At 40.3% G+C, this 144,179-nt stretch overlaps 4 protein-coding genes and 1 long non-coding RNA gene across 5 annotated transcripts; 3 read left to right on the plus strand and 2 right to left on the minus strand.

Moving 5' to 3' along the window:
* The first annotated feature begins 45,463 nt into the window (after positions 1-45,463).
* Positions 45,464-45,793, plus strand: LOC102804559 (uncharacterized). The gene has a single exon (XM_006819906.2). It carries the CDS (start codon positions 45,464-45,466, stop codon positions 45,791-45,793), a length of 330 nt encoding a protein of 109 aa, XP_006819969.2.
* A 16,745-nt stretch (positions 45,794-62,538) lies between these two features.
* Positions 62,539-74,088, plus strand: LOC100378657 (alpha-adducin-like). Its single transcript, XM_006813832.3, has 8 exons — positions 62,539-62,594; positions 64,406-64,465; positions 65,563-65,712; positions 66,173-66,403; positions 69,278-69,421; positions 70,677-70,775; positions 70,990-71,163; positions 73,493-74,088. The coding sequence occupies exons 2-8, from the start codon at positions 64,415-64,417 to the stop codon at positions 73,541-73,543; spliced, it is 900 nt and encodes a 299-aa protein (XP_006813895.1). The 5' UTR covers positions 62,539-62,594; positions 64,406-64,414; the 3' UTR covers positions 73,544-74,088.
* A 2,379-nt stretch (positions 74,089-76,467) lies between these two features.
* On the minus strand, positions 76,468-97,080 carry LOC102808128 (uncharacterized). The gene is made up of 14 exons (XM_078007470.2): positions 95,588-97,080; positions 93,953-94,042; positions 93,759-93,815; positions 92,448-92,513; positions 90,619-90,705; positions 87,266-87,325; positions 86,768-86,932; positions 83,125-83,205; positions 82,124-82,222; positions 80,732-80,863; positions 80,281-80,355; positions 78,790-78,909; positions 78,024-78,101; positions 76,468-77,104 (listed from the first exon to the last, which is right to left on the minus strand). The coding sequence occupies exons 1-14, from the start codon at positions 97,061-97,063 to the stop codon at positions 77,000-77,002; spliced, it is 2,691 nt and encodes an 896-aa protein (XP_077863596.2). The 5' UTR covers positions 97,064-97,080; the 3' UTR covers positions 76,468-76,999.
* A 23-nt stretch (positions 97,081-97,103) lies between these two features.
* LOC146737837 (uncharacterized) lies at positions 97,104-105,005 on the minus strand. The gene is made up of 3 exons (XM_085504831.1): positions 104,918-105,005; positions 97,163-97,854; positions 97,104-97,112 (listed from the first exon to the last, which is right to left on the minus strand). The coding sequence occupies exons 1-3, from the start codon at positions 104,991-104,993 to the stop codon at positions 97,104-97,106; spliced, it is 777 nt and encodes a 258-aa protein (XP_085360957.1). The 5' UTR covers positions 104,994-105,005.
* Positions 105,006-113,955: 8,950 nt separating this feature from the next.
* LOC146737838 (uncharacterized) lies at positions 113,956-116,787 on the plus strand. The gene is made up of 2 exons (XR_014930756.1): positions 113,956-114,034; positions 116,656-116,787. It is a non-coding gene; the product is annotated as an uncharacterized LOC146737838 (long non-coding RNA).
* Positions 116,788-144,179: the final 27,392 nt, after the last annotated feature.

Here is a 144,179-nt window from a genome sequence, read left to right on the forward strand (position 1 = left end):
GAAATGAGTGGGCGGGGTGTGTGCGAGGAAATAAGTGGGCAGAACGGGGTGTGTGCGAGGAAATGAGTGGGCGGTGTGTGTGATAGGAAATGAGTGCGGGGTGTGGGCGGGGTGTGTGCGAGGAAATGAGTGGACGGGGTGTGTGCGAGGAAATAAATGAATGGGGGGTGTGCGAGAAAATGAATGAGCGGTGTGTGTGCGGGGAAATGAATGAGCGGTGTGTGTGATAGGAAATGAATGGGCGGCGTGTGTGATAGGAAATGAATGGGTGGTGTGTGTGCGAGGAAATGAATGGGTGGTGTGTGTGATAGGAAATGAATGGGCGGCGTGTGTGATAGGAAATGAGTGGGCGGGGTGAGGTGTGTGCGAGGAAATGAATGGGCGGGGTGTGTTGTGAGGAAATGAGTGGGCGGGGTGTGATAGGAAATGAGTGGACGGAGTGTGTGCGAGGAAATGAGTGGACGGTGTGTGCGACGAAATGAGTGGACGGTGTGTGTGCGACGAAATGAGTGGGCAGTGTGTGTGTGAGGAAATGAATGGACGGTGTGTGTGATAGTATATGAATGGGCAGGGTGTGTGATAGGAAATGAGTGGGCGGGTTGTGTGCGAGGAAATGAATGGGCGGTGTGTGTAATAGGAAGTGTATGGGCGGTGTGTGTGATAGGAAATGAATGGGCGGTGTGTGTGCGAGGAAATGAATGGGCGGTGTGTGTGATAAGAAATGAGTGGGCGGTGTGTGATAGGAAGTGAATGAGCGGTGTGTGTGCGAGGAAATGAATGGGCGGTGTGTGTGATAGGAAATGAGTGGGTGGTGTGTGTGCGAGGAAATGAGTGGACGGTGTGTGTGATAGGAAATAAATGAGTGGGGGGTGTGCAAGAAAATGAATGGGCGGTGTGTATGCGAGGAAATGAATGGGCGGTGTATGTGCGAGGAAGTGAGTGGGCGGGGTGTGTGCAAGGAAATGAGTGGGCTGGGTGTGTGCGAGGAAATAAGTGGGCGGGATGGGGTGTGTGCGAGGAAATGAATGGGCGGGGTGTGTGCGAGGAAATGAGTGGACGGTGTGTGTGCAAGAAAATGAGTGGGCGGTGTGTGTGTGAGGAAATGAGTAGGCGGGGTGTGTGAGGAAATGAATGAGCGGTGTGTGTGCGAGGAAATGAATGAACGGTGTGTGTGCGAGGAAATGAATGAGCGGTGTGTGTGCAAGGAAATGAATGCGCGGTGTGTGTGCAAGGAAATGAATGGGCGGTGTGTGTGATAGGAAATGAGTGGGCGGGGTGTGCGAGGAAATGAGTGGGCGGGGTGTGTGCGAGAAAATCAGTGGACGGTGTGTGTGCGAGGAAATAAATGGGCGGTGTGTGTGATAGTGTATGAATGGGCAGGGTGTGTGATAGGAAATGAGTGGGCGGGGTGTGTGCGAGGAAATGAATGGGCAATGTGTGTGATAGGAAATGAATGGGCAGGATGTGTGCGAGGAAATAAGTGGGCGGGATGGGGTGTGTGCGAGGAAATGAATGGGCGGGGTGTGTGCGAGGAAATGAGTGGGCGGTGTGTGTGATAGGAAGTGAGTGCGGGGTGTGTGCGAGGAAATGAGTGGGCTGTGTGTGTGATAGGAAATAAATGAATGGGGGGTGTGTGAGAAAATGAATGGGCGTTGTGTGTGCGAGGAAATGAATGGGCGGGGTGTGTGCAGGAAATGAGTTGGTGGGGTGTGTGCGAGGAAATGAGTGGGTGGTGAGTGTGCGAGGAAATGAATGGGCGGTGTCTGTGATAGGAAATGAATGGGCGTTGTGTGTGTGAGGAAATAAATGGGCGTTGTGTGTGTGAGGAAATGAATGGGCATTGTGTGTGCAAGGAAATGAATGTGCGGTGTGTGTGCGACGAAATTAGTGGGCGGGGTGTGTGCAAGGAAATGAGTGGGCGGGGTGTGTGCGAGGAAATGAATGGGCGGTGTGTGTAATAGGAAGTGTATGGGCGGTGTGTGTGATAGGAAACGAATGGGCGGTGTGTGTGATAGGAAACGAATGGGCGGTGTGTGTGCGAGGAAATGAATGGGCGGTGTGTGTGATAAGAAATGAGTGGGCGGTGTGTGTGATAGGAAGTGAATGAGCGGTGTGTGTGCGAGGAAATGATTGGGCGGTGTGTGTGATAGGAAATGAGTGGGTGGTGTGTGTGCGAGGAAATGAGTGGACGGTGTGTGTGATAGGAAATAAATGAGTGGGGGGTGTGCAAGAAAATGAATGGGCGGTGTGTATGCGAGGAAATGAATGGGCAGTGTGTGTGCGAGGAAGTGAGTGGGCGGGGTGTGTGCAAGGAAATGAGTGGGCTGGGTGTGTGCGAGGAAATAAGTGGGCGGGATGGGGTGTGTGCGAGGAAATGAATGGGCGGGGTGTGTGCGAGGAAATGAGTGGGTGGGGTGTGTGCGAGGAATTGAAAGGGCAGGGTGTGTGCAAAGAAATGAGTGGGCGGTGTGTGTGATAGGAAATAAATGTATGGGGGTGTGCGAGAAAATGAATGAACGGTGTGTGTGCGAGGAAATGAATGAGCGGTGTGTGTGCAAGGAAATGAATGCGCGGTGTGTGTGCAAGGAAATGAATGGGCGGTGTGTGTGATAGGAAATGAGTGGGCGGGGTGTGTGCGAGAAAATCAGTGGACGGTGTGTGTGCGAGGAAATGAATGGGCGGTGTGTGTGATAGTGTATGAATGGGCAGGGTGTGTGATAGGAAATGAGTGGGCGGGGTGTGTGCGAGGAAATGAATGGGCAGTGTGTGTGATAGGAAATGAATGGGCAGGATGTGTGCGAGGAAATAAGTGGGCGGGATGGGGTGTGTGCGAGGAAATGAATGGGCGGGGTGTGTGCGAGGAAATGAGTGGGCGGTGTGTGTGATAGGAAGTGAGTGCGGGGTGTGTGCGAGGAAATGAGTGGGCTGTGTGTGTGATAGGAAATAAATGAATGGGGGGTGTGTGAGAAAATGAATGGGCGTTGTGTGTGCGAGGAAATGAATGGGCGGGGTGTGTGCAGGAAATGAGTTGGTGGGGTGTGTGTGAGGAAATGAGTGGGTGGTGAGTGTGCGAGGAAATGAATGGGCGGTGTCTGTGATAGGAAATGAATGGGCGTTGTGTGTGTGAGGAAATAAATGGGCGTTGTGTGTGTGAGGAAATGAATGGGCATTGTGTGTGCAAGGAAATGAATGTGCGGTGTGTGTGCGACGAAATTAGTGGGCGGGGTGTGTGCAAGGAAATGAGTGGGCGGTGTGTGTGCGAGGAAATGAATGGGCGGTGTGTGTAATAGGAAGTGTATGGGCGGTGTGTGTGATAGGAAACGAATGGGCGGTGTGTGTGCGAGGAAATGAATGGGCGGTGTGTGTGATAAGAAATGAGTGGGCGGTGTGTGTGATAGGAAGTGAATGAGCGGTGTGTGTGCGAGGAAATGAATGGGCGGTGTGTGTGATAGGAAATGAGTGGGTGGTGTGTGTGCGAGGAAATGAGTGGACGGTGTGTGTGATAGGAAATAAATGAGTGGGGGTGTGCAAGAAAATGAATGGGCGGTGTGTATGCGAGGAAATGAATGGGCGGTGTGTGTGCGAGGAAGTGAGTGGGCGGGGTGTGTGCAAGGAAATGAGTTGGCTGGGTGTGTGCGAGGAAATAAGTGGGCGGGATGGGGTGTGTGCGAGGAAATGAATGGGCGGGGTGTGTGCGAGGAAATGAGTGGGTGGGGTGTGTGCGAGGAATTGAAAGGGCAGGGTGTGTGCAAGGAAATGAGTGGGCGGTGTGTGTGATAGGAAATAAATGTATGGGGGTGTGCGAGAAAATGAATGAACGGTGTGTGTGCGAGGAAATGAATGAGCGGTGTGTGTGCAAGGAAATGAATGGGCGGTGTGTGTGATAGGAAATGAGTGGGCGGGGTGTGCGAGGAAATGAGTGGGCGGGGTGTGTGCGAGAAAATCAGTGGACGGTGTGTGTGCGAGGAAATGAATGCGCGGTGTGTGTGCAAGGAAATGAATGGGCGGTGTGTGTGATAGGAAATGAGTGGGCGGGGTGTGCGAGGAAATGAGTGGGCGGGGTGTGTGCGAGAAAATCAGTGGACGGTGTGTGTGCGAGGAAATGAATGGGCGGTGTGTGTGATAGTGTATGAATGGGCAGGGTGTGTGATAGGAAATGAGTGGGCGGGGTGTGTGCGAGGAAATGAATGGGCAGTGTGTGTGATAGGAAATGAATGGGCAGGATGTGTGCGAGGAAATAAGTGGGTGGGATGGGGTGTGTGCGAGGAAATGAATGGGCGGGGTGTGTGCGAGGAAATGAGTGGGCGGTGTGTGTGATAGGAAGTGAGTGCGGGGTGTGTGCGAGGAAATGAGTGGGCTGTGTGTGTGATAGGAAATAAATGAATGGGGGTGTGTGAGAAAATGAATGGGCGTTGTGTGTGCGAGGAAATGAGTTGGTGGGGTGTGTGCGAGGAAATGAGTGGGTGGTGAGTGTGCGAGGAAATGAATGGGCGGTGTCTGTGATAGGAAATGAATGGGCGTTGTGTGTGTGAGGAAATAAATGGGCGTTGTGTGTGTGAGGAAATGAATGGGCATTGTGTGTGCAAGGAAATGAATGTGCGGTGTGTGTGCGACGAAATTAGTGGGCGGGGTGTGTGCAAGGAAATGAGTGGGCGGAGTGTGTGCGAGGAAATAAGTGGGCAGAACGGGGTGTGTGCGAGGAAATGAGTGGGCGGTGTGTGTGATAGGAAATGAGTGCGGGGTGTGGGCGGGGTGTGTGCGAGGAAATGAGTGGACGGGGTGTGTGCGAGGAAATAAATGAATGGGGGGTGTGCGAGAAAATGAATGAGCGGTGTGTGTGCGGGGAAATGAATGAGCGGTGTGTGTGCAAGGAAATGAATGGGCGGTGTGTGTGATAGGAAATGAGTTGGTGGGGTGTGTGCGAGGAAATGAGTGGGCGGTGTGTGCGAGGAAATGAGTGGGCGGGGTGTGTGCGAGGAAATGAATGGGCGGGCGGGCGGGGGGGGGTGAGGAAATTAGTGGGCGGGGTATGATAGGAAATGAGTGGCCGGGGTGTGTGCGAGGAAATGAATGGGCGGGGTGTGTGCGAGGAAATGAGTGGGCGGGGTGTGTGCGAGGAAATGAGTGGGTGGTGTGTGTGCGAGGAAATGAGTGGGCGGGGTGTGTGCGAGGAAATGAGTGGGCGAGGTGTGTGCGAGGAAATGAGTGGGCGGGGTGTGTGCGAGGAAATGAGTGGGCGGTGTGTGTGATAGGAAGTGAATGGGTGGTGTGTGTGCGAGGAAATGAATGGGCGGTGTCTGTGATAGGAAATGAATGGGCGTTGTGTGTGTGAGGAAATAAATGGGCGTTGTGTGTGTGAGGAAATGAATGGGCATTGTGTGTGCAAGGAAATGAATGTGCGGTGTGTGTGCGACGAAATTAGTGGGCGGGGTGTGTGCAAGGAAATGAGTGGGCGGAGTGTGTGCGAGGAAATAAGTGGGCAGAACGGGGTGTGTGCGAGGAAATGAGTGGGCGGTGTGTGTGATAGGAAATGAGTGCGGGGTGTGGGCGGGGTGTGTGCGAGGAAATGAGTGGACGGGGTGTGTGCGAGGAAATAAATGAATGGGGGTGTGTGCGAGAAAATGAATGAGCGGTGTGTGTGCGGGGAAATGAATGAGCGGTGTGTGTGCGAGGAAATGAATGGGCGGTGTGTGTAATAGGAAGTGTATGGGCGGTGTGTGTGATAGGAAATGAATGGGCGGTGTGTGTGCGAGGAAATGAATGGGCGGTGTGTGTGATAAGAAATGAGTGGGCGGTGTGTGTGATAGGAAGTGAATGAGCGGTGTGTATGCGAGGAAATGAATGGGCGGTGTGTGCGAGGAAATGAGTGGGTGGGGTGTGTGCGAGAAAATCAGTGGACGGTGTGTGTGCGAGGAAATGAATGGGCGGTGTGTGTGATAGTGTATGAATGGGCAGGGTGTGTGATAGGAAATGAGTGGGCGGGGTGTGTGCGAGGAAATGAATGGGCAGTGTGTGTGATAGGAAATGAATGGGCAGGATGTGTGCGAGGAAATAAGTGGGCGGGATGGGGTGTGTGCGAGGAAATGAATGGGCGGGGTGTGTGCGAGGAAATGAGTGGGCGGTGTGTGTGATAGGAAGTGAGTGCGGGGTGTGTGCGAGGAAATGAGTGGGCTGTGTGTGTGATAGGAAATAAATGAATGGGGGGTGTGTGAGAAAATGAATGGGCGTTGTGTGTGCGAGGAAATGAATGGGCGGGGTGTGTGCAGGAAATGAGTTGGTGGGGTGTGTGCGAGGAAATGAGTGGGTGGTGAGTGTGCGAGGAAATGAATGGGCGGTGTCTGTGATAGGAAATGAATGGGCGTTGTGTGTGTGAGGAAATAAATGGGCGTTGTGTGTGTGAGGAAATGAATGGGCATTGTGTGTGCAAGGAAATGAATGTGCGGTGTGTGTGCGACGAAATTAGTGGGCGGGGTGTGTGCAAGGAAATGAGTGGGCGGGGTGTGTGCGAGGAAATAAGTGGGCAGAACGGGGTGTGTGCGAGGAAATGAGTGGGCGGTGTGTGTGATAGGAAATGAGTGCGGGGTGTGGGCGGGGTGTGTGCGAGGAAATGAGTGGACGGGGTGTGTGCGAGGAAATAAATGAATGGGGGGTGTGCGAGAAAATGAATGAGCGGTGTGTGTGCGGGGAAATGAATGAGCGGTGTGTGTGATAGGAAATGAATGGGCGGCGTGTGTGATAGGAAATGAATGGGTGGTGTGTGTGCGAGGAAATGAATGGGTGGTGTGTGTGATAGGAAATGAATGGGCGGCGTGTGTGATAGGAAATGAGTGGGCGGGGTGAGGTGTGTGCGAGGAAATGAATGGGCGGGGTGTGTTGTGAGGAAATGAGTGGGCGGGGTGTGATAGGAAATGAGTGGACGGAGTGTGTGCGAGGAAATGAGTGGACGGTGTGTGCGACGAAATGAGTGGACGGTGTGTGTGCGACGAAATGAGTGGGCAGTGTGTGTGTGAGGAAATGAATGGACGGTGTGTGTGATAGTATATGAATGGGCAGGGTGTGTGATAGGAAATGAGTGGGCGGGTTGTGTGCGAGGAAATGAATGGGCGGTGTGTGTAATAGGAAGTGTATGGGCGGTGTGTGTGATAGGAAATGAATGGGCGGTGTGTGTGCGAGGAAATGAATGGGCGGTGTGTGTGATAAGAAATGAGTGGGCGGTGTGTGTGATAGGAAGTGAATGAGCGGTGTGTGTGCGAGGAAATGAATGGGCGGTGTGTGTGATAGGAAATGAGTGGGTGGTGTGTGTGCGAGGAAATGAGTGGACGGTGTGTGTGATAGGAAATAAATGAGTGGGGGGTGTGCAAGAAAATGAATGGGCGGTGTGTATGCGAGGAAATGAATGGGCGGTGTATGTGCGAGGAAGTGAGTGGGCGGGGTGTGTGCAAGGAAATGAGTGGGCTGGGTGTGTGCGAGGAAATAAGTGGGCGGGATGGGGTGTGTGCGAGGAAATGAATGGGCGGGGTGTGTGCGAGGAAATGAGTGGACGGTGTGTGTGCAAGAAAATGAGTGGGCGGTGTGTGTGTGAGGAAATGAGTAGGCGGGGTGTGTGAGGAAATGAATGAGCGGTGTGTGTGCGAGGAAATGAATGAACGGTGTGTGTGCGAGGAAATGAATGAGCGGTGTGTGTGCAAGGAAATGAATGCGCGGTGTGTGTGCAAGGAAATGAATGGGCGGTGTGTGTGATAGGAAATGAGTGGGCGGGGTGTGCGAGGAAATGAGTGGGCGGGGTGTGTGCGAGAAAATCAGTGGACGGTGTGTGTGCGAGGAAATAAATGGGCGGTGTGTGTGATAGTGTATGAATGGGCAGGGTGTGTGATAGGAAATGAGTGGGCGGGGTGTGTGCGAGGAAATGAATGGGCAATGTGTGTGATAGGAAATGAATGGGCAGGATGTGTGCGAGGAAATAAGTGGGCGGGATGGGGTGTGTGCGAGGAAATGAATGGGCGGGGTGTGTGCGAGGAAATGAGTGGGCGGTGTGTGTGATAGGAAGTGAGTGCGGGGTGTGTGCGAGGAAATGAGTGGGCTGTGTGTGTGATAGGAAATAAATGAATGGGGGGTGTGTGAGAAAATGAATGGGCGTTGTGTGTGCGAGGAAATGAATGGGCGGGGTGTGTGCAGGAAATGAGTTGGTGGGGTGTGTGCGAGGAAATGAGTGGGTGGTGAGTGTGCGAGGAAATGAATGGGCGGTGTCTGTGATAGGAAATGAATGGGCGTTGTGTGTGTGAGGAAATAAATGGGCGTTGTGTGTGTGAGGAAATGAATGGGCATTGTGTGTGCAAGGAAATGAATGTGCGGTGTGTGTGCGACGAAATTAGTGGGCGGGGTGTGTGCAAGGAAATGAGTGGGCGGGGTGTGTGCGAGGAAATGAATGGGCGGTGTGTGTAATAGGAAGTGTATGGGCGGTGTGTGTGATAGGAAACGAATGGGCGGTGTGTGTGATAGGAAACGAATGGGCGGTGTGTGTGCGAGGAAATGAATGGGCGGTGTGTGTGATAAGAAATGAGTGGGCGGTGTGTGTGATAGGAAGTGAATGAGCGGTGTGTGTGCGAGGAAATGATTGGGCGGTGTGTGTGATAGGAAATGAGTGGGTGGTGTGTGTGCGAGGAAATGAGTGGACGGTGTGTGTGATAGGAAATAAATGAGTGGGGGGTGTGCAAGAAAATGAATGGGCGGTGTGTATGCGAGGAAATGAATGGGCAGTGTGTGTGCGAGGAAGTGAGTGGGCGGGGTGTGTGCAAGGAAATGAGTGGGCTGGGTGTGTGCGAGGAAATAAGTGGGCGGGATGGGGTGTGTGCGAGGAAATGAATGGGCGGGGTGTGTGCGAGGAAATGAGTGGGTGGGGTGTGTGCGAGGAATTGAAAGGGCAGGGTGTGTGCAAAGAAATGAGTGGGCGGTGTGTGTGATAGGAAATAAATGTATGGGGGTGTGCGAGAAAATGAATGAACGGTGTGTGTGCGAGGAAATGAATGAGCGGTGTGTGTGCAAGGAAATGAATGCGCGGTGTGTGTGCAAGGAAATGAATGGGCGGTGTGTGTGATAGGAAATGAGTGGGCGGGGTGTGTGCGAGAAAATCAGTGGACGGTGTGTGTGCGAGGAAATGAATGGGCGGTGTGTGTGATAGTGTATGAATGGGCAGGGTGTGTGATAGGAAATGAGTGGGCGGGGTGTGTGCGAGGAAATGAATGGGCAGTGTGTGTGATAGGAAATGAATGGGCAGGATGTGTGCGAGGAAATAAGTGGGTGGGATGGGGTGTGTGCGAGGAAATGAATGGGCGGGGTGTGTGCGAGGAAATGAGTGGGCGGTGTGTGTGATAGGAAGTGAGTGCGGGGTGTGTGCGAGGAAATGAGTGGGCTGTGTGTGTGATAGGAAATAAATGAATGGGGGGTGTGTGAGAAAATGAATGGGCATTGTGTGTGCGAGGAAATGAATGGGCGGGGTGTGTGCAGGAAATGAGTTGGTGGGGTGTGTGCGAGGAAATGAGTGGGTGGTGAGTGTGCGAGGAAATGAATGGGCGGTGTCTGTGATAGGTAATGAATGGGCGTTGTGTGTGTGAGGAAATAAATGGGCGTTGTGTGTGTGAGGAAATGAATGGGCATTGTGTGTGCAAGGAAATGAATGTGCGGTGTGTGTGCGACGAAATTAGTGGGCGGGGTGTGTGCAAGGAAATGAGTGGGCGGAGTGTGTGCGAGGAAATAAGTGGGCAGAACGGGGTGTGTGCGAGGAAATGAGTGGGCGGTGTGTGTGATAGGAAATGAGTGCGGGGTGTGGGCGGGGTGTGTGCGAGGAAATGAGTGGACGGGGTGTGTGCGAGGAAATAAATGAATGGGGGGTGTGCGAGAAAATGAATGAGCGGTGTGTGTGCGGGGAAATGAATGAGCGGTGTGTGTGCAAGGAAATGAATGGGCGGTGTGTGTGATAGGAAATGAGTGGGTGGGGTGTGTGCGAGGAAATGAGTGGGCGGTGTGTGCGAGGAAATGAGTGGGCGGGGTGTGTGATAGTAAATGAGTGGGCGGGGTGTGTGCGAGGAAATGAATGGGCGGGCGGGGGGGGGGGGGGTGTGAGGAAATTAGTGGGCGGGGTGTGATAGGAAATGAGTGGCCGGGGTGTGTGCGAGGAAATGAATGGGCGGGGTGTGTGCGAGGAAATGAGTGGGCGGGGTGTGTGCGAGGAAATGAGTGGGTGGTGTGTGTGCGAGGAAATGAGTGGGCGGGGTGTGTGCGAGGAAATGAGTGGGCGGGGTGTGTGCGAGGAAATGAGTGGGCGGTGTGTGTAATAGGAAGTGTATGGGCGGTGTGTGTGATAGGAAACGAATGGGCGGTGTGTGTGATAGGAAACAAATGGGCGGTGTGTGTGCGAGGAAATGAATGGGCGGTGTGTGTGATAAGAAATGAGTGGGCGGTGTGTGTGATAGGAAGTGAATGAGCGGTGTGTGTGCGAGGAAATGAATGGGCGGTGTGTGTGATAGGAAATGAGTGGGTGGTGTGTGTGCGAGGAAATGAGTGGACGGTGTGTGTGATAGGAAATAAATGAGTGGGGGGTGTGCAAGAAAATGAATGGGCGGTGTGTATGCGAGGAAATGAATGGGCAGTGTGTGTGCGAGGAAGTGAGTGGGCGGGGTGTGTGCAAGGAAATGAGTGGGCTGGGTGTGTGCGAGGAAATAAGTGGGCGGGATGGGTGTGTGCGAGGAAATGAATGGGCGGGGTGTGTGCGAGGAAATGAGTGGGTGGGGTGTGTGCGAGGAATTGAAAGGGCAGGGTGTGTGCAAAGAAATGAGTGGGCGGTGTGTGTGATAGGAAATAAATGTATGGGGGTGTGCGAGAAAATGAATGAACGGTGTGTGTGCGAGGAAATGAATGAGCGGTGTGTGTGCAAGGAAATGAATGCGCGGTGTGTGTGCAAGGAAATGAATGGGCGGTGTGTGTGATAGGAAATGAGTGGGCGGGGTGTGTGCGAGAAAATCAGTGGACGGTGTGTGTGCGAGGAAATGAATGGGCGGTGTGTGTGATAGTGTATGAATGGGCAGGGTGTGTGATAGGAAATGAGTGGGCGGGGTGTGTGCGAGGAAATGAATGGGCAGTGTGTGTGATAGGAAATGAATGGGCAGGATGTGTGCGAGGAAATAAGTGGGCGGGATGGGGTGTGTGCGAGGAAATGAGTGGGCGGGGTGTGTGCGAGGAAATGAGTGGGTGGTGTGTGTGCGAGGAAATGAGTGGGCGGGGTGTGTGCGAGGAAATGAGTGGGCGGGGTGTGTGCGAGGAAATGAGTGGGCGGTGTGTGTGATAGGAAGTGAATGGGTGGTGTGTGTGCGAGGAAATGAATGGGCGGTGTCTGTGATAGGAAATGAATGGGCGTTGTGTGTGTGAGGAAATAAATGGGCGTTGTGTGTGTGAGGAAATGAATGGGCATTGTGTGTGCAAGGAAATGAATGTGCGGTGTGTGTGCGACGAAATTAGTGGGCGGGGTGTGTGCAAGGAAATGAGTGGGCGGAGTGTGTGCGAGGAAATAAGTGGGCTAAACGGGGTGTGTGCGAGGAAATGAGTGGGCGGTGTGTGTGATAGGAAATGAGTGCGGGGTGTGGGCTGGGTGTGTGCGAGGAAATGAGTGGACGGGGTGTGTGCGAGTAAATAAATGAATGGGGGGTGTGCGAGAAAATGAATGAGTGGTGTGTGTGCGGGGAAATGAATGAGCGGTGTGTGTGCAAGGAAATGAATGGGCGGTGTGTGTGATAGGAAATGAGTGGGTGGGGTGTGTGCGAGGAAATGAGTGGGCGGTGTGTGCGAGGAAATGAGTGGGCGGGGTGTGTGCGAGGAAATGAGTGGGCGGGGTGTGTGCGAGGAAATGAGTGGGCGGTGTGTGTGATAGGAAGTGAATGGGCGATGTGTGTGCGAGGAAATGAATGGGCGTTGTGTGTGTGTGAGGAAATGAATGGACGTTGTGTGTGTGAGGAAATGAATGGGCGGTGTGTGTGTGAGGAAATGAATGGGCATTGTGTGTGTGTGAGGAAATGAATGGGCGTTGTGTGTGCGAGGAAATGAATGGGCGGTGTGTGTGCGAGGAAATGAGTGGGCGTGGTGTGTGCAAGGAAATGAGTGGGCGGGGTGTGTGCGAGGAAATAAGTGGGCGGGACGGGGTGTGTGCGAGGAAATGAGTGGGCGGGGTGTGCGCGAGGAAATGAATGGGCCGGGTGTGTGCGAGGAAATGAATGGGCGGTGTGTGTGACAGGAAATGAGTGCGGGGTGTGTGCGAGGAAATGAGTGGGCGGTGTGTGATAGGAAATGAGTGAGCGGTGTGTGTGCGACGAAATGAGTGGGCGGTGTTTGTGCGAGGAAATGAATGGATGGTGTGTGTGATAGTATATGAATGGGCAGGGTGTGTGATAGGAAATGAGTGGGCGGGGTGTGTGCGAGGAAATGAATGGGTGGTGTGTGTGATAGGAAATGAATGGGTGGTGTGTGTGATAGGAAATGAATGGGTGGTGTGTGTGCGAGGAAATGAATGGGTGGTGTGTGTGATAGGAAATGAATGGGCGGCGTGTGTGATAGGAAATGAGTGGGCGGGGTGAGGTGTGTGCGAGGAAATGAATGGGCGGGGTGTGTTGTGAGGAAATGAGTGGGCGGGGTGTGATAGGAAATGAGTGGACGGAGTGTGTGCGAGGAAATGAGTGGACGGTGTGTGCGACGAAATGAGTGGACGGTGTGTGTGCGACGAAATGAGTGGGCAGTGTGTGTGTGAGGAAATGAATGGACGGTGTGTGTGATAGTATATGAATGGGCAGGGTGTGTGATAGGAAATGAGTGGGCGGGTTGTGTGCGAGGAAATGAATGGGCGGTGTGTGTAATAGGAAGTGTATGGGTGGTGTGTGTGATAGGAAATGAATGGGCGGTGTGTGTGCGAGGAAATGAATGGGCGGTGTGTGTGATAAGAAATGAGTGGGCGGTGTGTGTGATAGGAAGTGAATGAGCGGTGTGTGTGCGAGGAAATGAATGGGCGGTGTGTGTGATAGGAAATGAGTGGGTGGTGTGTGTGCGAGGAAATGAGTGGACGGTGTGTGTGATAGGAAATAAATGAGTGGGGGGTGTGCAAGAAAATGAATGGGCGGTGTGTATGCGAGGAAATGAATGGGCGGTGTGTGTGCGAGGAAGTGAGTGGGCGGGGTGTGTGCAAGGAAATGAGTGGGCTGGGTGTGTGCGAGGAAATAAGTGGGCGGGATGGGGTGTGTGCGAGGAAATGAATGGGCGGGGTGTGTGCGAGGAAATGAATGAGCGGTGTGTGTGCAAGGAAATGAATGCGCGGTGTGTGTGCAAGGAAATGAATGGGCGGTGTGTGTGATAGGAAATGAGTGGGCGGGGTGTGTGCGAGAAAATCAGTGGACGGTGTGTGTGCGAGGAAATGAATGGGCGGTGTGTGTGATAGTGTATGAATGGGCAGGGTGTGTGATAGGAAATGAGTGGGCGGGGTGTGTGCGAGGAAATGAATGGGCAGTGTGTGTGATAGGAAATGAATGGGCAGGATGTGTGCGAGGAAATAAGTGGGCGGGATGGGGTGTGTGCGAGGAAATGAATGGGCGGGGTGTGCGAGGAAATGAGTGGGCTGTGTGTGTGATAGGAAGTGAGTGCGGGGTGTGTGCGAGGAAATGAGTGGGCTGTGTGTGTGATAGGAAATAAATGAATGGGGGTGTGTGAGAAAATGAATGGGCGTTGTGTGTGCGAGGAAATGAATGGGCGGGGTGTGTGCAGGAAATGAGTTGGTGGGGTGTGTGCGAGGAAATGAGTGGGTGGTGAGTGTGCGAGGAAATGAATGGGCGGTGTCTGTGATAGGAAATGAATGGGCGTTGTGTGTGTGAGGAAATAAATGGGCGTTGTGTGTGTGAGGAAATGAATGGGCATTGTGTGTGCAAGGAAATGAATGTGCGGTGTGTGTGCGACGAAATTAGTGGGCGGGGTGTGTGCAAGGAAATGAGTGGGCGGGGTGTGTGCGAGGAAATGAATGGGCGGTGTGTGTAATAGGAAGTGTATGGGCGGTGTGTGTGATAGGAAACGAATGGGCGGTGTGTGTGCGAGGAAATGAATGGGCGGTGTGTGTGATAAGAAATGAGTGGGCGGTGTGTGTGATAGGAAGTGAATGAGCGGTGTGTGTGCGAGGAAATGAATGGGCGGTGTGTGTGATAGGAAATGAGTGGGTGGTGTGTGTGCGAGGAAATGAGTGGACGGTGTGTGTGATAGGAAATAAATGAGTGGGGGGTGTGCAAGAAAATGAATGGGCGGTGTGTATGCGAGGAAATGAATGGGCGGTGTGTGTGCGAGGAAGTGAGTGGGCGGGGTGTGTGCAAGGAAATGAGTGGGCTGGGTGTGTGATAGGAAATAAATGTATGGGGGTGTGCGAGAAAATGAATGAACGGTGTGTGTGCGAGGAAATGAATGAGCGGTGTGTGTGCAAGGAAATGAATGCGCGGTGTGTGTGCAAGGAAATGAATGGGCGGTGTGTGTGATAGGAAATGAGTGGGCGGGGTGTGCGAGGAAATGAGTGGGCGGGGTGTGTGCGAGAAAATCAGTGGACGGTGTGTGCGAGGAAATGAATGGGCGGTGTGTGTGATAGTGTATGAATGGGCAGGGTGTGTGATAGGAAATGAGTGGGCAGGGTGTGTGCGAGGAAATGAATGGGCAGTGTGTGTGATAGGAAATGAATGGGCAGGATGTGTGCGAGGAAATAAGTGGGCGGGATGGGGTGTGTGCGAGGAAATGAATGGGCGGGGTGTGTGCGAGGAAATGAGTGGGCGGTGTGTGTGATAGGAAGTGAGTGGGGGGTGTGTGCGAGGAAATGAGTGGGCTGTGTGTGTGATAGGAAATAAATGAATGGGGGGTGTGTGAGAAAATGAATGGGCGTTGTGTGTGCGAGGAAATGAATGGGCGGGGTGTGTGCAGGAAATGAGTTGGTGGGGTGTGTGCGAGGAAATGAGTGGGTGGTGAGTGTGCGAGGAAATGAATGGGCGGTGTCTGTGATAGGAAATGAATGGGCGTTGTGTGTGTGAGGAAATAAATGGGCGTTGTGTGTGTGAGGAAATGAATGGGCATTGTGTGTGCAAGGAAATGAATGTGCGGTGTGTGTGCGACGAAATTAGTGGGCGGGGTGTGTGCAAGGAAATGAGTGGGCGGAGTGTGTGCGAGGAAATAAGTGGGCAGAACGGGGTGTGTGCGAGGAAATGAGTGGGCGGTGTGTGTGATAGGAAATGAGTGCGGGGTGTGGGCGGGGTGTGTGCGAGGAAATGAGTGGACGGGGTGTGTGCGAGGAAATAAATGAATGGGGGGGTGTGCGAGAAAATGAATGAGCGGTGTGTGTGCGGGGAAATGAATGAGCGGTGTGTGTGCAAGGTAATGAATGGGCGGTGTGTGTGATAGGAAATGAGTGGGTGGGGTGTGTGCGAGGAAATGAGTGGGCGGTGTGTGCGAGGAAATGAGTGGGTGGGGTGTGTGATAGTAAATGAGTGGGCGGGGTGTGTGCGAGGAAATGAATGGGCGGGGGGGGGGTGAGGAAATTAGTGGGCGGGGTGTGATAGGAAATGAGTGGCCGGGGTGTGTGCGAGGAAATGAATGGGCGGGGTGTGTGCGAGGAAATGAGTGGGCGGGGTGTGTGCGAGGAAATGAGTGGGTGGTGTGTGTGCGAGGAAATGAGTGGGCGGGGTGTGTGCGAGGAAATGAGTGGGCGAGGTGTGTGCGAGGAAATGAGTGGGCGGGGTGTGTGCGAGGAAATGAGTGGGCGGTGTGTGTGATAGGAAGTGAATGGGTGGTGTGTGTGCGAGGAAATGAATGGGCGGTGTCTGTGATAGGAAATGAATGGGCGTTGTGTGTGTGAGGAAATAAATGGGCGTTGTGTGTGTGAGGAAATGAATGGGCATTGTGTGTGCAAGGAAATGAATGTGTGTGTGCGACGAAATTAGTGGGCGGGGTGTGTGCAAGGAAATGAGTGGGCGGAGTGTGTGCGAGGAAATAAGTGGGCAGAACGGGGTGTGTGCGAGGAAATGAGTGGGCGGTGTGTGTGATAGGAAATGAGTGCGGGGTGTGGGCGGGGTGTGTGCGAGGAAATGAGTGGACGGGGTGTGTGCGAGGAAATAAATGAATGGGGGGTGTGCGAGAAAATGAATGAGCGGTGTGTGTGCCGGGAAATGAATGAGCGGTGTGTGTGCAAGGAAATGAATGGGCGGTGTGTGTGATAGGAAATGAGTGGGTGGGGTGTGTGCGAGGAAATGAGTGGGCGGTGTGTGCGAGGAAATGAGTGGGCGGGGTGTGTGCGAGGAAATGAGTGGGCGGTGTGTGTGCGAGGAAATGAGTGGGCGGGGTGTGTGATAGGAAGTGAATGGGCGATGTGTGTGCGAGGAAATGAATGGGCGTTGTGTGTGCGAGGAAATGAATGGGCGTGTGTGTGTGAGGAAATGAATGGGCATTGTGTGTGTGAGGAAATGAATGGGCGTTGTGTGTGCGAGGAAATGAATGGGCGGTGTGTGTGCGAGGAAATGAGTGGGCGTGGTGTGTGCAAGGAAATGAGTGGGCGGGGTGTGTGCGAGGAAATAAGTGGGCGGGACGGGGTGTGTGCGAGGAAATGAGTGGGCGGGGTGTGCGCGAGGAAATGAATGGGCGGGGTGTGTGCAAGAAAATGAATGGGCGATGTGTGTGCGAGGAAATGAGTGGGCGGGTGTGGGCGAGGAAATGAGTGGACGGTGTGTGTGTGAGGAAATGAGTGGGCGGTGTGTGCGAGGAAATGAGTGTGCAGGGGCGTGTGCAAGGAAATGAAGGGTGGGGTGTGTGCGGGGTAATGAGTGGGCAGGGTGTGTGCGAGGAAATGATGGGGTGGTGTGTGTGATAGGAAATGAGTGGGTGGTGTGTGCGAGGAAATGAGTGAGCGGGGTATGTGCGAGGATATGAATGGGCGGTGTGTGTGCGAGGATATGAATGGGCGGGATGTGTGCGAGGAAATGAGTCGGCGGGGTGTGTGCGAGGAAATGAATGAGCGGTGTGTGTGCAAGGAAATGAATGGGCGGTGTGTGTGCAAGGAAATGAATGGGCGGTGTGTGTGATAGGAAATGAATTAGCAGGATGTGTGCGAGGAAATAAGTGGGCGGGATGGGGTGTGTGCGAGGAAATGAATGGGCGGGGTGTGTGCGAGGAAATGAGTGGGTGGGGTGTGTGCGAGGATATGAAGGGGCGGGATGTGTGCGAGGAAATGAGTGGGCGGGTGTGTGCGAGGAAATGAATGGGCGGTGTGTGTGCAAGGAAATGAATGGGCGGTGTGTGTGATAGGAAATGAGTGGGCGGGGTGTGCGAGGAAATGAGTGGGCGGTGTGTGCGAGGAAATGAGTGGACAGGGTGTGTGCGAGAAAATCAGTGGACGGTGTGTGTGCGACGAAATGAGTGGGCGGTGTGTGTGCGAGGAAATGAATGGGCGGTGTGTGTGCGAGGAAATAAATGGGCGGTGTGTGTGATAGGAAATGAATGGGCAGGATGTGTGCGAGGAAATAAGTGGGCGGGATGGGGTGTGTGCGAGGAAATGAATGGGCGGGGTGTGTGCGAGGAAATGAGTGGGCGGGGTGTGTGCGAGGAAATGAATGGGCGGGGTGTGTGCGAGGAAATGAGTGGGCGGTGTGTGTGATAGGAAGTGAGTGCGGGGTGTGTGCGAGGAAATGAGTGGGCGGGGTGTGTGCGAGGAAATGAGTGGGCTGTGTGTGTGATAGGAAATAAATGAATGGGGGTGTGTGAGAAAATGAATGGGTGGTTGTGTGTGCGAGGAAATGAATGGGCGGGGTGTGTGCGAGGAAATGAGTGGGAGGTGTGTGTGCGAGGAAATGAGTGGGTGGTGTGTGTGCAAGAAAATGAGTGGGCGGTGTGTGTGTGAGGAAATGAGTGGGCGGGGTGTGTGTGAGGAAATAAATGAGCGGTGTGTGTGCAAGGAAATGAATGGGCGGTGTGTGTGATAGGAAATGAGTGTGCGGGGTGTGTGCGAGGAAATGAGTGGGCGGTGTGTGCGAGGAAGTGAGTGGGCGGGGTGTGTGCGAGGAAATGAATGGGCGGTGTGTGTGATAGGAAATTAATGGGCGGTGTGTGTGTGAGGAAATGAGTGGGCGGTGTGTGTGATAGTAAATAAATGAGTGGGGGTGTGCGAGAAAATGAATGGACGGTGTGTGTGCGAGGAAATGAATGGGTGGTGTGTGTGATAGGAAATGAATGGGCGGGGTGTGTGATAGGAAATGAGTGGACGAGGTGGGGTGTGTGCGAGGAAATGAATGGGTGGTGTGTGTGATAGGAAATGAATGGGTGGGGTGTGTGATAGGAAATGTGGGCGGGGTGGGGTGTGTGCGAGGAAATGAATGGGCGGGGTGTGTTGCGAGTAAATGAGTGGGCGGGGTGTGATAGGAAATGAGTGGACGGAGTGTGTGCGAGGAAATGAATGGACGATGTGTGTGCGAGGAAATGAGTGGGCGGGGTGTGTGCAAGGAAATGAGTGCGCGGGGTGTGTGCAAAGATATGAATGGGTGGTGTGTGTGCGAGGAAGTGAATGGGCAGTGTGTGTGATAGGCAATGAATGGGCGGTGTGTGTGATAGGAAATAAATGGGCGGTGTGTGTGATAGGAAATGAATGTGAGGTGTGTGTGCGAGGAAATGAGTGGGCGATGTTTGTGATTGGAAATGAATGGGCGGGGTGTGTGATAGGTAATGAGTGGGCGGGGTGTGTGCGAGGAAATGAGTGGGCGGGGTGTGTGTGAGGAAATGAGTGGGCGGTGTGTGTAATAGGAAGTGAATGGGCGGTGTGTGTGATAGGAAATTAATGGGCGGTGTGTGTGATAGGAAATGAATGAGTGGTGTGTGTGATAGGAAATGAGTGGGCGGTGTGTGTGACAGGAAATGAGTGGGCGGTGTGTGTGATAGGAAATGAGTGGGCGGTGTGTGTGCGAGGAAATGAGTGGGCGGGATTTGTGCGAGGAAATGAGTGGGCGGGGTGTGTGCAAGGATATGAGTGGGCAGTGTGTGTGCGAGGAAATGAGTGGACGGTGTGTGTGCGAGGATATGAATGGGCGGTGTGTGTTCTAGGATATGAATGGGCGGGATGTGTGCGAGGATATGAATGGGCGGGGTGTGTGCAAAAAAATGAATGGACGGTGTGAGTGATAGGAAATGAGTGGGCGGGGTGTGTGCGAGGAAATGAGTGGGCGGGGTGTGTGCGAGGAAATGAGTGTGCAGGGGCGTGTGCAAGGAAATGAAGGGTGGGGTGTGTGCGGGGTAATGAGTGGGCAGGGTGTGTGCGAGGAAATTAATGGACGGTGTGAGTGATAGAAAATGAATGGGCGGGGTGTGTGCGAGGAAATGAGTGGGCGGTGTGTGTGCGAGGAAATGAATGGGCAGTGTGTGTACGAGGAAATGAGTGGGCGGGATGTGTGATAGGAAATGAATGGGTGGTGTGTGTGATAGGAAATGAGTGGGCGGTGTGTGTGATAGGAAATGAGTGCGCAGGGTGTGTGCGAGGAAATGAGTGGGCGGTGGGTGTGTACGAGGAAGTGAGTGGGTGGTGGGTGTGTGTGAGGAAATGAGTGGGCGGGGTGTGTGCAAGGAAATGAGTGGGCGGGGTGTGTGCAAGGAAATGAGTGGGCGGGGTGTGTGCGAGGAAATGAATGGGCGGTGTGTGTGTGAGGAAATGGGTGGGCTGTGTGTGTGATAGAAATGAATGGGCGGTGTGCGTGTGCGAGGAAGTGAGTGGGCGGTGGGTGTGTGCGTGGAAATGAGTGGGCGGGGTGTGTGCAAGGAAATTAGTGGGCGGGGTGTGTGCGAGGAAATGAGTGGGCGGGGTGTGTGCGAGGAAATGAATGGGCGGTGTGTGTGTGAGGAAATGAGTGGGCTGTGTGTGTGATAGGAAATGAATGGGCGGGGTGTGTGAGGAAATGAGTGGGCTGGGTGTGTGCAAGGAAATGAGTGGGCTGGGTGTGTGCAAGGAAATGAGTGGGCGGTGTGTGTGCGAGGAAATGAATGGGCTAGATGTGTGCGAGGAAATGAGTGGGCGGGATGTGTGCGAGGAAATGAGTGGGCGGGGTGTGTGCGAAGAAATGAATGGGGTGTGTTTGATAGAAAATGATTGGGCGGTGTGTGTGTGATAAGAAATGAGTGGGCGGGGTGTGTGCGAGGGGGTGTGTGAGAGGAAATGAGTGGGTGGGGTGTGTGCGAGGAAATGAGTGGGCGGTGTGTGTGCAAGGAAATGAGTGAGCGGTGTGTGTGCGAGGAAATGAGTGGGCAGTGTGTGTGTGAGGAAATGAGTGGGCGGGGTTTGTGCAAGGAAATGAGTGGACGGGGTGTGTGCAAGGATATGAATGGGTGGTGTTTGTTCGAGGAATTGAGTGGACGGGGTGTGTGCGAGGATATGAATGGGCAGTGTGTGTGCGAGGAAATGAATGGGTGGTGTGTGTGCGAGGAAATGAATGGGCGGTGTGTGTGCGAGGAAATGAGTGGGCGGGATGTGTGATAGGAAATGAATAAGCGGTGTGTGTGATAGGAAATGAGTGGGCGGTGTGTGTGATAGGAAATGAGTGGGCAGGGTGTGTGCGAGGAAATGAGTGGGCGGTGTGTGCGAGGAAATAAGTGGGCGGGTTGTGTGCGAGGAAATGAGTGGGCGGGGTGTGTGATGGGAAATTAATGGACGGTGTGAGTGATAGGAAATGAATGGGCGGGGTGTGTGATAGGAAATGAATGGGCGGGGTGTGTACGACGAAATGTGTGGGTGGGGTGTGTGCGAGGAAATGAATGGGCGGTGTGTGTGCGAGGAAATGAGTGGGCGGTGTGTGGGCGAGGAAATGAGTGGACGGTGTGTGTGTGAGGAAATGAGTGGGCGGTGTGTGCGAGGAAATGAGTGTGCAGGGGCGTGTGCAAGGAAATGAAGGGTGGGGTGTGTGCGGGGTAATGAGTGGGCAGGGTGTGTGCGAGGAAATGATGGGGTGGTGTGTGTGCGAGGAAATGAGTGAGCGGGGTATGTGCGAGGATATGAATGGGCGGTGTGTGTGCGAGGATATGAATGGGCGGGATGTGTGCGAGGAAATGAGTCGGCGGGGTGTGTGCGAGGAAATGAATGAGCGGTGTGTGTGCAAGGAAATGAATGGGCGGTGTGTGTGCAAGGAAATGAATGGGCGGTGTGTGTGATAGGAAATGAATTAGCAGGATGTGTGCGAGGAAATAAGTGGGCGGGATGGGGTGTGTGCGAGGAAATGAATGGGCGGGGTGTGTGCGAGGAAATGAGTGGGTGGGGTGTGTGCGAGGATATGAAGGGGCGGGATGTGTGCGAGGAAATGAGTGGGCGGGTGTGTGCGAGGAAATGAATGGGCGGTGTGTGTGCAAGGAAATGAATGGGCGGTGTGTGTGATAGGAAATGAGTGGGCGGGGTGTGCGAGGAAATGAGTGGGCGGTGTGTGCGAGGAAATGAGTGGACAGGGTGTGTGCGAGAAAATCAGTGGACGGTGTGTGTGCGACGAAATGAGTGGGCGGTGTGTGTGCGAGGAAATGAATGGGCGGTGTGTGTGCGAGGAAATAAATGGGCGGTGTGTGTGATAGGAAATGAATGGGCAGGATGTGTGCGAGGAAATAAGTGGGCGGGATGGGGTGTGTGCGAGGAAATGAATGGGCGGGGTGTGTGCGAGGAAATGAGTGGACGGGGTGTGTGCGAGGAAATGAATGGGCGGGGTGTGTGCGAGGAAATGAGTGGGCGGTGTGTGTGATAGGAAGTGAGTGCGGGGTGTGTGCGAGGAAATGAGTGGGCGGGGTGTGTGCGAGGAAATGAGTGGGCTGTGTGTGTGATAGGAAATAAATGAATGGGGGTGTGTGAGAAAATGAATGGGTGGTTGTGTGTGCGAGGAAATGAATGGGCGGGGTGTGTGCGAGGAAATGAGTGGGAGGTGTGTGTGCGAGGAAATGAGTGGGTGGTGTGTGTGCAAGAAAATGAGTGGGCGGTGTGTGTGTGAGGAAATGAGTGGGCGGGGTGTGTGTGAGGAAATAAATGAGCGGTGTGTGTGCAAGGAAATGAATGGGCGGTGTGTGTGATAGGAAATGAGTGTGCGGGGTGTGTGCGAGGAAATGAGTGGGCGGTGTGTGCGAGGAAGTGAGTGGGCGGGGTGTGTGCGAGGAAATGAATGGGCGGTGTGTGTGATAGGAAATTAATGGGCGGTGTGTGTGTGAGGAAATGAGTGGGCGGTGTGTGTGATAGTAAATAAATGAGTGGGGGTGTGCGAGAAAATGAATGGACGGTGTGTGTGCGAGGAAATGAATGGGTGGTGTGTGTGATAGGAAATGAATGGGCAATTACATTAACGTTGACAATTACATTAACCAGGCAAAGCGCTGTCGTGAGAAGTCCGATTCAGGCCGTCGCTGTAATTCCTTCTATGGTAGCTTCGCAACTTGATGCTCGTTATGCACACCCTCCTTTCTATGCTCTCTACGATGCCAACTCCTCATGGAGCTATTATTTAGTGATCTATATTTTATACCAAGAAGTATTTGCTGTACAACGTATTGATGTTCATGTTGAGTACAAATAAACCAATTTGAATTATATCTCACGTCTGTTCAACTCAAGAAAACACAACGCAATCGATGTCCGTTTCAATAACAATTCCGCATGATTAGTCAGTTCGTTTTATGTGACGAAAAGAACACCCCAACGCCTAGTTTTGCGATATAAACTTATCCACCACATAAATTATCACACACACCACTCATTCATTTCCTATCACACACACCGCCCATTAATTAAATTTATGTGGTGGATAAGTTTATATCGCAAAACTAGGCGTTGGGGTGTTCTTTTCGTCACATAAAACGAACTGACTAATCATGCGGAATTGTTATTGAAACGGACATCGATTGCGTTGTGTTTTCTTGAGTTGAACAGACGTGAGATATAATTCAAATTGGTTTATTTGTGTGGACGAGGTGGGGTGTGTGCGAGGAAATGAATGGGTGGTGTGTGTGATAGGAAATGAATGGGTGGGGTGTGTGATAGGAAATGTGGGCGGGGTGGGGTGTGTGCGAGGAAATGAATGGGCGGGGTGTGATAGGAAATGAGTGGACGGAGTGTGTGCGAGGAAATGAATGGACGATGTGTGTGCGATAGGGTGGGGTGTGTGATAGGAAATGTGGGCGGGGTGGGGTGTGTGCGAGGAAATGAGTGGGCGGGGTGTGTGCAAGGAAATGAGTGCGCGGGGTGTGTGCAAAGATATGAATGGGTGGTGTGTGTGCGAGGAAGTGAATGGGCAGTGTGTGTGATAGGCAATGAATGGGCGGTGTGTGTGATAGGAAATAAATGGGCGGTGTGTGTGATAGGAAATTTATGTGTGTGATAGGAAATGTGTGTGATAGGAAATGAATGTGAGGTGTGTGTGCGAGGAAATGAGTGGGCGATGTTTGTGATTGGAAATGAATGGGCGGGGTGTGTGATAGGTAATGAGTGGGCGGGGTGTGTGCGAGGAAATGAGTGGGCGGGGTGTGTGTGAGGAAATGAGTGGGCGGTGTGTGTAATAGGAAGTGAATGGGCGGTGTGTGTGATAGGAAATTAATGGGCGGTGTGTGTGATAGGAAATGAATGAGTGGTGTGTGTGATAGGAAATGAGTGGGCGGTGTGTGTGACAGGAAATGAGTGGGCGGTGTGTGTGATAGGAAATGAGTGGGCGGTGTGTGTGCGAGGAAATGAGTGGGCGGGATTTGTGCGAGGAAATGAGTGGGCGGGGTGTGTGCAAGGATATGAGTGGGCAGTGTGTGTGCGAGGAAATGAGTGGACGGTGTGTGTGCGAGGATATGAATGGGCGGTGTGTGTTCTAGGATATGAATGGGCGGGATGTGTGCGAGGATATGAATGGGCGGGGTGTGTGATAGGAAATGAGTGTGCGGGGTGTGTGCGAGGAAATGAGTGGGCGGTGTGTGCGAGGAAGTGAGTGGGCGGGGTGTGTGCGAGGAAATGAATGGGCGGTGTGTGTGATAGGAAATTAATGGGCGGTGTGTGTGTGAGGAAATGAGTGGGCGGTGTGTGTGATAGTAAATAAATGAGTGGGGGTGTGCGAGAAAATGAATGGACGGTGTGTGTGCGAGGAAATGAATGGGTGGTGTGTGTGATAGGAAATGAATGGGCAATTACATTAACGTTGACAATTACATTAACCAGGCAAAGCGCTGTCGTGAGAAGTCCGATTCAGGCCGTCGCTGTAATTCCTTCTATGGTAGCTTCGCAACTTGATGCTCGTTATGCACACCCTCCTTTCTATGCTCTCTACGATGCCAACTCCTCATGGAGCTATTATTTAGTGATCTATATTTTATACCAAGAAGTATTTGCTGTACAACGTATTGATGTTCATGTTGAGTACAAATAAACCAATTTGAATTATATCTCACGTCTGTTCAACTCAAGAAAACACAACGCAATCGATGTCCGTTTCAATAACAATTCCGCATGATTAGTCAGTTCGTTTTATGTGACGAAAAGAACACCCCAACGCCTAGTTTTGCGATATAAACTTATCCACCACATAAATTATCACACACACCACTCATTCATTTCCTATCACACACACCGCCCATTAATTAAATTTATGTGGTGGATAAGTTTATATCGCAAAACTAGGCGTTGGGGTGTTCTTTTCGTCACATAAAACGAACTGACTAATCATGCGGAATTGTTATTGAAACGGACATCGATTGCGTTGTGTTTTCTTGAGTTGAACAGACGTGAGATATAATTCAAATTGGTTTATTTGTGTGGACGAGGTGGGGTGTGTGCGAGGAAATGAATGGGTGGTGTGTGTGATAGGAAATGAATGGGTGGGGTGTGTGATAGGAAATGTGGGCGGGGTGGGGTGTGTGCGAGGAAATGAATGGGCGGGGTGTGTTGCGAGTAAATGAGTGGGCGGGGTGTGATAGGAAATGAGTGGACGGAGTGTGTGCGAGGAAATGAATGGACGATGTGTGTGCGATAGGGTGGGGTGTGTGATAGGAAATGTGGGCGGGGTGGGGTGTGTGCGAGGAAATGAGTGGGCGGGGTGTGTGCAAGGAAATGAGTGCGCGGGGTGTGTGCAAAGATATGAATGGGTGGTGTGTGTGCGAGGAAGTGAATGGGCAGTGTGTGTGATAGGCAATGAATGGGCGGTGTGTGTGATAGGAAATAAATGGGCGGTGTGTGTGATAGGAAATTTATGTGTGTGATAGGAAATGTGTGTGATAGGAAATGTGTGTGATAGGAAATGAATGTGAGGTGTGTGTGCGAGGAAATGAGTGGGCGATGTTTGTGATTGGAAATGAATGGGCGGGGTGTGTGATAGGTAATGAGTGGGCGGGGTGTGTGCGAGGAAATGAGTGGGCGGGGTGTGTGTGAGGAAATGAGTGGGCGGTGTGTGTAATAGGAAGTGAATGGGCGGTGTGTGTGATAGGAAATTAATGGGCGGTGTGTGTGATAGGAAATGAATGAGTGGTGTGTGTGATAGGAAATGAGTGGGCGGTGTGTGTGACAGGAAATGAGTGGGCGGTGTGTGTGATAGGAAATGAGTGGGCGGTGTGTGTGCGAGGAAATGAGTGGGCGGGATTTGTGCGAGGAAATGAGTGGGCGGGGTGTGTGCAAGGATATGAGTGGGCAGTGTGTGTGCGAGGAAATGAGTGGACGGTGTGTGTGCGAGGATATGAATGGGCGGTGTGTGTTCTAGGATATGAATGGGCGGGATGTGTGCGAGGATATGAATGGGCGGGGTGTGTGCAAAAAAATGAATGGACGGTGTGAGTGATAGGAAATGAGTGGGCGGGGTGTGTGCGAGGAAATGAGTGGGCGGGGTGTGTGCGAGGAAATGAGTGTGCAGGGGCGTGTGCAAGGAAATGAAGGGTGGGGTGTGTGCGGGGTAATGAGTGGGCAGGGTGTGTGCGAGGAAATTAATGGACGGTGTGAGTGATAGAAAATGAATGGGCGGGGTGTGTGCGAGGAAATGAGTGGGCGGTGTGTGTGCGAGGAAATGAATGGGCAGTGTGTGTACGAGGAAATGAGTGGGCGGGATGTGTGATAGGAAATGAATGGGTGGTGTGTGTGATAGGAAATGAGTGGGCGGTGTGTGTGATAGGAAATGAGTGCGCAGGGTGTGTGCGAGGAAATGAGTGGGCGGTGGGTGTGTACGAGGAAGTGAGTGGGTGGTGGGTGTGTGTGAGGAAATGAGTGGGCGGGGTGTGTGCAAGGAAATGAGTGGGCGGGGTGTGTGCAAGGAAATGAGTGGGCGGGGTGTGTGCGAGGAAATGAATGGGCGGTGTGTGTGTGAGGAAATGGGTGGGCTGTGTGTGTGATAGAAATGAATGGGCGGTGTGCGTGTGCGAGGAAGTGAGTGGGCGGTGGGTGTGTGCGTGGAAATGAGTGGGCGGGGTGTGTGCAAGGAAATTAGTGGGCGGGGTGTGTGCGAGGAAATGAGTGGGCGGGGTGTGTGCGAGGAAATGAATGGGCGGTGTGTGTGTGAGGAAATGAGTGGGCTGTGTGTGTGATAGGAAATGAATGGGCGGGGTGTGTGAGGAAATGAGTGGGCTGGGTGTGTGCAAGGAAATGAGTGGGCTGGGTGTGTGCAAGGAAATGAGTGGGCGGTGTGTGTGCGAGGAAATGAATGGGCTAGATGTGTGCGAGGAAATGAGTGGGCGGGATGTGTGCGAGGAAATGAGTGGGCGGGGTGTGTGCGAAGAAATGAATGGGGTGTGTTTGATAGAAAATGATTGGGCGGTGTGTGTGTGATAAGAAATGAGTGGGCGGGGTGTGTGCGAGGGGGTGTGTGAGAGGAAATGAGTGGGTGGGGTGTGTGCGAGGAAATGAGTGGGCGGTGTGTGTGCAAGGAAATGAGTGAGCGGTGTGTGTGCGAGGAAATGAGTGGGCAGTGTGTGTGTGAGGAAATGAGTGGGTGGGGTTTGTGCAAGGAAATGAGTGGACGGGGTGTGTGCAAGGATATGAATGGGTGGTGTTTGTTCGAGGAATTGAGTGGACGGGGTGTGTGCGAGGATATGAATGGGCAGTGTGTGTGCGAGGATATGAATGGGCGGGATGTGTGCGAGGATATGAATGGGCGGGGTGTGTGCGAGAAAATGAATGGACGGTGTGTGTGTGATAGGAAATCAATGGGCGGTGTGTGTGCGAGGAAATGTGTGGGTGGGGTGTGTGCGAGGAAATGAGTGGGTGGGGTGTGTGTGAGGAAATGAAAGGGTGATGTGTGATAGGAAATGAAAGGGCGGTGGGTGTGTGCGAGGAAATGAGTGGGCGGTGGGAGTGTGCGAGGAAATGTGTGGGCGGGGTGTGTGCGAGGAAATGAATGGGTGGGGTGTGTGCGAGGAAATGAGTGGGCAGGGTGTGTGCGAGGAAATTAATGTACGGTGTGAGTTATAGGAAATGAATGGGCGGGGTGTGTGATAGGAAATGAATGGGCGGGGTGTGTGCGAGGAAATGAGTGGGCAGGGTGTGTGCGAGGAAATGAATGGGTGGTGTGTGTGCGAGGAAATGAATGGGCGGTGTGTGTGCGAGGAAATGAGTGGGCGGGATGTGTGATAGGAAATGAATAAGCGGTGTGTGTGATAGGAAATGAGTGGGCGGTGTGTGTGATAGGAAATGAGTGGGCAGGGTGTGTGCGAGGAAATGAGTGGGCGGTGTGTGCGAGGAAATAAGTGGGCGGGTTGTGTGCGAGGAAATGAGTGGGCGGGGTGTGTGATGGGAAATTAATGGACGGTGTGAGTGATAGGAAATGAATGGGCGGGGTGTGTGATAGGAAATGAATGGGCGGGGTGTGTACGACGAAATGTGTGGGTGGGGTGTGTGCGAGGAAATGAATGGGCGGTGTGTGTGCGAGGAAATGAGTGGGCGGGATGTGTGTGAGGAAATGAGTGGGCGGTGTGTGTGATAGGAAATGAATGGGTGGTATGTGTGATAGGAAATGAATGGACGGTGTGTGTGATAGGAAATGAGTGGGCGGGCGGTCTGCTGGGAAATGAGTGGGCGGGGTGTGTGCGAGGAAATGAGCCGAATGTATGAGTGAAATTGAATGAGGGGAATGTAAGGTAATGAGTGGAATGAACGGGCATGAGTTTTTCAGTTTTAAAAATCCTTTGCTTTTCAGAATGTGATCCTGGCTGGCATTGTTCATGATTATATACTACCAAATCTGGAATTATACACTGCTGTGACAATATACCAAAAAGAGTGACAAGAAAACTCCTGATTTTCATCTTTTCTGGGAGACTTACTTGCCATTGGTGTAATCAAAGACCTTATTTTGTGGTTGTGACGTTTTGCAGAGATTTTCCATTCTCAAATATTGGTGCAACGTATTTCTTTGGTACCAGTGTTCAAACAAGATTCCTCACAACATCGATGGATGTTTTCTGGTGAAGTGTTATGTAAATCACATTCTAAGTCATTGTGCAAGCTCAGTAAGTCAGATAAAAAATTATGTGAATTGAAGCTATGAATGGGTTTGTATCAGTGATTTAGGTTATTTATCATCAGAAGGATCATTGTCATATTCTGATGAATCATTATTTGATGTATTAGAAAATAAGAATGCAAATTATTAAAAAAAAATATGATTTGATTTTAACATAAAAACTGTGAATGTTGCTAATCCTTCATTCTGGAAAATAATTTATATGTTCCATTTGATGATGGAATTACTATGATGATAAGTTTTTACCTCCCACTATTTCCAATTATGAACACAGTCTTCTAGAGCAATGTGAAACATCTGATCAATGCATCATAAAATGGTGCCTTTTAGTTTCTGTTCGGACGGTAGTCCTAAGCGGAAAGTAGTGTTTTTTGGTTCCATGTGCGTGCTTGCATGTGCGGTCATATTTCAGACATGCTTTGATGGATTCTTTTCAAATTTGGTACACATACATGTCATGAAGGTATATATATATGCACATTAAATTGTTTTGTGATTAGTAAGTACAGTGGAGTAATTTGTTTTTACCTCCACTGTTGACTTTTCAAGCTGAGCTTATCATATAAATAATAATAATAATAATAATAATACAGTTTTATTACACTGTAATGAAATTACAAATTCATTTTTGGCTGAAAGTAATAAAAGGTAGAGTAAAAAGGTAAGTAAAAAACAAAACGTTAAAATAACATAAGATTAGATTAGGTAGTAAAAAATTAATGTAGTTTTTTTTTTCAAAACACACTTTCAGATACCGTGTCACATGTCTAATTAGTTTAGGATTTTTAGTATTAATAATGATAAACTTGTTGATATTGTTTTCATACTGGAAAGTGGGGATTTCCTTGGTAAATTCAGTGTACATAATATCCCTTTCATCAGTGTAATAGCTACAGTCTGTAATAAAATGAACTTCGTCTCCAATACTGTCGCTCCTACACTTATCACAAATCCTGTTCTCTAATGGGATTTTATGTCTTTTATGTCTGCCTACTTCTATTTTGAGTTTGTGACAACTAAGTCTCAATTGAAACAGTAATTTTATATCTTGTCTATTATTTAACAGTTGTAGGTATTTAGCTGGACTAATATCACTTTTAACGTAGACTATAAGATCTGAGTTTGGCATCTGGTCTCTTGATATTATTATTCCACATGTTAGTATAATGGTTTTTAGTTTTCTGGTAGATTGCATTACGAGAAACAGTCAGAAGATCAATATTATACACAGGTCTTTAATTTTGTTAATGTCTTCCAACCATGATCCTTTATAGCAGTTGTTTTCAAGTTCTTTAACTGCATGGAAATTAAAATTAATTGGACCATTGTTTTTAATGTTTTGGTAGTATATACATGACAGCTTGAATTTGAATTTTTGAAATTAAAGGTAGCCAGTGTCAATCCTACAGCCTATTGTACTACTTTATTAATATTCAAAATGTGCCTGCAATATTTTAGGTGAAATTTTTGACTCCCATGTGCGAAGCACAAAATGGGAGTCTTTGCAGTTAGTGTGTCTGTATGTGTGTGTGTATGTGTGTATGTGTGTATGTGTGTATGTGTGTATGTGTGTGTGTGTGTATGTGTGTCCGACTGTTCCACTGCTATCTCAAGAACCATACATCGGTTTTTGATGAAACTTGGTGCATAGATGCTCTGGGCCAATGCGCAGATTTGATTAGGTTTTGGTAAAAATCCATGCTCGTTAATTACCTAATTTGCATGATAATTAGCTAATTTTTAGCTGTTCTATGACTGTTCCACTGATATCTAAAGAACCACTCATTGGATTTTGATGAAACTTGGTACATAGATGCTCTGAACATATGCGAAGATTTGATTAATTTTTGGTAAAAATCTGTGCATATTAATTACCTAATTTGCATGATAATTATCTATTTTTTAGTGGTTCCATGACTGTTCCACTGATATCTAAACAACCACTCATTGGATTTTGATGAAACTTGGTACATAGATGCTCTGAACTAATGCTAGGTTTTGATTAGTTTTTGGTAATAATCCGTGGATACTAATTACCTAATTTGCATAATGATTAGTCAATTTTCGGTTTTTCCACTGATATCTCAAGTACTAATCATCACATTTCAATGAAACTTGGTACATAGATGTCATACGACACTGCACAGACCTGATAGTTTTTATGGTAATATCATTACATATTAATTACCTAATTTGCATAATTAATTAATTTTCAGCATTTGATATAAGTAGTTAGCATTACATTTCAATGAAACTTGGTACTTACATATTCAAGGACTATGCAGAGATTGATTGTTTTCGATAAATATTTGTGCATATTAATCACCTAATTTGCATAATTAGTTAATTTTCAGCTTTTCCACGGGTATCTCAAGTACTAATCATCGCATTTCAATGAAACTTGGTACATAGATCCTTTAGGACTATGCAGAGTCCTGATTAGTTTTAGGGTAAATAATTGTGCATATTAATTACCTAATTTGCATAATTAATTTTCAGCTTTTCTACTGATATCTAAAGTACTAATCATCACATTTCAATGAATCTAGAATTATGCAGACCCAATTAGTTTCCGGTAAATATCTGTGCATATTAATCACCTAATTTGCATAATTAACCAACTTTCACACTGATATCTCAGGTACTATACATCACATATCAATGAATGTACATGGATGCTGTAGGACAATAGACAGACCTGAATAATTGTGGGTTAAAATCTGTACATATTAATTACCTAATTTGCATAATTAACCAATTTTAAGCTTTCACACTGATATCTAAAGTACCGTAAAAACTCCAAAATTTCGACCGGTTTTAAATAATTGGTGTTAGAAATGTGACGTGTTTTTAGAGTCAAAATGAAGGTGCATTTTCGGACGGTCGAATTTTTCAGAATAGAAATCAGCAAAAAAAAATGGGGATGATAGACAGTGTGCTTCATTAGTTTTTAAAAAATGCAATGTCCGTCAATTGACGTAAACTTCCTCATGTTTCACGGTAAAAGCAAAGGTCGTGGCCGAGTTGTAACTCAAAATCTAAACAAAGTCATCAATCAGTGAGTATTATGACAAGCAAAACAAAACATCAAGACGCGGAGAAGAGGTCAGCACAAAACTAATAGGTCAAAAGACAAAGCTGTCTCGCACTACCTAGGAAAACTTGCGAATGTTCGAAGTACAGGTACCCATTGGACAAAAGATACATGGAAGTTTAGCAAACGATCTCCCCGACCCAGTGCAATGTATCCGGTTAGAATCAAAGCTCACGTGTCCCTTATTTGAGGGACCAAATTCTGCCGTAAATTCGCCCTTGGATTAAAAAATAAAATGGGATTTAAGAAAATAAAATGGGACTTTTAAGGTGTATTTTGGCGTCATTTTTCGGACATTTCAATCAATCCTGCCGGCTAAAATAGAGTCTAAGTTTTACCGTAGTCATTGACGTCTGTCTATTCAAGAGTACACGTGTATGATTGTTATCGTGACTAGTGTGAGCGGGTAAGCTTCCTTTCGAGAATGAGCTGTTATCACTGTGAACAATGTTAAATTATTCTTCAGATGACCAGTTTATTTTTTTAAAAACAACTAATTTTTTTATTTAAAAAAAATCATGCCGTTTTCGCATCAAAATCCAAGCCAAAATATCGTACTACAACATCAATTTCTTCCGCATTGCGTTCAATAACATTAACATATTTAAATAAGCTATGGTAATTTGAACACGTTGGCATCATCCAGCTTTTTGATTGGTTAATTAGCTATTTGACCTATTTGACCTAAGAGAACATGGCGGATATCCTACAGCATCAAACGTTTATGCGAGACCGGAATCATTCGCTTACGATGAAACTAAGTTGACTTTTATTTGTATTTCATAACCATTCAACAAATTTATTTTGTGTACATTATTATAATCACTACTGAGTACAGTAATAATCAACAATTCAGAAACGCAGCATGCCGAGATTTTTGTGTTCGTTTTTATTTGAAACTTCGTTTATTTAGAATATATTTTCGTTACCAATAAAATAAAAATCTCTCAGTCAATCAGAAACCCGGATTCATGCCTTTGAGGAAGGTCCCGTTTGAACGCTCACATCGTTTTTTTTTTCGTTTGGGGGAAAACTAAAACTGGTCGCAATTTTCGAATAAGAATGAGTCGGCAATTTTTAGTGGAGTCGAAAATTTGGAGGTAAATAAAACACCGAAACCCGGCAAATAAATAGGCGATCGAATTTTTAGAGGGGTCGAAATTTTGGAGTTTTCACGGTACTAATTATTCCATTTCAATGAAACTTTGCTCTAGGACAATGTACAAACCTAATTAGTTTGGGGTAAAAATCTGTTCATATTAATTCCCTAATAAGCATAATAATTCATAATTTTTTGGTTCTAATCACATTTCAATTAAACTTGGAGACATAGATTTTCTGTTACATTGTGCAGACCTCATTAGTTTTACACTCAAATCTGGTCATATTAATTTTCTGATTTGCATAATTAGTTTTCAGCTAAGTAATTTCGAATTATATTTAATGTGTCTCCAATACTCTCAGCACATGGGAGTTCTTTCTAAGCTTTCTTTGATTCAGTAACAGTGGTGTCCCACTTTTCTCAGATGCATACATGTATAGTAAAATAGGTAGTTGTAACATTTCAAAAAGTTTGGTCTTAAGTTTAAAGTTGTTGAAATTGTTATCATAAATATTAGCCATCAGTCGTTCTGCTTTTCTAGCCTTATCTGAGAGTGATTAAGTGATCTCGCCTTATATAAGTGATTGTCCGTCGGCGTTCGTGTACATTTTTAACTCTTTCGACTTCTTCTTGATAACTACAAGCCTGAATGCTTTGATACTTGGCGTATATGTACCTTGGGTAGACCTCTCTCATATTTGTTCATTTCATTGTGATATCTTTAATTATCTAATTTTGATGAATATTTTTGGTGATATATTGAATTCTTGTTAAAAACAGCAAGTCTGCTTTGATACTATACATATTGTTTACTTTCTAATGATATCTTCAGTTCTTAATTGAAATGTGCATTGCTAACAGCGGAGCTATCTCAGCCGAGAGGCTGCTTGTTCATATACTGATTGCATGTTTTTATGTTATTTAATTAATGCATGCTGCAATAATATTATTATACTGAATTACATATTGTACACCAGAGATTTAATTATGTATTTACTTATTATCACAGTATAAACTGATAACTCACACTCAGATGTTGGATTAATAGCTCAAAGTTAGGTGCATTTAATACAACATGTACAAATGTCTAAAAGTAAGTCATGCTATGTGTCCCAGATGTCCCATTCTGGCTTTCCCGGTCATTGAATGTGCAAGTGTTGTAAATGAATTAACGATTGACACAATTGACTATGCGACTTCCTGGCTGGTACTTAAAGTTTGATTACATGTTTCCACAAGGTTCAAGATTTTGACTGACAAGGAGGTTACTTGCTTTGGGCGACTCTGAAATCCACATATTACCATAGCCGAGCCCATCATTTAATAACATCAATGTTCAACCATACAAGTGAAAGTGTTGTGAGGTGATTCTTGATGCCCCAACTTGTGAACTCCATTCTCTGGTTACATACCATTTACCATGCTTGTTAATTCTCAGAATGTATTATTTTCCTGGCCAGTTTATTTATGTGAATGTTTTCTTCTCTTTTCATTAGCGACTGTGGTGTGTAGCGCATGCTTTTGTCCCCTCATTCCATACTGTGTATCAAAAATGGTGCATGGTGAAGGCCAGTGAACTATTGCAGGGGTGAGTGATATTGCTGGAGATCTAGACCATACTAAGCATATAATTTGTGGCCTGCAACCCCGTATCGTGGAGAATAGAATAATGATGAAAACAACAACTGTCAACAGTATTAGGCAGACTAATCTTAATGTAGGTAGTTGGAACATTCACGGCCTTGGTGCTAAGTGTGTAGAATCTGATTTTACTTCTATTTTAAAGAAATTTGATATTTTGTGCTTACAAGAGACGTGGTTAGGTAGTCTAGGTAGTAATAGTAGTTCATTAGATGTATTAGATAGTTATAGTTATTTTAAAACAGACAGAAAATGCAAATCAGCTAGAAGTAGGAGGAACTCTGGGGGAGTGACAATTTTGTTTAAATCAGGGTTGAGGGGAGGGCTGAGGGAAATAAAGTCTGAAATTAACGACTTCCTTTGGTGTAAATTGGACAAGGAATTTTTCTCATTAGAAAATGATATTTATTTGGGTTGTATATACATTCCACCCGAAAATTCGGTTTATCACTTAGATGTTGACTACTTTGGCATTTTAGAAAAAGAAATAACAGTTTTCTCCAATCAGGGCCAGGTAATTATAACAGGTGATTTCAATAGTCGCACTGGAAATCTAATTGATTACATTGCTTTTGGAGAAAACATTCATGTACCCACTCCAAATAATTACACTTTATAAAATTTTGAAAAAAGGCACACCCAAGATAAAACTAACAATAAGTTTGGCAAACAATTAGTCGATCTTTGTACTATAAATAATCTTTTAATAGCCAATGGTAGGAAGATAGGTGATTTAAATGGAAACTTTACCTGTCATAATCCGGTCGGTTCAAGTACAGTTGATTACTGCATTAGCACAAAGGATTTACACAGACATATTGATTATCTTAAAATTCATGATATTAATTACTTGTCAGATCATTGTCCTATTGGTTTCTCACTAACTGTAAATTACAATCACACCAAGAACACAAAGCTTATGAATAAATTGAAACCGCACTGTAAAAAATTCATTTGGGACGTTGAGGCAAAGCAAAAGTACAAAATCATGTTACAAAATTCAAATTTTGAAACAATGTTCAAAAACTACCTTGCCAATGATTTCAAAGACAGTGATGTCAATGAACCAACAGATCAATTCAACAAAATATTAATTAATGCAGCAGATAATTGCCTTAAAAAAGTAACCAATAAAAGAACAATAAATAATAAAAACTATAAACATCCAAAACAACAACAATGGTTTGATAAGTCGTGTTCTACACTAAAAAGGGAATTAATTATTACCTCTAAGTTGCTAACAAAACAACCAACCAACCCGTATATCAAACACCAATATTATACTCTTAAAAAGCATTATACAAAACTTATAAAATATAAAAAAAGAGAATATAAAAACATGTTGGTGTCCAAACTTGAACATATGGACAGTGCCAACCAAAATGAGTACTGGTCTGTGCTGAAAAGCCTACGTAATCAAAAGACCAAAAATCAAGACACAACAATATCCGGAAAAAATTGGATTGATCATTTTTCAAAACTCTATAATAAAACAAACATTAAAAATCATGAGTTACAAAATAATCTTATAGAAAAAGAAATGCGACAAATTCCCAACCAATATCTAAACTCAAATATCACATACAAAGAAATTCTTAGCGCTGTTAGCAAACTAAAAAACAATAAATCAGCTGCTGATGACAGCATTGCCAATGAAATGTTGAAAACCAAAAATAAGTTAATGATAAGATGTTTACAGAAACTTTTCAACTGTATTCTAGATAGTGGAAAATTTCCTGCAACCTGGAAATCTACGATTCTTGTTCCACTACACAAATCAGGCGACAAATTAAATCTTGGTAATTATAGAGCTATTGCATTAACAAGTTGTCTCTCAAAACTATTTACTGGCATAATGAATCAAAGATTGACCACATACTTGGAAGAAAATAATTTATTTACCGACATGCAGTTTGGCTTTAGGAAAGACAGGAGAACGACAGACGCAATTTTCCTGTTAAAAACAGCAGTTGAAAAAACAATTTATAATAAAAATAAAAGCAGCAGTTCTGGAAGACGGTTATACACATGTTTTGTTGACTTTAGAAAGGCTTTCGACAGCATCTGGAGGGATGCACTCTTTCTGAAGTTACAAAACAGTGGTATCACGGGGAACTTTTATGAAATAATAAAATCTATGTATAAGGATATTAAATATAAAATTAAATTGTCAGAGGGTATAACTGATGGATTTCAGTCTACCTGTGGAGTTAAGCAAGGCTGCAATTTATCACCAACTTTATTTAACATTTTTCTGAACGATCTGCCAGAATTATTTGGGGATCAAATTGATAAACCAGTTCTAATGGGCGAGAAACCTATAAATTGCATCCAATATGCAGATGACCTTGCACTTATTTCAGAAACGGAAGACGGCCTACAAAGCTGTCTGAACAAATTAAATGACTATTGTATAAATTGGAATTTAGAAGTAAACATAAAGAAAACTAAAGTCATGGTATTTAATTGCAGCAACAGACTGATTAAAAACATGAATTTTAAAATCAACAACCAAGACATAACAGCTGTTAGCGAGTTTTGCTATTTAGGGGCAATATTTACTCCAAATGGGAAATTTAAAACAAACTTATCTATGTTAAAAAATAAATCAATGAAGGCTCTTTTCAGCATCAGACAAACAGTCTTAAACCACAAAATAATCTCACCAGCACTTAGTTTGAAAATTTTCGACCAATTAATTTCACCTATACTCATGTATGGTGCAGAAATCTGGGCCAATGAAATCACAACTGACAGTAACAGTTTAGAGCAAGTTTGCAGTCATTTTTACAGGTTTATCCTAGGAGTGAGTAAAATGACGCCAATTAGTGGTTTGAAAGCAGAACTTGGTAGGTTACCAGTAAAATTAAAAATTAATTTGGCTCAAATTAAATACTGCCATAGACTATATAGTCTGCCAGATAATCACATTTTAAAATTAGCCCTGGATGAAATGATAAAAATTAATTCAAACTGGGTAAGGACTATTAATGCTACACTGGGACATGATCTAATTAAAATAAAAAATGATCACAATATGGAAAATTGGAATCAAATACTAAAAAAAGTAAAACTCAGACTATCTGAGTTTTATATTCAAAGATGGAGAGAAAAACTAAATTTCAGTAAAACCAATGAAAATAGGGGAACAAAACTGAGAACATACAAACTATTCAAAGTAAGCTATAATATGGAAAATTATTTGCAAAACATTTCAAATTTCAGCCTCAGGAAAATGCTTTCAAAATTCCGTCTGAGTGACCACAACTTAGAAATAGAATTAGGTAGAAGAACAAAGCCCAAAATAGAATTAGAAAATAGACACTGTAATAAATGTAACACTAAAGCATTAGGAGATGAAAAACATTTCCTGCTATTTTGTACTGGCTATATAGAACAAAGGAAAAAACTGTTTGATGAGTGTTCAATAAATATTTACACAATGGATGTGAATTCCATATTTAAAAAGATTATGGAGAATAATATAGCTTTAGCAAAATACTTAAAGAGCACAATTTTTATAACCACAGAAAGTAATTAATTTATTTTTTTTTATTTTATTTTACTAACATTTTATTTTTATCTCTTATGTATTGTATGTATTTATGTTCCTTACCATACAAAAACCCTCTGAAGGTTTTTTAGTAGTGTAATAAAGTTATTATTTATAATTGTTGTACCCAATAAACGAGTGTTTCACATAAAACTCTATTATTAAACCTGTTTACATATAATGATTTAGAAACTTGTGCTATTTCTGTTCTTTAATGAAACATTTATATGTATATAATACTGTTTTTATAAAAGGAATAAACTTTTTGATATATCATAATTATAGCTCATTTATTTCACTGATATCTCAAGAACCGTATGTTGGTTTTTAATGAATTTTGGTGCCGCAAAGGAAAAACTTGATTTGGTGGAAATTGCAGGTTTGAATACTAAACGCTATCTTTGAGGATACAATCTTCACTTTGGTGGAATTACAGAGAGAAAAAAATGGAGAGGGTTGTGAGAAAATAATCAAAGAGCTAATCAAAGAAAAGTTTGAAATTTCTTATGTTATGATAGACAATGTTCATCGCACTCCTGTGCGTAGTAGAGAACCAAGTGATACTCTACGCCACATCATAGTCAAATTCCCTATTAGACTACAACGCAGACAGATCCTGGCTAAGCAACGCGTAGTGTTGAAGGGAACTGGTATATTCTAAGGGATTATAAACAAAACAAGGACTGCGTACAGTAATGAACAAAGCCTACAATGAAGAGAAACAGGTTAGATTCTTTAATGGCAGTTTGTTTAGAGTTGATAAATTGTATACAGAATAACAATTCATATTGTTAGCTGTAGTGGGTTTGTAGTCTTTTTTTTGATCAAACTATTTCTTATCCTCATTGTCATGAAAGACTACAAAATTAAATATTTGATCAATTAGTTAGTTACATATATATGCATCTCTCATACGCATTGCAATATCTTGCCATACCATTTTTCATAAGTTATTACTACATAAATGGCTGAAGTAAATCTTATTTCTTTAAATGTCAGACGCCTAGGAGACTTGAAGAAGAGAAAAAAAGTATTTCAATGGCTTAAAAATATTATTATGTTGCAGGAGTGTCATTCCGCCCCTGGCGTTGAAGCAAAGTGGGCCAGGCTTTTGCCTGGGCACTATATCTTTTCCCATGGTAGTGCAGCAAGCAGGGGGGGGGGGGGTGTCACAATTGCTAGAGATTTTGTGATTCACAAAGTTAAAACTGATACTGAGAGAAGGGTTATCATGTTGTCAGTAGATATTGGTAATAAACCATACCTATTAATAAATACATATGCATCTGAGGGGTCTCATTTTGTCCTCCAATGACTGATGGAGTTATGCAGGTTGTTGAATCGCAAAGAATGACCAATCAGATAGCTCCTCCTTATTGAAGAGAGGAACCAATCAGAATACTTATAGCGTCATCAAACAGTTTCTTGTGCAGTAGAACACAGTAAGCACCATATTCTCTATTGCCTGGTTCTTGTCTCAGTTGTCATGGAACACCAAGTCACATGATGTTGGTATAAGTATTTAATATTTCTTGCATTATGAATTGTTCATTAAGTTCTCATATTTCTATTTTCCATGGTAACCTAACATCAACGCTTATACTCATGGTCATTCTATGTATAGAGCAGGCTTTTTTCTTTAAAAGTAACAAAAATATAAAAATTCCAGCTATATTATCACCTTATTACCTACATGTTATCATTTTGTTTGTTACAGTTGTAATCACAGGGGTGCAGGTCTTACAGAACCAGTACATTATATCAATGAAGTGACTGGTACATCTGTAAAGGGCAAAGATCAAATTAGTATTTCTAAGAAAGTAGTTAAATTCAATAAAAACATCAGTAGACATGCTGTTATAGCTGCATTGTGCAAGTTCAACACATAAAATTGCTTTCTGATGCCATTTTGTAAAAATCATAAATTACGTTCACATACAGGCTTTCAAAAAGATATGGGTGTAATTTGTTTGCTTGAAAAATGACAATGTTTATTCCTGGAGGAGACTCTATTTCTCTCCAACAGTTGGATCAAAATACAGGAATAAATTTGCATCTTCAATAAGGGGAAAAAAGTTGTGCAATTGTAATTCAATGAAACTCACTTTGTGTTTATACTACAAATAGTGAAGAAATGCATGCACTGATCAAATGAAGATGTGCAAAGCACACAATGGGAGTCTTTGCACTTGGTTAAATGCATCTGTGAGCCTATTTTGAGCATATTCCTTTGTTTCTCAAGTACTGTACAACAAGTTTCAATCAAACTTGGTACATAGATTTTCTGGGATAATGTGCAGACCTGATTATTTTTGTATAGAAAAATCACTGTTCATATTAATTACCTGTAACCAATTTTAAGCTTTTTTTTTCCTAAGAATTTCAATGAAACATGATACATAGATGCTATGGAATACTTTAATTACTTATTAATAATTTTGCATCATTTTATCTTATCAGATTTTAATGAAATTTAGTACATGGTGCTCTGGGATAAGCCATATATACGTTTACATGTTTTGTGCTTGAATATTTACCTAATTTGTATAAAGTAACAAATTTATAGGTCTTCCAAATATAACCCTCACCAAATTTCAATAAAACTTGGTATGCGAGATATGACTAATGAATCAGATGACTAGCTGATCATTGCTTGCTGTTATATTTTTTAGGTCGTATTTGCTCTCACGTATAGGTTTGGTTTGTAATCTAGACATTTGCCATTTTTGAATAGTTTGAATAGTCAGAAGTCTATTGAGTGGTTTGTACCCCTTGGTAATCAGTATGTGGTTATTATGTTAAGATTTGAACAGTACTACATAGTTACAAAGGTACTAGGGGTCAAGGTGTCAAGCATACTTTGTAACAGAGGCCAGAACAGTTTACTGACACTAGATAGAATTAGATGTATTCATTGCTTTCATGGGCTACCTCCAGGACTGACTCACTGTATCAAAAGATGAGAAGAGACACTTATTTTTGGCAAATGACCTGGGACTTATTATGCTCAGCTGACCTGACCTGACCCTGACAAATAAATCTCTGTGCAAGGAAAGACATATTTTTGTGTCTGTAACAGCCGGAGATCTGTTACTACAAGGATACCACAACAGGCAAGCCAGAAATTCAAATAAAGGAGAAACAAGAAAAAACATTGAAAATTCTTATTCTCATTGGCGGGACTAATGCTACAGTAGGGGAAATCACAGAAGGTGTACTTTCCATCAGAGAATAGAGCAAAAATGTCGCGCATATTATTTTGAAGCCTCACTAGTATGGAATTAATGTTTACATGCTGAGGAAGCCAACAATATACATGTTCAACTAACTGGGACTGGGCCATGCATGGCTTGTTATTTCTTTGTTAAATGATCAAGTTAGTTTAATCTGAACTGAGATTCCTAACTGTTTCATTATTGTCAAATAACAAATACCAATTATTATTATACTGATTCTATTCCAAGAGCATGGAAACTGGAGTTCATGGTCACCCTGGGACGAGTGCGATCTCACATGTGGTGAAACAGCAGAGCAAGTCAGAAGTAGAACATGTGACAATCCATCTCCTGCCAATGGTGGCAGAGAGTGGGTTGGGCCTGAAATAGACAGAAAATAGCAGTGTCAGAATGTGCAGGTATTTCTTGATATATTCGTAAATTGAATTGCATAATTCAAATTATATTTAGTTTGAGGCAGTCAATTAGTCAAACAGGTGAGGAATAATCGTCATTGTATTTTTGTATTGTTATTCGGTAAATGGTGATGGCACAATATCATTGTTTGACTGGGGTGAGTGCTCAGCAACTTGCAATAAACAACAACAACAGATGAAGGCCCAAAAAAACAGAAAAGTGTAGAAAACTGTCCTGGCCTTGCTCAGAACTCTGGAAGATTTAACATTGAATCTTAAAGTTGTTATTTGTTATCAAATCAAATCAAATCCAATAATTATATCAACACTTATTGAAGGTTCATACAGACCAACAGCATAAACTATCATTGTTACCGGTACTTAGCCTTGAAGTCAGACAAACTAAATAGTGTCACCACGGTAACCTGGCGCTGGGCATCTATCCTTTGTATACACCAAATAATATTTGTTGTTTTTGAAAAAAATACCTTCTATACATTATTGTTTAATGATGATTAAATTTCATTGAATTTCAAGTCTGTCCATATTTGCCCATTTGTAAAAACACTACAAACAGGTAAAGTATTGCAATGAAATTTATTAAAATATGACTCAAGCAAATAACACATGTACTCAAAACGAGGCTGTCGGCACCTGGTACTCAGATACAACAGAGATGGTAACTTTTAATTATTTAGACTATTTTCGCTGAAATGAATCAGTGAAAATAAAAACCAATGAAAATTCCTGTTTTCCTATAGTTTATATTTAACCCATCAAAAATCAGTGAAAATAAAATTTAATGAAAATTCTTGTTTTCCTATATTTTATATTTAAAGCATCAAAAATCAGTGAACATAGAATCCAATGAAAATTCCTCGTTTTATATTTAATGTATCAAAAATCAGTGAAAAATAAAATCCAATGAAAATTCCTGTTTTCCTATATTTTATATTTAACGCATCAGTAAAAAAAAATTCAGAAAAAAAACAACCATTGAAAACAGTTTTTGAGAAATAATTAATTCCAGCAAAAATATTTTTTTACAGTACATGTTCCTACACTACTCACTCAGAATGAAAACTCAATTGAACATTGTAAGCTATGAAACATTAACTGAATACACATTTTGTTCTATTCACATAGGAATGTACTGTTGGAAAATAGTATACAAATTGTGAGGATGTAGTTTGTCCTGCTACTTGTGATGATGTATCCGAGAAGATGAATTGTGCAGACTGTGTTCCTGGTTGTCAGTGTACCAAAGGTACAGTTGAACAGGATGGAGAATGTGTGGATGTATCTGAATGCAGATGCCAGTTTGATATGTCAAGGCTTATAAAAGTACAAGGGCCACTCCTGGAGGACCAGGTGGGCCTGATATATTTGTTTACATTTTTATTATTAACCCCCCTCCCCAGACAAAGTCCAGGAGGGGGCTTGTAGTTTCGCCTTCGTCAGTCCATCAGTCTGCCAGTCCGTCCGGAGTGATTTCTCTGAGATGGCTGGACCAATTTTTTTGAAACTTGGAACAAAAACTTTGTGGTTAACCATACATGGGCACATCAATTTATTTTCTGATGCGATCAAATGTGGCCGATTAGCAGCCAATTTTAATGCCAAAATTCAGCCATTTTGATTGTTAATCATGGCTTTTGTCTGTCCATTGATATTTCTCAGAGATGCCTTCACTGATTTCAATGATACTAGGTACAAAGACACAGTGATGAGGTATACATATTCACATGAATTTATTTTCTGATTTGATCAAATATGGCTGCCTGGTGTCCATTTTGAATATCAAAATCCTGTAAAATACAGTTTTTTGGGTGTGTCCATCATCATTTCTCGGAGTGCCTGGGCCGATTTTGCTGAGACTTGATACAAAGACAGATGGTGATGGTGATGATGTACCACTGGTACAGATGCACATTGATTTACTTTTTCAAGGATTCAATTAATTTGCTCATTTGCATATTTAATTATTAATTTGAATTCTTGTTAATATCTTGAGAACTAATAGTCCAAATCAGACCAGACTTGGTAGAGACTTGATCTGTCAATATACGATATGTGCTATGCAATATTGAGTTTCAAGTAAATTAACAAGCTCATTTGCATATTTAATTAATTTTGAATTTTTCTTAATATCTTGTGAACTAATTGTCCGAATGAGACCAAACATATTATAGACTTACTCTATCTGTCAATATAAGATATGTGCTATGCAATATTGAGTTTCAACTTATTTGCATATTCAATTATTTTTTGTTAATATCTTGTGAATTATTAGTCCAAATAAGATTATACTTGGTATAGATATACTTGATATGTCAATATATCGTATGTGCCTTGTAATGTTGATTTTCAATCTTTCTACCCGATTTTATACATATACATGCAAACTTTATAATTCATAGCCAACTATAATCACATCTGACAAGTAGGGGCTGTGTCATCTTCAGATGACTTGTTTACAATAACAAAATTATTTATTTCACATGGTAATCATATTTATGGTTAAATCCATCTGATATGGTTATCAAGTAATAAGCAATTTTTTCAAAATAATTCCAGGATGTCCTGGTAGACCAGGCAGACCTTGTAGTCCTGGAGGAACAGATTGCCCAACTCTAAAATCTGAGACATTGCCACCCAATGTTGGTGAAGCTGGTGGCCCTGAGGGACCAGGTGGACATGGAGGACCATATGGACTAGGTAGCCCCGGAGGACCTACATTATCTGCTGAAAAGAAAGAAGATTTGAAAATACCTGAAATTGTTGGGACCTGTGGGCCCTGCTGGCCCTACACTTATTCCAGATATTGGGGAACCAGTTGCTCTTGGTGATCCTGGAGGTCCAGGTGGACAAGGGAGACCAGGAGGCCCTGGTGGCCCAGGAAGTCCTGATGACCAAGAAAGCACTAGTGGAACAGAAGGTTCTGGTGGACTAGTGCCATTGGTTTGTATCTCCTTGCACATTTTTTGTTTAATTTTGGAACTATATATCCTTTATACTGAAAATGTAAAAATATTATCTTTATAAAAATGTATATTCTCAGAAATGAGCAGGCTGGATTTCGGAAGGGAAGAGGCACAACAGAACAAATATTCATTTTACGTAATATTATTGAACAGGTCAAAGAATGGCAAGCAACACTATACGTTAATTTCATTGACTTTGAAAAAGCATTCGATTCTGTGCACCGAGACAGCCTTTGGAGAATAATGAGAATGTATGGAATACCAGAAAAGTTAACCAGTCTTGTGAAAGCTTTTTATGATGACTTCAAATGTGCAGTGATACATCAAGGGGAAACATCGGAATCATTTGACATCAAAACAGGAGTAAAACAAGGCTGCAATATGTCAGGTTTTTTGTTTCTCATAGTGGTTGATTGGACAATGAGAAGGACTGTACAAAATGGCGAAACAGGAATTAGCTGGAAGTTTACATCAAAGTTGGATGACTTGGATTTCGCAGATGATTTGGCGCTAATAGCATCCACAAAACAACATATCCAACAAAAAACTGACAGGATTTTTACAGAAGCTCAACGAGTTGGTCTAAAAGTGAATTCCCAGAAGACAAAATTAATGAGAATTAATGCAAGAAATGTTGACAGAATTTACATCAATGGCAAAGTTGTTGAAGATGTCAACGAATTTGTGTACCTGGGTGCAACCTTAACAAAATCAGGAGGAGGAATGGGAGACATGGAAAACAGAATTTCAAAGGGGAGAAATGCATTCAGTCAGGCAGCTTAATAAAATATGGAACAGTAACAAAATCAAGAGAGCAACAAAACTCAAGTTGTACAAATCATTGGTGTTGTCAGTGCTGTTATATGGATCTGAAACCTGGAAGATGACAAAAGCGCGACGAAAGAAAACTCAATACTTTTCAAACAAAGTGTTTAAGGAGGATAATGAAGATAAAATGGCAAGACCATGTTAGGAATGAAGAACTGCTAACCAGGACTGGGATGGAGAAATTGAGCACTACAGTAATGAAGAGGAGATGGAAATTTATTGGGCACACCTTAAGGGAGGAACCCACAAGCATCTGTAACACAGCATTGACATGGGCACCAGAAGGGAAAAGGAAATGGGGTAGACCCAAAACAACTTGGCGACGCACTGTAGAGAAGGAAAGAAACAAGGCTGGATGGAAGTCATGGGCGGAAGCCAGAGTTGCAGCAGCTGATAGGACAGAATGGAGACGTTCAGTGGAGGCCCTACAATGTATGTGCCACTAGGCATCTGGAGGATAGGTAACAGGTAACATATTCACCTTATGTATCACAGCTGTGCCTGTTTGATACCTGGATAGTAGTGACATTATTAAAGTTGACTGTAATAACTGGTAAGTCAGTGAATTATGTGTTGAATTTAACTTGTACACCACATCAAAATTTATAATTCTTAACGTTTAAAATTTTTAAAACAAAAATTATTATGCTTTTCTCATTAGCATGTGTATCTGGACAATTGGACTGCACTCAATATGATTGTAAAGGTGGGCACTAAAACACTAATCAGTTACTCAATGACAGACATCATAATAACAATTTTTATTTCAGTCAAACTCAATCAAATCTACAATTCACTGACATATTCACTATGTATCATTGTTATATATCTAAGAGGGAGAATGGTCTTCATTTACATCTTGGACACCATGTTCTAAAACATGTGGAGAAGAAAGATCTTCATTGAAATCACGTAGTAGAGAGTGTGACAACTTTCATCCAAGTGCATGGTGATGTGAAGGGAAACGGATCTGAGGAAAAGGACTGTGAAGTTCTCGCCTGCCCTATTAAATATATTGTTGAGCAGTTTTTGTTTGATTTATCAAGTATAGTTCTGCATAAGCAGAATCTGTCATTCAAGTCTGTCTATTGATTTTTGCTGACATGTGTGATTAGTATGAATGTTCAGCCTTACTTAGTATATATATACCGGTATAAGCCAAGTTTGAATGAAAGGTAAATGTGAACATTATAAATTTTAAATATTTCATTAAGCATTTATTGAATTATTGCTATAAATTGTTGCAGTGATTGGTTAATGGACTACGTGGTCACCATTGTCAGAATGCGAGAAAAAGGTCTTGTTGTCAGGACTAGGGAATGTGAAAATCCCGATCCAAATGCATCTTCATTGAACAGCACTTGTGTTTGCAAAGATACAGATCGCAAACTTTGGAAAGCTCTCCAAGATTGCCCAGGTATAGTTGTTGTATTTCAAGCTACGTATATTTTGGTCAATACCTCATAACTATGTTTAGTTTGAAGTGCTTTACTGAAGATGAGAAAAGGTTTCAAATACAAACGTGATAAATATAAAAACAAGCGTCTCATTTCATGATCGTAAAAATAAAGAAAACTTAATAGATGTGATTTCAAATTTCAATACTTTATAAGGAATACTTTATTTTTGCTTGGAATTAATTTTGGCTGAAAGAATGATGCAATGAAAATAAAATCCAGCTAAAATATATATTTTAAATTACAACTTGTCATAAATCAGTAAAAATTAATTCCATACCAAACACCAAAAAAATCTATTCAGTGAAAATTAATTCCAGCTAATATAAAGTGTTTTACAGTAATTCTCTCTATTATTTTTTTGCCATGTGCACATTTACAGAGCATGTATCTACACAACAAAATAAAACAAATATGACAGAATGGCATTATAATATTATTATCAATAAATATTGGCGATTCGCTATGATTGCCCATATAATCACTTTTGTGGCGCTTGTGTGTGTGTGTGTGTGTGATTTCCACGTATTAATATATCGCTCAAACTTGGCAGATAGGTCACACCTTCACCCTAGTTATGAGGAAAAATCCGAAAAAAAAAAATGATTTTTGGATAGTTTTGTGCCAAATGTATCTCTTCTTACAAATTTGGGATAAAACACCTTAGACATAGCTCATTCTACTCAGCTTGAGTGTAGGCACAATGTTACTATTTGAATTTTTGATATCTTTTTTCATTACCGAGAAATTTGACTCCAAATTTGGGGTAACTGTTCACCAGGAATGGCATTTTAACTCTTCTGTGATTTTTCTGGCTGGGCTGATTTGGTTCAAACTTGGCAGAAAAGTCACACTTTCACTCTAGTTAGGTTGAAAAATCTGTAAACAAATTTTGGCCCATCGTTCCCAAAATTCAAAAAAAAAAATTGTTTTTTTCTCAAATTTCTCAGCAATAGAGGAAAGCAGATATTCATTTCCTAAGAAACCAATAAACAAAGGAATATGCAATAACTGTGACACAAATTCAATTGAAGATGAAGAACATTTTCTATTGAATTGACCAAAATATAACACACAGGGAAAACTCCATCCACAAAAATTATGATACTACTTTCATCAAAAAATAAAAATATACAGTTCACATGTATACTCTTCTAGCATAATTAAAGAACTTGCCAGTTATATTTACACAACACAAGATTTATTTAACATTTAAATACTAGTTACGTAATTTTTTTATAATATTTTTACATACGAAAATATTATATATTGTTGTATATCGTATATTAATATCGTATATCTTGTTATTTTAAAAACTCTTTTTTGCTGTACTTATCCTATGTAAATCTTTTACACAGAGCATATAAAGTTATTATTATTATTATTATTATTATTATTAGCAAATGTCAATAACTTGTCTTGTTGTATTTGTTATAAGTTATATGTTTTTGCATCTTGATTAATTGCTCTATATTAACTACAAAAAATAACCACTCAGACGCAAACAATATGAAAATGAAAAGCAGGATTTAATAAATAAGCTAATTATGTGAAATGATTAGACAGATAAAATGATAAACTTAATTATAAACAAAAATAATAAGCTAATCAAAAAAATATGTAAATGTATTAATAACATCTTCAAACAAAGGAAATCATGCAGCTGCCTCTCTATTTTTAGGGAATAATTGTGTAATTATTTTTTCAACAACTGCTTGTCAGATTACATTGAAATTTGGCATGAATGTTCCCGACTAGGCTCTGACATACTAAATTCATAAGTGAATATTTTTGGGTTTTTTGTGCTAATTTTTTACTTCTTCTCCAAAACCGCCTGCATGATTGCTTTCTTTCCTTTTTATTTGGTAAAGATATCTCTATTTTTGTGAAGTTATGAATCTTTTTGGTATTTTTTCCACTTTCCCATTTGTTCAGTATTGGCTACAGTGTTCTCTCCGGACTGCATGTCAAGCATCACAACTAATTTGCATAATAATTAGTTTCCCAAACATAACTACAATGAAGAAGAGATATTTTTATATCTTATATATTTTATATCATTTTACATCATTGTTTTGTGTGTATCAAGTCAAATAAAGTTTGAAATAGAACAGCAAAAAAAAAAGGAAATACTTATAGCCAGTCTGTGAATATATTGTTATCCATGGAGGTCATTATTTTGTGTAAAACAAGTACCGGTACAGTCAGTTTTAGTGCCCATGTCACTGTCAGTTCATAGAAAACATTTTTGGTTGAAATTGTAAAGTTTGAGATTGTGAGTTATCAAAATATGATGAAATTAATAAATCAATAATGACAACATTTTTTTTTACAATGACATTTCAAAACTAAAGTCTGCGATTTTTTATTGACCTTATACCTCGTGCAAAAAGATACGATCACTCCTGCTATTGTGTGTATTGCTACCTGACTTGTTTTGTCGCATTGTTGTTGTTACATGCAATGGGCAAATTATTACTACCCAAGTATTTGTTTTTGAGTTTGCTGGCTTCCGCACCCTTGGTAACTTCTTGCAGACTACCGTTTTTGTAAGGCTACCAAAGGTGGGATTACCTTTCGTTCAATACATGTTATTGTTTTAAAGTTGTGCAAGATGAGACTGACACTTGTAAACAATACAATAATCATCGCAGACAGGATTCCAAGGATCGCGGGTGAAACAAATGCGATTCATTCTATTTTGAGTTTTAAAAATCTTGTACGACAGCCATATCATACTTCACGATCTCAATTTCTTCAAACTGGTAATAATACAATTGCCCAGTTTCTTTATGGTGCCAAACTTATCAAAAAGTTGGGAGTCACCAGCTTCATTTTCGAGAAAATGATGCATTTTAGTGGATAGTAACCATTTTGGTAGTACTACATTGCTTTCACCAAAGTTTCCTTGGCAGAGATATTATGCCATATATCAAATTGTAGGCTGGTGACATACATGTAAGCCGAAAAAAATAATATATTGTTAATGATGGGGCACTTTTTGTTTTCCTGGGTTTTAAAAAGTGTCAAAAATGCAAATTTTTTTTTAACACTATGTTATAGGACAAATCTCTTTTTTTTTTGCAGGAGATGAACAATACACAGATGATAAGTAGACGAAATTCCAGTGTGTCTAACTACACGTGATAATGTGTGCAGTCCTGGATCTTTTGTAGACCGTGAACCAGGTTGCCTATGTTCTTTGGGCACCGTAGAACAAGGTAGTGAATGTAATGTTCATTCAACATGAGTGCATTTGCCTCAAAATTTTTTCCAAGTTGTAGAGAAAAAAAAACTTGTATTGGGAGTATGTATCTTGAAACAAAAAGAATTTCGCATGGTTCTCAATTAAAGATGACACATTTTCTTATATTAAGAAAAGACAAGAATACGTGAATCTCAATTCAAGAATTTTATTTTCTTAATAAATTCTTCAGCAAGAAAAAAATCTTAGTCTTAAATTCTTACACGTATTCACGAAATTCTTCCTAATTTGAGAACTCCCTTTTCCCTGATACAAGAAAATTAACATGATGTGAATGTCTTATTTTGAAAATACAACTTTAAAGATAGGTATCCTTACACTAAATGTTAGGGAGTATAGACAATTTTCAGAGTGAAATAGAATCTTGAATGTTATATTAATTAGCTGTTTCCACCCAAAAGCACATTCCTTCACAGACAACTGTTGATGACTGTAAACCAAGCCACTGTTCTGAATGAGCAATTATGGTTTCTTTTCCCTACACTGTTTTCAATGTTTAGCCATGGCATTTTCAAAACTTTTAAATTTACATGGTTCTATGTTCAAAAACTAAAAGGGCCAATCCAAGCATTTGTAATTTCATGAAGAGATTGAATTATCAGTTAAACAGAATTAGCCATGTCAAATCTATTTCCATGGATACTTGTAGAATTGGAAATTAACATACAAACCCAATATTGGTACGAGTTCACTACTCAGACTAATATTGTGTTAAGTTACCAATTCTTTGTTTTGTTTGAGATATATAATAATAACTTTATTGCATCCCTTGAAGTACAAATTTTCTATTATGAAACTAGGAGGCAAAGAAAATGGCGATGCATGCTAGGATGTACAATGCTTCAAAGCAACCTCAAACTGTCTTTATGATATTATATTTCTTTTACAAATGGAAAATATTTGTCAGGAAGTAATACATTTTATTTTTAGTAATAGAACACTGAAAATGCCTCTGTACTTCCTCTATTAGAAGCGCATATAAACCAAAAATATCATTTATTTCTGTTGTATGAACAATGTTATCAAATCACTCAAACGCTCAAGCTTCTAATAGAGGAAATACAGTATGTATATTTCATCGAATGTAATCGCACAGACGACCTGTTTGCCAAAATACGTCCACTGTCTTTACCACTGAACAAGAATAAGATGTAATCAGTGGTCAAACAAGAGAGTGCAACCAAGTTATGTTTACAAGCATTAAGCAGATACTGTCCATTTATGGAATGTTTACTAAAAATATTGTGACAGAAAAATTAACAAATCTGACAGAGGACAGACAATTTCTGAACTGTTTTATGGCTTCTTTGTAATACTTTGTTTTGTCTTTAATACAGATTTTGTCATTCAGGAACTCTGTTTGGATGACAGACAAGGCTGTTTCAGTGATTACCAATAACTCTGTTTGGGTGAGAGACAAGGCTGTTTCAGTGATTACCTATAACTCTGTTTGGATGAGAGACAAGGCTGTTTCAGTGATTACCTATAACTCTGTTTGGATGAGAGACAAGGCTGTTTCAGTGATTACCAATAACTCTGTTTGGATGAGAGACAAGGCTGTTTCAGTGATTATATTGCCAGCAATAATTAATAAATAGAATTAAACAGATTACTTTCTTATCTACACTATATATATATATATATATATATATATATATATATATAGTGTAGATATGAAGGTTGATTATTCCAAAACGAAAGTGCTCAATACAAAGTATATGTAGAGCGGGTGAATACGGTGATAGAGGAATTAATACACAACTACATGAATATTGAAACTTGACAGCACTGTTTCGTAAGGTACAAGTACCTCACTCATCAGGAGCTTTATGTTTAATAATTCACTGCACCAAAGTACATACATTATAAGCTTCGAAAATTAACATATCAATCAAAATTAAATAGAAAGTTTAATTGTTATATATTAAAGCTTTTGATCTGTGTCGGCATGATGACACGAGTTCATTTCTTTTGTTTAGTGTGGAGTGGTGGGGGCTAAAAATTATGATAAATTTTTTCTTCAAACATAAAATGCATCGTTTGCTGGAGCTAATATACAGGCTACCGTGAGCAAGAATTTTCCATTGTATTTTATATTCAATATTTTTTTCTTCGAGTGACCAGACGTGTTTACTTAGTTCTGTCGCATTTCTGGAAAAAACCAAAACATGTTATATAATGCTTAAACAATTAGACGAGACAGGCAGACTTACTTGGGAAACCTGCATACAAAACCTCCTGTTCAAATATGGTTTCCGCATTCTCTGGTTTGAAAAACAAGTTGGGGATACTGCAAATTTCTTAGAGATATTTACTCAAAAATAAAATCATCCATGCTGTGTACGTACGAGAAAAATCAAAGTAGTATTAGAACCTGAGAGATACTTAAATTTATTGGCAAGTAATTATATACTAAAATATATACTGACGAGTTTTCGCTGTTTTGGCCACAAATTTAATGTTGAGTTGGCAGACACACAAAAATATCGTTAGATCAATAAATCTTTCTACCCTCATATGATCACATTTGAACACCCCTACCAAACATCCCAATTGAACAATGGGATCTCGTTCTGGGAGTTAGCTACCTTAAAAACAGAAAATTAGTCTTCTATTTGCAGAGAGATTGTACAATCTACTATTATCGGTAAAGTGTGAGACTGAAGTGAGAAACTGACACTGGGGACTGTTAATCTAATGCAACTAGCATCATTGGTGAGAATACAAATTCTCTCTGCCTCATTGGCCAGAAAACAATATTGTCAATAAAGCAGCAGTAATTTGAGAATTCTTCTTCAGTCTCAAATTGATTTAACAATAGTGGGCCTGCAAGACATCCCAGCATGTTGATGGCCGAATTGGGATAAAAAAATGTGAGATGTAGTTTATCGACATTAACCAAAAGGGCTGAACCACCCAGGTTAATACTGGATCTACATACATGTAAATAACACACTACCCTGACCTATCGACAGTTAGTTGCAGATAAGCTAGCCTACACTGAGGCAAACAGTTCTACTGCAGGGAGTTAGACAGCCTGGCTCCTGGCAAGAACAGAACCATTCACAATGTTGTTAACATACCATCTCTGGCAGATGAAAAACCTGACAAAATATGCTGTAAAATAGCTTCCAGGACATAAGCATTTGAAACACCAAATAAAGCCAAAAGTAATGATTCTAATTATAAATGGAATAAGTATTTTGTTTTGTCAACATGCAACAATGTATTATTTGTATAGTCTGTCACCCAAGTGAAGAGAAAAGGTACAGTTGTAATTGTGCCCTGTAAAGTGCATCCAGGAATATCATATGTAGCAGTCTGGCATGCAGAGGGACATTTAAATAATAACACATGCTTGTGAGGGTAATATCACGATTTGTTGCCTGCCCAAGGGATGGTGGTCATGACCATGATATTGATGATGCCAGAGCCGAAGGCATCATCAATATTATGGTCATGACCAACAGCCCGACGGCAGACAACAAATCGTGATATTGCCCGAATAACCATGTGTTATTTATTTTATCACATCGAACAGACATCCACCATGACAATCACATCTACCATACATCACTCACACCCGCTCTCCCACAAAATAACAACACTTATATTTGAAGTATGCAATATTATGACAGAACCCCACACCCTCCCCGTGGCTTTCGTTGCATATGGAAGTTATTTTCACGAGTGATGCGGTGTATCCTGCGGCTGTACTTTCACGAGCGAAGCGAGTGAAAGTACAGCAGAATACACCACATCTCGAGTGAAAATAACTTCCATACGCAACGAAAGCCACAGGGAGGGTGTGGGGTTCTGTTATTATTACATAAAATTATGTTCCATACTTGATTATTTCGTATTAAAGAAAGAACGTGCAAACCGGGATGGAATTTAGGTCGGGGAATCCCATTGCCCATTAATATGTTCCAATATAAGTGTTACGCCCTAGCAGCGCGTGTCAGTGTAGAACGCGCCCGGAGAATCTGAGTCACTGTCCGAATAAATAACTCGTTGATGTTTAGTTGGGACCACGGCAGAACCAGAAGTTGAACTGGACGACTATGATACACAGTTTATGTTGAAGTTAAAAGTTCCGCCACAGAATTGTGCATTGGCAAACATGCCGTGCAACTGCGGTACTCTACAGACGGGATGACTTTCGTCGACAGCGGTTGTCGCTTAGCTGCACCACAGTTGAAGGACTGTGGCTGCACGCTACACCTTCGTGTGTGATGTTGCTTGCTGGTCGTGGATTGACTGAGTCTTGATTACCAGTTAAAATGTTGCTCTTTTGGCGTTGGTAATTTTTATTTGGAACTGAGTAACGCCGCAACGTCCCCAGCAGAAACCTGGTATCTCGATGCTGATGGTTGCGGCTCCATAGTAATCGCTGATTTTACTGCTGGTGGATCTTCTGAGAGCCCTTCAAGGTTTATAAAACTCAGTTTCCAGGTGGTCAACACACATTAAGTTCTCCCAATCGTAGTATTCCATGTGATGTACACCTGACATGCCAAAAATGTTGTTGAACGATTTGAACTGGATAAAAATAGCAAACGAAAATGTGTTTACAAAATAAAAATTGTTCGGTAGCCAATGAAAATACCATGTTCATTTGCATATCGACCGTGAAAATACCGAAAACATTATTGCATGGGTGATATGCAAATTAGTTTGGGCCAAAATAAGTGACTGCCTAAAAGTACCATTACTGTTGTTCAAATTTCATGTCACTCGGGAGGTATGTACGGTACCCTCTAGAAGGCATTTGAGACCAGTTTTGAGACTCTCCCACAGAGGAAGATGCCATTTGAGACCGTGTTTGAGACCGATTTAGAGACTCTCTGATGCCACATAGACCGGGAATGAGACCGTGTCTGAGACCAGCTTTAGAGACTCGCGGATGCCCCGCAGACCGGAAATGAGACCGTGTCTGAGACCAGCTTTAGAGACCGTCAATTCGCGCAGTCTGATTGGACAACCATCTGACATCAGAAATTGTATTCTACTCTTTTCACCATGAATTTAGGAACGGAAAAATTGTTGATAGATTTGTTAGCGTACGAGAAAATTAAAACGCTAAAAAAAGAGAAAAGAAAACGTGACAACAACATGAATATCTCATCTGGAGAATAGTTTGACGACATACAAGACTTTATTATGATTTAGTGTATTCTGAAATATGAAGCTGGGAATATTTAGTAACTGTGTTAATTGTTTGTAGCAGTTGACGTATTCGTTAACAAACCCGACATCATCCAGAAAAACAGGCGCAAAATTCACCCAGTTAGCCAGTTAACGGGTAGTAACAATGGTCTGTGGCCATCGTTAACGATCGTATTTGAGTTGCAAGTGTTTCTTTATTTGTCAATGCTAGGTTGGGGCGAAAAAAAAGATTTTTAGCTCCATGGGTGAGTGGGAGTACGTCATAATTTAGAGAAAAGTTCCGCGATTTGCGTGAGTACTAAGTATCAACAAAGGTGCGTAAAACCGCAGCTACCATTGGCTGGCGGTGCCCAAAAAAGGCGGCGTCCTGGCAACCAGGGAGACGGCTGTTCATTTCCCTTTAGCTGCAGGCCTGCTTTAGCTGTATTAGTTCTTGGCGCCAATGAGCAACGAACGAGATTACGTTTGTTGAACGTTGGATCGCACGAGTTCCTGTTAAGCGAGTTAACGTGTTTTTACCGATGATAACTACACTTCTGTGATTATTTCAACGCTGATATGCCCATTCTCATTTTAACGAAACATATTTCTACTGGTTTATACTTCGTGTCCATCTCTAATTTTATTTATACAAGTTAAAATGGTTAGGTTGAAGTGCTCGGGCTCGTACTTCTATTTACCCCTAAACCTTAGACCCAATACACAGCCCCTCTATCCCGGTCAAGCAACGCCAACGCCAGACATTTTTTTTTTTTTTTTCAATCTGGGTTGCGGTTAAGCAAACCTCTTGTCCACGACAGGGATAGAGGAACTCGTCACAAAACATGTACTTTATTTCTCCACATATTCTATGAATTCGTGTTTATGGTTTATCTCGGAAATGTGTGCTAAATAACTCCGTTACCGAACTACATCAGTAACAACCATTGTACTAGTAGTTTTCGCGTCCATTGTGGCAAATTTAACACCTCTGTGAGGTGTGACTACTTTTGAAGCCTTCTATTGTTTTCACGTAATCGGCGGCCCGTGACACAGGAATCACCACATGGTTTCACCATGGAGGTAATAAGAATTCTTATTACCTCCATGGTTTCACTGACGTAAAATAAAATATTTCTATGGTAAAAAAATGGTGTGCGTTAGGAAGGCTTTTTTATTATTTATTTAAGTGGGTATATCAAACAGTTTTTTCTATAGTTTGCATAGAACCGTGATCACAGGAAGTGCTATTCGCACTTGGTACTCGCATATGGTACTTTTTCTGGTCATGCATTCAGTAGATGTATGTTTGGGTACTAAATTCAGTGCAAAATGCATGTACTGTCCAGTTATGGAGTACTATACTAAACTCTAGTATATTTTTATTCCTTCTTTTTTAGTGTATTAATACTGCATACTTTTACTATTATATGTAACTATTCCCTCCGGGAAGTGAGTATGTGTTAATAAATAAATAATAATGATAATATTTATTGCATTTCTATCAGTACAGTAGCAATAAAAGTATAACCAAGTACAATAATAATAATGAAATAATAAAGAAAAATGTAATGTAGTAATTTTTTTACTAATACTAAGTTCAATAATAATAAAACTAAGACTAATAATAATAACATTCAAAACTGAATAAATGAAATAAATATACGGGCTGCAGTACCGGATAGTCATCTGCAACCACGTGAGGCAAAGAGTGAATCCCGGGGGAGTGAACAAAGAACTGCAAGTTGGAAATAACCACATTTTTTCTTTTAGCAATGCAAAACAATCTTATTACTAGTATTATGAACTCTGGTAATAATCTCGCCATGTAATTGTATTAATATTAACGTCACTATTTGCATATACATGTTTCAGGTTGGACGCGTTCGGTGTCTGGGGTTTTCTAAAAGGTCGTGTTTAAACTTATAAAGACCGACATGGTATATAAACAGGTGCGGGCGGAGTTCATTATTCAAATGAGTCGCCCTCACCCACATCAACAACGGTGACTAAAAGTTCCACAAAACACGAGAAACAGTGATTCATTGCATTATATTTTCTATTTTTCAAACGTGAGTGGCACCATGAATGTCCAGGGAAGCCATAAATAAAAATAGTAGTGAATTTTACGGCTAGAGCATTTACTTTTGCCGGAGAAATGGGTTTCAAAAGCGTTGAGTTTCGAATTTGCCGGCACCGAAAGCTCCACCCACATTGTTTTCAAAATGCCTACTTTGCATATAAGGTGAAAAAACGCCACGAGTGCGTTGTTTGTGTTAGATAATACAATGAAAGGAATCACAGGAAAGAAAACACACACAAACTTCTTTGCAACGTCAAAACCAGACAGAATATAAAGTGTCTGTTTGAAAACACAGCCGGCGGTTGAAATCAACTTGTCAACGATAAACGGCATTCAGAAGCCGTTCCCAACAATTTTGCCTGTAGTTATGATGTACATAATTCTGAATAAATAAGCGAAAGAGATTCGCTGCCGCCGTGCTAGTCGGTAATGTTCTATCTCATTATTTCCGGATCGTAGCGAGAATGATTATTTTTATAGTGATCAACCACAGTCCCTCTATCCCTCTAGAGGGACTGTGGATCAACGAAGCACTACAATAAGACATTCACGTACAATTTCGTATGCAAAATGAGTAAGGACAGAGTACATTTTGTCGTGATATTGCTCGACCAAGTTTTGCCGTGATTGCGTTTCGGGCATATATCCGATAAAAATGCACATTTACGCATTCTTGCGTTTGACTAGATCGGCATAGTTTGTAATTCTTTCTAGTTTGTCAAAAAATAGACGATAACCTGTGGCTGCGAAAGAAATCTTAAGCAGTTTCACAATTCGTGTTTCTCTGCCTGATGTCCGTGAACGACCTATCAATCATATTCAAAATTGCGTGGGAACCTAGATGATACTTTGTAGCAACACAGTTGAGGGACTGTGGTAGCAAGTTCCAGTATAAATGTAAACAATGTCGCCGCTGATGTTCTTTCGTCGTTGCGCAGCCTAGTCAAAATAATAAAATGAGGCATGGGCACGAACACGTACGTGAATACGATAAAAAAATATTACGACCCGGTAATCGATCCAAGATGCTCTTGCCTGTGAGGTTATTGAAGATAATATTATTAGTAATAATAATAATAATAATGCAAGGACAATCAACATAAATATTATTTGAATATACAGTTCTCTTAGTTATCTGGGACATGGAAGTAAAAAGAGATCCTTTTCTAGCTCCATGTCTGGGGTAAAATGTGGTCGCTCAGAGACAAGAGATTTACTCTACGCAACGTAATTTATGTATGTGAATATATTTATTGAACATTGCAGCATAGACCGTGTCACTTTAGAATGAACTGTCCATACTAGTATACCCGACTTGAATACGGATTCCAACAAGCTGCCTCGTCACCGGAAATGAATTGTTTATTTCACTTTACAGGGCTCAAATCAGTAACTATACACATAAACAAAAGATTAGGACTATCTCCATTTAATGAACGATTGACAGTTGCCGTCGTTGAATAATCAGTCAAATTAGAATACTAAGCTCCGCCAAGCCCATGGTTAGTATTCGCCAATAACAGTTCGATGACAATTGTTTGCTTCATTTTTTAATGGTGGAGTTAGTCTGTCTCTTGTTCACTAACAGTCACACACTGTTAACATCTGAACGTGTGAATAATTTCCTGTCATAAATTCAGACAGCCATGGTAAAAAATATATTTTACGTCAGTAAAAATACGTGGTCACGCCTGTAAAAAGGAATTCCTGCGTCACGCGCCGCCGATTACGTAAAAACAATAGAAGGCTTCAAAAGTAGTCACACCTCACAGAGGTGTTAAATTTGCCACAATGGACACGAAAACTACGATGGTTGTTACTGATGTAGTTCTGACACAGAGCACACATTTCCGAGATAAACCATAAACACGAAGTCATAGGATATATGAAGAAATAAAGTACATGTTTTGTGACGAGTTTCTCTATCCCTGTCGTGGGCAAGAAGTTTGTTTAACCGCAACCCGGGTTGAAACACAAAAAAAATGTCTGGCGTTGCTTGACCGGGATAGAGGGGCTGTGTATTGGGTTTGAGGTTTAGGGCTAAATAGATGTACGAACCTGAGCACTTAAACCTAACCATTTTAACTTGTATAAATAAAATTAGAGATGGACACAAAATATAAACCAGTAGTAATATGTTTCGTTAAAATGAAAATGGGCATATTAGCGTTGAAATATTCACAGAGGTGTAGTTATCATCGGTAAAAACACGTTAACTCGCTAAACAGGAACTCGTGCATATGCGACCCAATGTTCAACAAACGTAATTTCGTTCGCTGCTCAATGGCGCCAAGAACTAGATACAGATAAATGGAAATGAACAGCCGTCTCCTGGTTGCCGGGACGCCGACTATTTTGGGCACCGCCAGCCAATGGTGGCTGCGGTTTCACGCACCTCTGTTGATACTTAGTACTAAGGAACGCAAATCGCGGAACTTTTCTCTAAACTATGACGTACTCCCACTCACCCATGGAGCTAAAAAAATTTTTTTTAGCTCCATGACTCGCCCCAACCTAGCATTGCCAAATAAAGAAACACTTGCAATTCAAATACGATTGTTATCGATGGACACAGACCATTGTTACTACCCGTTAACTGGCTAATTGGGTGAATTTTGCGCCTGTTTTATTGAATAATACCGGGTTTGTTAACGATTACGTCAACTGCTACAAACAATCAACACAGTTACTAAATATTCCCAGCTTCATGTTTCAGAATACACTACATCATAATAATACAGTCTTGTATGTCGTCAAACTATTCTCTACATGAGGTATTCACGTTTTCTTTTCTCTTTTTTAGCGTCTTAATTTTCTCGTAGCTAACAAATCTGTCAACAATTTTTCTGTTCCTAAATCTATGGTGAAAAGAGTAGAGAATACAATTTCGGATGTCAGAGGGTTGTCCAATCAGACTGCGCGAATTGACGGTCTCTAAAGCTGGTCTCAGACACGGTCTCATTCCCGGTCTATGTGGCATCCGAGAGTCTCTAAATCGGTCTCAAACACGGTCTCAAATGGCATCTTCCTCTGTGGGCGAGTCTCAAAACTGGTCTCAAATGCCTTCTAGAGGGTACCGTACATACCTCCACTCGGCAAGTATATTCATGTACCTCAAGGGGAAAATATCGTACTTCTAAATATTGTTTATTCCGAAAAACTGTACTCCTGAAGGGACTACTTTCTTTGCTCTCAGACCTCATTTGCACATGGGTTGTGGAAATACCGATTTTGATTTCAGGGACGAATCAAAATAAACTGCAGTACATATGTAATAATTTATTTTATCTATTATAACAAGTTTCACATTACTCAATAACATACATACATTGTTTGCTGAAAAAAACAACAAAATACACTCAGTAAATGTTATTTTCAGCCATGGATACTCTTTTTAGTTGAACCGTGTTTCAGCAGTGTGAATCACTCAAATTATCGAGAATAACATTTTTGAAATGAATTGAGAAATTCTCAAACGCAAGTTATTTGATCACTCTACAGATAAAAATGTCAGAGTGCCGTGGAAATGACTGAAATTACCTTCTCACGAACGTACCACACCTATTCACAAGCCACACAGCTTTGTTTAGAGCGTTTTCGGTTAGCATTGGCGTGGAACACGTAGAAGTGCTTACAGCGTAGAACGCGCTACAGCGTTTCAGTGGCGGCTTTGACGTACATTTTTGCTCCATATAAAAAATACCCTATACATCAAAACAGAGTATCTTACTTAATATCCATTCTGGCACGTTCACTGCCTATTTCGGATGGCTAAAGTTCCTTCAAAACCCTGAAAGCAACAGCGGTCAGAGCAGCCCCAGTGCAGCGAACGACAATTTGTTGTGCGCAGTATCGTTGCGCAGTAGTTTCAGTGACGTCATCCATATGATATACCCATGTAATATCCACTTGGCGGGCAATATACCATGTAATATCCATTTTTATTCCATGTCATGTGACCGAGTCTCAACCAATCACAGCATGCGTAACAGCAGTGAGATGTGATAAACTGGTTTATACTGATGATTCTGGCCTACCACCTCTATAATGAAAAAGCTTGGGGACAGAGAATCTAAAACCTTCATCTGATTCTAAAAGAATGGAGAAGCTAATTTGTGGAATTGGCAAAGGACAAATGTTATTCAAAGGACAACATTATACATGTACTTAGATTACCTTATAATATGTAGGTACATAAGAAATAGGGGGATTGGCGTGCATTACCGGTATTTAAAAAGTGGAATACAACTCGCCCAGAAGTTCTACTAATAAGGGTAAACAATAAATCATTAATAAAATGTTGTAGGCACAATCTGTATATAGTTCAAAGATAGCCTTTATAAAAATTAAATTTTCACAGCTTTCGTCCACCGATTTCGCACCTTCGGATCGATTGACAACTTGTAAATACTGACTATACGTATTACTGCAACCGCCCACAACACAACGTTTAACCATCATAAATGTTTGTTGTGAAAGCAGCTTCTAAAAATTCACTCTCTCAAAAATAAAATAAAATAGACAAAAAAAAAAAAGAAACTCTGATCAAAAAATGTATATCGTTTAAAAGTATGTTGATACAGTGATATAAAAGTACGGCCCAGAGATATGGCTTCCTTTCATATTTTAGCATTTGGTGGCGCACTTTCGGTGAGAGTCGGAAATCCGGAAACAGTCGACCGTTTCAGGATAGGTGGGCGTGACTACAGCACGGGAAATATCTCAAATTTACTTGGATACGATTAATCATTTTCAGCAAAAAAATCAATAATTGCTCATTTCAGTGGGGCACAGATCTAAAATGGGAAGCGTGTGGGTGGGCATTGCACAGGCACTTTAAGTCAACTCCCATATTGTCCTTCACAGTGAAAAGTAATGCAGATATATTGTAAATTACACAGAGGTAACACTACAATACATTTCCCTTCACATTCCCCTGTATTACATAACAATCTTTGAGCTGAGGCAGTTATGGTTCTACAACCATCACCAGTTCTCTTGTACTTGATGAAACCGCCAGCCATGCACAGTGCGACGAGGTTTAGCACTTGTATGGCTTCGTTGTATTATTTTTGAAAATTCGGAAACCTCAATTTTGGTTATTTTTGTCACAGTACCACTGTATACGGTTTACGGCTTTTTTTTTTATTGCGTGCTCTTATGCGTGCCAGCTTCTAATGCATGCCAGGTTAAAGGTTAAATGCCAAGGGTCAATGTTATACATTTCCAATTCTAGATCTAGATCAACGTTTTGAGTATAAAGGTTGCTGGAAGTTCGCTTTCCCCTTATATAGGTAAGTAGTTCTGACATTGTCGTACGTGTTTCGCGTACGATGGATTTCGCACACGCAGTCACTGGACTGGCGTGGAATCACAGTACATGCTGTGTATGTAATTGTATCTCAGTCCTAGGATATCTGAAATTGTATTGTTATTTATGATTGATGAATACTAGTAGTTGAGTAGAGATAAAGATTTGAACTTGACTTTGTATCAACTGAGACAAACGGTTTAGAGAAAGGCTCTCTTAATTTTCATACTAAGTAATTGAGAGCGCTGTTCCGTTCGGCCCTGAATGAACAGGATTGAAATCGGGCGGACCATGTGAAGAGGTGGGGGGGGGGGGGCAAGGGGGTAGCTGGTACAGTTTTACAGGGAATAAAAAGGGCTTTTTATAATTTACAAGGAAAAAAAAGACGTCTTTACAGTTTACAGTGAAAATTGAATTTTGCAGTGAATTGTGTCATCTAGTCGTTACAGTTTCGAAAATGTAATTTCCTTTAATTATTCTTTACGACTTTTTTTATTTGTATGTAAATTCTTGTACGTACCAAGAAAAATGACACATTTTTACAGTGTACGAAAAAAATATTTGATTGATTACGTTGTACGTCTAGCCTGTGATTACAGAATTACAGAATTTTTCAATTTACGTTGTACGGACAAAAAAATATTGCAATTACGTTCAACGAAAATAACCCTTGCCCCCCCTCTGTTAACGCATCAGAGATAATCTCCTGCTAATCAGTAGTTTGTTTGTTTGTTTGTTTGTTTGTTTGTAGCAGTAGTTTGGCACTGATAGAATGCTGTTTTGTGTAAACGTAGCAATAGAAATTCAGAATAATGTGAAAATATTACCGGTAATTTAGTTTCGATATTTTGATATTTTATCATGTCAAGGATTTATATGTATAAGGAAAGAGGATGTATAACTATAACTATTATCATGTACAATGAAAATAGCATCACATCTGAATATAGATATAGATCCAAAACCAAAAGTTTACATACATGTCACTCTTGAAATAAATAAACTGTGAATTTTCAAATAGGTTCCCAGAAATATATTCCAATTGATGGAGCATTAATTCATGCAAAAAAAAAATGTTTTTGTTTCAGCAGTTTTTAGGAAATTACAAGAGTTTATGTAATGGCAAGTGCCGTCATAGATAATGCAAATAATGCACCCTCTATAGCCCTCTATAGTGAACCAGAAAGTTGTGTTTTTCAGACTTGGTGGGAGGGTTTTCTTGAGTTACTTCACGCTATTATCATAGTTCACTTCAATATCTTGAAATTAATTGGGTCTAATGTGAACAGCCAAGATGCACTGGGATGACGTCTGACAGCACTGCTTCGATCTAATTTAAGTCAACATTAGCCATTGTGTGGCGCAGTTTCAAAATGAATCAGTCTGACAGCACAGCAAGCGACATTCTAAACATTCAACCACAACTTAGTAATTACCTTTACTTATTTCAAATGTACTTACAATATGCATTGAATTTTAGATTTTTATTGACCTGAATATATGTTGTTAAACTCAAAATATGCTGACTGGTTCCAACTTGGAGCTAACAAGAACTTAGCTCTATGTACCATTTTACATTGCCTGGAACTGGTATTGCATGTGATCAACCAAAAGATTGTCTGCTAGTATTGTGTATATTATCCAGTATTTGACATATTTACAGCACTTGTAAAGACACTGGTGTGAACACAAGATTATGAGATTCTTATTATTTTGATTACTGGGAACATTCCTTTCTAGTGAGAACACTGTATTCAGCTATGGTATGCGCCCTCTATGTGTGTTTTATTATAGATTATTACGATGGATGAGAATGGTGCTATTAATAGATGTTGTGAACCTCAGATTAAATTGGTAAGGTTGAGTGCTTTTTACCTTGCCCGTATCATCAAAGATGGAATGGAAAGGTATATTAAGGGAAAAATTACTGTTCGTCATTTTCATTGTCATTAATAATTGTTATTGTGTGCACAATAACTTTACCTTATTCATCAGTATAAAGACTTCTCTGAGTATGAACGACAGATGCCCTGTATGAAAATATCATGCAAAAATTGAGACAATCTGATAAAATATTTTGACTGTTTCTTCTTGACTGATCAATGGTAATACTCATTCAAAGATCACTGATCCCAATGGGAATATGCATTGTTGTATGTGTTCAATGAAGCAAATCATTTATCTTATAATAATATCCCAAATCCAATGGGAATAGACTGGACTGGGTTTCAAAACCAACTCATGGAGAGATTGCACAGTCTGATACACATTTGCAAACCTACCAATAAATCTTTACAGGAAACAAGATGTCAGAAAATCAATATAAACACTCCTATGAATTGGGTGCCAAGCTTTTGATCAAGATCTGAAGCCGATAAAAAATTTGTTTAGTCCAAAGTTATCAAAACAAAAACAATGCAAAAATACATAAAGGCAAAACATTGCATCTACATTTTGAAAGGAAAATTGTACTCAAAAATATGTATTCTGTATTTGACAAACAGTTCATTCGACAAACGAAAATAAAATTCACAGGAATTTGTTTCAGCTGTTAGAACAGAATGATAGAGCTTTTATAATACTAATTTAAAAACGCGCTTTAAAAACAAAGATTGCAGTGTTTGAAGATGTAGATTTTCAGGAGGCAACAGGTTTTGAAGATCATAAATATTTTCATACAGACATATTTAAATTAATGCGTTTACCCTTTTCACCACCAGACTCCCTTTCCCACATTTGCACTTCTTATATTCTTCAATATTTCTGGAATGAACGCTAATTTTGGAGACAACAGACAAAATTTGAATCAATTTTTAGTTTTTACTCAAACAATTTTTCTATTTTTGTCCCAATCTTCTGTAGGATAGTGTAGGACTATTTTGTGAATTTGTGATGAAACAGGGAACTGGTGGTGAAAAGGCTAGTATAATTATGTATCATAATCTTTGCAGGCTGGTTCACATCAATATAAATTTCCTATTCAAGATGAGAAGTTGAGTTGCTATGACGATGCTGAGAAAAATCTAAGATGTAAACTAGCATCTCTGTACAGATTAGTAGATTTCCATAGATGGACACACTCTATTTACAATCATATTACAGTAAGCAATATACGTTGTTAAAATTGACTCTTGAGCTAGTCTTAAATATTTTTGTCATGTGCAGTGTAACAATTTTTTTTTTAGCCTGCCAGAAATTTACGTGATGTAATAATTTGATGGTGTATGGCGTAGGGATTATTGTCTTTTAAGCACTCCACTGCTCTATATATTGATAATATCAGATATTGCATGAAGGGACGTCTGCATTAATTGAATACTGTCACATTGGATCTTGTTAACAGATTCTGTCTAAATAGAGTAATGTAAAATACTTTATTTTAGCTGGAATTAATTTTCACTATAAAAAACAATTTTTGGGTGTTTCGTATGGATTTTGTTTTACTGATTTCTGACGTGTTGAATGTAAAATATAGGAAAAAAGGTATATTCGCTGGATTTTATTTTTATTGAATCATTCCTTCATCGAAAATAGCATAAATTAATTGTTTGTTTTTTGCAGGCAAGAGTATCTGAAGATGATGAACATTTCTTGATAAATCCATTTGGTTTATATTATTATGAAATAACGGGGTCTAGCCTAGTGAAGATAGATATCAATGGCGATACATTGGATTCTGGTTCCACTGATTATGGTGTCAACAAAGCTGGTTGGACATTGCATTCTGCAGTACATGCAGCAAGACCTGATATTCATTGTGTCATACATTTACATACACCCGCTGGGGCTGCGGTAAGTGCTATTGTGTAAATTGGGGTATGATATGGCAGCAGATGTTTACACCATTTGTGTTCAGTGATGAGTTTCAATTACTGTTGCTCTATAGTGTTTCCAATATAAACATTGAATGCGCCAATTTTAGTGATAATTCTAACGTTGAGAAGAGTGTCAATACATTTTAGAATGAGTGCTGATACAGTTTTTGTTTATGCTAATAATATGAGGTTATTACGAGGATACAGCAAAGTATGCACAAAGACATGATCGATCGCCGTGCAGCGGAGATCGATGCAACAGCACACTGTCTGAGTGCATATCCTTGTAATAACCTTATTATTATACATCCTTTCCTTCCAAGGATACGTCATGGTAATGCCGAAATCCAAAAAGACTAGAACAGAATCAGCGAACTTCTTTGTGTGGAGTCCAGTCAAACTCTGGTGGCAGCCATGTTTGTTTTTATTTATAGAGGACGGTTGCGCACGTAATCATTCTATATTTGGAATTTGCATTTTCTTATATGGTAGGATGAATAGACCCTGTAAAATACTGCAAAATTATGGCAGGCTGTAACTATGGCGTTACAGTGACAGATGTATAATAATAAGAGGTTATTACAAGAATACCACAAAGTATGCACGAAGACACTTTAGCAGAAGTTTTGACTGATGCGCAGTGAAGGTCGATGCGACTGCGTACTGTCTGTATATACTGTAAATGCATTCACTGAGATTTAATTTGCTATGTTCGTTGATGAGTGTTATTTGCTGAACTAAATCAATAGGTACAGGTAACAAAACAAAATAAATTGTTTTCCTGGCAAATTCTTGAACTTAAAACTCAAATAGTGAAATTAAAGGCCAGTGAAACAAATTATTTTACAGTACCTGTGAAGTTTGATATTACCGTCTCATATATACCGGATTACAAGCCACAGAAAGAAAAATGCTAAGAAGAATAAAAAAAACCTTTGTTTCTGTCAGATTAATGTGTCTACTGATCCTAGCAATGTTTGGTGTGTATTGTGTTAAAAAAAAAGAGATGTGTAACCCAGATATTATTTTCACGATAATATTAATATTAATTAATAATAATAATCACAGCTGCACTGATTTCTATAATGGCCAATCGTTAGCTAGCATTTATTCCACTAAAAGCAGTCCAAATGTCGCTGCTACGAACATCATTTGATGATTTTATTGTTTGTTTTGGTTAAAAAGGTTATTTGATTTTCATTGAACAATAAATCCACGATAAACGATAAATGTGGTTTGTAGTTCACGATGACATTTTCTAAGATGGTGAATAAGGAAATCTCAATTAAGTCATCTTAGAATATCAGATTTATTAAGTCAGGTATTTAAAATTGTAATGGTTGCCAACACAACTGAATTCCATGTTGATACATCAAATCATATCTAACCCATCCTGTAAAATATGTTGACTGTGGGCTCTGGACTGATGCACAGACTTGTTAAGTTTGGGATAAATACCATGCATATTAATTACCTAATTTGCTTAATATTTAGTAATTTTTTTATTTTCATGGCTTCAAAGATGTATTGGTAACATAATTACTAATTTTGAAATAAATTCAATCCATGCCCTTTTCACAATCGTTAAGAAATGGGCTGACAACTGGACTTAAGTAAAACACATCTTTGTGCTTGTTCAGGTTGGGAGAATTTAAAAATATGTTTCCTTGCATATACCTCCTTTATAACACAAACACTTTTTGGCAGATATCTGAAAAATCAAAAAAACTCCTAAAAACTCTTGACCAAATATAACACATTGAGATGATAGCTATTTCAACCGTGATGTCAAAAGTTCAATCTGCTTGCATCGACCAATCAAATTACTTATTAGTCCCCGTTCGGACGCAGTCCGAAAGCGGGGACTTATGTTTTGACCTCCGTGTGTCCGTGCGTGCGTGTGTGTGCGTGCGTGCGTCTGTGCGTGCGTCCGGACCTGTATCTTAGAAATGCCTGGACCAATCAAAATCAAACTTCACACATACATCATACATGATATTATACATATGCACGTCAATTTGTTTCTTGATCTGATTCAAGATGGCTGAATGGCGGTCATTTTTGTGCTAAAAAAATCCTAAAAATCAAGCATTTCTCAGCTGTTTACAGATGGACTTTGTTCAAACTTGGTATATACATTAGATATTATGGGACCTTGATGCAAATAATTTTGTTTTTCAGATAAGATTCAAAATGGCCGACTGGCGGCCATTTTGTTTTAATGAATGGGCTTCTAGACCCATATCTCCGACTTGTTTTGACTGATTATATTCAAATTTTAAATATTCATTATACATCATGTCATAGATAAACAAATATATTGGTTTGACGATCCTATTCAAAATGGCCGAATGGTGGTCATTATTGTGCTAAAAAATCATCAAATATCAAACATTTCTGGCATGTATGGATGGATTTCGTTCAAATTTGGTACATACATTAAACATTACAGGTTCCTGGTGCACGTCATCTTATTTTTCAGATTGGATTCAAAATGGCTGACTGGCGGCCATTTTGTTTTAATGATTGGGCTTCTAGAGCCATATCTCTTAAATGCTTTGATTGATTATATTCAAATTTTATATATTCATTATACATCATGTTATATATATATACATGTATTCAAAATGGATGATTTTGAATGCTGTTCCAGAGCAATATCTTTCAATATGGACAAGTACTTTTTTGACGATCAGATACAAATGTCAATCATTTTAATGTTAAAAAATCATATTCCTGACATGGTTATATTCCAGCTATATTACTATAAACAAAACTATATATCTTAAATTTGATAACTAACGGGGACTGTGCCATGCATGGCTTGTTGTTGTTGTCTTGTTTGATATAGGTTTCTTGCATGAAGTGTGGACTGTTGAGATGTTGTCAGGAATCTCTGATTATCGGTGAAGTGGCATACCATCCGTACAGTGGTATATTGGTAGATGAGAAAGAAAGACAATTAATAGCTAAGAATCTTGGAAAATCAACAAAGGTAAGTTTAGGTATCACACCATCAATACTATTCAGCTTTTGAGTACTTATACAGTCAAACCAGTGTATAGAGGGTCGCACTAGTTTAGGTTCTGCACACATGCGCGCAGTTACTGATTGGCAGGAACCGGTCATTTGCACAAGATAAAATAACAGCGTTGTTTTTGCAGCTGTTATTAATTATACACGTGTTACATGTCTTCCTGTTAATAAAAACAACTTACGGGCAATATTATCGTGAGCCGATGTTGATCAGCAGGTGAGATTTGTTATCAGTTATTCAAAACTTACGGGCAATATTATCGTGAGCCGATGTTGATTAGTGAGTGAGATTTATTATCAGACATTCACAACTTACGGGCAATATTATCGTGAGCCGATGTTGATCAGTGAGTGAGATTTGTTATCAGACATTCACAACTTACGGGCAATATTATCGTGAGCCGATGTTGATCAGTGAGTGAGATTTGTTATCAGACATTCACAACTTAGGGCAATATTATCGTGAGCCGATGTTGATCAGTGAGTGAGATTTGTTATCAGACATTTACAACTTACGGGCAATATTATCGTGAGCCGATGTTGATCAGTGAGTGAGATTTGTTATCAGACATTCACAACTTACGGGCAATATTATCGTGAGCCGATGTTGATCAGTGAGTGAGATTTGTTATCAGACATTCACAACTTACGGGCAATATTATCGTGAGCCGATGTTGATCAGTGAGTGAGATTTGTTATCAGACATTCACAACTTACAGGCAATATTATCGTGAACCGATGTTGATCACTGAGTGAGATTTGTTATCAGACATTCACAACTTATGGGCAATATTATCATGAGCCGATGGTTAATGCAGGTGGTCTATATAAACGTGGTCACTATAGGCAGGTGGTCTTTATATAAAGGTGGTTACTATAGACAGGTGATGTATATAAATGTGGTCACTATCGGCAGGTGGTCTTTATATAAAGGTGGTTACTATAGACAGGTGATGTATATAAATGTGGTCACTATAGGCAGGTGGTCTTTATATAAAGGTGGTTACTATAGACAGGTGGTCTATATAAATGTGGTTACTATAGGCAGGTGGTCTTTATATAAAGGTGGTTACTATATGCAAGTGGTCTATATAAATGTGGTCACTATAGACAGGTGGTCTTTATAGAAGTGGTCATTATAGGCATGTAGGTGGTCTTTATATAAAGGTTTGACTGTACCATACTTTTAATACTGTTTTCATGTCTTTACCCAGATTATGATTCTACATAACCATGGTCTAGTAGTATGTGGAGAGACAGTGGAGGAGGCTTATTATCTTTTGGTTAATCTAATGGCTGCCATGGAAACACAAGTAGGGATGACATCAATCATTTATTTAATTATCATAATTACTGTGTGATGGCTATGATTTCATCAGTAATTTTTGTTAGAATCATTTAAATTAGATTCATGGCATGTATATATCATATTTCAAATTAAATATTTACTCGAAAAGTAGTGGTGTGGTATAATATACCAAAATATAGCAAATAGTATTTTGAATAATTAACTTTGTTGTGTGATAGGTGCGACTGATGTCGTGTGGTGGTCTGGATAATATGATATTAATGGATGAAGATATGGTGCAAAAAGTAAGATCTGTTGCTGGATTGGGCGGGGGTGGAGTCAGTAAAGATTCAACTGAATGGAAGTTTGGACAATTAGAATATGAAGCGGCCATGCGAATGCTTGACAATATGGTAAGTAACCACTCACACTTTGTTTAAGAGATTTAGAGTCTGATATATAAATAGTTTTAGAAATAAAACTAGATCAAACAAGTAATTGAAAATGACAGTCCCCGTAAAATTTTTGAAAGTTCTCTTTGTGCTCGTCATATTAAAGCAGAGGGGTTGTCGCGAGCGTGTCCTTGAAACTTCAAGAGATTTAGAGTCTGATATATAAATAGTTTCAGGAATAAAACTAGATCAAACAAGTCATTGAAAATGACACAGTCGCCGTTAAATTTTTGAAAGTTCTCTTTGTGCTTGTCATATTACATCAAAACTTGTGTTCCGTGTAGTAGTAATATGGCCAAAAATAAAAACAGCCGTTATTCGGCAATCTTTGATCTGATTATGAAACACACTGATATGTATGATGTATGTGCCAAATACGAATGAAAATGGTACATAAATTGTGGAAATATAGTAGTAAGGCCAAAAAGTCAGATGGCTGTCAATCGGCCATCCTTGACCAGATTTTGAAACAAATTGTCATGGACATGCATCCTAACATGTATAAAGTACATGTATGTGCCAAATCTGCATGAAAACTGACAAACCACGTCCAAGATACCGCATATAAAAAAAAAAAGATGCCTGCCAGTCGACCATCTTTGATCCAATTGCCAAATAAATCGTCATGGACATGTATCCTAACATGTATAATCTATGTACCAAGTTTGAATGACAACTGACAAAGCATGTCCAAAATACACCATTTTCAAAAAACAAGATGGCTGCCAGTCGGCCTTTTTGAATCGAATCGCTAAACCACTGCATGTGCGTATGTCCCGCATAAGGTACTAGGCACATGCAAAGAATGAACGGATTCGGTCCACAGGATTCTGAAATATGACTCTGGACAGACTAATGGACGGACAGACTCACGGACGGTCGGGGACATGTATCCTAACATGTGTGATCTATGTACTAAATTTGAATGAAAACTGACAAAGCATGTCCAAAATGCAACATTTTCAAAAAAAACAAGATGGCTGCCAGTCGGCCATCTTTGATCCAATTGTGAAATAAATCGTTATGAACATGTATCCTAACATGTATAATCTATGTACCAAGTTTGAATGAAAACTGACAAAGCATGTCCAAAATACAACATTTTCATAAAAAAAAGATGGCTGCCAGTAGGCCATTTTAAATCGAATCGCTAAACCACTGAATGTGCATGTGTCCTACATAAAGAACTAGGCACATGCAAAGAATGAACAGAATCGGTCCGAGGGATTCTGAGATATGACTCCGCACGGAAGGAGACCGAATTATAAGTCCCCGTTTTCGGACTTCGTCCAAACGGGGACTAATAAAATAAGTGTTATGCAATTGTGAGTGAGGTAATTAGTAAAAGAAATATGTATATTAAGTAGTGTTTGAGTTAACTAGTAACAGTAATGTGAGTTAACTAGTAACGATAGTGTGCGAGTTAACTAGTAACAGTAATGTGTAAAATTTCATTAATTATTAATTCATGGTAGTAAAAAGTAATAATAATTTATCCAAAAGAACAAATTAATGATACAAATGGGAATTAGTTTTTTCATTTGCTCAAATTAATAGAATAATTTTGGGGTGATTCAATAAATAGTGATTTATTTTTTTTCCTATGAAAATAAATAGAGACAGACGCAACATTTTCCATGATAATCTAACATCAATAAGTTTAGTGAGAACTTCATGTGTACATCAACAGTGTCGTTTTGTTGCAGCTTTGTAGAAAGTACATAAATCTGCCCAAAGTAATGCTGTAACATCCAAGTTAAGCCCAAGATTGACATTCAAAAAAAGTATGTTCTTTTATCTGGCACATGCTGAATGGAAATTTTCTTTCAGCCAATTTTATTGCATGGGGTGCTCAACTAAGCACCTACCACCCTAAAAAACATGATTTTTGTGAGCTGACTACCCTTGGCCCTAAGTAAATATGGTACTTGTTTTAAAACAGGACAGGGAATACAATATTGTTTTATGCAATGATTTGCGTCATTATTAATTTCAACAAGAAATACAAATAATAACAATGATTTTGTTGATGTAATGCAGACACGATCTGCTGGCACAGATTTCAAAGAAAGAAAATAGCAGATTACAACACACAGTACACTAAAAAGTAGTTTATTGATTAAATCACGTAATCAGGCAATTTAATCATCTGCCAGCTATCATAAAAGTATTTCTGTATTTTTGACATGACTGACATTGTTTTGCAATTTATTGTTCAGAGCTGTAAAACACTTAAAAAGGCATACATTGTAACAGTTTGAAAATAATTTGTATTTGTTTTTTCTTACAGGGATTGAAAACTGGTTATCCTTACAAGAAAGCTATTAAAAGCAAGCAGTGAATTTCTGTTACAAATCTTGATTTATAACAACTACCCTCACAGTTTAATGTATGGGAACTCTCCTCAGTTTAATTTATTTTCGGGGGCAGAGCTACGTCACAAGACATGCACCACTGTACCATACATTTCTATGGTTTTGCGCGAGCTGATTTGGAACGTCGGTTGAAGAGCCGGTGAAAATAGCTAAATTCGAGAAAACAGTTGAAAGTAATCAAAGTAAACAACTAAATTTATATATGTTGCACACACAGGGGTAATCTTTTACACTGTTCAGGGGAGTCTCAACAACCATCCCAAAGTACCGTTTTCAGCCATTGTTTTCACTGGGATGATTGCCAGGCGGTGAAATAGCCTGGATGTCCGCCCCTGAGAATAGCAGCTTGACATTTCTGTAACTGTCCATGGTGCTAAAATGTGGAACTCACTTCCTAACCGAATGAAGGAGTTCAATGATTTGTATTCTTTTAAGCAAATGGTGTCATTGTGGTCACCATAATTTTAGGATATTTTAATTACTTAAATAAATAATTATTTGTGAAGTCTTACTGTTGTTTGTCTTTGTGTTCGATGTTTGTAATTTTTGCTTTTGTTTGATATAATTTTTAGTAGTCAGTAATATTAGCCTTGGTATTTCAAACTTTAAATAAATAAATTGAATTGAGGTTATTAGTAAGCACAAAATTCAACCCTAAACTGAACATGTACATGGCTTATCCCTAAGCATCTACATATGTAGAGAGTTCCATTTAATCTGATGAGTGGTTGAGATATTGGTTAATTTAATATGTAATAGGGTTTCAAACAAAAACTAATCTAAGGTTTGCAAATTATCCAAGAGCACGTTTCATTAAAATATGTTGAATGGTACTTGAGAAACAAGCGAAAATACTATTGAATTCACTCCAGTTAATGCAGTATGCCCTCATCTGTTCTGCTGGGCCAACCATCTGATCAGGTAATGAAATTGACAATCTGAGCATTGTTCGAATATCTCAAGAACAAATTATCAGATTTAAATTAAACTTGGTGCATAAATCCTCTGGGATAATTCTCAACCCTGATTAGATTTTGGTTGAAATCCATGCATATTAATTACCTAGTTTGCCTATCAATTAACCAGATTTAAAAATTTTCACTTGTTTCTCATGTATTATTAAATAGATTTCAATGAAACTTGGTACATAGATGTTCTAGGATAATGCACAATACTGATTAGTTTTGGTTGAAATCCTGTGCATAATAATTAACCGATTTAAAGCACTGGGCCAAAATAACTATCATAACATAGTTGTTTCAAAAAATAAGGTATTGCTACACAAGAAATTAATTCACCAACAAAATTGGGGACTACCCCTGTACTGTTTCCAGTGCTTTTTAAAATGTGTAAGGATACAACTTCAATTACAGGTGTAAAACTATATACAAAATATAGTTGAATGCTGGTGACCTTGCCCTTTGTTTAATATTATTTCCTTTATCATAGGTCAGCACATATAATACAGTTACACATAGATTGGGTCACAATGCTGACATCTGTCAGTGGTCAGCATACACAGTACAGTCACGCATAGATTGGGTCACAATGCTGACATCTGTCAGTGGTCAGCACACACAGTACAGTCACGCATAGATTGGGTCACAATGCTGACATCGGTCAGTGGTCAGCACGCACAGTACAGTCACGCATAGATTGGGTCATAATGCTGACATCTGTCAGTGGTCAGCATACACAGTACAGTCACGCATAGATTGGGTCACAATGCTGACATCTGTCAGTGGTCAGCACACACAGTACAGTCACGCATAGATTGGGTCACAATGCTGACATCTGTCAGTGGTCAGCATACACAGTACAGTCACGCATAGATTGGGTCACAATGCTGACATCTGTCAGCACACACAGTACAGTCACGCATAGATTGGGTCACAATGCTGACATCTGTCAGTGGTCAGCACACACAGTACAGTCACGCATAGATTGGGTCATAATGCTGACATCTGTCAGTGGTCAGCATACACAGTACAGTCACGCATAGATTGGGTCACAATGCTGACATCTGTCAGCACACACAGTACAGTCACGCATAGATTGGGTCACAATGCTGACATCGGTCAGTGGTCAGCACGCACAGTACAGTCACGCATAGATTGGGTCATAATGCTGACATCTGTCAGTGGTCAGCATACACAGTACAGTCACGCATAGATTGGGTCACAATGCTGACATCTGTCAGCACACACAGTACAGTCACGCATAGATTGGGTCACAATGCTGACATCGGTCAGTGGTCAGCACGCACAGTACAGTCACGCATAGATTGGGTCACAATGATGACATCCGTCAGTGGTCAGTACACACAGTACAGTCACGCATAGATTGGGTCACAATGCTGACATCTGTCAGTGGTCAGCACACACAGTACAGTCACGCATAGATTGGGTCACAATGCTGACATCTGTCAGTGGTCAGCACACACAGTACAGTCACGCATAGATTGGGTCACAATGCTGACATCGGTCAGTGGTCAGCACGCACAGTACAGTCACGCATAGATTGGGTCACAATGATGACATCCGTCAGTGGTCAGTACACACAGTACAGTCACGCATAGATTGGGTCACAATGCTGACATCTGTCAGTGGTCAGCACACACAGTACAGTCACGCATAGATTGGGTCACAATGCCGACATCTGTCAGTGGTCAGCACACACAGTACAGTCACGCATAGATTGGGTCACAATGCTGACATTTGTCAGTGGTCAGCACACACTACAGTCACGCATAGATTGGGTCACAATGCTGACATCTGTCAGTGGTCAGCACACACAGTACAGTCACGCATAGATTGGGTCACAATGTTGACATCTGTCAGTGGTCAGCACACACAGTACAGTCACGCATAGATTGGGTCACACACGAGTATAGAGTTGTATGTAGGAATGTATTAAACAACTGATAAATACAGAAAGAAGCTCCACTTGTATATCAGTACACCAGTAGAGATGCTTGATACAAGACACTATAATAGTGTTACAGTTCGTTACATTAGTACATGTAGTATCATGTCATAGTCGGCTTCCCCACATGTCATTTAGGTCTTAAAAACATTAGCCTAAAATATTTTGCATAGTTTTGGGACCCACTCTCGCGGAGAAGTATTGTAAAAGTTTGTTTAGTACATATAAGTGAGCCTTATGCATAGGATTCCTTACAAGTCCCCTAAGATGTGAACGGTTGTTGTATTGGAATATGTGTACAATTTGTAGATATTCAAAAGCAGGAGACTGTATTCTGGCTATGACATAGTACAATTGATTAAAATTGAAACATCTTAGGTAAAAATTTGTAGTTAAAACTCAAAAAAATATATCAACACACAGTCTGAACACGATGTGAATAGCTGTCGTATTGTGGCTATTTGAAACCAAACACCATCCTGTATTGTTGAATTTTTCTACTGGTTTAATAATGGCTTCAGATCATGGAGTCCAATTACTAATTCCTCTAAATTGTAGACATTGTAACTGTGCGTCTTGGTCAATCCATGAGCCTTATATGGCTGTAAAGATACAATAAATAATATTGAGTGCCTCATAATAAACAAGATAAATTCATTCTATGGGACCATCCTACAAGGGACATATATAATAAATTCATTCAGTGGCACTTTTCTACATTGAACATACATGTATATGATGAATTGACAACTATGGGATCATCCTACAGTGGACAGGTATGATAAATTGATTCTATGGGATCAACCTACAGTGAGCATACATGATAAATTGATTCTATGGAACTATCCTAAGTGGAGAGATGATAAATTGATTCTATGGGATCACCCTACAGTGATCATACATGATAAATTGATTCTATGGAACTATCCTAAGTGGAGAGATGATAAATTGATTCTATGGGATAATCCTACAGTGAGCATACATGATAAATTGATTCTATGGAACTATCCTTAGTGGAGAGATGATAAATTGATTCTATGGGATAATCCTACAGTGAGCATACATGATAAATTGATTCTATGGGATAATCCTACAGTGAGCATACATGATAAAGTGACTCTATGGGACCATCCTACAGTGGACATATATGATAAATTCATTCAGTGGGACCATCCTACAGTGGACATACAGTGTGTATATAATAAATTGATTTTATAAGACCATTCTACAGTGGACATGTATGATAAATTTATTCTATGGGACCATCCTACAAGGGACATATATGATAAATTTATTCTATGGGACCATCCTACAAGGGACATATATGATAAATTTATTCTATGGGACCATCCTACAAGGGACATATATAATAAATTCATTCAGTGGGACTTTTCTACAGTGAACATATATAATAAATTTATTTTCCGGGAGCACTTCACATGAACATACACGATGAAATGTTCATACAGCGGACATATAAAGTGAATTCAGAGTCACTCTATAGGAACAATGGATACTTACTTGTTGTACTTTTTTCTGACATATACAACAGAAAGCACTAGTCTCTCTACTTGCTTCAAAAAGTCTGCTTTCATGATTCTGTCAAGTTATATTACATCATGATTAGTCAATGCAAGTATGTAAATGTGGAAATATATGGGGGAAATGACAGAATATTGATGAAAAAGATTTTGCTAGTACCAGGTAATGTTTTTACCAATATAGTTTCCTACACAAAGATCGTTCACACTTTTCCACACTGAAATAATATACTTGTACTGTGGAGAAGTTTATTTTAATCAAAATTCATTTTAGCCAGAGTTTTGTTGTTCTTTGGAAACAATTTTAATTATTATTATTTAAAAAAAAATGACAGTTATAAAGGAACATTCATGGCAAGCAAAAAATATACATTTAGTTGAATTCTACTAAAATAATAAATTGTAATTGTTTTTTGTTTGTTTTTTACAGTATTTGTTATTGAATATAACATAGAAATATAATCACACTGGAGACTCAATTTGCTGTATACATGTATCGGTATATGTGTAACACACAACATTTCATATCACTTAGTTACATTTCATTATTTTACTCCAAAAAATCTTTGAAACAAAATTAGGGACTTCTTTATGATGCATACAATATATGTAATTATGTAAATAGTTAACTACTAATAAACACGAATCTTTTCTAGTGATACTTGCATTTATTCCACATGTGGCAAATATGAATATCATTACAAGAAATAATGCCATGTTTCATCTAAGTACATCAAGCAACTTACTTGGATTATTTTCCAAATTTTCTTATCTTCTTTCTGTCTTATAGCCTTGGAAACCTCCATAATTAGGTTAGCACATCGTACTAGGCGTGAATGCATTGCATCTTTTAAATGTTTGGTAATCTAAATTTACAAATAAGTAATGTAAATATACTGATTACTGTTATTGTAATGTTTTTAACACAGTGACATGGGATGCATTGCCAAAGCCATATATGAGATAAAGACAATAATGTTGATCAGTCGCATAGTTAAGCTGCCATCTTATTTTGGACACAAATGACCAAATATTAAGACATTTGTTTTCATGTCAGAAGCTCTGTGTGAACAATATAATGTGCATATTTAATTCCTACAGATGCATTATATACACAAATCACTACTGACTAATGTTGTACCCAATTTGACTAAACTGTTACATGTGTCCAGGTGTATGCTAGGACCTCTGCAATGCTGTTCACAGCTTTAATATTTACATATTTTTGTTTTTGTTTCAACAAGTAGATCCAGACACATTGTTACATTTTTATCCTGAGTTTCAAAAAAACACATTAAAATATTTCATAAATTAAATCATGTTTTAATTTTTCTTCATAGAATTCTCTGTTTTACCCATTTAAGCACATAAGGTAAAAACTTGTTTATCTCACAAGGCTTTTTACAGTTGTTTAAGAAAATGGTAAATTCATGCCGTAACTGTGTGCCCACACGCTGGCTCATAGCTAACTTGTGAAAATTGTTGTTTTCTCTAAAATTAATTTTTTTAACATGACTACTAAATCTAGCCTTTCATGCTAACAGTATGCTAACAGTATGAGAACAAATGACTAAACATATTTATTTTAGATAATACAAGTTCTGACTTCTATAACTTGCACTGTGCACATTAGGAAATGTACACTAGTCGGCATATAGCAGTTTTATTTTGTGTTACAAGTGACTGTGGTCGGTCACCAGGTTTTCGCACGCAGTGATACATCGCCTCAAATTTATTATCTTTACTATTGCCACGTATTAGTAGCAGGATTTATGCAAGTGAAAATGGGAATGCACTATAATATTAATTGCTAGCACCCGCAATAAGAAAAGTCAATATTAAAAATAGTAATATTATCCAAAAAAATAAATTCTAGCAATGTACACAATTCATCTATGTACCAGATTCTTTTGGAAATGACATTAATCTTTTTTAGGTATCAGTGGAACAAACTTTGGACACATACACACATGTCTCACTCACACCTTGACGGTATACCATTAATAACATGTTAAATTACAATTGATTGAATTATAATATAGTTGAAATATGGTTGGATTGAAATGCAAATTTATATTGGGTTGTGTTTTAATGGAGTTTAATTAAACTCAATTAAATGGCAACTCTAAATAGAATTACATTTTATAATTGAATTAAGAAAAAAATTACCAATAGAGAATTAATATCTTCACATATCAAATACAAGGCTTTATTGAGCAATAAATGTAAAATCTTACCCGAGTTGATGACTTGATTTCACACAAATTACATTCTTTCGTTGAGATATCTATGTTTATCTCTCCATATGAATCCTTTAAAATTAAAAAAGAATAATCACTGGTGACTTGTGATAATTACCTGACCTCCAAAAGGTCACATATTATGGCATGTTACACGACCTCCCAAAGGTCACACATCCTGGCATTTTGCATGACCTTTAAAAGGTCACATATCCTGGCACTTTGCATGACCTTTAAATGGTCACACATCCTGGCACTTTGCATGAACTTTAAAAGGTCACACATCCTGGCACTTTGCAAGGGGCTCAGCATTAAGCACAAAAAAATATTTATTGACTTAAAGTAGGATTTAGATCATGCTATAACCCAAATCCCCTTGGAGGAGTTGTAAGCAAAAATTACCATATGTGTACACCACCCAAAATAAGAATAACATAACACAACTTACAGCAAGCCTGAATGCCTCTGATTGGGAGTCAGGATTTGACAACTTCTTCAAAATATTCAACATCTTAAGTATTATTTCAAAATGTCTAGCAGCATTGAGATGATGAGAGGAATTCTTAACATGATCATCACCCTGTAGAAGCAAAGTCAGATTTTTGAAAAATTACATTAAAAAAGCTCAACCAGTGCCACCACAGTCTGTGTGTATTACTCAAACAGTGCCACCACAGTCTGTGTGTATTACTCAAACAGTGCCACCACAGTCTGTGTGTATTACTCAAACAGTGCCACCACAGTCTGTGTGTATTACTCAAACAGTGCCACCACAGTCTGTGTGTATTACTCAAAAAGTGCCACCACAGTCTGTGTGTATTACTCAAACAGTGCCACCAGTCTCTGTGTATTACTCAAATAGTGCTACCACAGTCTCTGTGTATTACTCAAACAGTGCCACCACAGTCTGTGTGTATTACTCAAACAGTGCTACTACAGTCTCTGTGTATTACTCAAACAGTGCCACTACAGTCTCTGTGTATTACTCAAACAGTGCCACCACAGTCTCTGTGTATTACTCAAACAGTGCCACCACAGTCTCTGTGTATTACTCAAATAGTGCCACCACAGTCTCTGTGTATTACTCAAACAGTGCCACCACAGTCTCTGTGTATTACTCAAACAGTGCCACCACAGTCTCTGTGTATTACTCGAACAGTGCCACCACAGTCTCTGTGTATTACTCAAACAGTGCCACCACAGTCTGTGTGTATTACTCAAACAGTGCCACCAGTCTCTGTGTATTACTCAAACAGTGCCACCACAGTCTGTGTGTATTACTCAAACAGTGCCACCACAGTCTCTGTGTATTACTCAAACAGTGCCACCACAGTCTCTGTGTATTACTCAAATAGTGCTACCACAGTCTCTGTGTATTACTCAAATAGTGCTACCACAGTCTCTGTGTATTACTCAAACAGTGCTACTACAATCTCTATTTATTACTCAAACAGTGCCACCACAGTCTCTGTGTATTACTCAAACAGTGCCACCACAGTCTCTGTGTATTACTCAAACAGTGCCACCACAGTCTCTGTGTATTACTCAAACAGTGCCACCACAGTCTCTGTGTATTACTCAAACAGTGCCACCACAGTCTCTGTGTATTACTCAAACAGTGCCACCACAGTCTCTGTGTATTACTCAAACAGCACGACCAATCCCTGTTTATTACTCAAACAGCGCCACCACAAAAACTATTGGTTCACATATGCAAACAACGTAAGCTAAATCTACAGAAAAAACAGTACTTATATTTTATGATCATAAAATAGTGAGTTCCAGCACAAAATAGTGAAAAAATATTAAGTCTAGTAGAAATCTTTAAAATATTACTTACAGATCCTTTGGGTATATCACAGAAACAAACAAGACATAGGTCATCACCATCCTCACATACTTTTATTTTTTCGTTCAGTCTCCTTTCAACAGATATTCTCTGAAAATTGAACAAAATGGACGTGAAGCTAAATCAGCATAGTGGTTCTAATGTTGCTTTGACCATGAGAATTTATGCAACTATAAACATAGTGAATCTATTACTGCCTTGCTCGTATGAAATCCTGTATGAACATAACAGTAAATTGTCAATATGGTATATTGTTTAAACATAGTGAATCTAATATAGATTTTCCCATATGGTATATTGTTTAAACATAAACAGTGAATCAATTATAGCCTTTCCCATAGGGTATAGTCTGCAAACATAAAAATAGTGAATCTAATACTGCCTTGCCCTTATGGTATATTGTGTAAACATAAATTCAGTGAATCTATTATTATAGCTCTACTCAAATAATATTGCATGCAAACACGAATATATAGTGAATTTATTACTCTTTTCATATGATGCACAATCCTAGAGATAAAGAAATGTATTTGCTTAGATGATACATAATCTTTGGTAAAATGTTATAGTCGAATGGTTCTGAGTAAAAGAGGCACAGTGTGAAGTATACCGGGTAGACATCACAAGTGCAACACATCAACCAGAAATTGCATTTCTTATGTGACTCATCATTAAAATATGACCATTTTTACCATATCTGGTTATTTATGTAAAACAGTGTTCAGACTAATTTCAGAAAAATAACAGTTACTGTACCACTGGCCAATATAAGTAACGTAAACAAAACATCTATATATTTTCTAAAATGAGATTGGATGCTGCTGTAAGTGCCCACAAGACTGAAAGAGCAAATAGAGTATTTTTACAGTTGATGTGTTTATAATATGTACTCTTTAATTACGTTTTTGTCACTACTAATCAGATCCCAAATTACGATAGATCATGACAGATCAAGTTGTTATATAGGAGATATTTGAATGATGCATACTCACATATTGAGCAGCCATGAGTTCTTCTACACTGTGAAATTGCTCATTCCCAGTAAGACCACATTTTCTGAGTAGTTTCATTACCTGCAATTAGATGTCACATGTATCATTATGGTTGTCCTCACTAATGATGCATCATGGGATAGCTAAATGGTATTTGTCATATTTTCAGGAAGAATACCAGTGGGAGAAGTCATTATATTGAGACTCATAGATTACCAGTGAGAGAAGTCATTATATTGAATTCATGGATACCAGTGAGAGAAGTCATTATATTGAATTCATGGATACCAGTGAGAGAAGTCATTATATTGAGACTCATGTATACCAGTGAAAGAAGTCATTATATTGAGACTCATAGATTACCAGTAAGAGAAGTCATTATATTGAATTCATGGATACCAGTGAGAGAAGTCATTATATTGAATTCATGGATACCAGTGAGAGAAGTCATTATATTGAATTCATGGATACCAGTGAGAGAAGTCATTATATTGAGACTCATGTATACCAGTGAAAGAAGTCATTATATTGAATTCATGGATACCAGTGATAGAAGTCATTATATTGAGACTCATGGATACCAGTAAGAGAAGTCATTATATTGAGACTCATGGATACCAGTTAGAGAAGTCATTATATTGAGACTCATGGATACCAGTGAGAGAAGTCATTATATTGAGACTCATGGATACCAGTGCGAGAAGTCATTATATTGAATTCATGGATACCAGTGAGAGAAGTTATTATATTGAGACTCATGGATACCAGTGAGAGGATTCAAGTCCAATGTACATGATCGTTTTTACGGTTATAAAAATAGTACCTCCCATACATAGGTAACATGACCATTAACTTGGGCTTATACTCAAACTCTCTTACCAAAGTGGACAGTTATCCTTCTCCCTGTGCCTCTGTTCCCCAAATCAGAAACATGTGCCTTTATCAATGTCTTGTGTTACGTCTTTTATATTAAGTATAAAGTTGAATAAATGTCTACACAAATCACTGCATAAAATAAGGTACTCCTATAAATGTGAGCAATATAAAGCTTTTGTCTTCTGTTGCTGTGTCAGATCAGCATGGCACCACCACACTGTTTGTCCAAGGGGAAACCACACGAGCATCACCACCAAGTACTGATCAGTGGTACCAGTGTAAGCACACACAGAACACGAGCATTACAACCCAGTATTAGACCAACAGATGATCAGTGGTACCTGTGTAATCACACACAGAACACTACCATGACCACCCAGTACTGCACCAACAGATGATCAGTGGTACCTGTGTAAACACACACAGAATACTACCATGACCACCCAGTACTGCACCAACAGATGATCAGTGGTACCAGTGTAAACACACACAGGATACTACCATACCTACCCAGTACTACACTAACAGATGATCAGTGGTAACAGTGTAATCACACACAGAACACTAGCATCACTACCCAGTACTGCACCAACAGATGATCAGTGGTACCAGTGTAAGCACACACAGAACACTAGCATCACTACCCAGTACTGCACCAACAGATGATCAGTGGTACCAGTGTAAGCACACACAGGACACTAGCATCACTACCCAGTACTGCACTAACAGATGATCAGTGGTACCAGTGTAAGCACACACAGAACACTAGCATCACTACCCAGTACTACACTAACAGATGATCAGTGGTACCAGTGTAATCACACACAGAACATTAGCATCACTACCCAGTACTTCATTAACAGATGATCAGTGGTAACAGTGTAATCACACACAGAACACTAGCATCACTACCCAGTACTGCACCAACAGATGATCAGTGGTACCAGTGTAAGCACACACAGAACACTAGCATCACTACCCAGTACTGCACCAACAGATGATCAGTGGTACCAGTGTAAGCACACACAGAACACTAGTATAACCACCCAGTACTCTATTAACTGATGATCAGTGGTACCAGTGCAATCACACACATAATACAAGCATCACTACCCAGTACTCTATTAACTGATGATCAGTGGTACCAGTGTAAGCACACGCAGGACACTAGTATCACTACCCAGTACTCTATTAACTGATGATCAGTGGTACCAGTGCAATCACACACAGAACACTAGCATCACTACCCAGTACTTCATTAACAGATGATCAGTGGTACCAGTGTAAGCACACACAGGACACTAGTATCACTACTCAGTACTTCATTAACAGATGATCAGTGGTACCAGTGTAAGCACACACAGGACACTAGCATCACTACCCAGTACTAGACCAACAGATGATTAGTGGTACCAGTGTAAACACACACAGGATACTACCATACCTACCCAGTACTGCACCAACAGATGATCAGTGGTACCAGTGTAAGCACACACAGGACACTAGCATCACTACCCAGTACTAGACCAACAGATGATCAGTGGTAACAGTGTAATCACACACAGAACACTAGCATCACTACCCAGTACTGCACCAACAGATGATCAGTGGTACCAGTGTAAGCACACACAGAACACTAGCATCACTACCCAGTACTACACTAACAGATGATCAGTGGGATCAGTGGTACCAGTGTAATCACACACAGAACACTAGCATCACTACCCAGTACTTCATTAACAGATGATCAGTGGTACCAGTGTAAGCACACACAGGACACTAGCATCACTGCCCAGTACTTCATTAACAGATGATCAGTGGTACCAGTGTAATCACACACAGAACATTAGCATCACTACCCAGTACTTCATTAACAGATGATCAGTGGTACCAGTGTAATCACACACAGAACACTAGTATAACCACCCAGTACTCTATTAACTGATGATCAGTGGTACCAGTGCAATCACACACATAACACAAGCATCACTACCCAGTACTCTATTAACTGATGATCAGTGGTACCAGTGTAAGCACACACAGGACACTAGTATCACTACCCAGTACTCTATTAACTGATGATCAGTGGTACCAGTGCAATCACACACAGAACACTAGCATCACTACCCAGTACTTCATTAACAGATGATCAGTGGTACCAGTGTAATCACACACAGGATACTACCATAACTACCCAGTACTGCACCAACAGATGATCAGTGGTACCAGTGTAAGCACACACAGGACACTAGCATCACTACCCAGTACTACACTAACAGATGATCAGTGGTACCAGTGTAATCACACACAGAACACTGGCATCACTACCCATTACTGCACCAACAGATGATCAGTGGTACCAGTGTAATCACACACAGAACACTAGCATCACTACCCAGTACTTCAATAACAGATGATCAGTGGTAACAGTGTAAGCACACACAGGACACTAGCATCACTGCCCAGTACTTCATTAACAGATGATCAGTGGTACCAGTGTAATCACACACAGAACACTAGTATAACCACCCAGTACTCTATTAACTGATGATCAGTGGTACCAGTGCAATCACACACATAACACAAGCATCACTACCCAGTACTCTATTAACTGATGATCAGTGGTACCAGTGTAAGCACACACAGGACACTAGTATCACTACCCAGTACTCTATTAACTGATGATCAGTGGTACCAGTGCAATCACACACAGAACACTAGCATCACTACCCAGTACTTCATTAACAGATGACATGATCCCACCTACCTCTGGCCAATCTGTAATCACTTTATACAGTCCTTCATTAGACGGCATATCACCTTCTACTTTACCACCTTTACTTTTTTTTCCTTTAGATGATTTACGTTTCTTTGGTTTCAGTAGAGCAGACACTTGTGGCTGCTGTTCACCACGACTCATTGGGTTTTGTTTCTATAGTAAAATATGAGAAGATACTCAACACTAAGACAATCCTACAAATGTTTTACATTACATCCCTGATTGACAAAACTTGGTAATTCTTTCATAAGAAAATATATAACACTAAGATGCGATGCATACATTTTTATATGCATTTCATTTTATTGTTCTGATTTGTAACAACATTTAACAACATTAATCCAGGCATGTCCTGGAAAGGAAGTCAGAGAGATGGTAAGATGGATACACACATATATGCGTTGTTGGATTAGATGAGATCCAATTAATCCAATTAGCCAAGGAAATAGAAAGCAATGTAATGAAACATAACATTAACAGCCTTACCGATTCATCCAATAATCTGTTTTCAAGATGTCTCTGACTTCGTATGTGTCGATTCAACAACTGCAAAAATAAAACAAACAAGTTGAGGAAACGTTCCGGAGATTGTAGAAAGGTAGCAGTGTGTGTAAACTTGATTAATCAAAGTTAAATAACCTCTGGTGAGATTTCCCTATGTTACATAATATCGTTTCATTTATCATAGTTTGTTTCAATATGAATACGCATAGTCATAATTAATTTTGAATACAAACATGTTTTAGGATTGAAACAACAGTGGGAAAGCAGTCTACAAAAACTCTGGGATTGATGTAATTATGTTACAAAAACATTGGTGCCTAAATTGAACTGATAAAATAGCAAATACACTTGTTCAGTCAGAATATCCCAGTCATCACAGTATTCAGTGGTTACATTACTTACATCACAGTCAACACAGTATTCAGTGGTTACATTACTTACATCAGTCATCACAGTATGCAATGGTTACATTACTTACATCAGAGTCAACACAGTATTCAGTGGTTACATTACTTACATCACAGTCAACACAGCATTCAGTGGTTACATTACTTACATCACAGTCATCACAGTATTCAGTGGTTACAATACTTACATCCCAGTCATCACAGTATTCAATGGTTACAATACTTACATCCCAGTCACCACAGTATTCAATGGCTACAATACTTACATCCCAGTCAACACAGTATTCAGTGGTTACAATACTTACATCCCAGTCATCACAGTATTCAGTGGTTACAATACTTACATCCCAGTCATCACAGTATTCAGTGATTACAATACTTACATCACAGTCATCACAGTATTCAGTGGTTACAATACTTACATCCCAGTCATCACAGTATTCAATGGTTACAATACTTACATCCCAGTCACCACAGTATTCAATGGCTACAATACTTACATCCCAGTCAACACAGTATTCAGTGGTTACATTACTTACATCACAGTCATCACAGTATTCAGTGGTTACAATACTTACATCCCAGTCATCACAGTATTCAATGGTTACAATACTTACATCCCAGTCACCACAGTATTCAATGGCTACAATACTTACATCCCAGTCAACACAGTATTCAGTGGTTACAATACTTACATCCCAGTCACCACAGTATTCAATGGCTACAATATTTACATCCCAGTCATCACAGTATTCAGTGGTTACATTACTTACATCACAGTCAACACAGCATTCAGTGGTTACATTACTTACATCACAGTCATCACAGTATTCAGTGGTTACAATACTTACATCCCAGTCATCACAGTATTCAATGGTTACAATACTTACATCCCAGTCACCACAGTATTCAATGGCTACAATACTTACATCCCAGTCAACACAGTATTCAGTGGTTAGAATACTTACATCCCAGTCATCACAGTATTCAGTGGTTACAATACTTACATCCCAGTCATCACAGTATTCAGCGGTTACAATACTTACATCGCAGTCATCACAGTATTCAGTGGTTACAATACTTACATCCCAGTCATCACAGTATTCAATGGTTACAATACTTACATCCCAGTCACCACAGTATTCAATAGCTACAATACTTACATCCCAGTCAACACAGTATTCAGTGGTTACATTACTTACATCACAGTCATCACAGTATTCAGTGGTTACAATACTTACATCCCAGTCATCACAGTATTCAATGGTTACAATACTTACATCCCAGTCACCACAGTATTCAATGGCTACAATACTTACATCCCAGTATTCAGTGGTTACAATACTTACATCCCAGTCACCACAGTATTCAATGGCTACAATACTTACATCCCAGTCATCACAGTATTCAGTGGTTACAATACTTACATCCCAGTCATCACAGTATTCAGCGGTTACAATACTTACATCGCAGTCATCACAGTATTCAGTGGTTACAATACTTACATCCCAGTCATCACAGTATTCAATGGTTACAATACTTACATCCCAGTCACCACAGTATTCAATGGCTACAATACTTACATCCCAGTCAACACAGTATTCAGTGGTTACAATACTTACATCGCAGTCATCACAGTATTCAGTGGTTACAATACTTACATCCCAGTCATCACAGTATTCAATGGTTACAATACTTACATCCCAGTCACCACAGTATTCAATAGCTACAATACTTACATCCCAGTCAACACAGTATTCAGTGGTTACATTACTTACATCACAGTCATCACAGTATTCAGTGGTTACAATACTTACATCCCAGTCATCACAGTATTCAATGGTTACAATACTTACATCCCAGTCACCACAGTATTCAATGGCTACAATACTTACATCCCAGTATTCAGTGGTTACAATACTTACATCCCAGTCACCACAGTATTCAATGGCTACAATACTTACATCCCAGTCATCACAGTATTCAGTGGTTACAATACTTACATCCCAGTCATCACAGTATTCAGCGGTTACAATACTTACATCGCAGTCATCACAGTATTCAGTGGTTACAATACTTACATCCCAGTCATCACAGTATTCAATGGTTACAATACTTACATCCCAGTCACCACAGTATTCAATGGCTACAATACTTACATCCCAGTCAACACAGTATTCAGTGGTTACATTACTTACATCACAGTCATCACAGTATTCAGTGGTTACAATACTTACATCCCAGTCATCACAGTATTCAATGGTTACAATACTTACATCCCAGTCACCACAGTATTCAATGGCTACAATACTTACATCCCAGTATTCAGTGGTTACAATACTTACATCCCAGTCACCACAGTATTCAATGGCTACAATACTTACATCCCAGTCATGACAGTATTCAGTGGTTACAATACTTACATCGCAGTCATCACAGTATTCAGTGGTTACAATACTTACATCACAGTTATCACAGTATTCAGTGGTTACAATACTTACATCACTGTCATCACAGTATTTGGTGGTTACAATACTTACATCACAGTCATCACAGTATTCAGCGGTTACAATACTTACATCAGTCACCACAGTAACCAGTGGTTACAACACTTACATGCCAGTCAACACAGTATTCAATGGTTACAATACTTACATCCCAGTCATCACAGTATTCAATGGTTACAATACTTACATCCCAGTCATCACAGTATTCAGTGGTTACAATACTTACATCGCAGTCATCATAGTATTCAGTGGTTACAATACTTACATCACAGTCACCACAGTATTCAGTGGTTACAATACTTACATCCCAGTCATCACAGTATTCAGCGGTTACAATACTTACATCACGGTCATCACAGTATTCAGTGATTACAATACTTACATCCCAGTCATCACAGTATTCAGTGGTTACAATACTTACATCCCAGTCACCACAGTATTCAACGCAGACTTCACAATACCATGTATTATCACCACATCTTTTAATAATAGGATTATCTTCAGTGATCTGTTAAGTTATATATTGAAACAAAAGAGATCAAAAGTCAAACTGCAGAGCTGGAAGAACTGATACAATTGTAGCAGTCTGTTTTGTCTGTCACCAAGTGATGGCAGACAATTGCTCATTATACTGAATCGTATCAGCAAAACAAAATATTGATGCAAAAAGAAATCGGTATTTTGTTTATTTCATTGTGTACAGCACACAGGGCAGTCACTGTGATACACATACTGTGGAACACTTTATTTTCGCTGGAATTAATTTTCGCTGAAAAGGCTTTTTGGGCGTTTTGCTTGGAATTTATTTTCACTGATTTTTGATGAGTTTAATGTGAAATGTAGGAAAAAAAGTATATTCGCTGGATTTTATTTTCACGAAATCATCTCTTCAGCGAAAATAGCGAAAATAAATTCCAAGCGAAAATAAATTCCAAGCGAAAATAAAGTATTCTACAGTATGGCATTGGAGAGTGGTTGCAAGGCTGTTTATTGAAGTGAAAAAGTTTGGACTTTTAAAGATCATAGTTTCGCACAACCGATAAGATGCCATAAGTGCTGAATTTGGGGGGGGGGTAGGGATGGACAAAGGAAGGTGACAGATTTGTTTTTACAATTTATACATATGCCAAATTTTAATACTTGAAGTGATCCAGTAGTGTGGATATATTTTTTGCTAAATAGTGCTGTGATGTTTTCAGTCATTGCTAGCAATGTAATGTAATGGGCTGAGCATATTTGGTTCAATCACAAAAAAATGTATATGCAATCTTTGTATTGTGTTTGAAGCCATCTCAGAAAAACAGTTGTTAAAACGGTGTGTACTTATAACCCAGTATGTATGATTTGATACAAAGCCTTTTTCCTTCAAGAGAAATGATTCTGGACACATTTACATAGACTGCGATTTTAGGATTTCCGACAAAATTCATCAAATTTGATATTGACTGGTATTCTTTTGTCAGTACTTGAACAAAAAATGTCAATGTAGTTAACATACTCAAGAAAAGTTTTTTTCTGATCATGTTAACATCAACACTTAATGAACTCTAAACTGCAGGTATCTTGCATTAGAAGGCAATTAACAGCCAAATTTCTCAAAAAGATTGAATTGCTTAAGTCTGATGATGACAACAATCAGAGAGTGACATGTTACAGTTAGCCATAAAAGCATGGGTTAGATTATGGCAGTCTGGCTGGAATTAATACTGACTGTGCAGCAGTGATGAGTGATCTGGTGTGGAGATACGCCTACAAGTTTCAGCAAAGAAAGCAATCAATACCCAATGTTGCATCCACCAGACAACAAATTGCATCATTACAATTAGTGAGCACAGTTCCCTGCGTCACACATTTTTTTAAAAGATCAATGCATCACTTTCATGACCTCTTGTAAATAAATGTTTTTAGTGTGGGTGATTCAGTAAAATAAATACATGTAAATAAAAAGTTGTCAAATTTTTTTCTGACAACATCCAGTCAACTGTATTTTAAAAATCATGTACCAAATGTAACACTTGTATATTTTTTGCTTTGTTTGTAAATAAAATTTAAATGAAATGAAATATTTTACTTTTACATTTTTTTTTTTCAAATGCAGTACCTAAGTAATCAGGCAAAACAAATTTTAGTCTCTAAAACCTTAAGATTATTAATGAACTCATGAATATTAATAATTGTGTGAATTCTAATGAGCAACCATCACTTGCAAGAGCTAGGCAGATCCCTGAAAGCTAATGATAAAAATCTTACGTTTCCAGTTCTTGAAGTAGAGGTTCCGTTGTCAACACCTAAATTACTCTTCACATGTGATGCACTCTGCAAGTGAATTTAATGCTAATATTAATTGAATGTCTCAAGTAAAATGCCGCTTCCGGAATTCGGACACAAATGATATTAGTGTAGTCAAGCAACAAAAACTTATTGAAAATTCTAGTTTTGAATTAGCACCAGTTAACAATGATGGCTGATATCACGAGATGTCACTTGTTCTTAGAGCTGGTTGATTCAAGAGACATAGATATATGCATCATGCAATGCTTGAAAGTAAGAGTTTAAAAGGTCAACCAGTTTCAAAGCCCACATTGATAAAATTGTTGTAGCATAGAGGAATAATCTCAGACTGCTATAGACAGACTAGAAATGTGGCATTTCCTTTAGTCAGATGCATGCCACGTTTGTTTTTGGACTTAACCTTTTAATCTAATAAACAACCGATCAAAGTAACAGGACTATAAGGTAATAATACAATGTCCATTATTATTTAATCAAATAACGCAAGATGGTGCGAGATGTACACAGGTAGTGGTATTAGTTGGTTTGTAGTTCATTTTCTTGGTTAAATAATCTCCACAAATGCGACAAATATATGTTATTTCTAAGTTTTTCCCCTTAAATGTATTTATGTAATTATGAACCAAACAATAAAAGAGATAGCTAAAATTTATGCTTCATTAACATATCTGCTCCCTACGAAATATTCAATGACTTCAATCGCTTAGTTGCTGAGCATATAAATTTTCAAACAGATTGTCCACACAAACTACGAAACGTCCACACAAATTGGCCGATTTGAACAGAAACAACAAGTGCATTCAGTGCGATTGGCACTAGAATGACAATACGAAAAACATGAAGCAGGCAAATGCGAGTGCATTCGAGAATCTTTGCATTAATGTGTGCCGATAAACTACCATCAAGGTCTGCCAAGGCCTTGTTTGGCATCAAAGTAGTGCCTCTGTGAATTTCAATTCCAGATCATGGTCATGTGATAAGGGCTAATACATAGGAATGTGAGTCTAAGAGTATGCCAAGGTGAAAGCCTTGAAAAGCACCATGCAGTGTGGAAACAATGGAAAAACAAGGAAATCTACACCAGATACCACAGCAGAATAAATTGCACTGATAGAGTTCAGCAGCACATAATATAACTAACTTCTAGGCAGGCAAGGCAGTGCATACCCTGAATAGTGCTGGCAGCATGGACATGAAATACAGCATACAAAATACATACGAAATACATTTATACAAATGTATACAGTAAACTAATTTGGTGTAACTTACTGGACGTGATCTTTTTCTCAACTGATGTACATCAAGCTCTACATGTTCTTTTAACAACTAAAAAAATAAATTTTTTTGGTGAGATTTCAAATATAGAAATATAGAATTGTGAATGATTAATGTCTAAAAACCGAATATCATTGCATCACAAGATGAGTACATTTGTTTTGATGAGGTGTAAACATTGCACTTACTTGTATATTGCTGAAATCCAGTTTGCAAATTTTACAAAACCATTTGCTTGTGCCAGGTCTTATTATTATAATATTGTCATCACCCAAGTCCTATGATTAGAATTACAGTGATTATTATACACCATTAGGGCTTAAATTGGGAGTTCAGAAGGCTACAAGTTGACAAAATGGGTTAAGCATATAACAAATAATACAGCAAGTTGCTCTATAAGTAGTACTAACATCAATATCAGAAGAATATCAATGGTCAAAATAAGTGATCATGTATAAATGACAGCATATTGAAGTGTACCATAGTAAACTCATTCAGCATTAAGGCTAATTCCCTTGATGCCTGTGGAAAGTTCAATTCCTATACCATCTTTTATCAACAAACTAACTGTGTAATATATCCAATACAGCAATAAGAATTTTACAAATATTTAGTAAACAAAAGTACAATTCATGTTTAATATAAACAAGCAGCTTCTCAGCTGAGATAGCTCCGCTGTTAGCAATGCACATTTCAATTAAAGAATTGAAGATATCATCACGAAATGAATAAATCTGGGAGAGGTCTACTGGTAGTTACTATATGTATAATGTAAAATCAATCAAACTTGCGTTTTTTAACAATAAGTCAAAAATATTACTTTTTACCAAAATGATAAAAATATTAATCTAAATTAGAGAATTTAAGATATCATCTTGAAATGAACAAATCAAAGTGAGGTCTACCCAAGGTACATATACACCTAGTATCAAAGCAATCAGGCTTGTAGTTTTCAAGAAGTAGAAAAACTAAAAAGTTGACACTGATGACAGACAATTGACAATCATTCATATGATAAGCTCTACTCGACAAAGTCAATAGCAGAGCAAAAAAAAAAGTCAGAGTACTGATTTGTTGCTGGAAATCCAGCATGTGCAGCAAAAATGCTACAGGAAATCAGTTATTCAAAAAAAACAAAAGAAATAAAGCGCCATCACAGATCAATCACAGATAAACTGTAATCACGTGGGAGATGAGACTCGCTTCCACAGAAATATTGTAAACATACTGATCAAAAAAGTGGTATTAATGATTTCTCACCGAAAATACCAATTGTGGAAAAAGTGGCATGTTTCTGTCAACTAACTGTATTCAGAAATTGCTATCAAGACACTTGAAGACGAATGCCACTCATAAAAAGTCACAAAAATACCATTGTCAGAAGTATTTGCATGACATATCTCTTGTTGTGATTTAAAACCACAAATTACCAGCTAATATATCTTTGAACCATTGAGTTAAATACCATGGTTTTGTAAATCAGTAGACATAGTAATAAGAGAAAATAAAACAATATTTGTGATAAAAAAAAGTCCCATGGTTCTCATGCTCTGAGTGGCCATTGACATCTGCTACTGTTCAGTCACTGAAGACATAGGGTATAGTTTACTGTTGTAGTCTACAAAAATACTTCAACCTCAGAGACCCTGATGAAATACATGTATGATGTAATATCACATAATAAAAAAAAATTACATTTGATGATACACTAGGTGTAAAAAAAGGTGAAAATAAATGTGTATTATTAATATACATATATAATATTTCAAAAGTGAAAAAAAGAAAAGAAATTAAAGTAAAATAAGAAAAAAAATGTGTCTCACCGAATACCGTCTTTTTTTTCTTTGTGAATCAACAGTTTCCCATGGGGAAATAGACTTGTGACTTGTTGGTATCTGAGGTGGATAGCCCATGAAATGGTTACTGCCAGAAGAATATATGTCATTTCCATATTGCTGCATACTGCTCAAATAGTCATCTTGCTGCTGGGAAAGCAATGAACTTTCAGCACCACCCACTGAAAATGTTTGATCAAAGCCTTGGCTACCTCCAGAAAAATGCATGACATTTCTATGAACATTAGATCCTCTGTCAAAGCCTTGGCTACCTCCAGAAGATTGCATGACATCTCCATGAACATTAGATCCTCTGTCAAAGCCTTGGCCACCTCCAGAAGAATGCATGACATCTCTATGAACATTATATCCTCTGTTGAAGCTTTGGCTACCTCCAGAAGAATGCATGACATCTCCATGAACAATAGATCCTCTGTCAAAGCCTTGGCTACCTCCAGAAGAATGCATGACATCTCTATGAACATTAGATCCTCTGTTAAAGCCTTGGCTACCTCCAGAAGAATGCATAACATCTTCATGAACATTATATCCTCTGTCGAAACCTTGGCTACCTCCAGAAGAATGCATAACATCTTCATGAACAATAGATCCTCCGTCAAAGCCTTGGCTACCTCCAGAAGAATGCATGACATCTCTATGAACATTAGATCCTTTGTTAAAGCCTTGGCTACCTCCAGAAGATTGCATGACATCTCCATGAACATTATATTCTCTGTCGAAACCTTGGCTACCTCCAGAAGAATGCATGACATCTCCATGAACATTATATCCTCTGTCGAAACCTTGGCTACCTCCAGAAGAATGCATAACATCTTCATGAACATTAGATCCTCTGTAAAAGCCTTGGCTACCTCCAGAAGAATGCATGACATCTCCATGAACATTATATCCTCTGTCAAAGCCTTGGCTACCTCCAGAAGAATGTACAACTTCTCTATGATTATTAGATTCTCTTTCAAAACCTTGGCTACCTCTAGAAGGATGCATGACATTTCCATGAATATAAGAACCACTGGCAAAGCCTTGGTTAACTCTAGAAGAAAGCATGACATCTCCATGAACATTAGATACTCTGTCAAAGTCTTGGCTACTTTGAGATGAATATATTGTCCCTCCACCAACATTAGTAGTTCTGTCATAGCATTGACTATTTCCAGATGAATACAAAGCATCTCCACTAAGATTAAATGCTCTGTTAGAAGACTGGTTATATCCACAGGACAACATGTCATCACTGCTGACGTTAGCACCTCTTTCATAATCCTGGTTGCCTCTAAAAGAATACATGCCATCTATGCCAACGTTAGCTGCTCTATCAAAGGTTTGGTTGCCTCCAGGAGGATACACTGCATCTCGGCTAACATTAGCTGCACTGTCAACAGCTTGGCTACTTTCAGATGAATACATGTCATCTCTGCCAACAATAGCTGTTCCGTCAAACATTTTGTTGCCCCCAGAATAATACATACCATCTCTGTCAACATTAGCTTCTCTGTCAAAAGTTAGGTTACTTCCAGTGGGATACATGCCATCTATGCCAACAATAGCTCCCCTGTCAGAGGTTTTGTTATTTCCAGGTGGATACATGCCTTCCATGCTAACAAGGGTTTGGTGGCCTGTAGAAGAATACACATAATCTTTGCCAACATTAGCTACTCCATCATAGTCGTGGCTTCTTCCAGAAGAATGCTGTGTACTGTTGAATTGATGCATAGACACCTGCGAACTTGGATCCCCACATACAGACAACATACTGCCATCAACTGTTCCCAACTGAGACTTAGGTCTGGCATTCATACTTCCAGCTCTTATCGTCTGTTCAATATAATTCATCAATACTTGCTGAATATCCTTGCCACTTTGTACCTTGTCTTTTTCAATATGGCATGGTGCTTCTGTTGCAGATACACTCTGTTGTGATTGTGGGAATGGTTCTTTGTGAGCAGAATGAGTGAATGAAGGGTCAAATGACTGTTGTTGGTATTGTAACTCTCTAGATGATTGAGTATACTCAACTTCCCTAGATTTTCCTGTTCCATATGCTTTTGCCAGTGTCAACTCATAGACTTTTTGGACCTGGTCCTTAGACGGCTTAGAATGACTTTCAACATTATCCACAAACATTTTTAACAACTGCTTGCCAAACTCAGCTGCTACATGAACTTCATTTGTAGCAGCACTATCAGAAACTTTATTTGATAGAGAAGGATGCAACGAATCTGGAAGTTGATGATCTGTAAAAACCAAAGAAATTAATAACAAAAGTAAGCAAGAAAATTGTTTATTTTACAAAAAATTGACAAGCTAATATAACCTACTAATGCCTGTTAATGATAATACTGTGTTCAAAGACTCAGTATGTTATCGCCACACTACCAACAGGCAATTGCAACCTGCTTATGGCTGTTAATGTTAAAACTGTGGTCACTGACTCAGTAAGCTATTACTACCAGTGGGCACATATAACCTGCTTATAATGACTCATTGGCATCTACTTTTGTTTACAATGACTTATTGGCTATCCTTTGGTCTACAATGACTCATCAGGCAGCTATTCTGGTCTATAATGACACATCAGTCACCTACTCAGATCTGTAATGACTTATTGGTTATCTACTATTATCTATAGTGACTCAGGGCTATAAGGGCTCATTAGCCATCTACTCAGGGCTATAAGGACTCATTAGCCATCTACTCAGGGCTATAAGGGCTCATTAACCATCTACTCAGGGCTATAAGGGCTCATTAGCCATCTACTCAGGGCTATAAGGGCTCATCAGCCATCTACTCAGGGCTATAAGGGCTCATTAGCCATCTACTTAGGGCTACAAGGGCTCATTAGCCATCTACTCAGGGCTATAAGGGCTCATTAGCCATCTACTCAGGGCTATAAGGGCTCATTAGCCATCTACTCGGGGCTATAAGGGCTCATTAGCCATCTACTCAGGGCTATAAGGGCTCATTAGCCATCTACTCAGGGCTATAAGGGCTCATTAGTCATCTACTCAGGGCTATAAGGGCTCATTACCCATCTACTCAGGGCTATAAGGGCTCATTAGCCATCTACTCAGGGCTATAAGAGCTCATTAGCCATCTACTCAGGGCTATAAGGGCTCATTAGCCATCTACTCAGAGCTATAAGGGCTCATTAGCCATCTACTCAGGGCTATAAGGGCTCATTAGCCATCTACTCAGGGCTATAAGGGCTCATTAGCCATCTACTCAGGGCTATAAGGGCTCATTAGCCTTCTACTCATCAATAATGACTCACTGGCCATCTACACTGAGTGTAAGAATATAATTTAGCCACCTGCTTTCTTGTTTGGAGCTTCCTGTCAACATTTTTGAATAACCATGATTATCAAGTGCATGTGCTTACATAAATAACAAAAGTAGGTCTATTATCAAAATAATTAGATAAATTAATAATATTTTAGTGATACAACATTCTAATGGAGAACCATTTCTAATAGAGCAAATATGATACGAATTGACTTGAAGATATTTGTCAATATTAATTATTAGTATAATTGACATAACACTTTCCACAATACATGACTGTGGTTAAAACAAAGTCTACCAATGTCTAGGCCAGTAATTAAACAAATTCCTGTTGATTTAGTGGATTCTTTGCACCACAGTTGTGCCTGATTGCAAAATGTCTCACATTAAGAATGAATTTGTGAACCGAGCCATGCTCCACTTACTATTAAAACCGAGTGACGTCATAATTAATATCAAGGAAAACTATGGGGAAGTGAACAGTCGTAAGGGCTTCGGCGTTCGCTGAAATGCCTGCGGCATTTCTTGCAAACGCCTTCAGCATTTGCTGATTTAGTATACGAAAAAATTAAGTACTGTTGACAGTCTAACATCTGTGTACTAAGTTTCATTGAAATAAAATTTAGTTTTTTAGATAATGGTGTGAAAAGCTGAAAATGGCTAATTATTATTCAAATTAGCCATCATATGACGACTCATTAGCCCTCTTAGACATACATACACACAGATGCACCAACTGCAAAGACTCCTATAATGTGCTTCGCACACAGAAGCTAAAAATGACCCAAGCACAATTGTTAGTCTTTGTGCCTTGAGCTACTGCTAATTTTGAATCCTGGTATCACCAAGGATTACATAAAGAGAATGTGCACCTATCGTCAAAATAAGTTGTAATTTAATTACAGTAAATGCAATGTTTGATTCCTGTACACTCATACTGGTGAAGTACATCTGACAGAGCAAATACACAAATATTTTGACCTATGAACAGCAGCAGGTTCCACCCACCATCAGGGGACAATTGGGAAGCTACAAATTCAGCAAAGACATTGCTGAAGAATTTATTACCAACTGGAATAGCAAATTGAGACCACATCTGCTCTTCCAGTGGGTCCTACAAATTTTTTTTAACAAATAACAAGATGGTATAATACATATAAATAAACAAAATACAGTAAGAAAAGCAAACATAAGAAAATACCTCAAATAATCAAAAATAAAAATTATTATATACCAGTATATATTTTTCAAGGTATCTTGCTTTAAAAGTCTGACATTTACATCCAAAATCTTCCACAATAAAGCAAGAAAAAGTTTTCTAATGAATTATTATATAATATATAATATATAAATGATTATTATTATAGATTACATCTATTGATGCAAAAGTATTAATAATGTAGCCAGGAAGCAAATTATTTAATCCTTTGTACATAAAACAAGCTCTGTGGTAAATAATTCTTTATTTCGAACAATTTAGGAAATATGTTATGATTCTTTCAAACTATTTTCCCAGCTCCGCATTTTTTGTAATCTCACCATCTCTCACATTCGAAGAGAAGACAATGACAGATATCGTGATATTCCTTAGAAAAGAGCAGTCTACGTACTCTCCATTAATATGCAAGTACAGACCAGCTGAACATACATCAATGTAGCTACATTTATATATGTATAAGCTACAGTAAAACCCTTTATTTTCATTGGCATTTAATTGCACTATTTTGATCCTTTGAGCAATTTAACAAGGTTTTAAATTCACAAACTTGGCTGAGCAACAATAAGCTCTACTGTAATTTTACAAGCTCACATGGATTTAATTTAGCGGCTTACACTTATCAGCGAAAATTGCGAAATTAAAAACAAGTTAATGATTAATGCATTTACAGTAACACATAAAGAATAATGATAATTGTTTTTCCTGCCTAGGTTACAAACACAATGTACCAAATGCCATATTTTGCCAGAGTATGTCTGCAGCGCTGCAGAAAAAAATACTTTGGAATAAGCATATACAACAAATCATCCATACACAAACTGCAACACAGTTGTCACTTAAAGGTATGTACCGCTATTCTTTGTATGCAATCACACAACAAAATTGCACCCCCACACGACGCCATATTGGCGAACATCTTCTATCATCGACCATGGCAACCAGCAGTGTTACCCTGTCAGATAACACGAACTGCAATGTTTCCAAGTATGTTAAATCACTGACTGGCAATTCCCATTCGCGATACCAAAAGAAGATACTTTAGTGTGGCGGTGTTGATCCATACTGTTTGAAAAAGTAGGATTTGTCTTCAGATAGGAAATATTTTCCTGCTATACAAAACGTAAATTATCTAGTCTTACGGACATCGTTCTATACCAAACAACAGATGAAAAAGTGGAAAAGTATGGGGATATACAATTTTTTCGTCTCTGGTTGGGTCCAGGAATTATCAACTAAGGTTTTAAGTAGTTAATCGAATCATAAATACTGGGAGTATGATAATGTTCTTTTTTGTGTAAGGGCTCATTAGCCTTCTACTCATCAATAATGACTCACTGGCCATCTACACTGAGTGTAAGAATATAATTTAGCCACCTGCTTTCTTGTTTGGAGCTTCCTGTCAACATTTTTGAATAACCATGATTATCAAGTGCATGTGCTTACATAAATAACAAAAGTAGGTCTATTATCAAAATAATTAGATAAATTAATAATATTTTAGTGATACAACATTCTAATGGAGAACCATTTCTAATAGAGCAAATATGATACGAATTGACTTGAAGATATTTGTCAATATTAATTATTAGTATAATTGACATAACACTTTCCACAATACATGACTGTGGTTAAATAATAAAACAAAGTCTACCAATGTCTAGGCCAGTAATTAAACAAATTCCTGTTGATTTAGTGGATTCTTTGCACCACAGTTGTGCCTGATTGCAAAATGTCTCACATTAAGAATGAATTTGTGAACCGAGCCATGCTCCACTTACTATTAAAACCGAGTGACGTCATAATTAATATCAAGGAAAACTATGGGGAAGTGAACAGTCATAAGGGCTTCGGCGTTCGCTGAAATGCCTGCGGCATTTCTTGCAAACGCCTTCAGCATTTGCTGATTTAGTATACGAAAAAATTAAGTACTGTTGACAGTCTAACATCTGTGTACTAAGTTTCATTGAAATGAAATTTAGTTTTTTAGATAATGGTGTGAAAAGCTGAAAATGGCTAATTATTCAAATTAGCCATCATATGACGACTCATTAGCCCTCTTAGACATACATACACACAGATGCACCAACTGCAAAGACTCCTATAATGTGCTTCGCACACAGAAGCTAAAAATGACCCAAGCACAATTGTTAGTCTTTGTGCCTTGAGCTACTGCTAATTTTGAATCCTGGTATCACCAAGGATTACATAAAGAGAATGTGCGCCTATCGTCAAAATAAGTTGTAATTTAATTACAGTAAATGCAATGTTTGATTCCTGTACACTCATACTGGTGAAGTACATCTGACAGAGCAAATACACAAATATTTTGACCTATGAACACAGCAGCAGGTTTCACCCACCATCAGGGGACAATTGGGAAGCTACAAATTCAGCAAAGACATTGCTGAAGGATTTATTACCAACTGGAATAGCAAATTGAGACCACATCTGCTCTTCCAGTGGGTCCTACAAATTTTTTTTAACAAATAACAAGATGGTATAATACATATAAATAAACAGAATACAGTAAGAAAAGCAAACATAAGAAAATACCTCAAATAATCAAAAATAAAAATTATTATATACCAGTATATATTTTTCAAGGTATCTTGCTTTAAAAGTCTGACATTTACATCCAAAATCTTCCACAATAAAGCAAGAAAAAGTTTTCTAATGAATTATTATATAATATATAATATATAAATGATTATTATTATAGATTACATCTATTGATGCAAAAGTATTAATAATGTAGCCAGGAAGCAAATTATTTAATCCTTTGTACATAAAACAAGCTCTGTGGTAAATAAATCTTTATTTCGAACAATTTAGGAAATATGTTATGATTCTTTCAAACTATTTTCCCAGCTCCGCATTTTTTGTAATCTCACCATCTCTCACATTCGAAGAGAAGACAATGACAGATATCGTGATATTCCTTAGAAAAGAGCAGTCTACGTACTCTCCATTAATATGCAAGTACAGACCAGCTGAACATACATCAATGTAGCTACATTTATATATGTATAAGCTACAGTAAAACCCTTTATTTTCATTGGCATTTAATTGCACTATTTTGATCCTTTGAGCAATTTAACAAGGTTTTAAATTCACAAACTTGGCTGAGAAACAATAAGCTCTACTGTAATTTTACAAGCTCACATGGATTTAATTTAGCGGCTTACACTCATCAGCGAAAATTGCGAAATTAAAAACAAGTTAATGATTAATGCATTTACAGTAACACAAAGAATAATTCATCAAACATAATGATAATTGTTTTCCCTGCCTAGGTTACAAACACAATGTACCAAATGCCATATTTTGCCAGAGTATGTCTGCAGCGCTGCAGAAAAAAATACTTTGGAATAAGCATATACAACAAATCATCCATACACAAACTGCAACACAGTTGTCACTTAAAGGTATGTACCGCTATTCTTTGTATGCAATCACACAACAAAATTGCACCCCACACGACGCCATATTGGCGAACATCTTCTATCATCGACCATGGCAACCAGCAGTGTTACCCTGTCAGATAACACGAACTGCAATGTTTCCAAGTATGTTAAATCACTGACTGGCAATTCCCATTCGCGATACCAAAAGAAGATACTTTAGTGTGGCGGTGTTGATCCATACTGTTTGAAAAAGTAGGATTTGTCTTCAGATAGGAAATATTTTCCTGCTATACAAAACGTAAATTATCTAGTCTTACGGACATCGTTCTATACCAAACAACAGATGAAAAAGTGGAAAAGTATGGGGATATACAATTTTTTCGTCTCTGGTTGGGTCCAGGAATTATCAACTAAGGTTTTAAGTAGTTAATCGAATCATAGTTACTGGGAGTAAGATACTGTTCTTTTTTGTGTAGATTTCCCTTTAAAACTCTGGCTTGTTTATGTTCAGGAAGTTGGTCATGCCTGTTCACACTCAAGTTCATTATAAAAATTGTTACGGTGTACAAGAAAAGTGGAAAATATACAGCATTATCTGTCCAACTGTTTTATTTTTTATGTGATATTTACATGTGTACTTTTTGTTGTAAGCTAATCATGCACTCCCAGAGAAGTAAGGAAACATGGATTTTGGCAAATGAGGATTGTAACAGACCATTAACATGGCAGTGTGGAGACAATGTTCTGCTTTTGAGCCAACCTCTCATAAATTTCATGGAGGTAAAAACACTAGCAGTCTTATTAGTGTTTGTTCTAATTATATCAAGCTATAAAGGGTGAGTAGCTTTTTTGGCAAATATTTTATTCCCCCTTATTCCACAATTTGTTCACATATACTTTGTTATACTTTTATTGCTACTGTATTTCTAAAGATGCAATAATATATATATATTATTATTATTATTATTATTATTATTATTATTATTATACAGTTTATTAATTATTACTTTCGCAGCTTAATCACAGGTTTTTCGAAAAACGTCGAAAAAACACAAGAATTAGTAGAAATATTACTGTTTTGGGCGGTTTATTGATAGAGAATAATGTTTTGCCTTAGTTATTTTTTATCGGCGAAAAACTGCGAACCCGGCAAATTTGGTTGCACAACTTTCCTCTATCATATACACCCAGCGACACCGATGCTAGCTGACTGTGTCCACAGCGATGTTCGGATGAGCAACGTTATGGCCATGAACCGCAGTCACAACCAGTAGCAGTCATCAATGCGTTTTTTTTAAGTACGTACAACTGATTTTGTAGTGTTTCACACCGACCGCAATTTACATGTACCAGAAAACTCTCTGCTTGTCATTTTTCAGTTTTGAATGTTACCTGTTGAACGGCGATTCCCGCTGCTTTGTTGACTTTTTCGATACCCGGAACCGACTCCTGACTCGTTCGACGCCATTTTGAATTTAAACCAGCATCTGTTGGTCGCATGATGGCGCTGCAACTTGTGTCGCACGTAAGACCACAGGAAGTTGGACAAACTTATGTAATTTAATAAATTATTAAATAATAAAATGTTATATAACATTTCTTTTACCCCTCCTGGTCTTTACCCCCCTTGTTTATACCACTCTTTCCTTTATCACATTTTTGTTACGCGCTAATGTTATATGCAAATATTAACGCGCGATGTAGACACACCCTATTATAGTGAAATATTTTGTCCAACTCCTTGTGGTAAGACATTGCATATACATAATAGCATAATTTTGCAATGACATCTTAGTATTTTCTCAGTCGTACGGCGATCATAATTCTATTCCGGCAAGCACGATTTATATTTGTTTACATGCGCTGATAACTTTTAACTAAATAACTTTAATAGTAACCGTAAAACCTAACTCGTCGAATCCGTGGAATTCTCACCCAACGGTAATAATGGCACACTGTTTTGTTGCAAGGCATGATCCTACCACAGTCCCTCAAGGGGACTGTGATCCTACAAATGGAATTGATGGATGGAATGTTATCACCTCCTTTTGATGGTTTCATAAACAACATTCAGCGTTTTGTATCTTCCATCTGGGGGCGTTGGCTTTCGGGCTATGCAACCACTATGTAATTTCCGAATTTCGGAATTTGTATGGAAACCAAAATCTTACTCAACAGTACATTTAAATGGCGGTAGTCGTCGCACCAAACATGCGCGAGATACATGGGTCTCATATAAAAAAAGATGACGACTTTGACTGTTGCGCAGATCAACGAGTACAATCTCAGACGTTGCCGAGCTTTACTTGGGTATTTTTTAGGTGAGTGGAAGGTATCAAAGGAGTCACCGGCGGTAATTAGTGCAAGTCGCACCCAAGTTATACCTCATACCTTTAATTTCCATTAAAGGATTGTGGGAAAATCAATGTTTATCAACACAAATATCGCACATGCACAACGCGACGACCACCGCCCTTTAAAACAATTCGCATGTAACTACAGTGTTACTGGGTAAAGGTACATTACTGAGCAAATATATATATGATAATTTTTTTTGAAAAACAAACAAACTGTGAATAATGAAATCGCAAAATGATTATCGGATTGTCTGCCATATAAGGGCCAAACTCGACTCTCTAATTGGTCAGTCCTAAATCTTAATCAGCATGAGGGGATTTGAAGAAAAGACAGAATCAAAGTGGCTGGTCCTAACTTAATATACCTGGGTTACAACATAATCCCTAGTTGGGGGACTGTGGTTACAATTCCGAATCAAACTGCAGAGTATAGTGACTGTGAAATGAGCTATACTTTTCATTATCACAATTTCAGACGTTGACAAGTTAACGAATTTAAAGCCAATACGAATGCGATACTAACTCTATTGTTTTAAACAGAGAACAGCTTTTTGAGTTGAGGGTGTACATGGCCGATAATTTGAGTCTAGACAGCGCGAAGAGATGACGACGAACCTCGAAAAAAACAAATGCACTGATACAGGTAAAGGCGGCTTATATTTTATGAAGTGTACAACGAGTACTGTACGTAGGGTATCAACGAGACCCATAACATGTCGCCAACAGTGCTTGCTGCAGTTTATGCAGCTCTCTTGGTCGTGGTATACGTTGCGGGCGACCTGGCCACAACGTAATATCAAAATAGCTTAAGCGGCCAATAAGAGCTGCTAAACTGCAGTAACAACAGTGCAAGCTGTCAGTCTGCACATGTTGTGGCGTTTATAGTTTTGGCTTATTGGATATTTATGACTTTCATTGAATTCACCAAACTAGCACATTGGTTGATTTTAGCAGGAAAAAATACAGAATTGATTAGATACATGTAGCTTTTATCCAAGATGGTTTAGTTTTTTAATAATGACAAAATGTTATAATGTGAAAAACTTATCAATCCCCAAATACTGTTAAAAATGATATGGTACATGTAAATTGGAAATACTGGAATCTATTAGTGACACCAATGTCATGAACATTGGTTGAATATTAGTTGAACATTGGTTGAACATTGATTGAATATTGGTTGAATATTGGTTGAACATTGGTTGAATATTGGTTGAATATTGGTTGAACATTGGTTGAATTTTGGTTGAATATTGGTTGAATATTGGTTGAACATTGGTTGAATATTGGTTGAACATTGGCTGAATATTGGCTGAATATTGGTTGAACATTGGTTGAATATTGGTTGAATATTGGTTGAACATTGGTTGAATATTGGTTGAATATTGGTTGAATATTGGTTGAATATTGGTTGAACATTGGTTGAACATTGGTTGAATATTGGTTGAACATTGGTTGAACATTGGTTGAACATTGGTTGAACATTGGTTGAATATTGGTTGAACATTGGTTGAACATTGGTTGAACATTGGTTGAATATTGGTTGAACATTGGATGAATATTGGTTGAACATTGGTTGAATATTGGTTGAATATTGGTTGAACGTTGGTTGAACATTGGTTGAATATTGGTTGAATATTGGTTTTACATTGGTTGAATATTGGTTGAACATTGGTTGAACATTGGTTGAATATTGGTTGAATATTGGTTGAATATTGGTTGAACATTGGTTGAATATTGGTTGAACATTGATTGAATATTGGTTGAACATTGGTTGAATATTGGTTGAATATTGGTTGAATATTGATTGAACATTGGTTGAACATTGGTTGAATATTGGTTGAACATTGGTTGAATATTGGTTGAACATTGGTTGAACATTGGTTGAACATTGGTTGAATATTGGTTGAATATTGGTTGCACATTGGTTGAATATTGGTTGAATATTGGTTGAATATTGGTTGAACATTGGTTGAACATTGGTTGAATATTGGTTGAATATTGGTTGAATATTGGTTGAACATTGGTTGAATATTGGTTGAATATTGGTTGAATATTGGTTGAACATTGGTTGAACATTGGTTGAACATTGGTTGAATATTGGTTGAATATTGGTTGAACATTGGTTGAATATTGGTTGAACATTGGTTGAACATTGGTTGAATATTGGTTGAACATTGGTTGAATATTGGTTGAATATTGGTTGAACATTGGTTGAATATTGGTTGAATATAGGTTGAATATTGGTTGCACATTGGTTGAATATTGGTTGAATATTGGTTGAACATTGGTTGAATATTGGTTGAACTTTGGTTGAATATTGGTTGAATATTGGTTGAATATTGGTTGAACATTGGTTGAATATTGGTTGAATATTGGTTGAACATTGGTTGAATAGGTTGAATATTGGTTGAATATTGGTTGAATATAGGTTGAATATAGGTTGAATATTGGTTGAATATTGGTTGAACATTGGTTGAATATTGGTTGAATATTGGTTGAACATTGGTTGAATATTGGTTGAATATTGGTTGAACATTGGTTGAATAGGTTGAATATTGGTTGAATATTGGTTGAATATAGGTTGAATATAGGTTGAATATTGGTTGAACATTGGTTGAACATTGGTTGAATATTGGTTGAATATTGATTGAACATTGGTTGCACATTGGTTGAATATTGGTTGCACATTGGTTGAATATTGGTTGCACATTGGTTGAATATAGGTTGAATATAGGTTGAATATTTCTCATCTGCATGCACATTAAATTGTGATTTTTGAGTGTCAACCAAAGATTTCTTTGTATCTTGTCTAATCACAAGATCTTTATTTCCATCACATGGCTACATTTTTGGCACATATAATGTGATATAAAATGTTTGAATTTGACATTAAATCACCATGATTGCATTCAATGTAGGTGACATATAGTTTACCTCAAATATGGGTAATTTCGAATGACTGCAAATGAAGCTGTGTTGGAATGATACAATTTTATTGTTTGTTATCATATATGTAAAATAATGCAACTTTATATGTAATATATGTAAAATAAATTTGTTTCAGGAGATGTGCTGGTAGAGCTTGGTAACCACTTGCTTAATATGTTGGTACAGAATGCAGAGAAAAAGTCTGCTCCCTCTGAAAAGCAGATTCAGAAGTTATTAGGCTTGATTCAGAAAACAGTTAGTGAATCACCAGACTGGGTAGATTCTTCAGATGTGTCTTTGCCCACTCCATGCCATGTGATGCTAGACAATGCACAACAACAATCTATACCATCCAAAGACTTTGAAAGTGATATTTCCTTTAAGCAGAATGTGGCGGGAGCTGCTGCACATGGTTCACAATGCTTACGGTGTCCAGGTCCCTGCTCACAGCAGAGAGAATCATTGGCTGCACCTACTCCAGGTCTCTGCTCGCAGGAGAGTGAATCATTGGCTGCACCTACTCCAGATCCCTGCTTGCAGCAGAGAGAATCATTGGCTGCACCTACTCCAGGTCCCTACTCACAGCAGAGAGTATCATTGGCTGCACCTACTCCAGGTCCCTGCTCGCAGCAGAGAGAATCATTGGCTGCACCTACTCCACGTCCCTACTCACAGCAGAGAGTATCATTGGCTGCACCTACTCCAGGTCCCTGCTCGCAGCAGAGAGAATCATTGGCTGCACCTACTCCAGGTCCCTGCTTGCAGCAGAGAGAATCATTGGCTGCACCTACTCCAGGTCCCTGCTCACAGCAGAGAGAATCATTGGCTGCACCTACTCCAGGTCCCTGCTCACAGCAGAGAGAATCATTGGCTGCACCTACTCCAGGTCCCTGCTCACAGCAGAGAGAACCATTGGCTGCACCTACTCCAGGTCCCTGCTCACAGCAGAGAGAATCATTGGCTGCACCTACTCCAGGTCCCTGCTCACAGCAGAAAGAATCATTGGCTGCACCTACTCTAGGTCCCTGCTCACAGCAGAGAGAATCATTGGCTGCACCTACTCCAGGTCCCTGCTCACAGCAGAGAGAATCATTGGCTGCACCTACTCCAGGTCCCTGCTCACAGCAGAGAGAATCATTGGCTGCACCTACTCTAGGTCTATATTCACAAACTATTGTAGGAGAGAATTGCACAAATCCAATACAGACAGCTTGGTTAAAATATATGCAAACACAGAATGCTCAAACATTTTGGCTTCCCAAAGATTTGCCATCATCTATTTGTGTTATTCCGTCAACAGCGTTCAACATCAATCATCAGATAGATAGAGAGAGTGAACTTGATCTACATTCACCACCACTTAATCCTGCACTTGCTGACTGCCATTCATTGTCTAGAGGTACTAAAAGGCCATCTGTTGGAGATGTCCAATATGAAGTCAAAGGAACAAATGTACAACAGAAATTGAGCAGGAGCAGGAAAAATAAACGAAGACGATTGGTGGGACTATTTTTTTCTTCCTCGATGGTTCTCTTTTTTTCTTGTATTTGCTTTATTAGTGTTTATGCATTGCCCTTTATCTTCAGTTCATTAAACACTAAAATCATTAATAGCAATAACTATAACTTTTTTTCTGATTTTTATTATTAATTTCCTGTGTAATTAGTGCCAATTTGTAATGTCCATTGACAAAATGTGGACGTTAAATGCAGAACATGTACCAATGTTATACTTTAAGTCACTTTTAAGTAAAAATTATGGTAGTGGTGGTGCGCCCAGATGGGTGCTGTCTATTGAAATCCAATTTTGTCATGCAAACCTCAGAGATTACGGTGCGGATTTGGTAAAATGTTCATAATCACAGCTTTTGTCTCTTTAACTGTTCACACATGTCAGTGCTTGTTTGAACTACTATCATGGGAAAGTCTGTCTGACTTATAAATTTTGCAGCAGTTATTGATCAAACTTTGCTTGTTGATGAAAATCTGTATTTGAATATCTCTACATTTTTCCCCCTAAATCTGAGTATTCACTTTTAATTTTACTCATTAAGAATGGCCAGAACCGATTATCCTTCACTGATACTTTGTTGCAATGTTGTTGATGAGCCAAAACCCATTAACCACCTCTCTCACTGATACTTTGTTACAGTAAGTTTGCTGAGCCCATTGCAAATTATATGCAGGTTAAGAATGAAAATAATGACCACTGCACAGTTAATTCATTTACATATCAAATATTATTTATATTTACACTTCATTCAGTTATTCAGTGGTGTAAAAATGCAGGATCATGGTGGGCTATTCTTACCTTGTATATACTGATGCACTCATGCCAGGCTACTGTTACCTCATATGTATAACTTTGTTTATTTTAGTTTAGAGAAGCTGCACTCCATTTCAACAAAGCTTTACATATTGATAATTCATATAAAGCTAGGGAGTCAATATGTAAACCAGTAAGTATAAGCCTACACAAAACATGTTCATTACTTGTCCTCTTTCAAACATGACACTTTGAATGGTTCACAAATTCAATCTGCAGAGTGCTCGTCAAAGAACCAACATTTTTGCTTATGTATGTGTGCATCTGCCCTTTGAGTTTATAAATATTTAGGTTTATATAAATATGAAGCATATACACAAGGCAAGATTTAATACATTGAAAAAGAATTGTAAACAAACAAACTGCTCTGTGATTGGTCTGACTGTTAGGGATCGGTAGCCAATCAGGCAAAATCTAGTAGCTTGCATTAACTGCAGTACAGTGACCAGAAAAAGATGTCCTTAATTGATATGCTTTTTTTATTTATTAATTAGCTCTTTTTTCAGTAATAAATGATACTATGATTTCTACCATTGTAGGATAATGTATCGGAACCACTTGTCAACTGGTTAATACACACTGGTAGACAAAATCAATCACAGAAACAGAAATCTCAAGTAAGCATCTCAACATCATAATTGTTGTTTAGCTTAATTACCTACATCACACATCTAGTTGACTTACTGATCTGTATCATGTATTAAGCTGATTTGTTTACCTGTATCAAACATCTAGTTGACTTATTTACCTGTATCAGACATCTAGCTGACTTATTTACCTGTATCAGACATCTAGCTGACTTATTTATCTGTATCATGCATTTAGCTGACTTATTTACCTGTATCAGACATCTAGCTGACTTATTTACCTGTATCAGACATCTAGCTGACTTATTTACCTGTATCATGGATGACTTGTATCATTCATTAGGCTGACTTATTGACCTGTATCAGGGATCTAGCTGACTTATTTACCTGTATCATGCATTTAGCTGACTTATTTACCTGTATCAGACATCTAGCTGACTTATTGACCTGTATCAGATATCTAGCTGACTTAATTACCTCTATCAGACATCTAGCTGACTTAATTACCTCTATCAGACATCTAGTTGACTTATTGACCTGTATCAGACATCTAGCTGACTTATTTATCTTTATTAGACATCTAGTTGACTTATTGACCTGTATCAGACATCTAGTTGACTTATTTACCTGTATCATACATCTAGCTGACTTATTTATCTCTATCAGACATATAGTTGACTTATTTATCTCTATCAGACATCGAGTTGACTTATTGACCTGTATCAGACATCTAGCTGACTTATTGACCTGTATCAGACATCTAGCTGACTTATTTACCTGTATCAGACATCTAGTTGACTTAATTACCTCTATCAGACATCTAGCTGACTTATTTACCTCTATCAGACATCTAGCTGACTTATTTACCTGTATCATTTATTAGGTTGACTTTATTTACCTGGATCAGACATCTAGCTGACTTATTTACCTTTATCATGCTTTTAGCTGTCTTATTGACTTGTATCAGACATCTAGCTGACTTAATTACCTCTATCAGACATCAAGCTGACTTGTTTATCGTATCAGACATCTAGCTGATTTGTTTACCTATATCAGACATCTAGCTGACTTATTGACCTGTATCACACATCTAGCTGACTTATTGACCTGTATCAGACTTCTAGCTGACTTATTGACCTGTATCAGACATCTTGCTGACTTATTGACCTGTATCAGACATCTAGCTGCTGACATATGTAGCAGATTTAGTGTTCTACCTGTCATTGTAGGTCAAAGGATCTGAACCTGTCACAAAATGCCAAATAAACACTAGTGGAAGTAATCAAACTGAAAGACAGACGCCAAAATCTGAAGTAAGCAGGCTCATTTAGGTGTATCAGACATATTAGGTGTTTGTCTGTCTGTCTGTCTGTCTGTCTGTCTGTCTGTCTGTCTGTCTGTCTGTCTGTCTGTCTGTCTGTCTGTCTGTCTGTCTGTCTGTCTGTCTGTCTGTCTGTCTGTCTGTCTGTTCGTTCGTTCGTTCGTTTGCCCGTCCATTTGCCTGTCCATTTGTCTGTCTGTCCACATGTATATTTCAGTCATAACTTGAAAACCTCCAGACTGATTCTCTTGAAAATTGGTGTGAGTTGTGCTTCCATGGAAGGTCAGTTGCAAACAACCACCTTACATATACCATCTGTCTGTCTGCCTGCATGTGAATCTTTCTTAGTCATTAGTTGTTTGTCAGTATAAGTCATCATCTTCACACACCGTTCAGACTGAGTTACTCACATATTAAAATTTACAGCACAATATAAGCTGTCTGTGTGACTACATGTTTACTGGTTCAAAGTTAAATAAAGCATAAAGAGTATTATGTTCACTATATAACAGTTTATATGACCTTCACTGAAATATTTATACTATGATCAAATAATCGTGCAAAATGCAAAATATTAACTGATCTGAGTTAAACCTAGCAAAATGTTTCTACTTCAAAAAGTAAATTTATTGTACACAGCTTATTATGTGTATGTGTATGAATTATACCAATCAACAGTGGCTGTCATAATCCACACTCCAAACAAGTGTGCCTTTCTAATTGATTGAGATAAACTTTATTAGAATTGTGTACATGTGATAGATATCGGAAAGTGTTTCACATAACCAGCACAGTAATATTTGTTGTAGTGTTATGTATAATATGTATGGGAGTCCTCATTTTACTTTGTTTGTTGTAGAGTACTGTGTATTTACATGGAGACTTGAGAGAAGCACTTGACAGGGGAATCCCTCCTAAACACTATTTGGCATTGGTGAATAATGAGTATTATTGTGAGATTTGTGACTGCCCAGCAAGCAGTTTTGAGGTAGGTTGCAGTGGATAATGTGTAGATTCATGTATGAGGAATTGGGAGTGGTTTTGGGAGAAATTGTGAAGACAAAGCTTTACCGTATTTATCCGGGTAAGAGTCCTGAACATGGAAAATTGCCAAAAAATAGGGGTGGGCTTATGCACATCCCCTGCGAAAAACAAACAAACTAAAATTACCAAAAATTTACAACACGCAGATCAAACTGCGGCAGGGAATAGAACAGCGAATAAAAACATGCAACAGAAATAAATGAACAATATGCAACATTAGAAGTAAAAAAATGTGTATTGCTTATAATGTGACATATAAACCAGAAATAATAATAATCAACAGTGAAGAATCATTTGATTTTAGGATTTCCTTGCCGAAAAACACCCAATACGCGTGAACTCAAAATGAACTAAAATGTCAGGTGTTAAACTGCGTAAAATGATTTCCGGTCTTGACAAATTACGAATCAACAGTCATACAAGATCAATAATTTACACAGTAAAAATTACAAAAGTTCATAGTTGTTTGAAAAAATTTCTCAGATCTTAATTTGTACGCTCATTGCCATCTTTGTCCAAGTCAAAACCCTCGATATTCAAAAGTTGATGTCGCTGCACACAATTTGGGCTTAGTACTTTTAATCTCCGGATTAGCTTGGTACTTTTAGTTTATGGTTAATAACAATAAAAAAACAAAAAAAATGGGGTCGCGGCGAACAACTTTGTTGCAATGGCACGTGATGCTTTTGTTTACAGTCTGTCAATCATCTTTGACCTTTGAGCATCTGCTTTACTGATTGGCTAAGAATGACATCACTACTAGTGTTTCATCATGGAGGTCAAGTTAACATTGCTTTTTTTATCAGACTCAACGCTTATAAATCATGGTGAAAGTTATTATTCATCAAATTCTGGTGGTTGGAATGTCTCACTATATGGATTCTTCAGTGGGTTTGAAATAGGAGGTATGTGTTTCTCCAACGACAGAAGAATAGTTTTCATGACAGAAATGCAATAGCTATGAGGAAAGATGGTAAAAAAGTTGACAGTCTTTGGCGTGACATTGCAAAATTGCTGGCCCAGTTATGGATTCGCAAGCTGCTACTAAATATTTTATAAAGCCAAAATAACATGATTTCAATCACTCTCCCAGGTTTAATTGTCGACGACGCTAAAGCCGAACGAGTGACACTTGCTTCACGACTCTCTATATACTGTAAGATTTGCTTGAATCATTCCTAAGGAAGCACAAACTAAGCGACTGGCCCTTTTCAGGGTCACGACATATTTCAAAAACAGAACTATCTGCTTTAATATACATTTTTGTAGACTTGCTGACATCTTGAAAAATAAATGTAAATTATGCGCTGCCCTGAATGCAGAATGCGAACAGCTATTTCTCGTTCACCCCTTATTGTATGTACATAATTGATATTTATTTTTCACAAATTTTCATCAGAATTGCAACAGACTACAAGGAAGTCAACGGTTAATACAATGAACAAGTGTAGAAAAAAGCATATGCCCGGACTACAATTTCTTTATTGTATCAAGATTCTGGGGGGGGGGGGGGTTGCCCGGACATGAGCTCTTACCCGGATAAACCCGGTACTTGTGTACTTGTACTTGTGTACATGTTTCACTTATAAGTATTTATTTGCATCTTCTATTAGTGCCAATACTGATGTGTATATATCCTGCACACACATGCAACAATTCAATTTTAAATAGCCGAATGGTGACTATTTTTTGTGCTGGACATTCATCTAAATCAAACATTTCTGTCATTGTGGCACCAGAACTCAGTATTGGCGGATTTATTTTAAAGACAAGAAATGCGTTGGATATTATCGAGCCTTGATAAACGTAAATTTTTCAGATCAGATTCAAAATGGCCGACTGGTGGCCAATTTGTTTTCATCTCTGACATGCTATGACCAATCACATTCAAAATTTATAGTTACATCATGTCATATGTATGCACATGCATTAATTTTACTGTCCAATTAAAAATAGGCAAACAGCAGCAATTTGAATGTTAGAAATGCATCACAATCAAGCATTTCTACAAATCCCAAAACTAGATCTTGGTCATACATAGACAGATTTTGTTCATACTTGGTACATACATTGAACATAATGTGACTTTTATTTTTGTGATCATATTCAAAATGTTGTTGGTTTGCACATACACCCACCATACGAGGAGGATTAATTTTACAACGTTAAGATTTCATGATGAAACATGCACTAACGTAATTGCTCTAGTAGAAGTGCATAGCACATGCCAACCAAAACTTGTATTTATTGCGTGCTCGATAATTGAAATACAACTAATTGTAATCATAGATACACCTCTGCATTTACATATTGCACACACTATTACAGTACTATTATATGAACAGGAAGTACTGAAAAACATCAATAGCCATCCATAATTTTGTGAGCTATCTGGCAACAGTGATGAATCCTTCCTAAAAAAACTGTTGAAAATTTTTTCCTGATCCTTGTCACAAGGGCAACCGTTTTTGAACTTTGTTTGAGTTATCCTGCTGTTGACACGGGAAAAAAAAAACCTTCTTAGAAGCTAGAATTTAAAAATGATATACGGACATCTTTTAACAGAACTTAGTGCAACATATTCGAGGGAAAAGACATGCTAGGAGAATTAAAGCTACAAAGAAAGCAAATAAATCAAATCAACAGTCTTGGTTACCGAGGTGGAAAAAGGATCATTATCATATGGCTGAAAAAGAAGTACTGAAAGAAACAAAAACTTTTGGAATTTCAACAAAGACCTCTAAACAAAGGAAAATAATAAAAAACTTGCATTTAGGGGCATTAGATGAAACAAAGAATTGTGGTGCACCCTCAGGTGGTAATGGCAAGAACTCATCAAAGAATACATCACACAGCATCACACATGTGTGCCAAAGAAATGTACAAGATTATAAGGTAATATAATTTTCAAGTTCTTGTTGCTATGCTACTGTGTTGATTCTGTGGTATGAAAGAAATAGGTATATTATTTTGGTTTAGTATTAGATATTGATTATTGGTTCACTTCAGGATGCATCTTAGATATAGTAGCGTATTCACAATTCCAGTGTCTGTGTTTGTATTCTAGTCATGCACATATGTGTGTGCTGATTACTTTGTACTACAAAAAAAAATTACTGACCCATTGCCATAGTTACCTTAGAATGTTTGAGTTTGTTGTATACATGTCGGGTTTGTAATTTTTGAAACATTACAAAAAACTCTCTGTAAATGTAATGTGTGTTTAAAAAGAATGGGTACGTCTTCTAATACATATTTTACTGTATTTGGCAACAATTAATAATAATCTTTGATGGAGACAACTGCCCACAGTACAATGTACCACTTATGTTGTCATTCCAACTGGCTTCCGGGGGCAATTTTTAAAAATGGATATATTGTTAATTTTTAATTAATAGGGGCTATCACTGTGACTTAATAACACATTGGGAAAAATAAAAACTTCCCTTGTGTGCATCATATGTACTGTAGGCCTTTTCAATTTTAACAAAAGAAAAATTATTGTGAATTTTGAAATTTTTGACTTTTGCATAATTTTGCCTTCACTGTCATAAAATCGTCAAATCCAAAAATTCCTAGCTATGAAAATTAACTTGTGTTAACAAGTAGTGTGATTCTTTTTTGCGCAGTCATAGTTTACACCCTGCCCTTATAAACAAAGAGATGTTGTTTGTCATATACATGTTTCAATTATCAATCATTCCTATATTGATAAATGTATTATTTGTAATGCCACTGTTTGATAATGAGGTGAGTGCTTGGTTTATATCTTTCATAAAAGAAACTGATGTCACACCAAAATGGAAAGCATGGCAATGATGGAAGAGTTCAAGGGATTAAAAGTAAGCAGAAGCATATATCCTTCTAAACAGAAGCAGTCATTTTTATCAGCATAATCCCAGCTAAAAATGTTACATATCAAAATATAGATAAACATCAGAAAGTAGTTCAATTTGGTTATATTAAAATTATAAACTGTTATCTAACCTAAGATGCACTATTGTTTACCATTTGTAATAACTGAATTGTTAATTGAAACAAATCTTTCAATGCATGTTCTCCTCAAATGATTTTGATTTTAAGAATGATTGAGATTTACTATGTATGAAAATCAGTGAAGCAAATTAAGAGTTCTGGCTCATTCAAGAAAACACAATTACATGTGTATTAATGTTAATAGGCTGCGGTTAAAAAATGGTAGTAATGTCAGCTCAGTTTGATTCAATTGGGTAGTATGCATTATCAGCTCAGTTTGACTCAATTGGGTAGTATGCATTGTCAGCTCAGTTTGACTCAATTGGGTAGTATGCATTGTCAGCTCAGTTTGACTCAATTGAGTAATATGCATTGTCAGCTCAGTTTGACTCAATTGGGTAGTATGCATTGTCAGCTCAGTTTGACTCAATTGGGTAGTATGCATTGTCAGCTCAGTTTGACTCAATTGGGTAGTATGCATTGTCAGCTCAGTTTGACTCAATTGAGTAAGATGCATTGTCAGCTCAGTTTGACTCAATTGGGTAGTATGCATTGTCAGCTCAGTTTGACTCAATTGGGTAGTATGCATTGTCAGCTCAGTTTGACTCAATTGGGTAGTATGCATTGTCAGCTCAGTTTGACTCAATTGGGTAGTATGCATTGTCAGCTCAGTTTGACTCAATTGGGTAGTATGCATTGTCAGCTCAGTTTGACTCAATTGGGTAGTATGCATTATCAGCTCAGTTTGACTCAATTGGGGAATATGCATTGTCAGCTCAGTTTGACTCAATTGGGGAATATGCATTGTCAGCTCAGTTTGACTCAATTGGGTAGTATGCATTGTCAGCTCAACTTGACTCCATTGGGTAGTATGCATTGTCAGTTAGTTTGACTCAATTGGGTAGTATGCATTGTCAGCTCAGTTTGACTCAATTGGGTAGCATGCATTGTCAGCTCAACTTGACTCAATTGCGGAGTATGCATTATCAGCTCAGTTTGACTCAATTGGGTAGTATGCATTATCAGCTCAGTTTGACTCAATTGGGTAGTATGCATTATCAGCTCAGTTTGACTCAATTGGGTAGTATGCATTGTCAGCTCAGTTTGACTCAATTGGGTAGTATGCATTGTCAGCTCAGTTTGACTCAATTGAGTAATATGCATTGTCAGCTCAGTTTGACTCAATTGGGTAGTATGCATTGTCAGCTCAGTTTGACTCAATTGGGTAGTATGCATTGTCAGCTCAGTTTGACTCAATTGGGTAGTATGCATTGTCAGCTCAGTTTGACTCAATTGGGTAGTATGCATTGTCAGCTCAGTTTGACTCAATTGGGGAATATGCATTGTCAGCTCAGTTTGACTCAATTGGGTAGTATGCATTGTCAGCTCAACTTGACTCCATTGGGTAGTATGCATTGTCAGTTAGTTTGACTCAATTGGGTAGTATGCATTGTCAGCTCAATTTGACTCAATTGGGTAGCATGCATTATCAGCTCAGTTTGACTCAATTGCGGAGTATGCATTATTAGCTCAGTTTGACTCAATTGGGTAGTATGCATTGTCAGCTCAGTTTGACTCAATTGGGTAGTATGCATTATCAGCTCAGTTTGACTCAATTGCGGAGTATGCATTATTAGCTCAGTTTGACTCAATTGGGTAGTATGCATTGTCAGCTCAGTTTGACTCAATTGGGTAGTATGCATTGTCAGCTCAGTTTGACTCAATTGGGTAGTATGCATTGTCAGCTCAGTTTGACTCAATTGGGTAGTATGCATTGTCAGCTCAGTTTGACTCAATTGGGGAATATGCATTGTCAGCTCAGTTTGACTCAATTGGGTAGTATGCATTGTCAGCTCAACTTGACTCCATTGGGTAGTATGCATTGTCAGTTAGTTTGACTCAATTGGGTAGTATGCATTGTCAGCTCAATTTGACTCAATTGGGTAGCATGCATTATCAGCTCAGTTTGACTCAATTGCGGAGTATGCATTATTAGCTCAGTTTGACTCAATTGGGTAGTATGCATTGTCAGCTCAGTTTGACTCAATTGGGTAGTATGCATTATCAGCTCAGTTTGACTCAATTGGGGAATATGCATTGTCAGCTCAGTTTGACTCAATTGGGGAATATGCATTGTCAGCTCAGTTTGACTCAATTGGGCAGTATGCATTGTCAGCTCAACTTGACTCCATTGGGTAGTATGCATTGTCAGTTAGTTTGACTCAATTGGGTAGTATGCATTGTCAGCTCAGTTTGACTCAATTGGGTAGTATGCATTGTCAGCTCAGTTTGACTCAATTGGGTAGTATGCATTGTCAGCTCAGTTTGACTCAATTGCGGAGTATGCATTATCAGCTCAGTTTGACTCAATTGGGTAGTATGCATTATCAGCTCAGTTTGACACAATTGGGTAGTATGCATTATCAGCTCAGTTTGACTCAATTGGGTAGTATGCATTGTCAGCTCAGTTTGACCTGTATGCGTTGTCAGCTCAGTTTGACTTGTAAGCATTGTCAGCTCAGTTTGACTCAATTGAGTAGTATGCATTGTCAGCTCAGTTTGACTCAATTGGGTAGTATGCATTGTCAGCTCAGTTTGACTCAATTGAGTAATATGCATTGTCAGCTCAGTTTGACTCAATTGGGTAGTATGCATTATCAGCTCAGTTTGACTCAATTGGGTAGTATGCATTGTCAGCTTAGTTTGACTCAATTGGGTAGTATGCATTGTCAGCTCAGTTTGACTCAAATTGTGTAGTATGCATTGTCAGCTCAGTTTGACTCAATTGGGTAGTATGCATTATCAGCTTGGTTTGACTCAATTGGGTAGTATGCATTGCCAGTTCAACTTGACTCCATTGGGTAGTATGCATTGTCAGTTAGTTTGACTCAATTGGGTAGTATGCATTATCAGCTCAGTTTGACTCAATTGGGGAATGTGCATTGTCGGCTCAGTTTGACTCAATTGGGTAGCATGCATTATCAGCTCGGTTTGACTCAATTGGGTAGTATGCATTGTCAGCTCAACTTGACTCCATTGGGTAGTATGCATTGTCAGTTAGTTTGACTCAATTGGGTAGTATGCATTATCAGCTCAGTTTGACTCAATTGGGGAATATGCATTGTCAGCTCAGTTTGACTCAATTGGGGAATATGCATTGTCAGCTCAGTTTGACTCAATTGGGTAGCATGCATTATCAGCTCAGTTTGACTCAATTGCGGAGTATGCATTATCAGCTCAGTTTGACTCAATTGGGTAGTATGCATTATCAGCTCAGTTTGACTCAATTGGGTAGTATGCATTATCAGCACAGTTTGACTCAATTGGATAGTATGCATTGTCAGCTCAGTTTGACTCAATTGGGTAATATGCATTGTCAGCTCAGTTTGACTTGTATGCATTGTCAGCTCAGTTTGACTCAATTGGATAGTATGCATTGTCAGCTCAGTTTGACTCAATTGAGTAATATGCATTGTCAGCTCAGTTTGACTTGTATGCATTGTCAGCTCAGTTTGACTCAATTGGGTAGTATGCATTGTCAGCTCAGTTTGACTCAATTGGATAGTATGCATTGTCAGCTCAGTTTGACTCAATTGAGTAGTATGCATTGTCAGCTCAATTTGACTCAATTGGGTAGTATGCATTGTCAGCTCAGTTTGACTCAATTGAGTAATATGCATTGTCAGCTCAGTTTGACTCAATTGGGTAGTATGCACTATCAGCTCAGTTTGACTCAATTGGGTATTATGCATTGTCAGCTTAGTTTGACTCAATTGGGTAGTATGCATTATCAGCTCAGTTTGACTCAATTGGGTAGTATGCATTATCAGCTCAGTTTGACTCAATTGGGTAGTATGCATTGTCAGCTCAGTTTGACTCAAATTGTGTAGTATGCATTGTCAGCTCAGTTTGACTCAATTGAGTAATATGCATTGTCAGCTCAGTTTGACTCAATTGGGTAGTATGCATTATCAGCTCAGTTTGACTCAAATTGTGTAGTATGCATTGTCAGCTCAGTTTGACTCAATTGGGTAGTATGCATTATCAGCTTGGTTTGACTCAATTGGGTAGTATGCATTGCCAGTTGAACTTGACTCCATTGGGTAGTATGCATTGTCAGTTAGTTTGACTCAATTGGGTAGTATGCATTATCAGCTCAGTTTGACTCAATTGGGGAATGTGCATTGTCGGCTCAGTTTGACTCAATTGGGTAGCATGCATTATCAGCTCAGTTTGACTCAATTGGGTAGTATGCATTATCAGCTCAGTTTGACTCAATTGGGTAGTATGCATTATCAGCTCAGTTTGACTCAATTGGGTAGTATGCATTGTCAGCTTACTGTGACTCAATTGGGTAGTATGCATTGTCAGCTCACTGTGACTCAATTCGGTAGTATGCATTGTCAGCTCACTGTGACTCAATTCGGTAGTATGCTGTATATCAGGTATGGTTCACCATTGGGTTGTGGTATATATGTGGTAGGGCTGTATATCAGGTATGGTTCACCATTGGGTTGTGGTGTATATGGGGTAGGGCTGTATATCAGCTATGGTTCACCATTGGGTTGTGGTATATATGTGGTAGGGCTGTATATCAGGTATGGTTCACCATTGGGTTGTGGTATATATGTGGTAGAGCTGTATATCAGGTATGGTTCACCATTGGGTTGTGGTATATATGTGGTAGGGCTGTATATCAGGTATGGTTCACCATTGGGTTGTGGTATATATGTGGTAGGGCTGTATGTCAGCTATGGTTCACCATTGGATTGTGGTATATATGTTGTAGGGCTGTATATCAGGTATGGTTCACCATTGGGTTGTGGTATATATGTGGTAGGGCTGTACATCAGGTATGGTTCACCATTGGGTTGTGGTATATATGTGGTAGGGCTGTATATCAGGTACGGTTCACCATTGGGTTGTGGTATATATGTGGTAGGGCTGTACATCAGGTATGGTTCACCATTTGGTTGTGACATATGTGGTAGGGCTGTACATCAGGTATGGTTCACCATTGGGTTGTGGTATATATGTGGTAGGGCTGTACATCAGGTATGGTTCACCATTGGGTTGTGACATATGTGGTAGGGCTGTACATCAGGTATGGTTCACCATTGGGTTGTGGTATATATGTGGTAGGGCTGTACATCAGGTATGGTTCACCATTGGGTTGTGGTATATATGTGGTAGGGCTGTACATCAGGTATGGTTCACCATTGGGTTGTGAAATATGTGGCAGGGCTGTACATCAGGTATGGTTCACCATTGGGTTGTGGTATATACGTGGTAAGGCTGTATATCAGGTATGGTTCACCATTTGGTTGTGACATATGTGGTAGGGCTGTACATCAGGTATGGTTCACCATTGGGTTGTGGTATATATAGGGTAGGGCTGTATATCAGATATGGTTCACCATTGAGTTGTGGTATATGTGGTAGGGCTGTATATCATTGATGGTTCACCATTGGGTTGTGGTATATGGGGTAGGGCTGTATATCATTGATGGTTCACCATTGAGTTTTGGTATATATGTGGTTGGGCTGTATATCAGGTATGGTTCACCATTGGGTTGTGGTGTATGTGGTAGGGCTGTATATCATTGATGGTTCACCATTGGGTTGTGGTATATGTGGTAGGGCTCTATATCAGGTATGGTTCACCATTGGGTTGTGGTATATATGTGGTAGAGATGTACATCAGGTTTGGTTCACCATTGGATTGTGGTATATATGGGGTAGGGCTGTATATCAGGTATGGTTCACATTTGGGTTGTGGTATATATGGGGTGGGGCTGTACATCAGGTTTGGTTCACCATTGGATTGTGGTATATATCGGGTAGGGCTGTATGTCAGGTATAGTTCACCATTGGGTTGTGGTATATATGGGGTAGGGCTGTATATCAGGTTTGGTTCACCATTGGGTTGTGGTATATGTGGGGTAGGGCTGTATATCAGGTATGGTTCACCATTGGGTTGTGGTATATATGGGGCAGGGCTGTATATCAGGTATGGTTCACCATTGGGTTGTGGTATATGTGGTAGGGCTGTATATCATTGATGGTTCACCATTGGGTTGTGGTATATGGGGTAGGGCTGTATATCAGGTATGGTTCACCATTGGGTTGTGGTATATATGGGGTAGGGCTGTATATCAGGTTTGGTTCACCATTGGGTTGTGGTATATGTGGGGTAGGGCTGTATATCAGGTATGGTTCACCATTGGGTTGTGGTATATATGGGGCAGGGCTGTATATCAGGTATGGTTCACTATTGGGTTGTGGCATATGTGGGGTAGGGCTGTACATCAGGTATGGTTCACCATTGGGTTGTGGTATATATGTGGTAAGGCTGTATATCAGGTATGGTTCACCATATGGTTGTGACATATGTGGTAGGGCTGTACATCAGGTATGGTTCACCATTGGGGTGTGGTATATATAGGGTAGGGCTGTATATCAGATATGGTTCACCATTGAGTTGTGGTATATGTGGTAGGGCTGTATATCATTGATGGTTCACCATTGGGTTGTGGTATATGGGGTAGGGCTGTATATCATTGATGGTTCACCATTGGGTTGTGGTATATATGTGGTTGGGCTGTATATCAGGTATGGTTCACCATTGGGTTGTGGTATATGTGGTAGGGCTGTATATCATTGATGGTTCACCATTGGGTTGTGGTATATGTGGTAGGGCTGTATATCAGGTATGGTTCACCATTGGGTTGTGGTATATATGTGGTAGAGATGTACATCAGGTTTGGTTCACCATTGGATTGTGGTATATATGGGGTAGGGCTGTATATCAGGTATGGTTCACCATTGGGTTGTGGTATATATGGGGTGGGGCTGTACATCAGGTTTGGTTCACCATTGGATTGTGGTATATATGGGGTAGGGCTGTATGTCAGGTATAGTTCACCATTGGGTTGTGGTGTATGTGCTAGGGCTGTATATCAGGTATGGTTCACCATTGGGTTGTGGTGTATGTGGGGTAGGGCTGTATATCAGGTATGGTTCACCATTGGGTTGTGGTATATATGGGGTAGGGCTGTATATCAGGTTTGGTTTACCATTGGGTTGTGGTATATATGGGGTAGGGCTGTATATCAGGTATTGTTCACCATTGGGTTGTTGTGTATGTGGGGTAGGGCTGTATATCAGGTATGGTTCACCATTGGTTTGTGGTATATGGGGTAGGGCTGTATATCAGGTTTGGTTCACCATTGGGTTGTGGTATATGTGGGGTAGGGCTGTATATCAGGTATGGTTCACCATTGGGTTGTGGTATATATGGGGTAGGGCTGTATATCAGGTATGGTTCACCATTGGGTTGTGGTATATATGGGGTAGGGCTGTATATCAGGTACGGTTCACCATTGGGTTGTGGCATATGTGGGGTAGGGCTGTATATCAGGTATGGTTCACCATTGGGTTGTGGTATATATGGGGTATGGCTGTATATCAGGTATGGTTCATCATTGGGTTGTGGTGTATGTGGGGTAGGGCTGTATATCAGGTACGGTTCACCATTGGGTTGTGGTATATATGTGGTAGGGCTGTACATCAGGTATGGTTCACCATTGGGTTGTGACATATGTGGTAGGGCTGTACATCAGGTATGGTTCACCATTGGGTTGTGGTATATATGTGGTAGGGCTGTACATCAGGTATGGTTCACCATTGGGTTGTGACATATGTGGTAGGGCTGTACATCAGGTATGGTTCACCATTGGGTTGTGGTAAATATGTGGTAGGGCTGTACATCAGGTATGGTTCACCATTGGGTTGTGAAATATGTGGTAGGGCTGTACATCAGGTATGGTTCACCATTGGGTTGTGGTATATATGTGGTAGGGCTGTATATCAGGTACGGTTCACCATTGGGTTGTGGTATATATGTGGTAGGGCTGTACATCAGGTATGGTTCACCATTTGGTTGTGACATATGTGGTAGGGCTGTACATCAGGTATGGTTCACCATTGGGTTGTGGTATATATGTGGTAGGGCTGTACATCAGGTATGGTTCACCATTGGGTTGTGACATATGTGGTAGGGCTGTACATCAGGTATGGTTCACCATTGGGTTGTGGTATATATGTGGTAGGGCTGTACATCAGGTATGGTTCACCATTGGGTTGTGGTATATATGTGGTAGGGCTGTACATCAGGTATGGTTCACCATTGGTTTGTGAAATATGTGGCAGGGCTGTACATCAGGTATGGTTCACCATTGGGTTGTGGTATATACGTGGTAAGGCTGTATATCAGGTATGGTTCACCATTTGGTTGTGACATATGTGGTAGGGCTGTACATCAGGTATGGTTCACCATTGGGTTGTGGTATATATAGGGTAGGGCTGTATATCAGATATGGTTCACCATTGAGTTGTGGTATATGTGGTAGGGCTGTATATCATTGATGGTTCACCATTGGGTTGTGGTATATGGGGTAGGGCTGTATATCATTGATGGTTCACCATTGAGTTTTGGTATATATGTGGTTGGGCTGTATATCAGGTATGGTTCACCATTGGGTTGTGGTGTATGTGGTAGGGCTGTATATCATTGATGGTTCACCATTGGGTTGTGGTATATGTGGTAGGGCTCTATATCAGGTATGGTTCACCATTGGGTTGTGGTATATATGTGGTAGAGATGTACATCAGGTTTGGTTCACCATTGGATTGTGGTATATATGGGGTAGGGCTGTATATCAGGTATGGTTCACATTTGGGTTGTGGTATATATGGGGTGGGGCTGTACATCAGGTTTGGTTCACCATTGGATTGTGGTATATATCGGGTAGGGCTGTATGTCAGGTATAGTTCACCATTGGGTTGTGGTATATATGGGGTAGGGCTGTATATCAGGTTTGGTTCACCATTGGGTTGTGGTATATGTGGGGTAGGGCTGTATATCAGGTATGGTTCACCATTGGGTTGTGGTATATATGGGGCAGGGCTGTATATCAGGTATGGTTCACCATTGGGTTGTGGTATATGTGGTAGGGCTGTATATCATTGATGGTTCACCATTGGGTTGTGGTATATGGGGTAGGGCTGTATATCAGGTATGGTTCACCATTGGGTTGTGGTATATATGGGGTAGGGCTGTATATCAGGTTTGGTTCACCATTGGGTTGTGGTATATGTGGGGTAGGGCTGTATATCAGGTATGGTTCACCATTGGGTTGTGGTATATATGGGGCAGGGCTGTATATCAGGTATGGTTCACTATTGGGTTGTGGCATATGTGGGGTAGGGCTGTACATCAGGTATGGTTCACCATTGGGTTGTGGTATATATGTGGTAAGGCTGTATATCAGGTATGGTTCACCATATGGTTGTGACATATGTGGTAGGGCTGTACATCAGGTATGGTTCACCATTGGGGTGTGGTATATATAGGGTAGGGCTGTATATCAGATATGGTTCACCATTGAGTTGTGGTATATGTGGTAGGGCTGTATATCATTGATGGTTCACCATTGGGTTGTGGTATATGGGGTAGGGCTGTATATCATTGATGGTTCACCATTGGGTTGTGGTATATATGTGGTTGGGCTGTATATCAGGTATGGTTCACCATTGGGTTGTGGTATATGTGGTAGGGCTGTATATCATTGATGGTTCACCATTGGGTTGTGGTATATGTGGTAGGGCTGTATATCAGGTATGGTTCACCATTGGGTTGTGGTATATATGTGGTAGAGATGTACATCAGGTTTGGTTCACCATTGGATTGTGGTATATATGGGGTAGGGCTGTATATCAGGTATGGTTCACCATTGGGTTGTGGTATATATGGGGTGGGGCTGTACATCAGGTTTGGTTCACCATTGGATTGTGGTATATATGGGGTAGGGCTGTATGTCAGGTATAGTTCACCATTGGGTTGTGGTGTATGTGCTAGGGCTGTATATCAGGTATGGTTCACCATTGGGTTGTGGTGTATGTGGGGTAGGGCTGTATATCAGGTATGGTTCACCATTGGGTTGTGGTATATATGGGGTAGGGCTGTATATCAGGTTTGGTTTACCATTGGGTTGTGGTATATATGGGGTAGGGCTGTATATCAGGTATTGTTCACCATTGGGTTGTTGTGTATGTGGGGTAGGGCTGTATATCAGGTATGGTTCACCATTGGTTTGTGGTATATGGGGTAGGGCTGTATATCAGGTTTGGTTCACCATTGGGTTGTGGTATATGTGGGGTAGGGCTGTATATCAGGTATGGTTCACCATTGGGTTGTGGTATATATGGGGTAGGGCTGTATATCAGGTATGGTTCACCATTGGGTTGTGGTATATATGGGGTAGGGCTGTATATCAGGTACGGTTCACCATTGGGTTGTGGCATATGTGGGGTAGGGCTGTATATCAGGTATGGTTCACCATTGGGTTGTGGTATATATGGGGTATGGCTGTATATCAGGTATGGTTCATCATTGGGTTATGGTGTATGTGGGGTAGGGCTGTATATCAGTTACGGTTCACCATTGGGTTGTGGTATATATGTGGTAGGGCTGTACATCAGGTATGGTTCACCATTGGGTTGTGACATATGTGGTAGGGCTGTACATCAGGTATGGTTCACCATTGGGTTGTGGTATATATGTGGTAGGGCTGTACATCAGGTATGGTTCACCATTGGGTTGTGACATATGTGGTAGGGCTGTACATCAGGTATGGTTCACCATTGGGTTGTGGTAAATATGTGGTAGGGCTGTACATCAGGTATGGTTCACCATTGGGTTGTGAAATATGTGGTAGGGCTGTACATCAGGTATGGTTCACCATTGGGTTGTGGTATATATGTGGTAAGGCTGTATATCAGGTATGGTTCACCATTTGGTTGTGACATATGTGGTAGGGCTGTACATCAGGTATGGTTCACCATTGGGTTGTGGTATATATAGGGTAGGGCTGTATATCAGATATGGTTCACCATTGAGTTGTGGTATATGTGGTAGGGCTGTATATCATTGATGGTTCACCATTGGGTTGTGGTATATGGGGTAGGGCTGTATATCATTGATGGTTCACCATTGGGTTTTGGTATATATGTGGTTGGGCTGTATATCAGGTATGGTTCACCATTGGGTTGTGGTGTATGTGGTAGGGCTGTATATCATTGATGGTTCACCATTGGGTTGTGGTATATGTGGTAGGGCTGTATATCAGGTATGGTTCACCATTGGGTTGTGGTATATATGTGGTAGAGATGTACATCAGGTTTGGTTCACCATTGGATTGTGGTATATATGGGGTAGGGCTGTATATCAGGTATGGTTCACCATTGGGTTGTGGTATATATGGGGTGGGGCTGTACATCAGGTTTGGTTCACCATTGGATTGTGGTATATATCGGGTAGGGCTGTATGTCAGGTATAGTTCACCATTGGGTTGTGGTGTATGTGCTAGGGCTGTATATCAGGTATGGTTCACCATTGGGTTGTGGTGTATGTGGGGTAGGGCTGTATATCAGGTATGGTTCACCATTGGGTTGTGGTATATATGGGGTAGGGCTGTATTTCAGGTTTGGTTTACCATTGGGTTGTGGTATATATGGGGTAGGGGTGTATATCAGGTATGGTTCACCATTGGGTTGTGGTGTATGTGGGGTAGGGCTGTATATCAGGTATGGTTCACCATTGGGTTGTGGTATGTGGTATGGCTGTATATCAGGTATGGTTCACCATTGGGTTGTGGTATATATGGGGTGGGGCTGTACATCAGGTTTGGTTCACCATTGGATTGTGGTATATATCGGGTAGGGCTGTATGTCAGGTATAGTTCACCATTGGGTTGTGGTGTATGTGCTAGGGCTGTATATCAGGTATGGTTCACCATTGGGTTGTGGTGTATGTGGGGTAGGGCTGTATATCAGGTATGGTTCTCCATTGGGTTGTGGTATATATGGGGTAGGGCTGTATTTCAGGTATGGTTCACCATTGGGTTGTGGTGTATGTGGGGTAGGGCTGTATATCAGGTATGGTTCACCATTGGGTTGTGGTATATATGGGGTAGGGCTGTATTTCAGGTTTGGTTTACCATTGGGTTGTGGTATATATGGGGTAGGGGTGTATATTGGGTATGGTTCACCATTGGGTTGTGGTATATATGTGGTAGAGATGTACATCAGGTTTGGTTCACCATTGGATTGTGGTATATATGGGGTAGGGCTGTATATCAGGTATGGTTCACCATTGGGTTGTGGTATATATGGGGTGGGGCTGTACATCAGGTTTGGTTCACCATTGGATTGTGGTATATATCGGGTAGGGCTGTATGTCAGGTATAGTTCACCATTGGGTTGTGGTGTATGTGCTAGGGCTGTATATCAGGTATGGTTCACCATTGGGTTGTGGTGTATGTGGGGTAGGGCTGTATATCAGGTATGGTTCTCCATTGGGTTGTGGTATATATGGGGTAGGGCTGTATTTCAGGTTTGGTTTACCATTGGGTTGTGGTATATATGGGGTAGGGCTGTATATCAGGTATGGTTCACCATTGGGTTGTGGTGTATGTGGGGTAGGGCTGTATATCAGGTATGGTTCACCATTGGGTTGTGGTATATATGGGGTAGGGCTGTATATCAGGTTTGGTTCACCATTGGGTTGTGGTATATGTGGGGTAGGGCTGTATATCAGGTATGGTTCACCATTGGGTTGTGGTATATATGGGGTAGGGCTGTATATCAGGTATGGTTCACCATTGGGTTGTGGCATATGTGGGGTAGGGCTGTACATCAGGTATGGTTCACCATTGGGTTGTGGTATATAAGTGGTAAGGCTGTATATCAGGTATGGTTCACCATTTGGTTGTGACATATGTGGTAGGGCTGTACATCAGGTATGGTTCGCCATTGGGGTGTGGTATATATAGGGTAGGGCTGTATATCAGATATGGTTCACCATTGAGTTGTGGTATATGTTGTAGGGCTGTATATCATTGATGGTTCACCATTGGGTTGTGGTATATGGGGTAGGGCTGTATATCATTGATGGTTCACCATTGGGTTGTGGTATACATGTGGTTGGGCTGTATATCAGGTATGGTTCACCATTGGGTTGTGGTATATGTGGTAGGGCTGTATATCATTGATGGTTCACCATTGGGTTGTGGTATATGTGGTAGAGCTGTATATCAGGTATGGTTCACCATTGGGTTGTGGTATATATGTGGTAGAGATGTACATCAGGTTTGGTTCACCATTGGATTGTGGTATATATGGGGTAGGGCTGTATATCAGGTATGGTTCACCATTGGGTTGTGGTATATATGGGGTGGGGCTGTACATCAGGTTTGATTCACCATTGGATTGTGGTATATATGGGGTAGAGCTGTATGTCAGGTATAGTTCACCATTGGGTTGTGGTGTATGTGCTAGGGCTGTATATCAGGTATGGTTCACCATTGGGTTGTGGTGTATGTGGGGTAGGGCTGTATATCAAGTATGGTTCACCATTGGGTTGTGGTATATATGGGGTAGGGCTGTATATCAGGTTTGGTTTACCATTGGGTTGTGGTATATATGGGGTAGGGCTGTATATCAGGTATTGTTCACCATTGGGTTGTTGTGTATGTGGGGTAGGGCTGTATATCAGGTATGGTTCACCATTGGGTTGTGGTATATATGGGGTAGGGCTGTATATCAGGTTTGGTTCACCATTGGGTTGTGGTATATGTGGGGTAGGGCTGTATATCAGGTATGGTTCACCATTGGGTTGTGGTATATATGGGGTAGGGCTGTATATCAGGTATGGTTCACCATTGGGTTGTGGCATATGTGGGCTAGGGCTGTATATCAGGTATGGTTCACCATTGGGTTGTGGTATATATGGGGTATGGCTGTATATCAGGTATGGTTCACCATTGGGTTGTGGTGTATGTGGGGTAGGGCTGTATATCAGCTATAGTTCACCATTGGGTTGTGGTATATGTGTGGTAGGGCTGTATATCAGGTATGGTTCACCATTGGGTTGTGGTATATATGTGGTAGGGCTGTATATCAGATATGGTTCGCCATTGGGTTGTGGTATATGTGGTAGGGCTGTATATCAGGTGTGGTTCACCATTGGGTTGTGGTATATATGTGATAGGGCTGTATATCAGCTATGTTGCACCATTGGGTTGTGGTATATATGGGGTAGGGCTGTATATCAGGTATGGTTCACCATTGGGTTGTGGTGTATGTGGTAGGGCTGTATATCAGGTATGGTTCACCATTGGGTTGTGGTATATATGTGGTAGGGCTGTATATTGGGTATGGTTCACCATTGGGTTGTGGTATATATGAGGTAGGGCTGTATATCAGGTTTAGTTCACCATTGGGTTGTGGTATATATGTTGTAGGGCTATATATCAGGTTTGGTTCACCATTGGGTTGTGGTATATATGAGGTAGGGCTGTACATCAGGTATGGTTCACCATTGGGTTGTGGTATATATGTTGTAGGGCTGTATATCAGGTTTGGTTCACCATTGGGTTGTGGTATATATGTTGTACGGCTATATATCAGGTTTGGTTCACCATCGGGTTGTGGTATATATGAGGTAGGGCTGTATATCAGGTTTGGTTCACCATTGGGTTGTGGTATATATGTGGTAGGGCTGTATATCAGGTATGGTTCACCATTGGGTTGTGATATATATGTGGTAGGGCTGTATATCAGGTATGGTTCACCATTGGGTTGTGGTATATATGTTGTAGGGCTGTATATTGGGTATGATTCACCATTTGGTTGTGGTATATATGGGTAGGGCTGTATATCAGGTTTGGTTCACCACTGGATTGTGATATATATGTGGTAGGGCTGTATATCAGGTATGGTTCACCATTGGGTTGTGGTATATATGAGGTAGGGCTGTATATCAGGTTTGGTTCACCACTGGGTTGTGATATATATGTGGTAGGGCTGTATATCAGGTATGGTTCACCATTGGGTTAAGGTATATATGTTGTAGGGCTGTATATTGCATATGATTCACCATTGGGTTGTGGTATATTTGGGGTAGGGCTGTATGTCAGGTATGGTTCACCATTGGGTTGTGGTGTATGTGGTCGGGCTGTATATCAGGTATGGTTCACCATTGGGTTGTGGTATATATGGGATAGGGCTGTATATCAGGTATGGTTCACCATTGGGTTGTGGTGTATGTGGTAGGGCTATATATCAGGTATGGTTCACCATTGGGTTGTGGTATATATGTGGTAGGGCTGTATATTGGGTATGGTTCACCATTGGGTTGTGGTATATATGAGGTAGGGCTGTATATCAGGTTTAGTTCACCATTGGGTTGTGGTATATATGTTGTAGGGCTATATATCAGGTTTGGTTCACCATTGGGTTGTGGTGTATGTGGGGTAGGGCTGTATATCAGGTATGGTTCACCATTGGGTTGTGGTATATATGGGGTAGGGCTGTATATCAGGTTTGGTTTACCATTGGGTTGTGGTATATATGGGGTAGGGCTGTATATCAGGTATTGTTCACCATTGGGTTGTTGTGTATGTGGGGTAGGGCTGTATATCAGGTATGGTTCACCATTGGGTTGTGGTATATATGGGGTAGGGCTGTATATCAGGTTTGGTTCACCATTGGGTTGTGGTATATGTGGGGTAGGGCTGTATATCAGGTATGGTTCACCATTGGGTTGTGGTATATATGGGGTAGGGCTGTATATCAGATATGGTTCACCATTGGGTTGTGGCATATGTGGGGTAGGGCTGTATATCAGGTATGGTTCACCATTGGGTTGTAGTATATATGGGGTATGGCTGTATATCAGGTATGGTTCACCATTGGGTTGTGGTATATATGGGGTAGGGCTGTATATCAGGTATGGTTCACCATTGGGTTGTGGTGTATGTGGAATAGGGCTGTATATCAGGTTTGGTTCACCATTAGGTTGTGGTATATATGGGGTAGGGCTGTATATCAGATATGGTTCACCATTGGGTTGTGGTGTATGTGGGGTAGGGCTTTATATCAGCTATAGTTCACCATTGGGTTGTGGTATATGTGTGGTAAGGCTGTATATCAGGCATGGTTCACCATTGGGTTGTGGTATATATGTGGTAGGGCTGTATATCAGATATGGTTCGCCATTGGGTTGTGGTATATGTGGTAGGGCTGTATATCAGGTGTGGTTCACCATTGGGTTGTGGTATATATGTGGTAGGGCTGTATATCAGCTATGTTGCACCATTGGGTTGTGGTATATATGGGGTAGGGCTGTATATCAGGTATGGTTCACCATTGGGTTGTGGTGTATGTGGTAGGGCTGTATATCAGGTATGGTTCACCATTGGGTTGTGGTATATATGCGGTAGGGCTGTATATTGGGTATGGTTCACCATTGGGTTGTGGCATATGTGGGGTAGGGCTGTATATCAGGTATGGTTCACCATTGGGTTGTGGTATATATGGGGTATGGCTGTATATCAGGTATGGTTCACCATTGGGTTGTGGTGTATGTGGGGTAGGGCTGTATATCAGCTATAGTTCACCATTGGGTTGTGGTATATGTGTGGTAGGGCTGTATATCAGGTATGGTTCACCATTGGGTTGTGGTATATATGTGGTAGGGCTGTATATCAGATATGGTTCGCCATTGGGTTGTGGTATATGTGGTAGGGCTGTATATCAGGTGTGGTTCACCATTGGGTTGTGGTATATATGTGATAGGGCTGTATATCAGCTATGTTGCACCATTGGGTTGTGGTATATATGGGGTAGGGCTGTATATCAGGTATGGTTCACCATTGGGTTGTGGTGTATGTGGTAGGGCTGTATATCAGGTATGGTTCACCATTGGGTTGTGGTATATATGTGGTAGGGCTGTATATTGGGTATGGTTCACCATTGGGTTGTGGTATATATGAGGTAGGGCTGTATATCAGGTTTAGTTCACCATTGGGTTGTGGTATATATGTTGTAGGGCTATATATCAGGTTTGGTTCACCATTGGGTTGTGGTATATATGAGGTAGGGCTGTACATCAGGTATGGTTCACCATTGGGTTGTGGTATATATGTTGTAGGGCTGTATATCAGGTTTGGTTCACCATTGGGTTGTGGTATATATGTTGTACGGCTATATATCAGGTTTGGTTCACCATCGGGTTGTGGTATATATGAGGTAGGGCTGTATATCAGGTTTGGTTCACCATTGGGTTGTGGTATATATGTGGTAGGGCTGTATATCAGGTATGGTTCACCATTGAGTTGTGGTATATATGTGGTAGGGCTGTATATCAGGTATGGTTCACCATTGGGTTGTGGTATATATGTTGTAGGGCTGTATATTGGGTATGATTCACCATTTGGTTGTGGTATATATGGGTAGGGCTGTTTATCAGGTTTGGTTCACCACTGGATTGTGATATATATGTGGTAGGGCTGTATATCAGGTATGGTTCACCATTGGGTTGTGGTATATATGAGGTAGGGCTGTATATCAGGTTTGGTTCACCACTGGGTTGTGATATATATGTGGTAGGGCTGTATATCAGGTATGGTTCACCATTGGGTTAAGGTATATATGTTGTAGGGCTGTATATTGCATATGATTCACCATTGGGTTGTGGTATATTTGGGGTAGGGCTGTATGTCAGGTATGGTTCACCATTGGGTTGTGGTGTATGTGGTCGGGCTGTATATCAGGTATGGTTCACCATTGGGTTGTGGTATATATGGGGTAGGGCTGTATATCAGGTATGGTTCACCATCGGGTTGTGGTGTATGTGGTAGGGCTATATATCAGGTATGGTTCACCATTGGGTTGTGGTATATATGTGGTAGGGCTGTATATTGGGTATGGTTCACCATTGGGTTGTGGTATATATGAGGTAGGGCTGTATATCAGGTTTAGTTCACCATTGGGTTGTGGTATATATGTTGTAGGGCTATATATCAGGTTTGGTTCACCATTGGGTTGTGGTGTATGTGGGGTAGGGCTGTATATCAGGTATGGTTCACCATTGGGTTGTGGTATATATGGGGTAGGGCTGTATATCAGGTTTGGTTTACCATTGGGTTGTGGTATATATGGGGTAGGGCTGTATATCAGGTATTGTTCACCATTGGGTTGTTGTGTATGTGGGGTAGGGCTGTATATCAGGTATGGTTCACCATTGGGTTGTGGTATATATGGGGTAGGGCTGTATATCAGGTTTGGTTCACCATTGGGTTGTGGTATATGTGGGGTAGGGCTGTATATCAGGTATGGTTCACCATTGGGTTGTGGTATATATGGGGTAGGGCTGTATATCAGATATGGTTCACCATTGGGTTGTGGCATATGTGGGGTAGGGCTGTATATCAGGTATGGTTCACCATTGGGTTGTGGTATATATGGGGTATGGCTGTATATCAGGTATGGTTCACCATTGGGTTGTGGTATATATGGGGTAGGGCTGTATATCAGGTATGGTTCACCATTGGGTTGTGGTGTATGTGGGATAGGGCTGTATATCAGGTTTGGTTCACCATTAGGTTGTGGTATATATGGGGTAGGGCTGTATATCAGATATGGTTCACCATTGGGTTGTGGTGTATGTGGGGTAGGGCTTTATATCAGCTATAGTTCACCATTGGGTTGTGGTATATGTGTGGTAGGGCTGTATATCAGGTATGGTTCACCATTGGGTTGTGGTATATATGTGGTAGGGCTGTATATCAGATATGGTTCGCCATTGGGTTGTGGTATATGTGGTAGGGCTGTATATCAGGTGTGGTTCACCATTGGGTTGTGGTATATATGTGGTAGGGCTGTATATCAGCTATGTTGCACCATTGGGTTGTGGTATATATGGGGTAGGGCTGTATATCAGGTATGGTTCACCATTGGGTTGTGGTATATATGGGGTAGGGCTGTATATCAGGTATGGTTCACCATTGGGTTGTGGTATATATGGGGTATGGCTGTATATCAGGTATGGTTCACCATTGGGTTGTGGTATATATGGGGTAGGGCTGTATATCAGATATGGTTCACCATTGGGTTGTGGTATATGTGTGGTAGGGCTGTATATCAGGTATGGTTCACCATTGGGTTGTGGTATATATGTGGTAAGGCTGTATATCAGGTATGGTTCACCATTGGGTTGTGGTATATATGTGGTAGGGCTGTATATCAGATATGGTTCGCCATTGGGTTGTGGTATATGTGGTAGGGCTGTATATCAGGTGTGGTTCACCATTGGGTTGTGGTATATATGTGGTAGGGCTGTATATCAGCTATGTTGCACCATTGGGTTGTGGTATATATGGGGTAGGGCTGTATATCAGGTATGGTTCACCATTGGGTTGTGGTGTATGTGGTAGGGCTGTATATCAGGTATGGTTCACCATTGGGTTGTGGTATATATGTGGTAGGGCTGTATATTGGGTATGGTTCACCATTGGGTTGTGGCATATGTGGGGTAGGGCTGTATATCAGGTATGGTTCACCATTGGGTTGTGGTATATATGGGGTATGGCTGTATATCAGGTATGGTTCACCATTGGGTTGTGGTGTATGTGGGGTAGGGCTGTATATCAGCTATAGTTCACCATTGGGTTGTGGTATATGTGTGGTAGGGCTGTATATCAGGTATGGTTCACCATTGGGTTGTGGTATATATGTGGTAGGGCTGTATATCAGATATGGTTCGCCATTGGGTTGTGGTATATGTGGTAGGGCTGTATATCAGGTGTGGTTCACCATTGGGTTGTGGTATATATGTGATAGGGCTGTATATCAGCTATGTTGCACCATTGGGTTGTGGTATATATGGGGTAGGGCTGTATATCAGGTATGGTTCACCATTGGGTTGTGGTGTATGTGGTAGGGCTGTATATCAGGTATGGTTCACCATTGGGTTGTGGTATATATGTGGTAGGGCTGTATATTGGGTATGGTTCACCATTGGGTTGTGGTATATATGAGGTAGGGCTGTATATCAGGTTTAGTTCACCATTGGGTTGTGGTATATATGTTGTAGGGCTATATATCAGGTTTGGTTCACCATTGGGTTGTGGTATATATGAGGTAGGGCTGTACATCAGGTATGGTTCACCATTGGGTTGTGGTATATATGTTGTAGGGCTGTATATCAGGTTTGGTTCACCATTGGGTTGTGGTATATATGTTGTACGGCTATATATCAGGTTTGGTTCACCATCGGGTTGTGGTATATATGAGGTAGGGCTGTATATCAGGTTTGGTTCACCATTGGGTTGTGGTATATATGTGGTAGGGCTGTATATCAGGTATGGTTCACCATTGAGTTGTGGTATATATGTGGTAGGGCTGTATATCAGGTATGGTTCACCATTGGGTTGTGGTATATATGTTGTAGGGCTGTATATTGGGTATGATTCACCATTTGGTTGTGGTATATATGGGTAGGGCTGTTTATCAGGTTTGGTTCACCACTGGATTGTGATATATATGTGGTAGGGCTGTATATCAGGTATGGTTCACCATTGGGTTGTGGTATATGTGTGGTAGGGCTGTATATCAGGTATGGTTCACCATTGGGTTGTGGTATATATGTGGTAGGGCTGTATATCAGATATGGTTCGCCATTGGGTTGTGGTATATGTGGTAGGGCTGTATATCAGGTGTGGTTCACCATTGGGTTGTGGTATATATGTGATAGGGCTGTATATCAGCTATGTTGCACCATTGGGTTGTGGTATATATGGGGTAGGGCTGTATATCAGGTATGGTTCACCATTGGGTTGTGGTGTATGTGGTAGGGCTGTATATCAGGTATGGTTCACCATTGGGTTGTGGTATATATGTGGTAGGGCTGTATATTGGGTATGGTTCACCATTGGGTTGTGGTATATATGAGGTAGGGCTGTATATCAGGTTTAGTTCACCATTGGGTTGTGGTATATATGTTGTAGGGCTATATATCAGGTTTGGTTCACCATTGGGTTGTGGTATATATGAGGTAGGGCTGTACATCAGGTATGGTTCACCATTGGGTTGTGGTATATATGTTGTAGGGCTGTATATCAGGTTTGGTTCACCATTGGGTTGTGGTATATATGTTGTACGGCTATATATCAGGTTTGGTTCACCATCGGGTTGTGGTATATATGAGGTAGGGCTGTATATCAGGTTTGGTTCACCATTGGGTTGTGGTATATATGTGGTAGGGCTGTATATCAGGTATGGTTCACCATTGAGTTGTGGTATATATGTGGTAGGGCTGTATATCAGGTATGGTTCACCATTGGGTTGTGGTATATATGTTGTAGGGCTGTATATTGGGTATGATTCACCATTTGGTTGTGGTATATATGGGTAGGGCTGTTTATCAGGTTTGGTTCACCACTGGATTGTGATATATATGTGGTAGGGCTGTATATCAGGTATGGTTCACCATTGGGTTGTGGTATATATGAGGTAGGGCTGTATATCAGGTTTGGTTCACCACTGGGTTGTGATATATATGTGGTAGGGCTGTATATCAGGTATGGTTCACCATTGGGTTAAGGTATATATGTTGTAGGGCTGTATATTGCATATGATTCACCATTGGGTTGTGGTATATTTGGGGTAGGGCTGTATGTCAGGTATGGTTCACCATTGGGTTGTGGTGTATGTGGTCGGGCTGTATATCAGGTATGGTTCACCATTGGGTTGTGGTATATATGGGGTAGGGCTGTATATCAGGTATGGTTCACCATCGGGTTGTGGTGTATGTGGTAGGGCTATATATCAGGTATGGTTCACCATTGGGTTGTGGTATATATGTGGTAGGGCTGTATATTGGGTATGGTTCACCATTGGGTTGTGGTATATATGAGGTAGGGCTGTATATCAGGTTTAGTTCACCATTGGGTTGTGGTATATATGTTGTAGGGCTATATATCAGGTTTGGTTCACCATTGGGTTGTGGTGTATGTGGGGTAGGGCTGTATATCAGGTATGGTTCACCATTGGGTTGTGGTATATATGGGGTAGGGCTGTATATCAGGTTTGGTTTACCATTGGGTTGTGGTATATATGGGGTAGGGCTGTATATCAGGTATTGTTCACCATTGGGTTGTTGTGTATGTGGGGTAGGGCTGTATATCAGGTATGGTTCACCATTGGGTTGTGGTATATATGGGGTAGGGCTGTATATCAGGTTTGGTTCACCATTGGGTTGTGGTATATGTGGGGTAGGGCTGTATATCAGGTATGGTTCACCATTGGGTTGTGGTATATATGGGGTAGGGCTGTATATCAGATATGGTTCACCATTGGGTTGTGGCATATGTGGGGTAGGGCTGTATATCAGGTATGGTTCACCATTGGGTTGTGGTATATATGGGGTATGGCTGTATATCAGGTATGGTTCACCATTGGGTTGTGGTATATATGGGGTAGGGCTGTATATCAGGTATGGTTCACCATTGGGTTGTGGTGTATGTGGGATAGGGCTGTATATCAGGTTTGGTTCACCATTAGGTTGTGGTATATATGGGGTAGGGCTGTATATCAGATATGGTTCACCATTGGGTTGTGGTGTATGTGGGGTAGGGCTTTATATCAGCTATAGTTCACCATTGGGTTGTGGTATATGTGTGGTAGGGCTGTATATCAGGTATGGTTCACCATTGGGTTGTGGTATATATGTGGTAGGGCTGTATATCAGATATGGTTCGCCATTGGGTTGTGGTATATGTGGTAGGGCTGTATATCAGGTGTGGTTCACCATTGGGTTGTGGTATATATGTGGTAGGGCTGTATATCAGCTATGTTGCACCATTGGGTTGTGGTATATATGGGGTAGGGCTGTATATCAGGTATGGTTCACCATTGGGTTGTGGTATATATGGGGTAGGGCTGTATATCAGGTATGGTTCACCATTGGGTTGTGGTATATATGGGGTATGGCTGTATATCAGGTATGGTTCACCATTGGGTTGTGGTATATATGGGGTAGGGCTGTATATCAGATATGGTTCACCATTGGGTTGTGGTATATGTGTGGTAGGGCTGTATATCAGGTATGGTTCACCATTGGGTTGTGGTATATATGTGGTAAGGCTGTATATCAGGTATGGTTCACCATTGGGTTGTGGTATATATGTGGTAGGGCTGTATATCAGATATGGTTCGCCATTGGGTTGTGGTATATGTGGTAGGGCTGTATATCAGGTGTGGTTCACCATTGGGTTGTGGTATATATGTGGTAGGGCTGTATATCAGCTATGTTGCACCATTGGGTTGTGGTATATATGGGGTAGGGCTGTATATCAGGTATGGTTCACCATTGGGTTGTGGTGTATGTGGTAGGGCTGTATATCAGGTATGGTTCACCATTGGGTTGTGGTATATATGTGGTAGGGCTGTATATTGGGTATGGTTCACCATTGGGTTGTGGCATATGTGGGGTAGGGCTGTATATCAGGTATGGTTCACCATTGGGTTGTGGTATATATGGGGGTATGGCTGTATATCAGGTATGGTTCACCATTGGGTTGTGGTGTATGTGGGGTAGGGCTGTATATCAGCTATAGTTCACCATTGGGTTGTGGTATATGTGTGGTAGGGCTGTATATCAGGTATGGTTCACCATTGGGTTGTGGTATATATGTGGTAGGGCTGTATATCAGATATGGTTCGCCATTGGGTTGTGGTATATGTGGTAGGGCTGTATATCAGGTGTGGTTCACCATTGGGTTGTGGTATATATGTGATAGGGCTGTATATCAGCTATGTTGCACCATTGGGTTGTGGTATATATGGGGTAGGGCTGTATATCAGGTATGGTTCACCATTGGGTTGTGGTGTATGTGGTAGGGCTGTATATCAGGTATGGTTCACCATTGGGTTGTGGTATATATGTGGTAGGGCTGTATATTGGGTATGGTTCACCATTGGGTTGTGGTATATATGAGGTAGGGCTGTATATCAGGTTTAGTTCACCATTGGGTTGTGGTATATATGTTGTAGGGCTATATATCAGGTTTGGTTCACCATTGGGTTGTGGTATATATGAGGTAGGGCTGTACATCAGGTATGGTTCACCATTGGGTTGTGGTATATATGTTGTAGGGCTGTATATCAGGTTTGGTTCACCATTGGGTTGTGGTATATATGTTGTACGGCTATATATCAGGTTTGGTTCACCATCGGGTTGTGGTATATATGAGGTAGGGCTGTATATCAGGTTTGGTTCACCATTGGGTTGTGGTATATATGTGGTAGGGCTGTATATCAGGTATGGTTCACCATTGAGTTGTGGTATATATGTGGTAGGGCTGTATATCAGGTATGGTTCACCATTGGGTTGTGGTATATATGTTGTAGGGCTGTATATTGGGTATGATTCACCATTTGGTTGTGGTATATATGGGTAGGGCTGTTTATCAGGTTTGGTTCACCACTGGATTGTGATATATATGTGGTAGGGCTGTATATCAGGTATGGTTCACCATTGGGTTGTGGTATATATGAGGTAGGGCTGTATATCAGGTTTGGTTCACCATTGAGTTGTGGTATATATGTGGTAGGGCTGTATATCAGGTATGGTTCACCATTGGGTTGTGGTATATATGAGGTAGGGCTGTATATCAGGTATGGTTCACCATTGGGTTGTGATATATATGTGGTAGGGCTGTATATCAGGTATGGTTCACCATTGGGTTAAGGTATATATGTTGTAGGGCTGTATATTGCATATGATTCACCATTGGGTTGTGGTATATTTGGGGTAGGGCTGTATGTCAGGTATGGTTCACCATTGGGTTGTGGTATATATGTTGTACGGCTATATATCAGGTTTGGTTCACCATCGGGTTGTGGTATATATGAGGTAGGGCTGTATATCAGGTTTGGTTCACCATTGGGTTGTGGTATATATGTGGTAGGGCTGTATATCAGGTATGGTTCACCATTGAGTTGTGGTATATATGTGGTAGGGCTGTATATCAGGTATGGTTCACCATTGGGTTGTGGTATATATGTTGTAGGGCTGTATATTGGGTATGATTCACCATTTGGTTGTGGTATATATGGGTAGGGCTGTTTATCAGGTTTGGTTCACCACTGGATTGTGATATATATGTGGTAGGGCTGTATATCAGGTATGGTTCACCATTGGGTTGTGGTATATATGAGGTAGGGCTGTATATCAGGTTTGGTTCACCACTGGGTTGTGATATATATGTGGTAGGGCTGTATATCAGGTATGGTTCACCATTGGGTTAAGGTATATATGTTGTAGGGCTGTATATTGCATATGATTCACCATTGGGTTGTGGTATATTTGGGGTAGGGCTGTATGTCAGGTATGGTTCACCATTGGGTTGTGGTGTATGTGGTCGGGCTGTATATCAGGTATGGTTCACCATTGGGTTGTGGTATATATGGGGTAGGGCTGTATATCAGGTATGGTTCACCATCGGGTTGTGGTGTATGTGGTAGGGCTATATATCAGGTATGGTTCACCATTGGGTTGTGGTATATATGTGGTAGGGCTGTATATTGGGTATGGTTCACCATTGGGTTGTGGTATATATGAGGTAGGGCTGTATATCAGGTTTAGTTCACCATTGGGTTGTGGTATATATGTTGTAGGGCTATATATCAGGTTTGGTTCACCATTGGGTTGTGGTGTATGTGGGGTAGGGCTGTATATCAGGTATGGTTCACCATTGGGTTGTGGTATATATGGGGTAGGGCTGTATATCAGGTTTGGTTTACCATTGGGTTGTGGTATATATGGGGTAGGGCTGTATATCAGGTATTGTTCACCATTGGGTTGTTGTGTATGTGGGGTAGGGCTGTATATCAGGTATGGTTCACCATTGGGTTGTGGTATATATGGGGTAGGGCTGTATATCAGGTTTGGTTCACCATTGGGTTGTGGTATATGTGGGGTAGGGCTGTATATCAGGTATGGTTCACCATTGGGTTGTGGTATATATGGGGTAGGGCTGTATATCAGATATGGTTCACCATTGGGTTGTGGCATATGTGGGGTAGGGCTGTATATCAGGTATGGTTCACCATTGGGTTGTGGTATATATGGGGTATGGCTGTATATCAGGTATGGTTCACCATTGGGTTGTGGTATATATGGGGTAGGGCTGTATATCAGGTATGGTTCA

Source organism: Saccoglossus kowalevskii, chromosome 10 (genome assembly GCF_978046115.1).
Source record: "Saccoglossus kowalevskii chromosome 10, keSacKowa6.1, whole genome shotgun sequence".
In the NCBI taxonomy this organism is placed as follows: Eukaryota; Metazoa; Hemichordata; class Enteropneusta; family Harrimaniidae; genus Saccoglossus; species Saccoglossus kowalevskii.

Coding starts and splice junctions, on each gene's coding strand:
- LOC102804559 (XM_006819906.2), top strand. CDS start 45,464: ATGAAGATAAAATGGCAAGACCATGTTAGGAATGAAGAACTGCTAACC.
- LOC100378657 (XM_006813832.3), top strand. CDS start 64,415: ATGGATGAGAATGGTGCTATTAATAGATGTTGTGAACCTCAGATTAAA. Junction 64,466..65,562: donor GTGAACCTCAGATTAAATTG/GTAAGGTTGAGT, acceptor TAATCTTTGCAG/GCTGGTTCACATCAATATAA. Junction 71,164..73,492: donor TGCGAATGCTTGACAATATG/GTAAGTAACCAC, acceptor TTTTTCTTACAG/GGATTGAAAACTGGTTATCC.
- LOC102808128 (XM_078007470.2), bottom strand. CDS start 97,063: ATGTTTGACGGAACAGCTATTGTTGGCAGAGATGACATGTATTCATCT. Junction 94,043..95,587: donor GAAAAAAAAGACGGTATTCG/GTGAGACACATT, acceptor TTCTAATCATAG/GACTTGGGTGATGACAATAT. Junction 80,356..80,731: donor CAGAGGCATTCAGGCTTGCT/GTAAGTTGTGTT, acceptor TTAATTTTAAAG/GATTCATATGGAGAGATAAA.
- LOC146737837 (XM_085504831.1), bottom strand. CDS start 104,993: ATGGCGTCGAACGAGTCAGGAGTCGGTTCCGGGTATCGAAAAAGTCAA. Junction 97,855..104,917: donor CGGGAATCGCCGTTCAACAG/GTAACATTCAAA, acceptor TGGTTTTTACAG/ATCATCAACTTCCAGATTCG.